Genomic DNA, 139,929 nt, shown 5'->3' with positions numbered 1-139,929 from the left:
AAGCCTAATAAAAACCCTATTATTCCTAATGAGGGGAATGGGTCTAAATCTATCTATACCAAATAAAATATTAAAAACAAAAAAGCCATGGCAACCCTGTTAATACTTTTCTTCATTTGTCGGTGTGACGATATCCTGGTTCCTGTTGAAAATATCTTAAAAGTAGAAGAAAAATTAATGATTATGAAAAAAACAGATAGGAAAATATGGATACAGCATATTATGAAAAAAGCTTTATTAAATAATATTAAATATTCAATATCAGCAATAAACATAGTGCTTCTTGCATTAGTGTATCAGTATTAATATAATCAAAAAAATATTATATCAAACTAAAATTGAAATGAACGAGTAAGACTGACTAAATAAACACTTGTAATATACTTACTGGAATTTCAGATTTGTCTCTGATTTCGTCTTCTTTTAATTTCTTCAGTGTCTTCAAAATTTTGTGCCTGTGAAGCTTAGATAACATTAACAATATCTAAGCCTAATAAAATTTGTAAGAATATTTACATTCAATTTGTAAATTTTCCTTGTATCAGTCTTTTCCTATTTTCTTCGTTGTTTCCTTGTATCAGTCTTTTCCTAATTTCCCTATTGCCTTCATAATTCTTTGCCTGAGAATCTAGAATACCATTAAAAATATCTAAGCCTAATAAAAACCCTATTATTCCTAATGGCGGGAATGGGTCTAAATCTATCTATACCAAATAAAATATTAAAAACAAAAAAGTCATGGCAACCCTGTTAATACTTTTCTTCTTTTGACGATGCGGCGATATCCTGGTTCCTGTTGAAAATATCTTAAAAATAGAAGAGAAATTAATGATTATGACAAACACAGATAGGAAAATATGGATACAGCATATTAAGCTTTATTAAATAATATTAAATATCAGCATTGAACATAGTACTTCGTGCATTACTGTATCAGTATTAATATAATCAAAAAAGTATTATATCGAACTAAAATCAAAATGAACACTAGATAGAAGGAGTAAGCCTGACTAATGAAACACTTGCAACATACTTACCGGAATTTCAAATTTGTCTCTGATTTCGTCTTCTTTTAATTTCTTCAATGTCTTCAAAATTTTGTGCCTGTGAAGCTTAGATAACATTAACAATATCTAAGCCTAATAAAATTTGTAAGAATATTTACATTCAATTTGTAGATTTTCCTTGTATCAGTCTTTTCCTATTTTTTTCATTGTATCCTTGTATCAGTCTTTTCCTAGTTTCCCTATTGCCTTCATAATTCTTTGCCTGAGAATCTAGAATACCATTAAAAATATCTAAGCCTAATAAAAACCCTATTATTCCTAATGGCGGGAATGGGTCTAAATCTATCTATACCAAATAAAATATTAAAAACAAAAAAGCCATGGTAACCCTGTTAATACTTTTCTTCTTTTGTCGGTGTGACGATATCCTGGTTCCTGTTGAAAATATCTTAAAAATAGAAGAGAAATTATTGATTATGACAAACACAGATATGAAAATATGGATACAGCATATTACGAAAAAAGCTTTATTAAATAATATCAAATATTCAATATCAGCAATGAACATATTACTTCGTGCATTACTGTATCAGTATTAATATAATCAAAAAAGTATTATATCGAACTAAAATCAAAATGAATACTGGATAGAAGGAGTAAGCCTGACTAATGAAACACTTGCAACATACTTACCGGAATTTCAGATTTGTCTCTGATTTCGTCTTCTTTTTATTTCTTCAGTGTCTTCAAAATTTTGTGCCTGTGAAGCTTAGATAACATTAACAATATCTAAGCCTAATAAAATTTGTAAGAATATTTACATTCAATTTGTAGATTTTCCTTGTATCAGTCTTTTCCTATTTTCTTCATTGTTTCCTTGTATCAGTCTTTTCCTAGTTTCCCTATTGCCTTCATAATTCTTTGCCTGAGAATCTAGAATACCATTAAAAATATCTAAGCCTAATAAAAACCCTATTATTCCTAATGGCGGGAATGGTTCTAAATCTATCTATACCAAATAAAATATTAAAAACAAAAAAGCCATGGCAACCCTGTTAATACTTTTCTTCTTTTGTCGGTGTGACGATATCCTGGTCCCTGTTGAAAATATCTTAAAAATAGAAGATAAATTATTGATTATGACAAACACAGATATGAAAATATGGATACAGCATATTACGAAAAAAGCTTTATTAAATAATATCAAATATTCAATATCAGCAATGAACATAGTACTTCGTGCATTACTGTATCAGTATTAATATAATCAAAAAAGTATTATATCGAACTAAAATTAAAAGGAACACTAGATAGGAGTAAGCCTGACTAATGAAACACTTGCAACATACTTACCGGAATTTCAGATTTGTCTCTGATTCCGTTTTTTTTCAATTTCTCCAGTGCCTTCAAAATTTTGAGCCTGAGAAGCTAAGATATTAATAACAATATCTAAGCCTAATAAAATGTGTAAAAATATTTACATGTAATTTGTAGATTTTCCTTGCATCCGTCTTTTTCTAATTTTCTCAGTCTCTTCATAGTTCTGTGCCTGAGAAGCTGGAATAACATTAAAAGTATCTAAGCCTAATAAAAACCCTATTATTCCTAATGAGGGGAATGGGTCTAAATCTATCTATACCAAATAAAATATTAAAAACAAAAAAGCCATGGCAACCCTGTTAATACTTTTCTTCATTTGTCGGTGTCACGATATCCTGGTTCCTGTTGAAAATATCTTAAAAGTAGAAGAGAAATTAATGATTATGACAAAAACAGATAGGAAAATATGGATACAGCATATTACGAAATAAGCTTTATTAAATAAAATTAAATATTCAATATCAGCAATAAACATAGTGCTTCTTGCATTACTGTATCAGTATTAATATATTCAAAAAAATATTATATCAAACTTAAATTGAAATGAACGAGTAAGACTGACTAAATAAACACTTGTAATATACTTACCGGAATTTCAGATTTGTCTCTGATTTCGTCTTCTTTTAATTTCTTCAGTGTCTTCAAAATTTTGTGCCTGTGAAGCTTAGATAACATTAACAATATCTAAGCCTAATAAAATTTGTAAGAATATTTACATTCAATTTGTAAATTTTCCTTGTATCAGTCTTTTCCTATTTTCTTCGTTGTTTCCTTGTATCAGTCTTTTCCTAATTTCCCTATTGCCTTCATAATTCTTTGCCTGAGAATCTAGAATACCATTAAAAATATCTAAGCCTAATAAAAACCCTATTATTCCTAATGGCGGGAATGGGTCTAAATCTATCTATACCAAATAAAATATTAAAAACAAAAAAGTCATGGCAACCCTGTTAATACTTTTCTTCTTTTGTCGGTGTGACGATATCCTGGTTCCTGTTGAAAATATCTTAAAAATAGAAGAGAAATTATTGATTATGACAAACACAGATATGAAAATATGGATACAGCATATTACGAAAAGCACTATCAAATATATCAAATATTCAATATCAGCAATGAACATAGTACTTCGTGCATTACTGTATCAGTATTAATATAATCAAAAAAGTATTATATCGAACTAAAATTAAAAGGAACACTAGATAGGAGTAAGCCTGACTAATGAAACACTTGCAACATACTTACCGGAATTTCAGATTTGTCTCTGATTCCGTTTTTTTTCAATTTCTCCAGTGCCTTCAAAATTTTGAGCCTGAGAAGCTAAGATATTAATAACAATATCTAAGCCTAATAAAATGTGTAAAAATATTTACATGTAATTTGTAGATTTTCCTTGCATCCGTCTTTTTCTAATTTTCTCAGTCTCTTCATAGTTCTGTGCCTGAGAAGATGGAATAACATTAAAAGTATCTAAGCCTAATAAAAACCCTATTATTCCTAATGAGGGGAATGGGTCTAAATCTATCTATACCAAATAAAATATTAAAAACAAAAAAGCCATGGCAACCCTGTTAATACTTTTCTTCATTTGTCGGTGTCACGATATCCTGGTTCCTGTTGAAAATATCTTAAAAGTAGAAGAGAAATTAATGATTATAACAAAAACAGATAGGAAAATATGGATACAGCATATTACGAAAAAAGCTTTATTAAATAATAATAAATATTTAATATCAGCAATAAACATAGTGCTTCTTGCATTACTGTATCAGTATTAATATAATCAAAAAAATATTATATCAAACTAAAATTGAAATGAACGAGTAAGACTGACTAAATAAACACTTGTAATATACTTACTGGAATTTCAGATTTGTCTCTGATTTCGTCTTCTTTTAATTTCTTCAGTGTCTTCAAAATTTTGTGCCTGTGAAGCTTAGATAACATTAACAATATCTAAGCCTAATAAAATTTGTAAGAATATTTACATTCAATTTGTAAATTTTCCTTGTATCAGTCTTTTCCTATTTTCTTCGTTGTTTCCTTGTATCAGTCTTTTCCTAATTTCCCTATTGCCTTCATAATTCTTTGCCTGAGAATCTAGAATACCATTAAAAATATCTAAGCCTAATAAAAACCCTATTATTCCTAATGGCGGGAATGGGTCTAAATCTATCTATACCAAATAAAATATTAAAAACAAAAAAGTCATGGCAACCCTGTTAATACTTTTCTTCTTTTGACGATGCGGCGATATCCTGGTTCCTGTTGAAAATATCTTAAAAATAGAAGAGAAATTAATGATTATGACAAACACAGATAGGAAAATATGGATACAGCATATTACGAAAAAAGCTTTATTAAATAATAATAAATATTCAATATCAGCATTGAACATAGTACTTCGTGCATTACTGTATCAGTATTAATATAATCAAAAAAGTATTATATCGAACTAAAATCAAAATGAACACTAGATAGAAGGAGTAAGCCTGACTAATGAAACACTTGCAACATACTTACCGGAATTTCAGATTTGTCTCTGATTTCGTCTTCTTTTTATTTCTTCAGTGTCTTCAAAATTTTGTGCCTGTGAAGCTTAGATAACATTAACAATATCTAAGCCTAATAAAATTTGAAAGAATATTTACATTCAATTTGTAGATTTTCCTTGTATCAGTCTTTTCCTATTTTCTTCATTGTTTCCTTGTATCAGTCTTTTCCTAGTTTCCCTATTGCCTTCATAATTCTTTGCCTGAGAATCTAGAATACCATTAAAAATATCTAAGCCTAATAAAAACCCTATTATTCCTAATGGCGGGAATGGTTCTAAATCTATCTATACCAAATAAAATATTAAAAACAAAAAAGCCATTGCAACCCTGTTAATACTTTTCTTCTTTTGTCGGTGTGACGATATCCTGGTTCCTGTTGAAAATATCTTAAAAATAGAAGATAAATTATTGATTATGACAAACACAGATATGAAAATATGGATACAGCATATTACGAAAAAAGCTTTATTAAATAATATCAAATATTCAATATCAGCAATGAACATAGTACTTCGTGCATTACTGTATCAGTATTAATATAATCCAAAAAGTATTATATCGAACTAAAATTAAAAGGAACACTAGATAGGAGTAAGCCTGACTAATGAAACACTTGCAACATACTTACCGGAATTTCAGATTTGTCTCTGATTCCGTTTTTTTTTCAATTTCTCCAGTGTCTTCAAAATTTTGAGCCTGAGAAGCTAAGATATTAATAACAATATCTAAGCCTAATAAAATGTGTAAAAATATTTTCAGTTAATTTGTAGATTTTCCTTGCATCCGTCTTTTTCTAATTTTCTCAGTCTCTTCATAGTTCTGTGCCTGAGAAGCTGGAATAACATTAAAAGTATCTAAGCCTAATAAAAACCCTATTATTCCTAATGAGGGGAATGGGTCTAAATCTATCTATACCAAATAAAATATTAAAAACAAAAAAGCCATGGCAACCCTGTTAATACTTTTCTTCATTTGTCGGTGTCACGATATCCTGGTTCCTGTTGAAAATATCTTAAAAGTAGAAGAGAAATTAATGATTATGACAAAAACAGATAGGAAAATATGGATACAGCATATTACGAAATAAGCTTTATTAAATAAAATTAAATATTCAATATCAGCAATAAAAATAGTGCTTCTTGCATTACTGTATCAGTATTAATATAATCAAAAAAATATTATATCAAACTAAAATTGAAATGAACGAGTAAGACTGACTAAATAAACACTTGTAATATACTTACCGGAATTTCAGATTTGTCTCTGATTTCGTCTTCTTTTAATTTCTTCAGTGTCTTCAAAATTTTGTGCCTGTGAAGCTTAGATAATATTAACAATATCTAAGCCTAATAAAATTTGTAAGAATATTTACATTCAATTTGTAAATTTTCCTTGTATCAGTCTTTTCCTATTTTCTTCGTTGTTTCCTTGTATCAGTCTTTTCCTAATTTCCCTATTGCCTTCATAATTCTTTGCCTGAGAATCTAGAATACCATTAAAAATATCTAAGCCTAATAAAAACCCTATTATTCCTAATGGCGGGAATGGGTCTAAATCTATCTATACCAAATAAAATATTAAAAACAAAAAAGTCATGGCAACCCTGTTAATACTTTTCTTCTTTTGTCGGTGTGACGATATCCTGGTTCCTGTTGAAAATATCTTAAAAATAGAAGAGAAATTATTGATTATGACAAACACAGATATGAAAATATGGATACAGCATATTACGAAAAGCACTATCAAATATATCAAATATTCAATATCAGCAATGAACATAGTACTTCGTGCATTACTGTATCAGTATTAATATAATCAAAAAAGTATTATATCGAACTAAAATTAAAAGGAACACTAGATAGGAGTAAGCCTGACTAATGAAACACTTGCAACATACTTACCGGAATTTCAGATTTGTCTCTGATTCCGTTTTTTTTCAATTTCTCCAGTGCCTTCAAAATTTTGAGCCTGAGAAGCTAAGATATTAATAACAATATCTAAGCCTAATAAAATGTGTAAAAATATTTACATGTAATTTGTAGATTTTCCTTGCATCCGTCTTTTTCTAATTTTCTCAGTCTCTTCATAGTTCTGTGCCTGAGAAGCTGGAATAACATTAAAAGTATCTAAGCCTAATAAAAACCCTATTATTCCTAATGAGGGGAATGGGTCTAAATCTATCTATACCAAATAAAATATTAAAAACAAAAAAGCCATGGCAACCCTGTTAATACTTTTCTTCATTTGTCGGTGTCACGATATCCTGGTTCCTGTTGAAAATATCTTAAAAGTAGAAGAGAAATTAATGATTATGACAAAAACAGATAGGAAAATATGGATACAGCATATTACGAAATAAGCTTTATTAAATAAAATTAAATATTCAATATCAGCAATAAAAATAGTGCTTCTTGCATTACTGTATCAGTATTAATATAATCAAAAAAATATTATATCAAACTAAAATTGAAATGAACGAGTAAGACTGACTAAATAAACACTTGTAATATACTTACCGAAATTTCAGATTTGTCTCTGATTTCGTCTTCTTTTAATTTCTTCAGTGTCTTCAAAATTTTGTGCCTGTGAAGCTTAGATAATATTAACAATATCTAAGCCTAATAAAATTTGTAAGAATATTTACATTCAATTTGTAAATTTTCCTTGTATCAGTCTTTTCCTATTTTCTTCGTTGTTTCCTTGTATCAGTCTTTTCCTAATTTCCCTATTGCCTTCATAATTCTTTGCCTGAGAATCTAGAATACCATTAAAAATATCTAAGCCTAATAAAAACCCTATTATTCCTAATGGCGGGAATGGGTCTAAATCTATCTATACCAAATAAAATATTAAAAACAAAAAAGTCATGGCAACCCTGTTAATACTTTTCTTCTTTTGTCGGTGTGACGATATCCTGGTTCCTGTTGAAAATATCTTAAAAATAGAAGAGAAATTATTGATTATGACAAACACAGATATGAAAATATGGATACAGCATATTACGAAAAGCACTATCAAATATATCAAATATTCAATATCAGCAATGAACATAGTACTTCGTGCATTACTGTATCAGTATTAATATAATCAAAAAAGTATTATATCGAACTAAAATTAAAAGGAACACTAGATAGGAGTAAGCCTGACTAATGAAACACTTGCAACATACTTACCGGAATTTCAGATTTGTCTCTGATTCCGTTTTTTTTCAATTTCTCCAGTGCCTTCAAAATTTTGAGCCTGAGAAGCTAAGATATTAATAACAATATCTAAGCCTAATAAAATGTGTAAAAATATTTACATGTAATTTGTAGATTTTCCTTGCATCCGTCTTTTTCTAATTTTCTCAGTCTCTTCATAGTTCTGTGCCTGAGAAGCTGGAATAACATTAAAAGTATCTAAGCCTAATAAAAACCCTATTATTCCTAATGAGGGGAATGGGTCTAAATCTATCTATACCAAATAAAATATTAAAAACAAAAAAGCCATGGCAACCCTGTTAATACTTTTCTTCATTTGTCGGTGTCACGATATCCTGGTTCCTGTTGAAAATATCTTAAAAGTAGAAGAGAAATTAATGATTATGACAAAAACAGATAGGAAAATATGGATACAGCATATTACGAAAAAAGCTTTATTAAATAATATTAAATATTCAATATCAGCAATAAACATAGTGCTTCTTGCATTACTGTATCAGTATTAATATAATCAAAAAAATATTATATCAAACTAAAATTGAAATGAACGAGTAAGACTGACTAAATAAACACTTGTAATATACTTACTGGAATTTCAGATTTGTCTCTGATTTCGTCTTCTTTTAATTTCTTCAGTGTCTTCAAAATTTTGTGCCTGAGAAGCTTAGATAACATTAACAATATCTAAGCCTAATAAAATTTGTAAGAATATTTACATTCAATTTGTAAATTTTCCTTGTATCAGTCTTTTCCTATTTTCTTCGTTGTTTCCTTGTATCAGTCTTTTCCTAATTTCCCTATTGCCTTCATAATTCTTTGCCTGAGAATCTAAAATACCATTAAAAATATCTAAGCCTAATAAAAACCCTATTATTCCTAATGGCGGGAATGGGTCTAAATCTATCTATACCAAATAAAATATTAAAAACAAAAAAGTCATGGCAACTCTGTTAATACTTTTCTTCTTTTGACGATGCGGCGATATCCTGGTTCCTGTTGAAAATATCTTAAAAATAGAAGAGAAATTAATGATTATGACAAACACAGATAGGAAAATATGGAAACAACATATTAAGCTTTATTAAATAATATTAAATATCAGCATTGAACATAGTACTTCGTGCATTACTGTATCAGTATTAATATAATCAAAAAAGTATTATATCGAACTAAAATCAAAATGAACACTAGATAGAAGGAGTAAGCCTGACTAATGAAACACTTGCAACATACTTACCGGAATTTCAGATTTGTCTCTGATTTCGTCTTCTTTTAATTTCTTCAATGTCTTCAAAATTTTGTGCCTGTGAAGCTTAGATAACATTAACAATATCTAAGCCTAATAAAATTTGTAAGAATATTTACATTAAATTTGTAGATTTTCCTTGTATCAGTCTTTTCCTATTTTCTTCATTGTTTCCTTGTATCAGTCTTTTCCTAGTTTCCCTATTGCCTTCATAATTCTTTGCCTGAGAATCTAGAATACCATTAAAAATATCTAAGCCTAATAAAAACCCTATTATTCCTAATGGCGGGAATGGGTCTAAATCTATCTATACCAAATAAAATATTAAAAACAAAAAAGCCATGGCAACCCTGTTAATACTTTTCTTCTTTTGTCGGTGTGACGATATCCTGGTTCCTGTTGAAAATATCTTAAAAATAGAAGAGAAATTATTGATTATGACAAACACAGATAGGAAAATATGGATACAGCATATTACGAAAAAAGCTTTATTAAATAATATCAAATATTCAATATCAGCAATGAACATAGTACTTCGTGCATTACTGTATCAGTATTAATATAATCAAAAAAGTATTATATCGTAATATAATCAAAAAAGTATTATATCGAAATAAAATCAAAATGAACACTAGATAGGAGTAAGCCTGACTAATGAAACACTTGCAACATACTTACCGGAATTTCAGATTTGTCTCTGATTCCGTCTTTTTTCAATTTCTCCAGTGCCTTCATAATTTTGAGCCTGAGAAGCTAAGATATTAATAACAATATCTAAGCCTAATAAAATTTGTAAAAATATTTACATGTAATTTGTAGATTTTCCTTGCATCCGTCTTTGTCTAATTTTCTCAGTCCCTTCATAGTTCTGTGCCTGAGAAGCTAGAATAACATTAAAAGTATCTAAGCCTAATAAAAACCCTATTATTCCTAATGGCGGGAATGGGTCTAAATCTATCTATACCAAATAAAATATTAAAAACAAAAAAGCCATGGCAACCCTGTTAATACTTTTCTTCATTTGTCGGTGTCACGATATCCTGGTTCCTGTTGAAAATATCTTAAAAGTAGAAGAGAAAGAACTGATTATGACAAACACAGATAGGAAAATATGGATACAGCATATTACTAAAAAAGCTTTATTAATAAATATTCAATATCAGCAATAAACATCATACTTCGTGCAATATTGTATCAGTATTATTATCTTCAGAAAAATATTATACCGACAAAAATCAAAATTAACACTATAGATGGCAAGCCCTGTTAATACTTTTCTTCCTTTGTCGTTGTCACGATATCTTGTTTACCTGTTGAAAATATCTCCAAAAATACAATATAAAATAATGAATATGACAAATAAGAGAGATAGCTAAATATAGAAACAGCATATTACAAAAAAAACTTATTAAAAAATATACAATATCAGTAAGAAACGACAATATAAATAATAAATCAGTAATATACAATAACAGTAATAAAAAAATAAAAATAACGTACAATGAAAGAATCATATCAAACTTATCATAACAGGACATCAAACACAGGATTGCATTGCAGGGTGTTAGAATACAAATAACAATTGTATTTATTTTTCTGAGCTATGATTTAATTCATTAATAAATATACAATCAAAAATCCGTTTGCAAATATTCAGATTACATAAATATTTAGTTCCTCACGGGTCGACCCATGTCAAACTTCCGCATATAATTCTTTTACAGTGTGTATGACATTTTGGTATAGTTTTAAACAACAGTCTTATTTGATATAAAAGACATGTGTATCTGCTGCCCAATGCATTTGTTTGCGATCTAATATTAGTAATCAGTGCACATACATACGAGCTTAAAGTACGTATGGCAATGAAATACAGTCTCAAACATCAGTCTATTTTTCTATATCAAAGTCTTGTGTGTGGACTCGATGCATTTGTTGGCTAGCACATCTCAGTTATGTTTAATAAAACTCTTCTTCTTATTCAAATAATTGAGTTGTATTTTCTTTTGAAAAACAGAAAGATTCGTCAAGTTCCATAATTGAAGAATCCTGTAAAAATATATATACATTTATTTCTTATGCACTTTTATAGTAGAGGAAGTAAACTATGAGCAACTTATTACGTATGATGAGGCTCTACAAGACGCCTATAACGTGTTGGGCGGTGACGCTGCGCGACATCAACTCCCTTAAGACTTATAACCTGCCAGTTTTCTCGATATTAACTACTACACATCTTTGAATATGATTGAAGTCTGTTACTGGCAATGAAATATCCAGTCTACATGAACCAAAGTACGAGAAACGAATAATATGTGATAAAAAACGTGAAATAGTGTGCTGATAAAAATGATTATTGTAGAGGTCGAAACGCATAATGTAGAAGCCAAAACAATTAACCCTACTTTTCACATAAGCCAATATATTGCGACATCTGTCATACTCGGTCATAATGTATTGGGTTGCTAAAGTTTACGACCAACCCAAGTATGTCTACAACATACATAATTCCAAAAGATGCAAACAATAGCAACATTAATTTATGCAATTTGAATAAACCCTATCATTTAACCAAAATATAAAACAAGCAAACAATCCGATTATTACAGCAATTAAATTGACACTACTTGAACGACAAACTTCCAATGCGAATTAACTTTTAAATAGCCGACCTGCAATGATCCGAAATAACTATAAACAAACAAGAATATGAGGAGACAATATCGATACAAGATTTTGTTGAAGTCAACATGCCTCTTTTCTCCCCACGAACAGAAGATGAATTGCCTTAAAGAGAGAAGTCTATGAGCGGTCATCCACCGAAAGTACAACGCCCGATAACTTTTGAAATAACTCCGGGTCAAATATATATACAGAAGAAAACAATTAAACTTTGTCTGTTGCTGAGTAAATAAATCTTAGTAGTAGTATGTGTAACATACTATTACATGCTTGAGATGGCTTAAAGATGGTATTTGATATCATACGAGGTTTGCAGTAAAAGAGTACATTGTTTTACAACATATTATTTGATACAATAACGCATGAAGTGTATATCTATTTTAAACAATACATTAACGTCCATTACATTATACTAGAGATTCCAACTAAGAGATGTACCGATACCTTTTGTCGCCGATACCAATCCGACAACAACGATAAAACGACGATATTAATATTTTAAAGCAGAAATTGCCGACATTTACATGCTATGTAATTATTATCTTAGGTGTTCAGTCCAAACAAGTTAAAGTAACAGTTTGCAAGCATTATTCATGCCACACAATTTTTCAAATTTGAAAAAGCCATATTTCAGATAAAAAGAAATTAATGTTTTGGATCCTGCTACGTTTTTCGATTTAAATACATTGTACACTGATGTTAATTATATCGGTGTTCGGTTAGAAAACTCATCGGGTTAGGCTACTGTAGGTGTTAAAAAAAATAAATGTTCACTCAATCTATCCAACTGATAAATCGAGTTGTGTGCGCAGAAATTTATGCCATGCCAACATTGTATTTTGTACTTTTGTAATGTTAAAATTGTCAATATAAAAAATAGGTTGCAAAGATAGTCAAATTAGTTGAGCTAGTTGGGCTGATGAATGGCTAAAATCAGTTCATAATCATATTCCCGTTTCTACTAGCGCGGTTGGGAAAAAGCATTGCTCCTATCTAACGAGGCTAATACCGCGAACACGATCACTCCAAGCAAAAAATAATTTTTATATCAGTATTTCAACCTACTTTTTAATTTCACACTATAATATTATGTTCTTTTTTAAACCAAGAGCAAAAAACTGTAAAATCAAAAACTATCATAAAGTCTTGACAACAAGAAAAATGAAAAAGTATGAAACGCAAAGAACTACAGAAACAAATGTTCGTAGAAGTATGTAATGGACAGACGTTTTTCTTCTTTACAGGTATCCCATATTTTCCTCTTTATATTGTTAACGGCGTTTTATATTTTGTACTAAACTAAAAGAGGGTTTATTTGATTTGGGAGATTTGTTTTCTTTAATATTTATAGTCACGTTAACTTATTTTAGAATTTGATTTTAAAACAATCGCACTACAAATAGGAGTTTCAGGATGTACCTACATGAAAGCCAGTAGAATCCGCATTTTTATTTTTTTAAAAGCTCAGACTGATATGATTTTGTCACAATTACATCCAACACGCGCCTTCAGTTAACAGTTAGCTGGACGTGTTTTATTTATTATTTATAAATGCCCACTTATTAGCAGAGGATCAGCTAAAATAGAAGAACAAACGATTAAGCAAAGGCCTAAATAATATGGCTCGGCATGTGTGCAATGTAAATGGGATATTTTCTGCCTTGCCAGCCTGTTTGGGACTGTTTTCTATGCGCTGGAAAATATGAATATTCTATGTAAGCGTCAAGTATACAACAGTGCAGGCTACTACAGATTTAGCAACCAATCACAAGAAATACATTGGATACCCGACAGCCAGAGTGCACCTTCTGAAAAGGAGTCGGAACAACAACCGTTGGAATATCAAGCGCACAAACCGATTATAAACAGATCGAGCAATAATCAAACACATCAATTTAATCACAATCAAAAACTATATGAAATATTTTGTACAGAGACAAAACAAAATGTAAAAGAAAAAACTAGCCTTGACAAAATGAAAAATTTGAAATGTTAGGAACTCCGGAAAAACGGCCCGCGAATGAACCCGAACGACTTTCGTGTACAAAATGACCACCTATTAGCGGAGGATGAGCTAAAAAGAAAAACATACGATTAAGCGAGGAGGGATTAATAAATATGACCTGGCATGCGTGCAGTGTAACTAAGATTTTTCTGGCTTGTCAGCTTGCTTAAAACAACTTAACTTGTTAACTTTTCGTTCAAAAATAAACCATTTCAATACACATATTAGAAACTATGAATATTTAGTGTCAGCGTCGGATAAATAACAATTCAGCTAATAAAACTGAACTAGACAGCAAACAACAGAAAATATCATTTTACTTCCTACAAGCATATTAAAAAGTTAATATTTAGGGTTGAAAATACGATTAAATTCCACGAGAAACTCAATGTTGGCTCGTGAGATACTAAGTAATTACTTTTCACCCAGTTATTTCTTTCTGGTCTTCCTGTTTTATAATTTGTACAACCCTGCTGTTTGATTTACATTTTTTCCCACCAAAACTAAGTCGTGTCTAATGAAGAATATAAGGGAGACAAAATCCGAAAAGTAACTTGCGTTTTTTTATGAATCTGTTGCTGTGCAGCTTTCAAACATCTGATCAAGCGTTTTCGTTATGGCGGAGATATAGTGTGAAGAATTTTGTGTAAAAAGAGGTGTTAGAAACAAGAATTTTGCAGTTCATTTACCTCTCTTCATTACATAGATTAAGATTTTCGCAAAATATCAATATATAATACAGCAATGCTCTGCAAAAGTACTCGCAATCCCTAATGAAAAACAAACTGATCAAGTTCGCTGCGACAAAATAAGAAAATTCTGGAAATTTACCTCCTAAAAGTCCCCATCTTGCGTGCTTTCAAATCTACCAATTTATTACGCTTCATCAGAGAATTAGAAGTGACCACTTCATTTCTTTCTTAAATTTGTGGAAACGTCCAACGCTTTTTTGTTGATACGTTTTCTTTCATTTCACCACTATATAGCTTAACATTCTTACTTTGCATCTTTATTGTTTTACTCTTACAATAAACATCATTTAGCATTCACAAATGTATTTTTGTACGGCTAAGACATTAACGCGACAATGACATAGAAATAAATTATTTTTATTTATTAGAATTTTTTGTATTTAAATAAAAATTTACCAAAGACAAATCTGGGTCGGGCATTCAAGTTAACAACAGAATTCAATTCAATTCAACGAAAGCATTAATTTCAAAAAACACCACCGAATGCAGATTTCAATTTTTTTAATTATTCCTAACCCGAATCCTAACCCAAGCTGGACAACTACTAATTTGTTATTTTAAAGCTTTAAGTTTTAAGTTCAATTCAATGAAGGCATTTTTTTCAAATCAAATCTCTCATTTTTCAAAGAAACATTTACAACTGTGGTAATATATCTAAATAATTAGTATATTGCACTATACGTTTTTTCAAAAATATTGAATTATTTCGAACTTTTCCGACCAGGCGGGGAAAAATTTGAATATTCCATCAAATCGAGGATTGAATAAATAACTTAAATCAACAAAAAGTTGTGGTGGGACAATGTGGTATTCGAAAATGATAAATTTTACAAAAATTGATTGATTTCAGAAAAATATTTAATTATTTTGATCTAATTTCGGCTTGGGGGTTAAAATTTGAATGTACCAATAATTTTTCGAACTATGGCATTATGTGAACTATATAAACTATGTCAAGTTTTGAGTTTATGAATGACAGAAAATGTAATTTGATAAATTAGATATGAATTGGATACATATTTCAACAAATCTATTTGTACCTGTCTGCTGCAGCAAAAAGGCAACATCAAATAAAACAACACTCCGTAGAATTTCCAAATTCTAAATCCTAACCATTCCAAGCTTGTCGAACTCCTGCGCTATCCTGAAAGCTCCCGCCAAGCCCCATTGTACCAAATGGTTGTAATTGAGAGCCCAATTCCCGACTTTATAAAGGGGAAGCATAATTTCGTGCAAGGTTATAGAAAATTAAAAGATTCAGGTTGAAAATCCTTGGCTTGCCATAACAACCCAAGATGTTTCAAAGTCATAATCAGAAAGCATCTAAGGGCACTATCATATAAGCAGAAACACCAGAGCGCGCGACATCCGTGGAGATGACGGGTTCACTAAAACTTACAACTGTGCAACGGTATACAAACAGCAACGCTAATTTATTAGTTGTTGAAAGTTTAAATTTGAATATCTGAGATGAACTGTAGTTAAATTTGCATAATTAATAGATAATGTGATAGAAAAGTCTCATAATATAAAACTGTTTTAATTTAAAGGAACCTCGTCGAATCTCTGGAACAACACCAACAAACACCAAAAATTCGATTAAACCCTGGTTAATTAAAAACTACTGTTCTAGACTATTGAAAAACTGACAAAACGCTATGGCAACGAAATAAACCCATGAAGTACGAATACAATAAATACTATGAAATGAGGCCCGACCAATTGTATTAATGCAGCTGCAAATGCCCTCATTGCCTGTATTATAACCCCATTGATGGCGACTGGCGCATACGCCGATACTTGTCAAACGATGGAAGAACGCCCAAAAGGGAACATAACCCGCGTCTTTCCGGAAATTATGTATACGAAATTAACCAATTAGCAAAATTTATCGCATACCAGCTAAAAACTGCACACTCGCCCGTGAACTAGAGGGTGGAAACCATTGCATTACATGACTCTACGAAATTATAAAAAAAAATGGGCGAAATATTTTGGACATCTTGTGAGAATAATTCACATATTTGCAGCTCTTCATGACTAGCGGGATTTAACATCATATATTAGTTTATACCTGACAAAATATGAATTGAAAGATTTATAAGATTACATACTTGCTCTTTACTCTCTAGACTAAATAGGCTTTCATCTAACTCTGTGATGCACCATACTATTAATTAACACTGTCGATTCCGTTTGATGCAATGACTTTTTCAAGCAGTGTTTTAGAAAACTGAAAATAAATATATGGTTTCATTATCAAGTTTTGGAGTCATAAATCCCAAAAAAATGCTGTTCGACAGAGGTAAAGCAAAGGTAATCTTTTAATAAAAATACATAAAAATATCAATTTAATGCCATATTATGTGCATACCGAGTCCATCTTACTTTAGGTGGAACTAAATTTCGTTGACCTAAGACATTATCAAGTTATTTAATTCACAAGACAGAAATACAGAGAAGAGATATAGTTAAAATAAATAAATGTTCACTCATTTTATCTAACTGATACATACTGAGTTGCGTGCACAGAATTTAAGCCATTATAACGTCGTATTTTGTTTTTTGCACATCGAAAAATTCCCATTCGATATATTTCTTCATAATTCCCGTGCAATGTTAAAAATGTCAATATAAAAAATTCGCTGCAAAAATAGCCAAATTAGTTGAGGTGATAAATGGCTAAAATCGTGTCATAATCATATTCCCGTTTCTATTCGCGCGGTTGGGAAACAACATTGTTCCTACCTAACGAGGCTAATACCGCGAACACGATCACTCCAAGCAAAAAATAATTTTCATGTCAGTATTTCAACCTACTTTTTAAAACATTCTGGAATAGAATAAAAGTTAATTATCTTGAAAATATCAGTCTACATTTAGCCGATATCGATACGAATTGCCGATATTACCGATACCCGATACCTTTTACCGAAAGCTTTTTAAATTAGTTTTGAAAAGCACTGACTGTATAACGACATTGATCATTTTAATCATTCCAAACCGAAATTGAAATAAATGAAAAGTCAATTTACCGCAATTAATGATAAAATAAAACAAGTAAATAATACACGATAGTTATATGAACATTTGTTAAAAAATTACTATTCAAGGCAAAAAATAATATTGCAAAATGAACATATCATATTGGGTTAGTTTAGCTGTCCTCAGTTAATATTTGGACGTGATTCGACTTAAAATCCTTCTAATTTGAATCGAGCAATCAAATTAGAACCAAGTTACAGTAAAAAAACGCGAATATCAGAACATAACCCGTAAGTTCAAATGACATTATTATTTCATGGCATCGTGATACCAAAACAAGTTTATATATGACCTATTATTAGGGGGGAAAAGGAGAACAAACGATAAGCGAGAGACTCAAGTAGAAAATGCGTGTAAAAATTCACACTATAATATTATGGTCTTTTTTAAACCAAGAGCTAAAAACTGTAAAAAAAAATCATAAAGTCTTGACAACAAAAAGAAATGAAAAAGTATGAAACGCAAAGAACTGCAGAAAATGTTCGTAGAAATATAAAATGGACGGACATTTTTCTTCTTTACAGGTATCCCATATTTTCCTCTTTATAATGTTAACGGCGTTCTATAAATTTATACTAAACCCAAAGAGGGTTTATTTGATTTGGGAGATTCGTTTTCTATAATATTTATAGTTACGTTAACATATTTTAAAAGATGATTTTAATTAAAGCAATCGCACTAAAAATAAGAGTTTTAATATGTACCTACATGAAAGCCATCAGTAGAATTCGCATTTTTATTTTTTTTAAAAGCTCAAACTTGTATAATTTTGTCACAATTACATCCAACAAGCGCCTTCAGTTAACAGTTGATTGGACGTGTTTTATCCTAAAATATTCTAACACTCTCCATCTTCAAAATTAGAAGCAATTTGAGAGGGAAAAACGAGTTTATAAATGTCCTAAAATAGAAGAACAAACGATTAAGCAAAAGCTTAAATAATATGACTCGGCATGCGTGCAATGTAAATTGGATATTTTATGCCTTGCCAGTCTGTTTGGGATTGTTTTCTATGCGCTGGAAAATATGAATATCCAGTGTAAGCGTAAAATATACAACAGTGCAGCCTAGAACAGATTTAGCAACCAATCACAAGAAATCTTTTTTTTTTACTACATTGAATACCCGACAACCAGACTGCACCTTCTGAAAAGGAGTCAGAACAACACTCGTTGGAATATCGAGCGCACAAACCGAGGATAAACAGATCGAGCAATAATCAAACACAGCAATTTGATAACAATTATAAACTATATGAAATATTTTGTACAGGGACAAAACAAAATGTGAAATAAAAAACTAGCCTTGACAAAATGAAAAATTTGAAATGTTAGAAACTCTGTAAAAACGGCTCAAGAATGAACCTGAACGACTTTAGCGATTATTGCTGCATTGTATTGTATTAGCACTTATTAGCAGAGGATCAGCTAAAAAAGAAAAACATACGATTGAGCGAGGAATTATTAAATATGACCTGGCATGCGTGCAGTGTAACTAAAATTTTTCTAGCTTGTCAGCTTGCTTAAAACATTTTAATTTTTCGTTCAAAAATAAACCATTTCAACACACATATTAGAAACTATTAATATTCAGTGTCAGCGTTGGAAAAATAACTATTCTAAAGTATTCGCAATCCCTAATGAAGAACAAACTGATCAGTGTCGTTGCGACAAAATCTGAAAATTCTGAAGATTTGATAAAAAGTCCTCATGTTGCGTGTTTTCGAATCTACCAATTTACTACGCTTCATCGGAGAATTAGAAGTGACCATTTCATTTATTTCTTAAATTCGTGGAAACAACGAGCGCTTTTTTGTTAAAACATTTTCTTTCATTACCCCACTATTTAGCTTAACATTCTTACTTTGCATCTTTACTGTTTAACTCAAAGTAAAATACAATTCACATCATTTAGCATTCACAAATGTATTTTCGTACGACTGAGACATTCACACGACAATGACTCAGAAATAAATTATTATCTATCAGAATTTTTTGTATTTAAATAAAAATTTACCATATACAAATCTGGGTTGGGCATTTAAGTTAACAGATTTAAATTCAATTCAACGAAAGCATTTATTTCAAAAAACACCCATGAATGCAGATTTCAAATTTTTCAATTTCTCCTAACCCGAAACCTAACCCAAGCCGGACAACCACTAATTTGTTAACGACGGATTTAAATTCAATTCAATGAAAGCATTAATTTCAAATCAAATCTCTCATTTTTCAAAAAAACTTTTCCGATCTAGCGGGGAAATATTTGAATATTCCATTAAATCGAGGACTAATATAAACAAGAGAGCTGTGCTCAAATATTTGGACACGTCACAAGGTGTCGCTATTTTTTATTCCGACACATAAAAAACGCGAATCTTTGAGGTCCACAGAAATAATTGAAATAAGTAAAAGTAATAGCCTTCTGGCAAAAAAATCAATCTTTAACCACTGAAAATTTCAAAGCAATTGTTCAGTATTCGTAAAGAAAAGCGATTTCATCATGACGAAAGAGAAGAATACTAACATAAACAACAACAAAATATTGAAACGATCGTTATGTACACTGACGTGTCCAAAAACTTAATTCAACAAAAACTTGCGGTGGCACAATGTGGTATTCGAAGATGGTAAATTTTACAAAAATTGATTGATTTCAGAAAAATATTAATTATTTCGATCTAATTTCGGCTTGGGGGTTGAAATTTGAATGTACCAAAAATTTTTCGAACTATGACATTATGTGAACGATATGAACTATGTCAAGTTTCGGGTTTATGAATGACCGAAAATGTAATTTGATAAATTAGATATGAATTAGATATATATTCAAACAAATCTATTCGTACCTGTCTGCAGTGGCGCAGCCATTCGGGGTCGAACCCCCCCCCCCCCCCCTTTGGAATTTTTTCGAAAACAGAAAAAGTCGCCGATAACACGTGCAATTGCTTTCTGCTAAAATCGCCGTATATTTTCATCGAGGCGGCGTTATTTACGCCGTAAACGCCTTCTCGTTGGTATTTATTCTCTCTAAATCACAAATTTGTGCCAGGGGAACAATTATAATTATTTTATTTTTGTACTCGCACGGAATTGTGAAAACTGAAAAAGCGTGCAATTGCCTTCTGCTAAAATCGCCGATTGATTTCATCAGTGTGCTATTTAGGCGGTAAACCATTACTTTAAAATTGTCGTCGAAAATTTTAGTGTTATCATTAAACAAGGTTGAAAACGCGTTTTTGCCCCTGCTAGTGATGATATATAAGATAATTAATCTGAAGTATATTCATCAATTTTTATTCCACTGAAATAAATTTTACTACATGAGAATTTACAGCAGATTTACGGATTTTTCGAAAGCTTTTATCTTTAAAAATAATCGGAGTGGCAGCATTGCGATTGAACGGAGTCAATGTTACAAGCACATCTCAAATTTGTCGAATTCGCAAAATAGAAAAAATACGGATCAAAATAATACATAATAGGGCAGTTTACCACACAATTTTATGCGGAATTCCGTGATGTTTTAGAGTGGCTCTTGTTTTGTCGGCGCAACCGCAGGTTAAATTGAAGACAATTAAATTAATAAAGCAGGGCATTTTAAATATGCCCTTATCGGTCATGGATTGGTTACCTTGCGCAAGAGAAAAATCATTTTTCGTTAGAAAAGGCGGCTCTTTTAACAAGTGACGCAATCGCGGCGACTGTTCGGCGTGGATTTCGAGGCGGTGAATTAGTATTTTTGATTTACTGGTATACTTTATATCTATTTTCATTGTATGAAGTAAAATTGTACTACACGTGATTTTATATCAGATATCGAGATTTTACTAACGACGATAACGAGGTCACAAGATTGCAAAAATACGTATCAAAATTAAATATATCAGGCAGCTTATCTCATTGTTTTATGTCCACGGCAGTAATGTTTTTAATTTGACGTAGAAAGTCGAGACCGCGAGTTGCGTTGGGGACAATAAAATTAATATATACGTAAGGACATTTTAGAATCTCGTGGTTGTCATGAATTGAATATTTTACGCGACTGAGCTGAGAAGGCGGCTCTTAACGAGCGCGTGATCGCGGTGACTGCTACAGACGGCATTAGTAATTAGCAATAGCTAATTAGCCACTATCATATAAGCACAAACACCAAATCTCGCGACATCCTTGGAGATGACGGGTTCACTAAAACTTACAACTGCGCAACGCTATACAAACAGCAACGCTAATTTATAAGTTGTTGAAAGTGTAAGTTTAAATATCTGGGATGAATTGTAGTTAAATTTGCATAATTAGTAGACGCTGGGATAGAAATTCCCATAATAGAAAACTTGCTTTAATTTGAAGGAAGCTCATCGAACCCCTGTTACTCCAACAAAAAAACAAAAAGTCGATTGAACCCTGGTTAAAAACTACTCTTATAGACTATTGAATAGACTATTGAAAAACTAACAAAACGCTATGGCAACGAAATAAACCCATAAAGTACGAATACAAAAAATACTATAAAATGAGGCCCGACTAATTGTATTAATGCAGCCGCAATTGCCCCATTACCAGTAATATAACCCGATTGCTGGCGGACTGCCGCATACTTTGATACTTGTCAAACGATGGGAGAACGCCGAAAAGAAACATAACCCGCGGCTTTTCCGGGAATTGTGCATACGAAACTAACAAAGCAGGAACATTTATCGCATATCAGCTAAAAACTGCACACCTCTCGTGAACTAGCGGGTGGAAACCATTGCAATATATGACTTTACGAAATTATATAAATAAAATTGGGCGGAATATTATGGACATCTTGTGAGGATAATTCAAATATTTGCAGTTCTTCCTGACTAGCGGGATTTAACATGATATATCAGTTTATACCGGACAAAATATGAATTGAAAGATTTATAAGATTTCATACTTGCTCTTTACTCTTTACACTATATAGGCTTCCATCTCACTCCGTGAGGCACCAGACTAATAACAATGTCCGTTTGATGCAATGACTCTTTCAAGCAGTGACTTAGAAAACTGAAAATAAATATATAGTTTCATTATCAAGTTTTGGAGTTACAAATCACAAAAAATGCTTATTAACAGAGGTAAAGCAAAGATAAGCTTATATTAAAAATACATAAACAATATTATTTTAACCACGTGGAAATGCCATTATTGCCGATTCATTCATGGGTTAGTATCAATTAAAAAAGTGTTTTAACAATGTTGAGTTACGTGAACATTCAACAGTATTGTAGTGATTACCAATTTACGAAGTTCTTTAATTATTATTTAACACGAAAAGTAACACCGACTCGATCTAAAATTAAACGCATAGAAATGTCCAACTATCCGCTTCAAAAATATCGCACCCTGGGGTCAATAATGATGGTATTGTTCGCCTAAAATTGGGACCGTAATTTACTAACTGTGATAGAAATCCTACACAGAAGATAGAAATCATAATAAAATTAATTTGTGTTGTGAATGCACTTGTTGTACGTGATTGTGAACTCACAATCATGTCCGAAATATAAAAACTACGATATCAGCCGTGATAATTAATATTTACTAGTGGATAAAAAAGTGCTTTAAATATAGTCTAACAATATTAATTGGATTGTCGGCCGCCAAAAAGATCGCGGTGACAAATAATTCACTGAGGCCTTCGATTACGACAAAATTATGAAATAAAAATGCCACACTGTTCAAGTAAAATCCGAAAAAAAAAAGTATTGTCACGGCGATGGTTTCGGCGGCCGACATCCCAATTGATGTCGTTCAAAATGACAATACTGATTATTCGGTGTCCGTTAAAAATATTCGATTAACTCGATTAAAAAATACGATTTTGCCCGCCAGTGATCACGGCGCAAGTAAATAATCATTGAATGGAAATAAAACTTCAACTTCATAACAATAAATTCCAAGTAATAGTTTCATATTTCGTGCATTTGATCGGCGCTACATGCGAGCGTATTTTTGTACACATAAACCATTATGACACTACTGACATCTCTCTGAAATTAATTTTCCCGAATTTTTAATGTTTTATTTCCAAATGCTGGTACCCGCTGACTACGGATTAATAGTCGACGTTTAAAATACGACTTGTAAAATATTCACCAACACCATCAGGCAAAGAGAGACGGGCTACAACGTAACCTCCATTGAAAAATCCTGGCTGCATCCCTTGATGCGGCAATATTTAAAATGCGGTATTTATTGGCTTAATTGTGTTCAATGAAACCTGCAGTTGCGACGACTTACGTCTTACGACAATATAAAATCATTACAACTCAAAATTACCGCGTCAATCAGCGGACTTGAAATGAAGAACAATGAACCCAAGTGGAACAACACTGAATCCGCCCCGCCGCAGGCCTGTCACTCTGATTATTTTTAAGGTTTCACCGTTTGAAATATCCCAAGATATAGACAAAATACGAACGATTGTAATTTAAATTATTGCGAAAAAAAATCAATCGATAAATTTTGCATTAATTATTTTATATATCGTCACATACCGAGAAAACGTCGTATGCGGCTCCATAGGTAGTTAGTTGCAAAATAGACAAAAGGTACATCGCGTGAATAATTTACTGTGTTTCGATTTCAGTTACTATTATGGCATATATTTTGAAGAAATTCTAACATAACACCAAATTTTGTGATTTACAATGTCTAAAAAGCGTTTTCAATCTGCTGCAAAATTGCTAAAACAAAACTTATGGTGATATCTTCCGTTTTATATTTTAATTTTAATATTTTATAATGCCGCAATCAAGAAATTGGGTTGCGGATTCACCTCTATATCATTTATTTCTTCACCGATTTTTATAATATAGTATTCTAACTTGTTTGTGATTAATGTAAATTAGAAAGATTCAGAAGATTTTAAAAACATACCTGCTCTTTAGACTCGATTCATTCACCTCTCTCAGTGATGCATAATCGGACAAATAACTCCGCATGTCTTTTGATGTATAATGATAAACTGTCTTTTCCGCTTTCAAGTTTCAGAAAGCTGAACTTTATGCGAGATAATGAACTGCAAGTAAATTTTGTATAATATTGATTTGAATAAATATAGTTGTTCGAACTAAGTCATTATTAATTTTTAGATTTATAAGTTACGGAAAATGTAATTTGACAGGAGCACAGAGAAGCTATGCTTATACTTTGGATACATAAAATAAAAATATTAATTTTCAGTTCATTGACAAATTATTCAGAATTCCCCCTTATTTACTAACATTACTTTGGAATGATCTGTCAGTTTATAATATTGCAACACATAATATAAATCATATTTATATTCATTCAAAAGCACGTTGAAAATACGGCTATTAAGAAATGTAAATATAAAAAATAAGGCGGAAAAGATAAAATTTAACAAATATTTCTGTTTCTAATTACCTTTACGCCCCTCAAAAAAATTGTCCACGCTCTTGTGAAAAGCTATGCTTATCCTAAAGATACAAGGACGACAACTTGTACTGATATTCATTTACGTTCATTCTATATTATTTGCAGATTTTCAATATTATAAATATTACTTATTCGGAATGATCTGTCAGTGTGCTATGTTGTATCTCATTATCTGAATCTTAACTAGTAAATTATTTATTAGTGTGTTATATTTTACCTTCAAGTTCTCTATAGTCTTTCCTTCCCATCCCAGAGACCTGAAAATATACATCTATAAATAAATTGATGCCATCTATACATGCCAAAGACATTTTAGACATTATATATATAAATATAAGAACATGACAGATCATGACTAGGGAAGAAACGATAGCAAAATAAGGAATATATTCCCAGATTCAAACGCTTATGAACATAAGGCTACTAGCAATATAGATATAAGCTGACTATAGTAGATTTACAATTTGTGGGATCTCATGTATATAGTAACCTTCGAAATTTTAGTCTTCGACACAAATCCCATTGTTAACCAGTACTAAAGGGTGTACGATAACCGGTTATATTGATGCATATTGGTGCACTTGATTCTACTCACTCATATAATATCGTTATTGGAAACTTAATGCGATTTTAGTTCGAAACACATGTGAACACGAATGTCATGGTTAACTAGTACCAAAAGGGGGTAAGATACACGATTAATCAAGTCAAGACAAGTTTTTTTTTCCAACCAGTAATAAGTATCACAACCATAAAATACGACACGAAGAAAATTTACACCGTTTTACTGGGGAAGGGACGTAGCGGGGAACCAAACTGGTTATCGAGCAGCAACACCAAAGTTCCTAATATCTAATTAAAAAAGTAAGAATTCTAGAATTTTGAAACTACTATATCTTATATTGACGGGGAGTGACGTATATGAAAGAGACCATTCAGTAGAAATTATATAGGAGAGTTTATATTAATTAAGCTCTTTTCAATATACATGATTAGGCATAACATGACGTGACCCGCACTAACAATGGGGAAAATAGGACACGCATTTCTATTTCTCTATTTTTAAATAGACATGAACATGGTTGGTATGATAACATAAGACTTTTACCAAGGGGATAAGAACCAAAAAGGTGTTTACACTTGGTTGAATATACAGTATCGTTTTTGGAAAATTTAGTTGAAACGCGAGTTCTTTAAGGTGTAAGATTAACGGCTATCTTAATTCACATAGTATGACTCACTCTGATAATATCATTATTGGAAATTTGGGACGATTCCAGTTTGAACTAGTTGGGAACATCATTGGCATGAATATCAACTGTGAACTACCCGAGCGTACAGGTCACAATGAACCACAGTTACCTTTAAAAAATTAGCCTGATTACTTTATATAGTATGTTAGTTAGTGTCAACTACCATTTGTATTCATCAGATTAATGAAAAAGATCAGGACTACGATTTCAAAAATGTCAGACATACTAGTATATATAGGCATCCTATGATAAACAACAAGTTAAACAATAAGTTTTAATATTCGCATGGTTATTAAGTTGGGGTTGTGTTTTAACCGAATTGCACTTAACGAGGCATAGTTTTATTTATGCTGGCCTAATAACCTTTAAATAGACTGACTTTTCAAGATAGTAATTGGCCTTTTGGTTTGGACGATTAAACGAAACGACAGCAGATGGGACAACACAGCAGTTAGCCCCTGCGCTGTATTGACTATGTTATTATTCACCGGATATTGCTACAGTTAATTGTTAGGACAGAATATTTAATTCCGCGATTCTACGTAATGAGCATGGTTTGGTTTAACAGATTTTGCCATAAACAATTATGAGCGCGCATTGGTGGCCCAACTGACAAAAATAAGACCAATTTAATGCATTCCTGTATCTCGACTATTAGGCGGGAACGAAAACAAGCTTAATTTTTATTTCTAAAACATGGCCCTAGCCTTATTCACTCGGCCGACTCAATAGCCAGAATAAAACGGTAGTTGTGCGTATCATGTTATTATGAAATTTTGAGATTGTAATTTTTAGAAAATTTCATTTGACACACAAACCAAAAACTGAGCTCATACTCAATATATTGAACATAATATTTGTTTGTAGATTTCCCGAAAAAAATACAATATATCATTTATTTATACTATAGACATCTAAAATGAAAAGATTTCAAATGATTTGGTTACATACTTGCTTTTCAGACTTGATAGGCCTCCATCTCACTCAGTGATGAAAAGCTGGCTCTTGACGAATTTCTTTTGGTACAATGATAAATTGTCCTGTCAACTTTCAAGCAGTGTTTTAAGCTGAAAATCAATATATATGTCATGATTTTGTGCAAGCCAATTCTAAATTTGATTCAAACTAAATTTCGTTGAGCAAACTATGTCATTAGGTAGTTAATTCACACAAATGCTATTTGACAGAGACACTGCAAAGCAAAAAATATACGTTGGTTTCAATAAAATACGTAACGGGTAAATTTAGACGAATAAAATTTATTCAGGATTGCCATTAAATTTCAAATATTATAGATTACCATAGAAATTGCTTTTCATCGACTCTACAGTTACAGGTATTTGTAATCATTCAATTTTATAAATTCAGCTTAATATTTTATAACATATCAGGTGTAGTTTTTAAACTGCACGAGTTGCAAATATTACAATAACAGTAAAATACCCAATGAACTTTTATTACTGTTTCATGGAGTATATGACTAATTACCTCTGATCAGTAACTTGTAGAATTATCACATTGTTCACGGTGGGGATCGCAAACTGGGGATCGCTATCCAGCAGAGAAGCGAGCAACGAATTTCAGGGGTCGCAAAGAGTACACCAATTTGATACAAGGTACTGTATTTATAGTACTATTTCGGACTTCTGCTTCAAAACACAATTATTAAAACTTGTGCAAAATCTAAATATTAAATTTCGATAGAATGCACAGGATAAAATAAGCGGCATAACAATGTTGGCTCGCATCGAACTATTTATCATTTTAAACGTGAACGTGGGTCTTACTTTTTTGGAATTTTGATTCGGAAGACAATTATTTAACTTTGTGAAAATATAAAACACACGATCAAATATGTGGCATGACTATGCCGACTTTGATCGCAAGACCCGAGACGCGGTGCGCTCGCATCTAATTGTTTAGCATTCTAAACGAAAACAGTGGTGTACAGGAATAAAATAGGCAAAAAATTCAAATAAAATGTTTAAATGATATTTACTTGTATTATTCCTCGTTCGTTACTTTGTGTCTTTGAATCTTCAACCTTTAATAGTTTTGCATCTGAAAAAAGTTGAAATATTGATAAATAAACTGTCGCAGAACTGTAGCTAGCATATTCAATGAACAGCGGGGCTGAATCTATCGGGTTTTCTGCACGAAGCTCCCGCCGCCTTTTAAAATGACATATTAGTAATTATCAATTTGGGGGTAGGAACGATTTATAAATTTGAATTTACAGCACAATCTGCATTCCCAACTTAAACTACCAAGATGGCGCACAACCTGAACCCTAACCAGGTACACATACTGTGTTCAGGTTGTGCGCCATCTCGGTAGTTTAAGTTAGGAATGCAGATCGTGCTGGAAATTCAAGAGGACGCACAACTTGAACCCTAACCAGGTACACATACTGTGTTCAGGTTGTGCGCCATCTTGGTACGAATACTATGGGAGCACCCTATACACAATAAAATATGAAAGTGGAAAGGCTACGCGAATCTCTAATAAACCATTGATTTTGCGCTACATTTGCGAAAGTTTTGAAAGTTATGCAATACATTCATGTAAATCTTGTCCTGTTGAATGCAGCTTAGGTAGTGACGTAGATTAGTATATTACGTTTAAGTTTCTTAATATGATAAGTCTATGTATTGCCATATAGCTTTAAAGTTCGACCAGTTGTGAGGAAACGATGAACCCGATGTTAGTGAGTTCGATGCAAAAGAGAATCACCCACCAATCAAGACTTCTGTAATAGGTTAATAATTCCAATTCGTATAGGCCCGAAAACCTCTAATTTACCACTTATACAATAGAAAAATGAAAGCAATAGAATAGCAATGAAAACAATAAATATAAATAACATTTAGCTCACCTGAATATTGTTTCGAACTCGCTGTCATAACCCAACAGTCAGCTTATCCATACATCCTACCAAAATCAAACCTTATCCTACGACAAACATTTGTGACTGCGATGTCGCTTGTGGCTTCCCGCGCACAAATATTTGACGAAAAAAGCTAACTGATTGTTGTAATCAAATATTTTTAACTGATTACTTTGATTACTCCAGATTGCCGTTACTAGCCGATCACGCTTCTAACGCATGATCTCAAAAATGCAGAATGAAGGTGACGGTTGGGATTTGCTTCATACATTTTCTGATCGCATAATAAGGTATTTTCGGGGGTGTTTATCTCGGTGACCGTACATTTCAACCCACGTACATTTGAACCATGTACATTTGAACCCATGTGTATATCCGCGGGTTCAATCTATATGCGGGTGCTAAAACCCATGGGTTAGAGTTAGTATGGGTTCAGATAACCGTAAAACAAAAAAAAATCCTTAAGTGCAATAGTACGCAGGTGCAATTGTCGTAGGTTCAAATGTACACGGGTTCAAATGTAATGGAACCGTTCATCTCAGAGCTCACATTTTTACATCAGTGACGGGAGCTTAGTACAAAGAATCCAGCATTTCCATTATATTTGTCGTTTCATATTTGTCGAGTAAACGCGCACCTGGATGTCATCAAAAATGTAACCTTCCTTCCACTCAATGAAAGAAAAACGGCGTGTTTAGCGTTATATCAATGCATTCTCTAAATTGACGTACAAATCTTAGCTCATTGACTTTCGCAGACAAGAATGTTTTCATAAAATAACGTGCCGGCGATGTCCCTAAAGGTGGAGTCACAATGTGACGTTGTTTCGATGCCTACCCCTACAGTAAAGGTAATTTCTCCGCCCAAACCAAACGGCAGAGACATAACATCAGCAACAGCATTAATCACGGTTCTATGTGAAGTAAATACGGTAATTGACTGCTCAATACAAGTGCATACCGACGACAACGACTGATTCACATATTTGGTGTTATGGTGCTCGTGAAGAGATAGACTGTTATTTACGGAGCCCCACAATAAGAACGTAACAAAAACAATGTGTTACTTACCGATTAATATTAATGAGTGATTTGAAATTACTCTATTTTTATAACTCGGATGTATTTGATGCTTCTTAAATTTTATTAACGTCATTTTGAATAAACGAATAGTTAATGGAGACTCTAGTTCTGTATGAAGCACTTTGAGTCTGTCTCTACAGTAGACTTCTTGGTAAAAAGCGATCATGATACAGGTATGTACGGCCATAAAGAACAAACCTGAGATTTTGTCATCCAGCGTAAGGGTATAGACGTATATTAATGTGTTTAGTATCTATGTCAGTGCACTGCAGTTGACTACGTTCGCGTTGAGTGGCGCATTGTGCTAAGCCTTAGGACTGCGCTTGATTTCTAATTGCAGGTTCAAATCTAGTAGGGGATAATTTAGTACCAGATGATTGCTGGCGGCTTCCTCCCGCTATCCCTACCCTAAGCTAGCGCTTTCCAAACTTTTTTTTGCCACGGAATATTAATACTTTTCACGATGTAATTTCAGTTTTTTCTCTATTTTCGCTTGAGGCACATAATATGCAGCACCTACGCCAAATGGATTTTTCGAACCGTCAGTAAATACTTGTACATAGTCTCGATATCTTTCGTGCGTATGGTCAAGAAATGGCGTTTGAAGTATTGTTGGTGAACATGTTGTACCATGAATCGTTAACGATGTATCAATTTGCGGTGGCTTCATTATCCAGGGAGGAATCTTGAAATTGCCATCTTTTGCAACAGAGAAGTCGGTAAAAAAGCTGTTGGTTGTTTTCATAATAAACGTTGCAAACGACGGTTTGCCAGGAAAATATTCTTCCTACGATTGTTTGAATAATTGTGCTGTAATTTCGCTGTCATAAAGAATAATTCTGCATTTGTAATGTAGACATTTTCTATAATGTATAATGTGTAAAGGCATTTCGTTACACTGGGATTGTAATGCTATAATAGGAGTACTTTTTAATGCAACCAAACATTGTGATTGGATGTATAATATGTAAAGGCATTTCGTTCCACTGGGATTGTAACGCTATAATAGGAGTACTTTTTAATGCAACCAAACATTGTGATTGGATGTATATTATGTAAAGGCATTTCGTTACACTGGGGTTGTAACGCTATAATAGGAGTACTTTTTAATGCAACCAAACATTGTGATTGGATGTATAATATGTAAAGGCATTTCGTTACACTGGGATTGTAACGCTATAATAGGAGTACTTTTTAATGCAACCAAACATTGTGATTGGATGTATAATATGTAAAGGCATTTCGTTACACTGGGATTGTAACGCTATAATAGGAGTACTTTTTAATTCAACCAAACATTGTGATTGGATTTATAATATGTAAAGGCATTTCGTTACACTGGGATTGTAACGCTATAATAGGAGTACTTTTTAATGCAACCAAACATTGTGATTGGATGTATAATATGTAAAGGCATTTCGTTACACTGGGATTGTAACGCTATAATAGGAGTACTTTTTAATGCAACCAAACATTGTGATTGGATTACAGCCAGTTTCCGCAATATAGTCGTTGTTCTTATTGTTCCTGTTCTTGTTCTTTGACACGTTTTTAAAAAGTCGCTTTTCTCTTTGCTTACTGGACCAATTGCTTTGAAATTTTCAGTAGTTAAAGATGGAATTTTTTTCTAGAAGGTTATTACTTTTATTAATTTCAAATATTCTTGTGAGCTTTATGAGATTCGTTTTTATTTTGACCTATGACGTCATCAGAATTTGCCAGCATGTGGCGATTCCGCAAACATATATCGATCACTTGATCAACGAACAGGTTCCGTGGTCAAGCCTGCTGGTAAGTTACCGTACCGTACCACAGTGAATTTCAGCGTAACGTGTCTATATATTTGAGCATAACTCTCTTGTTTATTTATCCTGACTGTTGATTGTAATAAATTTGAAGGTAATTTTTGAAGTGTAACAAGTGCAGAAAACAAATTAACTTTTAATTTGCATACAGCCGCAAGTTTAGAGCGGAAACATCAAACGCGTTAAATGAAATAAAACTATAATACTTTTTCAGCACAAAATAAATGATGCCCTAATCATATGAAATGAATAATTCCAAAGTGTGTAAAATAAGGTCTCAAAACTGAAACCGTGGCGCCGTGATTAGTTCATACCAATATTCACTATAATACTTATTTTTGAAATACAAAGCTATTTATAACATAGTCTCAAATTTTTCAGGTATTCGATGAATCGGAGTGTATACACCAACATCATATATCCAACAGCGGAAGATCTTCTTGGCGCCAGGAATACTTTAATTGATTTGAATGTGACATCACATCTAAGCAGCGCCGGATTAACCATTAAACAATATAGGCACGTGTTGGGACCAAGCGAAGAGGGACACCACAGAAATTTTAGAGAAGAATTTTATATAGTTTATCGGTGTTTATTAAAATATTACGAGTTCACCAGGCGACTCAAACTTCGAAATATTCGCTTATTTTTTGTCTTCTAGTATCATATTACCCTTCTTTACTAAAAATTAACACTGAAACGTATTTATTGGACACGAAATGGGCCTATGAGTCGTTTTCCTAAATTGTTGTTGTTTTTTCTTTTTTGTATTCACCTTGTTGTCACACTTTTATTTTGAAAAAATTTCTATTCTCTTCAACAATTAGACCAATGAACTATTTACCCTATGTGGCGGTTCCAAGATCGCATTTCAACGATATATTGGTCAGCAAAGTCGGGAGTTTCTTGATAAGGTAGACCAGGGTGGTCCAAACTCTGTGATGCTGATACATTCCGTGCGGCTCACAGAATAATTTTAGCGTATATTTGTATCTAATGGAGTAACGTTTTTGAGTTTTTTTTTTAGATATTCCAACTGGGGTTGGGATCCCGAAATTCAAACCCTTTTTCTAACGCTTTGTGCCTTTATTTTAGTAAAAACACTCCTCTGTTTACAAGCGTCGGCCATGTGACAGTAGTGACGAAACGCAGAGCCGACATAACGCTGCGTAATCCAGTTTTTTTTAGCTAGGTCCCGAAAACCAACTTAGACTGACTTGAATTTGAGTTGGGTTGCGCGAGACTAACTTCCTATCTTTTCTCTATGCCTTTATGCTAGTGGATCCGTATGCGTATACTGCAAGGATACTGTAGCTGGAATAAACATGACTATTCTATTCAATTAAAGAGTCCAGCTGCAAACTAACACAAATGTATTTCTGTAACGTATCGTCCGACCAGAGTCAGACTTCCTCAGACAAGCAGTTTACATCAACGATTGATTGTTGTAAACTGCTTGTCTGGGGAAGTCTGACTCTGGTCGGACGAAACGTTACAGAAATACATTTGTGTTAGTGTGCAGCTGGACTCTTTAATTGAATAGAATAGACTGACTTGGTTGGTATTTGACGATGTCACTAAGCTTGCTCACGCTGTTTTTAAATTACTTAATATAACAATTCGTAATAAAATGAGTGTCTCAAGAAAGGTGACATAAGAGAACACGGCGGAAATGTATTTCCTTGCCCATCACGCAGTGTCTGGTTTGATTTCAAGTAATATCTGTCACGAAAGAATATAATTTGAAGCGACATTGAACGCGAGATGCGCAAAATACAACGGTAATTCTCGGGAATTAAATTTAAAATAACTGAAGGCTTTAAATATCTTCTTTAAACGGACGCCAACCATGCAACATAATAATAGTCTGATTAGAACGGTAAATTTTCGTTGTTTATTAAATTTAAAGTAAGTAAACTCGCGGTATTTTGATCACTTTTGGGTTTTCTCCGACTTGCGGCCCGCGAGACCTCCTCAAAAGTTTTTGCGGTCCTTCAACCTAGCAACCTTGAACCACTCTGAGGTAGACTACTAGGTACCGGTAAAATTTCAAACTACAGTTGTGACTTGTATCCTATGGCATTTCGATTCACGTTGAGACTGGAGGCATGAATCTTTATTGTCACACTTCCTCAGAATTAGAGCTCAACCGATATATCGGCCCGATATTGCGTGTTTGCATATATATATTATCGGCAGTAAACGGCCGATATATATATCGGCTATATATAAGAGTTAAAATCATCAATCATCAATCATCATTTTATTCGTCAGCACAAAATAAACGTATCCTAGGAAAAAAAAAAAATTTCAAACACAATATGAACTTAACTTAAGTTGTGTGACAGGAGTCGCGAGGGACCTCATACGGTCTTCAGGCAGCGACACCTAAAAATGTTCGTAAAAGTTGTTTATTTACTGTTGGTTGTGATTATTTTTAATGGATAATACACTTATGTGGTTTATTGTTTTTATAATTAAATTACACATGAGGGGGCACTAAAGTCTTCAGTGCTTAGGGCACCAAAGGGGCTTAATCCGCCCCTGCCCTTTTGCATACTTGAGACCGGAATTCGCGTTCCACAGAGATTAGGAAGAGAACAAATGTTTCGGATGTTGATATGAGACCACCTCTATTGCGCTCTTCAAAGCAATTGGGAAGATCACGCCTCGAAGCTTGGTTTTGGCACCAGAAAGTACCTTCTCCACCTAGACGCTATATTCCCCGTTTTAGCAATCCCCCAGCTAGGTCATCAATCATCATTTTGTCGCCTTTGGTTATTGACGTTTGCATGAATGGTTCAGTTACTTCAAATGCTTCTTTTATAATTTTTGGTGCTGCAGTTTTGATTATGCGTTTTAGGTCCAAATGAGAGAGTTCAGAATTGTTCGAATATGGCTTTTGCAATTTTTCAATGTATTTAGCTGTCATTTTACTTCTGGATTCTTCCCTAGGATTTTCCATCATATCCGCTATAACATCTGCCCATAGTGTTGATTCCTAATTTAATGTGATGATCAAATCATTCAATGCAGTCTGCAGTGTCTTCTTGCAATCAACATTTCCGTAGTCGATTTCTACTACAGATATGCCCCATTTTCCTTCTATCTCGTCATCAAGCTGTGAAATATATAAAATCGGGTCTAAAACAGTGCCTAAGTGCTTGAATAAAGCAAAACAAATGTGATGTAAAAATACTGACCAAATTTTTAGCAAAACAAAAACGGTCTCTACTTTCATATATTAAACTACGGTAATATAAACTCTTACTATTCCTTCTTTCAGGATCAAAACCTATTTTAATAAGCAATCAGTACTATGTAACTCACGTCATCAAAAAATTCAAGCATTTCTTCCTCAGATAAATCCATTTTCATTCGAACTTTGAATACCGTTAATTGAAGAGTTAACAGCGAGCAGCCTAAAATATACTGCCGAAGACGCTGTGGTTATGAATTATCCACGCCAACACTAGATGACGCTGTGAACAACAGATCAGTATACGGCCTTCCAGACTAGTTATATAATGGCTCTGATATAACCAACAATTTTTGATGTGTTAAAAAAAGTAATTAGAGACTTGTAATCATCATTAGCCGAAGCTACAATGGCGTTTCTCTGTGTGAAACATCACCAGAGTTACAGATCTAACGATTGTACGTCAAATCTAATAAAGAAGATTTTTCCAGATTCAAATATTTCAAAAAAAATATTCTTGTGCTCGGACGAAAGTTGAAACTATTGTGAATAATATTCTAGCCTCGATGACTGTTCAACATGCCACAAATAATATTCAACAACTTGATATTTTGTATCTCGGAATAGCGACAGACGGCAGTAATCATAAGGCTACAAAACTTTTCACGATAGTTGTACAATATTATGACTAGAAAAATGGTGGGTTGCAGTCTAAGTTGCTTGAAGTTAAAAGTACCACGAATGAGAAATCTTCAACAATTGCGAATGAAATTAAAGAAACTTCGACCAAAATGAACCTGTTTGAGGAATGTGTTTCATTTACTGCCGATAACTGTAATACTAACTTTGGCGGATTGGCTTTTAGAAAGGGCAATAACGTATTTTTTCGATTGCAAATCGACCTGCCAAATTCGATTGGGGTAGGATGCCCTGCACATGTTTTGAATAACTGTTTACACCATGGCACCAATCAGACGAGCATTGATGTGGAAAATATTATTTACAAAACGTACCAATATTTCAGCATATACACTGTACGCACAGAAGAACTAAAGGATTGTAACTTTGTGGATACACAGTATCAAAAAACTGCTTTCCCAATGCGTGACCAGATGGCTATCACTTTATCCAAGTTTATCTAGAATGATTCAGTTGTACCTTGCCTTGCAATAATATTTCCGGTCTATTGAAAAGCCACCTGTTGCTCTAAAAAGATTTCATGAAAATCCTGTGAGTGAGTTGTATTTAAAACATTTGCAATCGTTTGTTGCAGTGTTTAATGACCAAATTAGGCATATTGAACACTCAGAGGCCTCAATTATTAAAATCAAAGCTTGTCTTAACACTGTTAAATCTACGATTGAAGAAAAAAAAACACATGTTCATACAAATCCAAATTAAATCTGAATTGCGTAGACTCAGAGACGAATGAAATGGCCGCGAATGTGATGTATTTCTCTCAGATGTGGCTTTGTTGTACGAGTCATGCGTACAATACCTCGAAAAATGGACAGCTTCGTTTAAGGAATTCAAATGCGTTGACTGGATGCTTCTGATTCAAAACACCGAGTGGAGAATTGTTGAACCGTGCGTTGAGTATCTGCTTGCGAAAAATGTTTCGATTGATGAAGTCAAGTAATTCGGCCAATTCCAAAACTTATGCAAGTTCGTAGAAAAGCAACTTCAATCCAATTCAGTTTCCTTCTGTAAGCTTATGGCACATGAAAGATGGACAGAATATTTCAAATCCTGCAGCACCAGCGACTTTAACAGCGAACTGATAAAGATCGCACAATATTACTTCAGCATATTGCGCATAACGCCAACGTTGAGCGCATTTTCTCTTTAATGCAACCACAATGGTCGAAGGAACGCGAAAACTTCCTATTTGAGTCTGTTGCTAGCATAATAACTTTAGTTTACAATTTTAACGACAGTTCTTGAAGCCAGTTTTACGATATTGCAAAAAATAACCCAGCAATGTTGATTAGGATTAGAGGAACTTCCAAATACTCGTGGTCTAAGGACAAATCGATTATTCCGCACATGTTTTTTTTTTCAATAAAGACAAAAATGCATTAACTCATTGTCGTCACATCGTCTATTGTCACTTCTATTTTTAATCCTAGAAAATTTAGTGGATATATAATAGGTGAGATATGGTTCTACCAAACAATATGTCCTCCTTCCAGGGAATAGAAATATGGTCATCCTACTAATAGCTGACGATTAGAGTTGCCAAAACTTACTCAAATGACACTCAGCGTGGGTCTTCAGAATCAACCAATCAATTTACTTCTGGTAAAATAAAACAACATAAAATATTACAACAAAAGGATAAACAAAATGCAGAGATACCCAGAATACGAGCATAGCTTTAGCCTTAAGACAAAGTTAAAAACATACAAGTACGCCCGTCTACAGTTAAAACGAACAACACATTTAACATATAGGATACTGTTGTGTCCCTGGCACTGCCTAATGAACTATACAAGAATCCAACTTGACAGAAACATCAATTTAATGAAAACAAACAATAACACCGCTCAGCAAGCAAACTCAGAACAGTGTACTGAATCACTAATATCACACAAGGCTCTACAAGAATGATGCAATAGGGGAACAACGTCAACTAGTGGAAACTTAAAATATATGAAAAGTCAATACATAACATATACAAAATCGGCCAATAACTTTTGAATCGATTTAAGTTATGAAAACACTGCTTAAAAGAAGAGCAGGACAACACTTTGCCCAAATAGAATTCAATACATTCGTGTAGCCGCGGTTGTCATATGGTGCAATATTTTGAATGAGGATAGAGATACATGACGTCACAAATTTTTTGTTAGATCTGTATGGAGGTTGATGTACTGCCAAAACCACAAATGTAATACAAGATTCTAGGGTTTATGAAAACTGCATATGGCATACACGTGAATTTCATTCGCACTATTCCTGTACAATCCGTTGCCATGGTAAGGAATATTTTAGTTTTTCAACCTTAATCTGTACAACACAAGGCTATCGTTGCTGTCCACTAGTAGTGACCAATTTTTTTTTTTATTTGAATGTACTGTGTCAACTTAACTGTACTTGATTTACTATTGTCGCGGACTAAAGTGTCCGTGTTGATATCGTGTGTACGGTATATATATATTTTTTTATGTTAATAGACTGTTATGTTGCGAACTCCCTCCGTTTCCCAGACATTTTTAAAAAACAGGCGCTGTATAGCAGCACTTAATACCACAGAAATCCGCGTAGAGATAGTAATAAATTTAGAATCGAATTTTATTTTATGTATAAAATTTCGGGTCGTTCGAGGGCTGCAACAAATTAGCTCGTGGGCCAAGTTTGCCGACCCCTGCATTAGAACATGGTTTTCAATTCACTGAGCGTGAAGCCTTTCGTCCGCGTTAATTTTGCCAATTCGTGGTTTATTTTGTTGAAAATTGGAAGGTCCCTCATTCTGATATAAAGTATGATCTATTGGAGGGAGGCCTACAGCCATGTATGTTTTGGAGTTCGTCATATCGCCGATATACAATATATATATATATAAATTGGCAGCGATGCTTGTTAAGTTAAACTATTGTAAGTTAGGTTTAACTTTATAATTGCACAGCTGCTAATCACAAACAATTCTAACTATCAAGATCCGAATAGTTGAATTGCAGCATGATGTAATATTTATTTGCAAGTGTAAATCAAACCAACAAATAATTCATATAAAAAGTGAACATTTGTGAATTAGGCTATATATATATATATATATATATATATAGCAAAAAATTTACGTAGGTAGGAGTTTCAATTTTTTGAATCTGCGAAGGAAACGTGCATATTTGTTTGTTGACTTTGTGGACGCCAACCCTTGGCTTAGTTGCGGTATTGATAGTAACAAATTCACCAATAAAGACATATCAGACACCCTTTATATGTAAATATAGTTTGATGTAGTGAGTTTGTTTTGTAAAGATAAAATAACGAATCAACATACAACACTTGATGGAGTGAATACACCGTAAAAAAGTATATCTCAATCAAATTTATTTCTGTCGGGCAAAGCACATATCTTCCCATCCTATACTTGTTTTTTGGTTGTGACTGGCAAATGCATTCCACATATTATAAATTCCCTTTACAGTCGGGGCTAGGGTTTTGAAGTGTGAATATCCCATTAATCATGAAAAATGTTATTGCTATAATATTGCATGTACTGATTTTATATATCACAATGTAACACTATTATATTTACCTATTGGTGTGCAGAACCCCATGAACAAATAGGTGTCGTAATCTGTCATGAAGAAATACTCTCCTCGGAATAGGTTGTTTGCATCTGAAATGATTGTTATAGGCGAGTGCTAATAATGTGAAGCTTGTTCCTAATATTGCAAATTGGAAGGATGAAAATACTCAATAAAATATCATTATTTGGATTTTTTTATATATTAGCGGAAAGTCTTGGGATTTATTAGTGAAAAATAATCATAATCAGCGCAACAATTTCTACTTACACGTCTCTATATCATCACCGGTTGCGTCACCACCCGGGGTGTCAGAATACAACTTCCTCGATTTTGCCACAAACGCAGGTTCTAAAAGAACAATAATCGGTTATGTCCAGCAATGTTGAGAATACAAAGCAAGTAATATTTCTACACCATCAGAGGTATAATATGGTACGTCGATGCAAATTTGATTCGAGTTTGAATGGACATTGTTTATAAATGAAATCATTCAGATAAATTTTGTAGCATAGGTACCGCTTGACGTCATTATCAAGTTTTATTAAAAAATAAAATAAATATTGAAATTGCGATTTGGTGCGATGGCGTCTCGCTTGGGATAAAAAATTATGAAAAACGGTTTAGAATTATTACAAAATAAATTCAATGGGAACTATTTCTACTTGTGTTATGTGCGTGTCACGTTATTGATCATATTTATAATTCATATGATACAAATTTGCTCTCACTGAGTTGTTGATCTATTACGTATGTTTCGTCCTCTCTTCGTATTAGGTGTAACCGAAACTCCAGTGTATTATCCTTGTATACCCTTTTGGAAAGTAATATTTAAGCAAGCATATGAAAATGATACTAAAGAGGTCGTCAAGATTACTGCTAGTTTACCCGCGAACGATCTCAGTCAGGTTGAACATAACTCCATTTTCCACTAATTTGAAATGATGTATGTCATGACAAGTCCTCCGGAATTCATGTGTATCGCCGGGATTCGGGATGTCGGATCCATCGAACCATTTTCCTTTAGCTTTGCTGAACTGAATATATAAACACACTTTCATCAATTCGATGCTTGTAACGGAGCCCATCAGGTACTTTTCCTTTAAACGAATCTGCCCAAAGCGCAAAAACGTGTAGGCCTACAGTAGGCTAGCCTATAATATTTTGTTTTTTTATGTCGTACCCGATCGCTGATTCCATAGATTGTTATACACCGGACGTGAATATTAATGAGAGACATGATTTTAAAGTGGCATGTGAACCTACATTAACATATATATTCAGAAATTTGTATTATTGAAAAAAAATTATTTAAAAGATTTCAGTCTTTATAACTTAATTATAATGAATTTCATATTTAGTTCTGTAAGGAATAATGAAACTAAGTTAGTGATCTATTTCCAAGGTTACCTGTCCCTGTCCCAGTCGATAGCTTGATATTCTTCCATTTTGGGGCAAACTTGGGAAATTGCGGTTCCTCCCAGAAAACATATTACAGAAAGACAACATTTTTTCAGTATCTAAAACCCATGGGCTATTTAGTAAAATACAGTGGCCCAGTGATATTTTTCTTCGGTGAACGTATAATGAGCTACAACTCTACTCAAACGCAGTCTACTGCTCGATTACCAACACCGTCGACAAGGAATATGGTAAGTCATATATATATATATAAATGTTCCCGCGACATGCATTATTTGGGTTGGTGGCGAAAGCCGTGTTGCTTTTAAGGAGCTAGAGCCGAGGATCTAGGACCTTTATGGCATTTTACATTTTCCTGAATTGTCTTAGTAAACGGGATTTGAATCTTTTAAAATAGGTTACTTGTTATCATGATTAATACCATCGAATTAAATGCGTGTGTTACGTTCTTTTGAAATTTCTTTGCATCTAAAAAAAAAAATTATCCGTGCTATATGATTTCTTAATGCTTGTCAACATATAGGGAAGTACTGTAATTTTTCTCTCAAAACTGCTCACGCCTATTTAGGTTAAAAATTGCAAGCGTCACATTCTGATACGACATGGCCCAGTTGATATCCTTTATTTTTTATATCATATTTCAGAGTAATTTAAAATACGTAGCTTGTTGTGACACCAAAGAAATGTGACATGACTATTATGCAATATACAGAGAAAGATTATCGGCCAGACGCAAATAATTTTCAAAAACTTCGCTTCATCGTTTATAGAACATTTATATACAAATTTATTGCAGTCGTTAAATATCAGATTTCTCCTTCAAGACGCACGATGCCCGAGATCACGTGATATTCCATTACCACGCTTCAACTGCTGCAAACATTGCAAGATCAATCGTTTCGAAGGAGAGAAAAAACGATGCGTTGCGATGAACTAGCCTTTGGTAATAACTCTAACTAAACTTTTTGGCAATGAAAATCCGTCACATGCTTGTGTAATAAAATGTTGCGTTACAGATATATGTATAGAGTTCAGCTAATAAAAATTACACAATTCTGACAAATGGGCTGACGTCCATTCAAGCGAGTGAGGTTGGAAACGTGCTATACATATACAGCCAAAATATGCATATACCGCTAACTCATATACATACAGAGCCAACTAAGTGTGCATATGCAGTCAATGTTATATGCATAAACAGAAAACCTAATACACAAATACAGCCATTTGGATAATGTACATACATAGCTTATCTCCTATGCATATGCAGCCAATTGAATATACATACTGTATACGTTCATTCATGTAATGTACATACACAGACAATGTTAGTTATATGTATATATCTATATATAGTCAACTCAATATACTCATAGGCCTACAGCTATTTAAGTCATGGACATAATAAGCCGATGCCATACGTATGTATAGTCAACTCTATATACAAATGAATGTGTTTATTCGATGCGAATATCTAAGTCAAATCATATGCATATACAACCAATGTCTACGTATAGTCAATTCAATATACATTCATTTATTTGGTGTACATACAAACGTGATATGCGTCCGAATATACTTATACAGCCATTTGAGTGACATATCCTATGCTGATTGATGACAAATTGTTGTATACTTGGAGTGAACAATCCCAATTAACATTTCTATAATGTGAATTACTGTTGTATTTACATGTGTAGATATTGTTGCTATTTCTCCAAGAAAGCGGGTGTAAGATGACACTGATGACGTCATTATCAATGCTTCACTTATGTCGCTCAAAGTCGCTCTTTGTCACTGTTAACCTCTCTCAATCAAAGACCATATATATGCTCAATCATCGAACTATGTTGTTTACGATGCGATTTTGGGTACGATGTGGACCTTAGGGTCGTTTTGTTATTATTCATGCTGTTGTTGGAACAATTGCTGAGAAATTTTCATTGGTAAAAAAGACCGTTGTTGTCTTCACAAGGCTTTCTCTTTTTATTTATCTTTAAAGTGTCTGTGGACTCTATGGGATTCGGTTTTCTATATGAAATTTTGTGTAATGATGTCATCAAAAGTAAAGAATTGTTGTTTATATAACTTTGTGTGGTTCATGAGATTTGCTAGTGTTAACACTTTTTAAATTTCCTTATGCCCCTTCTCTGATTTCTAAGTTTTCATTTTTTTTTTCTTTTTTGCGTGCTTTCGTTGAATATACTAAATTAAATCATGTCTACTATATATGTGTAAATTTACTTCATGAATGTAGTAAGTTTGTAGTTCACAGTTTTTGTCTCATTTTCATTTCAACAAACTTCAGAGAATATTCCAGGCCTTTCCAACTATACCAGACCACAGATATTCCATATTTCGCTTTCCCTCCTTTGATATACAGTCCATTCAAATTTGTTGCATGACAAGCTCCGTACCAGAATGCCCCCTTAAAAGTAACAGCACAGTTGTCAGATGATGTATCATGATCCGCGTCTTTAGTTGTGAAGGGTCGCCCTAGATGTTGAGAATGTCCAAGTGAATCGCCAGCATTTCCACTGTATTGACCAACCGTTACACGGTAATTTGTTGAAGAATCGCCAATCGAGAATGTTCTAGAAATAATAGAGTATATAAAAAGATGCAATTAAAAATTGATTAAAGATTTTACATTAAATTGAAGGTTCGATGTCATACCCATATTTTGCATAGGCTTTGTTTCCTTCCCAGTCTTCCATGTCTACTCTGAGTTCATACGTCTTGTCTTTCAATATATGATAGATATTTTCTAAACCTAAAAATCAGTAACGTTAATACGTTTTTTTTTTTTTTGTCAAATTTGTTGTCCGCATACCTATATAGTGCATTTCACATAACTGTCTGTTAATCTCTCTGTTGATGTTAATATTGGGATATGGGCAACATGAATATGGATATTTAAAATGGACGGGATGAAATATATCTTCAGCATTTTTCCATTTTTTTATTTCATTTTTTTGTTTATTTTTTTATTGACAGCATTTATAAGTAACTTGTTGCAGCATAAAAGGTTGATACCATTTAAGTGGATAAAAAAAACTCACCAAGCCAAAATTCTCCAATCGTATTTCCAAACCCATTCACATAATCATTCCATCCACGATAAAAGTCTTCAGAGCCATCCATTCGACGTTGAAATACCTTTGTGAGAACATTACACTTTCAAGTCAAGTTTGAATTGGTTTGTTTTTATTATACATGGAGATTTTAGATAATTTTTCAACAAATTCTAATTTGATTAAGTGAATCGATTCAACTTACGATCCATCCACCTTCATCTGTCATGAGATCACAGTAAACTTCAGTCTTTTCAGAAACAGGGGTAGGATAGATTTCAAAAACTCCTCCGGTTTCATTCCACAAAAGTGAATTGAGTTTGTGTAATCCTCGACAACTATCCGGATAATAACGATCTGAATAAAATTATGAAATTTTGCATATATATATTTTTAATGTAATGTCGTTGTTTTTTCAGGAACAACGTATTACATTAATTGAAAAATGATATTATAATGTACAATCCATTCGCGTATAGTATTCAAATTTATTGGTATTTTTTCATACAGAATTGCCTAAAACAAAATTTGCCAGAGCATACATTTTATCGGTGTCAGAGAACGGAGGCAAGTTTAAATCTTTTATTGGTCAGACATTGAGCGTTCAGCAAAATTTCACATTAGTTTTATTAGTTGATTTAGCTCTGTCGATTTTATACCGAGAATATATTTGTGTCGCCGACATACGGTAACATGTCACGAATTGAATCCCAGTAGTCGAGGACGTAATCGCGACAGTTTTTATTCGGCGAAACCAAGTTGAGCCAATTATGGGATCGCTTCATGACTTCAAATACCCATTTTTACCTCTGTGCAATGCTTCTTCCAACTTATTGTATTTTTGATTTAGACGCATTTCCGCTTCTGCAATGTTGAAAAGAAAGTAATTGCTAAAACTAATTTACCAATATTACATGCGGATAAGTTGTAAATTAATCACACGTGCCGAAAATTTGATGCTTGAAAATGGGTAGTTGATTGGGCGAGATTTATTTACTTATATATGATTGTGTGCCAAACTGACTATACTGTATATATTACATATTACGAATTGCTCGTCTGAATCCATGAAAATTAGAAAAGACCGGGACAAATGTATGAATTTAATATTACATATATATAGTACCTGTAATGTCCTCTGATATTTCGGTATTGACACGATTGTAATCAACGATTCCAGGTTCTCCTTTTTGTCCCGGCATACCACGTGGACCAGTTTTTCCAACCCGACCAGGTTTTGTTTTCTGATTGGCACATGATTCACTTTGGCCACCGCTTGTTTGGTGTATTTTGCAGTATTCGTAAATCGTTGTGCAGAGCCCTGTGTCTTCTTGACTAACGACTGAACTAATACCGTACAATGAAAGTACGAGAACGATGTATATGTCGTATGAGCTCATTTTAATATATCTGATAATGGAAATATATATTCATCCAATTGAACAACACGTTTTGTAGAAATATAGTTAGCAATATACAGAGGTATTCAAATCAGTAATCTATATTTGATTGAATATTTCCCTAAAAATACGCCTGTGTACTTCCTGCTACACTTATTGCTATCTAAAATTCATATATCATGATTGTGACTTGAATTCTGGATTACTATTCCTTGTTAATTGACAAATACAACTTGAACTGTACTTATAATGAATATTAAAGCATACAATGCGCTGGATATTGTTATCCTGTTTTACCCAGGATGGATGTCTGATTACTAATTCTACTACACGTTCTCAGCTGTTTATGAAAGTTGGTACTTCAAGTTTCGAATGCCTTTCGTTCGCTTTAGCTTATCCCCCGGGCGGTAAACACACCATGACGTTATTCTAATCTTTGCATTTCGGTCATTAAACTGCTTCACAGTATGCCAGTTTTTGTTTTTAAAAACATCCTACTGAATAGAACGTAATGCTAGATTCAATATATATAATGGTCTTCTGAAAGTGACGTCGAATGCCGTTTGGAGACAGTAAATATCTCATTGCGGATAGCACATCGTGGCCAATGAGTTGAGTGGACGTGTTTCCATAATACAGCTTCCTCGTTCATACTGCCAAATACAATTCGAATGTTTTTGAGATAGGAAGTGGCAGAAACTTGTGACCTACAAGGCTACAAAGCGAACGTTTCAATTTCTTACAATAACTAACTTTTCTACATAACTTAGAATTTTAAAGAAAACAATTTGACCGTAACAGGACTGAATGAGTCAGTTACAACTGTTGGTGTTAAAGGCGCAGCAGAAAACGGCATTGCCTGAATTCACGGGTGATAATATGAAAACTGGGCTTGTTACGTTATTATTTACAGCATTTTCATGTAAATTTGCCGAAGTAACACATCGAAACAGTCTAGTAACTAGCAAGATGTAACTGGAAAAGTACTTCGTAACAGGAAGTACTATAATCATATGGATACGAAAATCAAGTATAACCCTAAATGCCATAATTTCGAGTTCAGTGGACGGGAAATATGGTAATTTGAAACCTTCGGCACTACCTCCCGAATATACTAATTAGTGTCATTTAATTATAGGTATATGACCAATATATTTCAACTGCCAACTAATTCTGAACTTATCATTATCGTACAATTATCACCAACAATCATATTTTTGATTTTGTATTTGTTAGGATTTCTTGGTGACGTCCATGCATTTTATTATTTTGAATTAGAGACCACCAGAAAAAATTTGTGCAAATTAATAATTATTGGGTAAGTGTAAATTAGAATAGGGAATATTACCTGGAATGGCCCGTGATCATCTTAGAACGATTTACTGATTACTTATTTCCAGTCCTATCTAAATAGAATATGACTACTTTTGAAAACTACGTTGTTTTTTAAAATCAATGTTTCCCCGTCTGAAAAAGATATTCTTTTTTAATTAACCATTCTTCAGTGGTATAGGTTGTTTGTTCAGACTTCAGAGATTTGTTAAAAAAATTGTTTGAAAAGGCTGTGATGAAAATGAGGTAGCTTCATCTATATTGACTTATGCAGCACCATCAACATGGGACCAGAGTTGGATCAATTACAATAATTCAGTTGAATTACAAATACCATTACAATTACTCCCTTAAATTTTTCAATCACATCAAAATTACTCCGTGCAAAAAATATCAAATTACATTTACAAATACATTTACAATTACAACAAAGCAATGCTCAAATATATGGACACGTTACACAGAGTGAAGCAGTTTTTACCCTTGACGCTGCCGATACCCTCAAAAAAATTCCGAGTTTCGCGTAGCAAGAATCAAATCAGACAGCCAGTGTTCCCATGAATAAAATAATACAGCAAAATCTTGGACGAAATATCCGATTTTATACGAAATTTAGAAATGAAAAAAGTAATATCCTTCTAGAAAAAAATTCCATCTTCAACCACTGAAAATTTCACAAAGCATTTGGTCCAGTAATCGAAGAGAAAAGCGACTTTTCAATAACTATGTCAAAGAACAAGAACAACAACACAAAATACCAAAAGTTTTGGTCAAAACGATCATTGTGGCCACTAACCTGACTAGTATATTTTGATTCGTATTTACAGTTTCACTTGCTTAAAAACTGTTGGATTGCACTGGATGAAAATTAGGCCGCGAAAAGTTTCTGACCCCAATAAATTTATTCTTTCTGAAGGGACTGATGTTGATGTTAGTCCCAAATAATTCTTGGCTAAAGAAGCAAGCCTGGGAAATTCTTCTGATTTTTTCTTCCAATGCATTAATGGGTTTTCGTCAAAATGCAAACTATCGAATAGCATTCGAAATCACAAAATGAGGTATTGTTTACGACCACGACTGAAAAACTGTCTGAGTGTCTTAACGGATGCGAAAAGGCATATTGTTACGTCACTTTTTCGGATCTTGCTGATTGACTAATGCTACGAAATAAAAAAGGAAGGCGATTCTCGCAAAACAATCCTTGGAAAAATATTTCGCCCTTTTCGTGTCATTGCGGGCCAGATGAAAGGACGGCGTAGTTTGGTGACCCCTGGTCTAATTGAAAGTGTAATTGAGCCAAAATTTTAGCAAATTACAGTTACACAGAATGAAAATGCCTCAATTACATTACAATTACACGAAAAACTGTAATTAATTACATCGATTACAAATTACAATTGATCCAACTCTGCATGGGACACGTGGAAGTGTGAGCCATTCGTTTAGCGTGCAATGCCTTGCGAAAGACTTCGCTACAAAGGCTGAGTCCATTCTAAGAATCCTAGTCTATCGGCAAGACGACGACATTCGTAAAATTGTTGCGTCATGCTAAGATGCCCTTTGCTCAAAAATATCTTCTTTCTATAAGGAAAATGCTTATACTCATGAAGCTATGCTCTATTTCAGGGTTGTACAACCTCCCATACAGGAGGGCCAGATACGAATAACTGGGTTGACCGCAGATCGCATCTTTGTTTAATGAAGATTTTGTAGTTTTGTAAAACACCAAATTTTCTGAGGGTTCTATACAGACTTGGCAAGATTGTGCATTCGTGAAACTGCACGGCTGGGCGTGATTTGGTTCCAATTCTCAATCAAAAAAGATGATTGACAAGCACTTAGCAATTGCTTTAATATTTGGTTATCAATGAAGGGGTTTATGAAATTTAGATACATTTGCCTACCTAGCGAATTTCATTTAAAATATAACAAGCTGACTTCTAAAAACTCAAATTAAACTTTCCAATAAAGCCAAACCTAATTTCAACAGGATGCAATTAACTTCCAATTACCTACCCATTTCCTCGAAACTTCAGATTTTGCTGTACTCGTTAGCATTGGACGTCTTGTTTACAATTATTATTGATGATTTATCCAGTGCACATTTTTTCTTTTTGCAAAACTGCGAAAGTGGACTTACGTCTGGAATTAGGAAATGATTACATATATCTGGTTTGATAATAAATAAAATTAAAACGTAAAACATAGTCATGAGAACGATTGGATGGCGTTGTTTCAGTGGCTATAGTTATATGAGATTTTGTATAATTTGCCTGAAAAAGTGTCGGAGTATTCGTAGGATTCAAGCCTGAGTGCATTTCGGAAGCATAGGAAGCATTGAGAAATCCCCCGGCGCTGTGTAAAGTGCGGGAGACAAATTGAAGAAATCACTGAATGTTTCGGCGCATTCCCCAAGCCTTCGTCAATTTCATATCCACTTGCCAACGCTTCGTTTGTCAATTATCGCAATTAAACTAAAAGGTAACGCATTAATAGCGGGTATAATTTTTGTTAGGTAACCTATTTTTCAATTCAATTCATCTCAACGTGGTCAAAAAATGATAGTATGTTACTTGAGTATCACGGTATAATAAGAGAAACGAAACAAGTATTATGCCGTAATACAGGGGTCGGCAACCTACGGCCCGCGGGCCGGATTCGGCCCGCGACGCTTCACTAAATTATGGTAACAAAACATTCGTTTTGACAAATATATTTTTTGTATTATAACCTAACGATTATATAATTCACAATTACTCGTTTATTGAGCATATAATTTAATTATAATTAAGCAAATGGCAACAAAACGCAGAAAAGTTGATGCTAAGTGCAAAGGGTTCAATGGCGCCGAAAATATTCAAATGGAATTTTATGAGATGCAATGAGGAAATAAATCTATATTCTATTCGAGAGATGTATCACTGCTTAATTTTTATGATAAAAGAGTATCATCCGTTCGATTTTTCAACTTTCTAAAAATATGTGCGGCCCGCCAATGACTTGCAACCTTAATTTTGGCCCACGAGCGACAAAAGGTTGCCGACCCCTGCCGTAATAGATTTGTAGTAAGATTGCACGCTTAGATCAATGTATTCAATATACTGTGACCGTATTATTGGTTTGGGTACCCGTTCCGTAATGTTACCTTTAATTATCAGGGATGCCAAATAGTCCTTTAACGTAAGATTTAAGTCAATATATGAAAAAAATAATGAATTTTCCTCTCAAAACTGCTCACACCTATTTTTGATGAATTGAAAGCGTCACACTCTGATACGATGGCCCAGTTGATATCCTTTTTATGTCATATTTCAAAGCAATTTGAGAAACGTGGCTTTTTGTGGAACAAACGAAATGGCATGCCCATTATGCAATATACAAAAAAAGATTATCGGCCAGGCGCAAATAATTTTCCAAAACTTCCCTTCAACGTTTGCAGATCATATATATATATATATATATATAAATTTATTGCAATTTGTCAATATTAATATTGATTGATCACGTCATAGTCCATTACTTAGCTTGAACTTCTGCAAACATTGCAAGATCATTTGCATTGGAAGAGCGACAAAACGATATGCGATAAACTAGCTATTGTTAATATAAAAAAGCTAGAGTATATCAAGAAATCTTTATGAATCTATTTAATATATCCATCATAAAAAAACTCTCGATTTGTATAAGTTATTATTAATATTGTTGTAAAGTATATATTTTACAAATGCTGGCTAATGGATATTATATGTAAACCATATAAAATTCGTCTATTGCTTCTGTCTCATTTTCATTTCAACAAACTTCAAAGAATATTCATGACCTTTCCAGTCATACCAGACAACAGAGATTGCGTATTGTGCCTTTCCACCTTTGATATACAGCCCATTCAGATTTGTTTTATGACAAGCTCCGTACCAGAACGCTCCCTTGAAAGTGACAGCACAGTTTTTGTCACGATATGTATCATGATCTGCGTCTTTAGTTGTGAAGGGTCGTCGTTGATGTTGGGCGTCTCCTAAAGAATTTCCAGCATTCCCACTGTATTGACCGACCGTTAAGCGATAATTCGTTGAAGAATCGCCGATTGAAAATGTTCTGAAAATATTAGAGCATACAAAAACAATCAATTATAAACGTGATTTTAAATTAACATGAATGTTCGAAGTTATACCCATATTTTGCATAGGCTTTGTTTCCTTCCCAGTCTTCCATGTCTACTCTGAGTTCAAACGTCTTGCCTTTCAACATCTGGTGGATATTTTCTAAACCTAATAAAATTTTGTAGTTTTTCTCAAAATGAATTAAAATTACACGTTAAAATCGGGAAATGCGGATTGAGAACCCTATGATAGATCATTCTTCGTAACAAGTTAAAAACTCGAAAACTATAAATTTTACATCGACACAACCCGAGATAAATTCTTAAGATCCCAGATTAGTAAGATTCCCACGGAAATAACCTTTCCGTGAACAATCCTGATGAATGCGTTGATGCGTTTAAGAGGAATAAGTTAGGATATAACATATTTGTCTTATTCATCAATGGGAAAAATGAAATGTTTTTCAATAATTAAGTAGGCCTACATTACCGAGCGAAGCAAATTAGAACAAAATGATCAGAAACAAAAAAAAATCTTCTGCTGATTTTTCACGTATCCGGACGCACATTATCCATGTCCTTAAACGAAAAAAATGCACATCGCACATCTATTCGTATATTTATTGAAGGCCATCGATGGTATTTATGTGAATAGGCAAAACTCACCAAGCCAAAATTCTCCAATCGTATTTCCAAACCCATTTACATAATCATCCCATCCCCTATAAAAATCTTCAGAGCCATCCATTCGACGTTGAAATACCTTTGTGAAAACATCCAACTTTTAAGTCAAGTTTGATTTGTTTTGTTTTCATTATAAATAGAGATTTTAGATAATTTTTTATTTCTAAATTCTATTTTGATTAAGTGAATCGATTCAACTCACAATCCATCCTCCTTCATCTGTCATGAGATCACAGTAAACTTCAATCTTTTCAGAAACCGGAGTGGGATATATTTCAAAAACTCCTCCGGTTTCATTCCAAGAAAGAGAATTGAGTTTGTGTAATCCTCGACAACTATCCGGATAATAACGATCTAAATATAATTATTCAATTGTTCCGCGCATATTTTTAATGTCATGGTGTTTTTTCCTAAACAACTTTCCCATGACACCTTTTTCAGGCATAATTTTACTTTATGGTAACTATGGACAAAAGGGGGGTCGAATACACAATCAATTCGTGTCTAATATTCAAATTTATCGGTATTTTATTTTTCCATACAAAATTGCTTAAAACAAAATTTGCCAGAGCATACATTTATTTTATCGGTGTCAGAGAGCCGGTGCAAGCTTGAATCTTGTATTGGCTAAACAATCAGCGTTCAGCATATTTTCACATTACTTTTTCTAGTTGATTTAGATTTGTCCAAACGTTGCTGTCTTGTCGATTATATATCGAAAATAAATTTGTGTCGTCTACATATTCGCTAGATTAAAACAAGGCTCTATGTCAGGAATTAAATCCAATTTGATGAATGTATTGAGAAGATACCAACATAGAGTATTCAGGGGCGTAAGGGCAAAAGCTATTATTAGGCGAAACCTAACTGGGCCAACTATGGGATCGCTTTATGTCGTACGATTTAAATATTATTTTTACCTCTGAATAATTCTTCTTCCAACTTATTGTATTTTTCATTCAGACGCATTTCCTTTCTGCAATGTTGAAAAGAAACTAATCGTTATTACTAATTTACCAATATTACATGTGTATAAGTTGTGTGTTGATTATGGGTGCCGAAAATCGGATGCTTAAAAATGGGTAGTTGATTGGGCTAGATGTATTTACTTATTATACATGACTGTGCCAAACTGCATATACTGTATTACTTATTACTTGTTTAATTCTCAATTACATCTTTGCTATTCTAGCATGTAATTGCAGGTAATATTATTATTAAATATTTAATTTTGATTATATGAACTAATGGATAATCGTCTGCATCCATGAATATCAAAAACACCAGGACAAATGTATGAATTTAATGATTAATATAGTACCTGAAATGTCCACTGATATTTTGGTATTGACACGATTGTAATCAACGACTCCTGGCTCTCCTTTTTGTCCCGGCATACCACGTGGACCAGTTTTTCCAACCCGACCAGGTTTTGTGTTCTGATTGGCACATGATTCACTTTGGCCACCGCTTGTTTGATGTAGTTTGCAGTATTCGTAAATCGTTGTACAGAGTCCGGTGTCTTCTTGACTTAAGACTGAACTACTACTGTACAATAAAAGTACAAGAACGATGAATATGTCGTATGAGCTCATTTTACTGTTAATTTATCTGTAATATATAATATAAGTATATTTTTATTCAATTGAATAAAACGTTTTGTAAAATATACTCAACGATACTCGAAGATACATTTTAACTATAGTTAAAATCTCTAAGAAATGTTCGGTAAATTTTCCCCTCATTTTGTGGGTAAAAAATTACAAAAATGAGTCGGTAACGGATTTTACGAAAAAAAAACGGTAAATATTACAGGCATTGGGGGCGGGGCAGTATATAACACTGCGTGCGCACACTGCTAAAAGACAGCAGCCAAGAGGCGGTATTCAATCACGTGAATTATCACGCCATCCGATTCTTTGTCTTTTGACTTGTAAAATTGGACTTTGAGCGATGCTCTTTGTCCGTTTGTTGGTTATCGTCAGTTGTTATTGTTACCGTACCGGAAGCAGGATAGTTGGGCGATATGCAGATTTGGGTTTGCAAATGTCATAATGTATGTGTTGTGTTTGTTTTAGTGCCAACTATTACTGTCTAAATAGGATTCGATACTTCTGTACCGTAGAATACGATACTGATCTATCGTACCGTACCCTGGTACGGTACCGTACCCATCACCGGTCTTACTACTTACTGAATACAGCGCGAAACACCGCAAAGAGCGCGAAACAGCGCAAAAGAGCGCAAAACAGCGCAAAACAGAGGGCTCGCGCTGTTTTCCTCCGTTTTGCGCTGTTTCGCGCTATTTTGCGCTGTTTCGCGCTCTTTTGCGCTGTTTTGCGCTCTTTGCGGTGTTTCGCGCTGTATTCAGTAAGTAGTAAGACCCCCTTGTTTTGAGTTGGATTACCACGGCAGCAAATTAAAAACACAAACCAACGTATGTAGCCAGTAATGCTGTAATGGCCTGCTGGTGACACATTTTGGGTACTATAATTTAGAACATTTTCCATGTGGATATGGTTGGCTTTAGGGTTAGGGTTAGGTAAAAAGGGACCTCCAGAAGTGTGTGTGTGTAGCGGAATCAGGTTGTGCGACATATTGGTGCACATACTTCTGGAGCACCAAAAAGATAGATAAAATTTCGCATGATGACCAATAATCCGGTACATAACCTTGTAAATATACCGGAAATAGCGCCATAAAACCATGGCGAGAGGCGCCGTGGTTCTTTCGTGGCAGGAGGTGGTAATGACTGCGTCTCCTGTTTTGCGCTGTTTCCCTCTGTTTTGCGCTGGTTTCCTTCTGTTTCGCGCTGTTTTCCTCCGTTTTGCGCTGTTTCGCGCTATTTTGCGCTGTTTCGCGCTCTTTTGCGCTCTTTGCGGTGTTTCGCGCTGTATTCAGGAAGTGAGGCGCAGTTTTTACCACTTCATGGCAGCTCCTGCCACGAACGAACCGCGGCAGCTCTTGCCATGGTTTTATAGCGCTATTCAGTATTCAGTAATCAGTATTAACGGTATATTCACAAATTAATGTACCAGATTTTAATTGATCATGTGGAATTATATCTACTTAAACCCTAACCCTAACCCCAAATCAATCAAAACTGTATCCATAGGAAAAACGTTCCAACTTACACAATATTTGTCACCATAATAGACAGCCCTGTCTTTACGGCCCACCTGCCGCGGTTACGGCAGCAAAATTTTACCTGCCATTGGTTTTCAATTTGCTGCCGCGGTGACGGCAGCTCGACATTGGTTTGTGGCAGCTAAAAAGTCAGTTGCCATGAGTTTGGCCGTAGCGGCCATGGTATGGAAATACCGCCATGGTTTTGCGGCAGCTGCAGATGCCACAGAATACTTGAAACTGCACTTGCAGTAAGTAGTAAGACCCCCCATCACTGCATCATGTTTTGGATACCGGTACGGTACGGTACCGTTATATGTTTTTGAGATCAGACAAGACCTAGGGTTTCCTAGTTTATATTTTTCGGACCTGCGGACTTGCAGCATTGCTTTTTACCCATTTCTGCATTTACAGATTTAGACTAACTGTCTGACTGTACCGATATCGGCCACGTTAAGGTCAACGGTACGGTACCGTAAAAGCGCCTAACTTCGGACAAAATTACTATATTTTCGTCAATAACTCGGCCATTTATTGTCCAAACGGTACCAAAATTGCTCGGTAAAACATTCGTGCGGTAATTTACATTCCCTGCAAATTTCGGTTCAATTGGACTATTTTTACTATTGAAATAATCGATATTTCTTGCCATCTGACCGTTATCCTTCACTGCCCTAACTTCGGACAGTCATTTTCTTCACTGCGTAACCGCGACGCACAGAGAGAATGAGGCTTCCGATGCGGATGACGTAATCACGTCGTTGCGTGAAGATAAGACGCTCGATCGTCGTCGTAACGTAACATTGACGTCACGACGAAAATGCATTATTTGAAACTTCCGTCGTCCTATGTTTACATCTTTCGTTCGTTATTTTCGATACTTCAGATGAGTATAATAACACGTTAGTCATTTTAATCAGGAAATGCATACGTAAATATATCTGATGCAAACCGTTTCAATCCACAATGAAGTATTTTAACGGGCTTCTATCGAAGTCTTTGAAGTATTAATATTCTCGACGGATAGCTTTTTTTTATTCTGCGCGGTTATCTTTATAAATGATAATTTATATCAAACACACGGTAAATCCGATTGTAAATTTTAATTTAAAATTCAACTTAATCTTGTTAACATGTAGGTCCCGTTTATTTGTTGGAGATTAAATTTATTTTTAATTTCGAGTGAATAAAATTTACCCAGGCCGTATTCAATAACTGTCATTTCGACTACTAATCATAAAATAATGGTTAAGTCAGTGCACTGTGCCATATGGACGTTGGAATTATCATAGTTTTATATATTCGATTTTTAACGTCATCGATTAAGTGTGACATGTTTTTTCATTAATGTAATTTTGGCATATATTCATACATGACCGAACAAAATACAAAAATATTACATTGGAACGCCGTCTTTATCTAAACGGAAATTGTCATATTGGCTCCGTTGTGTCTGGCGTCAAAATTCATTTCCGCGACGCAGTGTGACGTCGTGTCGGAAGTGAGCGAAAAATAATCTACGTGAGGTTGACGTAATTTTTGACGCTGCGTGAAATCTTAATATTCTTACGGAATTTATAATTCAGAATTTTAGGTTTTATTTAAATCTCGTACGACATCTTGCGATCACTCAAATAAATTATATACATTGTTGTCGCCCTCTACCGAATGATGGTATTTTGACGATGATAGCTGCAGTAGGAGCGACGCTCTGCGCCGTTGAATGCCGGGCAGTCAATTTTCGGCAAAATTTCCGTTTTTTTTACCAAAAAAATAATTATGCAACATTAAAAAAGATGAGAATAGATGTAGATATAACAGCGCAACCTATAATAATTAAAATTAGCAATATACGGCGCGTTTTAGCCAAGATATGGCCGTTCAAAAATTTTGTCCGAAGTTAGGAACTGTCCGAAGTTAGGCGCTTTTACGGTAACTAATAAAATTTTGGTGATGTACGGTACCGGTACCTAACAGATAGTCTTAACTGATTCAGTGATTGCCGGTACATAAGTTCAGTAGTTATTGAAGTATTTTTTAAACTTAACAATAACTACCGGTACAATGACTTCTGGACTTTATCAGACTGTATTGGTATAAGGCTGCAAGTCACATTAAGTGTACCGGTACATCCCTTTTAAAGTTTGATTTGTTCCAGAGTTCATATAATCTGCAGCGAATGCCGATAATGTAGTAATAGAATATCGTATCCTGATAGACTACAGTTGTACAGTCGTAGCGGTATGTTCTGGTACATTCAGCATTTAAATGTTTGTGTATATTGTCTACTCTCTGACACTTTCTATAAATCGAAGGGCAAAAATAGCTAACAGTATGGTACCGGTATGTAAGCTGCTGTTTCTGTTTAAAATCTAGTGACAAAAACAGCCGATTGTTATTTTCCAGTGATATCTGGATATTGAGACCGCTGCTCTATTGATTGATTGATTATTGTCTATGGTATTACAATATTGTAGTAGACTAAATATAAAATCACAATTTTATTTTTGTTAACACAGTAACATCACATGGAAAGTATTTAAATTTTGATAATCCATGGAAGTTAATAAAATTGCTGCATTGCTTCCTGTAGTTTCAAAGGAGATAATTTGAAAGAAATTTTGAAGCATTTGAAGACTCATACTAAATTTGGATCAGTGATTATTTGCCCTTATATAAACTGCTTGAAAGATTACAGCAATTATAGATCACTCTGTAGTCATATTTATCGTTGTCATAAATCCATACATTATCCAATATGTGGAGCAACATCTTCATCCATAGATACTGAAGCTGAAACAAACTTTTCCGACGTGGAACCAGTGGCAATATCAGAAAATCCTTCAGAAATATTTTATAAACAAAGTGCGCTTTTTTATGCATCTCTACAATATAGACATTTGGTTCCCGGTATCACAATTGACAAAATAATACACCAAAAATCATTGCTCATAATCAAACAAAGTGAAATTGTGTTGGATGTCATCAAAAATATCTCAACCAGTGGGGGTGTTCCTGAATCCGTAATTGAGGAGCTGCAGAGTTCTGTTTCTAATGCACTAATGTCAAATCCAATCAGTGATGGCACTCTCCGAACGAAATATTCTCCTGAACAATTTTACAAACGACAATTTCCATTTGTTGAACCAATATCTTTCAATATAGGGCGTTCTACTAACCGTGAATATTTGGAGCCGGCAACCTATGAATATGTCCCAATTTTACAGTCTATAAGAGCTTTGTTCAAATTTTCTTCTATCAGACAACAGTTTTTGAATCCCCCTTGCAATGATGGACATCAAGTAGATGTAAAGGATGGAGAAACTATTATGAATAATACATTTTTTCAATGTAATAACTCGTTACCTCGACTTCAAATAATCTTATATCAAGATGCTTTCGAAATTGTTAATCCCTTAGGATCTGCCAAAAGAAAGCATAAAATTCTGGCTTGTTATTTGTCTCTGGGAAACATCTATCCATATTGTCGATCCAAAATAAACTCTATTCAGCTGGTATTGCTGGTGAAAGAAAAATATCTTGAATCTTCGAGCGTTGAAGATATTTTCAAGCCTTTGCTGAATGATTTGAAAATTCTCGAAACTGATGGTGTTGATCTTGGCTTCATCCATAAAGGTCGAGTGTGAGAAGCATCAGTCTAAAGCTCCAAAAACTTTGAGATTTCTGGATCTCTTGGCATGTTATTTCAAAGAGGAATTATCATCCATTTACCAGATATTTGATGTGGGTACAATTTTGGAATTGTGTAAAAAAACTACTTATTCTTCCTAGTGAGGTTTATTTTAAATTTGTAAGTTAAATATTTGGTCAGGTCCATCTGGCAGTTAACGATATGGGGTGTGATATTTGGGAATTTTAATGATATATTTTATCATATACATTACTCAATCCTTTATTTTATCCATCTATAGGAAGATGTAACAGACGAGAGAATATGTGAGGTTGTGCAGCCAACACCAACAGTTATCATTCGTGGTAAGAATGTTTTTTTTGTTTAATTTTATCAGAAAAACGTTATAACCTATACACTTCATGATATTGGTCTGTATCTACACAGACATCCCATGCTTTTTGACATAATGTGAATGATCACGGCTAATATCCAGAACGCCATTTGTGCCCACAATGTGGAAAAAGACAATTTCTTTATATCCGGTCTTTACGCATATATGTTGATAAAAATTGTAATAGAATATAATTTGAATATATTTTCAGGCACCTCTCTTATCAATGCTAGAAAGCTACATGTAATATTGGAAAAGTCTTTATATATTGAATGTGCAGATTTCTTCGATGCAGTGACATGCGCCTTTGGATCTTATTACGTTTTCAATATGCAATACCCGAAGGAGGCAAAGAAAACGTACGAGTTTGTACAACGGTGAGCTATTCTGAATGCTAGTTTAACAATCATATTATCACTTAATTAGATATACTCTGCGAGCATTCAGGCTTGCAAGGGCATTAGATTGGTTGGCGGCAAGTATTTAATGCTAAAAATATTAGAACTTAGTCAAAAGTTATTTTTATTTTTGTATATTTGTCGTTGAACCTGTTTACACATTCCATTTCAGATACTTCGCAGGAATTGGTGACAATGCCCCCCGCTCAAAAAAGAAGACTGATGAAAATAGACTACACCCAAAAGTTCAGGCCCTACTGGAAAAATTCCAATAATTCAATATACCATCAACAATGAAAACTTCCACAAACTTTATACAAAGAAACTTGCACTGCTTTGAACAGATTACACTTTTTCACTGTTTAAATTATATTTCAGATGATAATGTGACTTATCCATTTGACATATAAAAATTTGGAATTTTCTCATTTTCAGGTTTTAGCTGTTTTTATGAAATTTAGTTTTTTTTTCACTCATTCTATTCCTCAGTGTTTCTATTTTATGGTTTATCACTGTTTTTTTTATACAATTTTTTTCTTCAGGGTTTATTACTGTTTTCACCATTTCTTTCTTCATGGTTTATCACTGTTGTACAATTTCTTTCCGTTTCATTCGCATAGTTTCCAATTTCATTTTATTTGTAAATAAATTCGGTTTCTTATAATAGCCTGTAATATTTACTGATTATGTCCGGTAAAATGTAATGCCAGGAGGATAACGGTGATTTTTACCGGGTTTTTGAATGTAAGTTCACCGGATTTTAAACGTAAATTTACAGGATAGCGTCGGTAAATATTACTACGGATTGCCGGTAATAATTACCGGAAAAAACTTGTAAGGATTACTAGTAACATCCTGCGAAATTCACGGGTGATTAACGGCGATTTTACCGGAAATTCCTGTAATTTTTACGCTAAAATTGCATTAAAGTTTCGCAGCTGCATCCCTGTCATATGTAATGCCAGGCGATTACCGGTAAAAATTTCTTAGAGTGTAGTAACTAGTGGTTTATATTTAACTGGAATTTTGTCGTTCAATTACGCCTGTGTACCTTCTGCTACACCTAACGCTATTTAAGATATTATTATGAATATGAACTTAATACAGAAGTCTGATCTTAATTTTCTACACACTCTCAGCTATTTACGAGAGTTGGTAACTTAATTTTCGAATGCATTTAGCTCGCTCCAGTCTGTCCCTGGGGCGGTTAAATACACCATGACGTTATTCTAATCGTTGTTTTCCGGTCATTGAACTGCTTCAAGATATGCCTAATTTTGTTTGAAAAAACATCCTACTGAATAGAACGTAATGCTAGATTCAATGAATATAATGGTCTTCTGAAAAGTACGTCGAAGGCAGTTAATATCTCATAGCGGATACCACATCGGGGCCAATGTGTTGAGTTGACGCGTTTCCATAATACAGCTTTCTCGTTCATACTGTTACAGACAATTTGAATGTTCTTGAGATAGGAAGTGGCAGAGACCTGTGATCTACAAACCGAACGTTTTAATTTCTTACAATAAAAATTCTATTCAGTTATGGAAATCATCTCAATTCAAATCCATAAGCAAGTTTAGCTTTTCTACATAACTGGAAATTTAATAAAAAAACTTAAAATTTGACAGTTAACTGGACTAAATGAGTCAGTTAACAACGGCTGGTGTTAAAAGCACATGAGAAAACAGCATTGCCTCAATTCACGGGTGATAATATGAAAATTGGGTTTGTTAAGTTATTTTTTACAGAATTTTCATGTAAATTTGGCGTAGTAATACTCGTAACTGTCCTGATGGATTAGTCTAGTAACTAGCAAGAATAAAACTACTTTATTATAATGAGAAGTATTATATTCTTATTGATACTGAAATCAGACATAATTTGAATGATAAATTTGAGTCTAAATTTTGTATTCAGTGAAGCGTCGGCAGCACTTTTCGTAAATATTAATTTTCGTTTGCAGAATCGGCATTTGTAAACTTGCATTCAATAGCCATTGTTAAAATTATTGTAATTCGAATATGGTTGATTTATGAACAATATATTTTGATTGGGAACTATTTATTCACTGTCATCATCAGTCATAATTTCCGAAATATGTATTCGTTATAATTTATTGGCAGCACCCATTAGTTTTATTACAAGGAAAAATATGTGCAAATTAATTATCATTAAATGAGTGTACATTTGAAAAGGGAATGATACCTGGAATAGCGGTTAACCGTCAAAATTATTTGTAACCCGAGACCAAGAACGATTTACTGATTACCCATTCATTCCCTGTCCTAGTCTCATCTAATCAAATTATATCTATGTTTGAAAACTATGGTGTTTCTTCTTCTCCATCCTCCTTCATCTGTCCCTAATGTAACACAAGGAAATAGAAAGGAGCAAAATACAGTTTCGTCACAATTGTTTGCACTGGTTTCACAAATTATACGAATCAAAAGTATACAAAACTCAAATGGAACATTTCGGATAAATACTCAAGACCGTATACTATGAATGAATTAGTAATCAGGCTTGAAACCTGGGTAGAGTAATATCAAGAAAAGAATTAGGCGCATTGTATGCTATCATATTTTCTAAAAATAAAGACTCGTATGTAAAAAGGAATAGTAAGTCATTTTCTTAATCGAGTTGATATTCGTGATATCTGAATTATAAACAGCAATAGGTGCAGCAAAAAGTAAACATGCAAAATTTTACAATAATTTTTCACCCAAATGTGGAGCGTTTATTTCCTGTGTATATTTATCCTAATATATAATTCTATTGAATTAACATAAACTTCTGCCAGCATATAATTTAGTAGAAACCCGAGCTCGTACGACACAAACATAAACCTATGTGTTAATCAGATAAGGGAATCGTAAGGTTCACTTACGTGTCATCACATATCTAATACATTATGTCCATTTCTTGATACTGTTAAATGCTCTGTAACAAATTAACCGATAATTTTGAATAAATTGACATCAACACTAAAAATAGTTTTCAACGTCATAATATTGGAAAATTCGATAACATTCTGTTATTGACTTCCGAAATTAAATGTAGCCAAAATGAATATTTCGCATTTGATTATTAGCAATATGCATAATTCATCTTCTTGTATATGGATTTCCATCATGTGGATTGTTTTGCAACAATTGAGCCGGAGCAAGATCCTGCCCCGTGAAAACGGATGGTTTTAAGAGAAAAAAGAGAAAGACGATTTTAACGAGTAATATGAAATATATGTGATCCTTTTTAAAAAGCGATTCTCGAAAACAATTGTTTAACTAATTTCATCTGTCAATAATAATAATTTAGAAGTATGAGTTGTCTATGTGTCATAAGTTTATTGTCATATAATATCGATGGAAATAAAATCTTATAGAGACATTCGCTTGATCCTTACTGTTATATCAAATTAACAGCTATTTCAGTTACACGCTAACCCATATTCTTTGATATTCTGGAGTCAGATTGGAATCTAGTTTAATTAGTAGTTAAAATTTGAGGCGTTTCAGCTCTTAAATTTTAATACCTAAATGGCTAGCGTTAGCAAGGTTTTTTGCGTTAGCTTGCAAAACCTTGTGTATAATTTGTGAAATCTGTGCAAGAAATTGTCGCGGGACTGTATTTAGCTTTTTGTTATTCACTTATATTACATTAGGGACGTGTACAGTAGTGTGTCGAGTCAGAGTCATAATATAAGCTGATAATTTTTCCACCAAAGTAGATATCCGGTTATTCATGTTTGACTCCGAACACCCCTATCAATGTAACCCAATACAGGCTCCTTTTGTATCACTGATATTAAGGTTGGTCGTGTTTTTGTTGCCCTGTATTTTATCTAATCAATACATTTCTGCTGGATATTAAAGTTTACCTATGAGAGCAAACCATCGAACTAATTATGTGGCTTTATAGCAAACCAATTCCTCGGAGGGTTTTACTTGCTTGGCAAGATTGCGTGTTCGTGAAACTGCACGGCTGCACAATCGTTGGTTCCACCATGGTTGCAATATTCAGGGTTATTGCACATAAATTTGAAAGATTTGGTTGCCTATGTTTCTAACGTCTACTCACTTTAATTATTTTTACCTTAGCCTATTAATCGAACGGATGTTGTCCATTGTCTCTTCATACAGGCGATGTTCTTACGCTACATCTTTTTCGACCTATTTTCTTTACTTTTATCTCATATTTGTTTGTATTAGTATATCTCATATTTTCAAGATTATCATCACGCTCAAATATATTGTTTTCAGAATTGTAAGAACAAGCATTATACAGGTCTATACACATTTATTACCATTTTTAATTTGGACAAGTTTTTACATAAAGCACTGCACTCCATTGGCAGTATATATCTTGTTCAGTTGCCATAAAGTCCAATCTCGCTGTCTATATGACAGCGATAAAGTATGAACAACACTCCTTGGGTGGCTAGACCCTTTGTAAACAGACTATCGGATTTCCAAAAGAGCATTGTCACTTCCTAAAATCATATATATGGCCATTGTGACCATTAAAACTACTTGAATCGCGGAGATAAAACGTTTGTATTTTACAAATGCTGAATAATGAAATATTGTATGTAAACTCATCGCATAATTTGGCTACTGCTTTTGCCTCATTTTCATTTCAACAAATTTCAGAGAATAATAATAGCCTTTCCAAGCTTTCCAGGTAACAGATATTCCATATTTCACATTTCCTCCATTGATATACAGCCCATTCAAATTTGCTGCATGACAATTTCCGTACCAGAACGCTCCCTTGTAAGTGTCGGCACAGTTGTAAGATACTATGTCATGATCTGCGTCTTTCGTTGTGAAGGGTCGTCCTTGATGTATAGGGGTTGTCCTTGATAGGAGTCTTCTAAAGAATTTCCAGCATTTCCACTGTATTGACCCACCGTTAGGCGATAATTTGTTGAAGAATCACCGATCGAGAATGCTCTAGAAAAAATAGGATATATAAAAACATACATTTATAAACTTGATTATAAAGTTTACATTAAATTGAAGGTTCGAAATCATACCCATATTTTGCATAGGCTTTGTTTCCTTCCCAGTCTTCCATGTCTACTCTGAGTTCATATGTCTTATCTTTCGACATCTGATAGATATTTTCTAAACCTAAAAATTTAATGTACTGGCTTCATAATGTATATCAGTAACACAAATACGGGCTTTTAAAATTGTTGTCCACATAGCTATATATGGTGCTCTTCACGTAATCGACTGATGTCATTACGTCTAACAGTTGCCGCGAGTTAATTTTCATTTTTTACCAGATTGTATAGATTCTATAGAATATCGTCATCCAGTTTCTGGTTTGCATAAGTTTCATGTTTCATACTATGATCAGGAGTTTTTCGTCAACCATTGAAGGTTGCATGGTAGGAAGCAATATATATATATATTTAAAATGGACGCGATGAAGTATATCTCGAGCATTTTTCAATTGTCAACATTTTTAGGAACTTGTTGCAGCAAAATAAGGTTGATGTCATTCAAGTGAATAAAAAACTCACCAAACCAAAATTCTCCAATCGTATTTCCAAACCCCTTTACATAATCATCCCATCCACGATAAAAGTCTTCAGAGCCATCCATTCGACGTTGAAATACCTTTGTAAAACATTCTATTTTTAATTATATACCTTATCGATTTAGTTTTAATTGTACGAAGATTTGGGATAGTTTTAATCTGACACCTTTGTCTGGATGAGTGTGCTTGCATGAGTTTTCATGGAAAAGATTGATCAGATAGATTTCCGATCACTGATGCGCTCGGAGATTTATATTAAAATATACGGTATATACTTGCGATAGCGATCAATTTTTCAAAAGAGTTCCACAGTAATTTTCGAAATAACTAAAAATAGTAGTTTAAGAAAAATGCAACTAGAAGAAACTACAAAAAAGAATACAACAACAATAACAAATAATAATATCAAAACTATCCATACGTCCATTTCGTGTTCAATATTAGAAAAGTACGCGACAAAATTGTTAAATTATAAATAACAATGAATCGATTTAACTCACAATCCATCCTCCTCCATCTGTCATGAGATCACAGTAAACTTCAATCTTATCAGAAACAGGGGTAGGATAGATTTCAAAAACTCCTCCGGTTTTATTCCAAGAAAGAGAATTGAGTTTGTGTAATCCTCGACAGCTATCAGGATAATAACGCTCTGAATTTTAAATTTACAATTATACCGATTTATTGACGAAACATATATTTTTTGTAGTATTAACTTTGAGCAATGACTATGAAGGATACAGGAAATGTGAAATGAATGCACGTTTAATCACTGTATATATATTTAATTTTATTTTTAATACAAGCTAGTTCATGTAAAACTATTAAGCCCTTAAGAATTTTATAGAAAGGCATCCGTAGTAAAATCTATAATGTAATACAAGCAATGCAATATATCGTTATTAAAAGCGACGTGATAAACATAATTACGATGCTGGCTTTAAAATATCACTCAGAGTAATAAGAGTAATAATTTAATATTCCAGATGCATAGGAATAAATATTGAAGGTATTATTGAAGGTATTGAAAGTATTATCTGATTGGTACATCATTCTCCTCGTTCAACGTTTTCTTGATGTAGTTTGCAGGATTCGTACTTCGCTGTACAGTGTCCAGTATCTTCTTGACTATAATGGCTAACGACTGACCAACTGCATAATAAAAGTACAAAAACGATGGATATGTATGACTTCATCTTACTTCTAATTTATCTGTAAAAAAAAAGTATATGATAACTAATTCGAAGCATATTTTTATCAAAGACATATAATAATAATTAATACTTTAATGAATAGATACTTTGCAAATTTGCTATTCATATTCACTTGGAATATTACGGTTAATTTTTTGCTTGTATATTCGCTATACCTATACAACTGATTAATTAGTACTCTTAGCGTAGTTTTTTTTTCATTACTGTTTCAATTGCATGTCTTTCGATCTTTTTTGTGAATGCCATCTATACTGGTAACAATAAATCTTGATCCATCAAAAAATTTCAACGTTGTCCAAATTTCTACATATTTTGACCACGTTGAAATAAATTAATAAAAATGTTACCAAACGTAAATTACGCGTTTTTTGCGTTATCTTCTAAATTAGTTTTATACTATCTGATTCAAATCCTTTATAATCTGTTAACTATTTCAAATAAAACTACAAAAAAAAATTATACAAAAAGAAATCGGAAGGTTAGGCAAAATGCTTAACCTCGCCTGTTTTTTTTTTTATCAGAATCAAATTGCGTACACACGCGTCTTTCTCGTCTATTTACTTGTTCTAAGAAGGCAAGCTAAAGTCTTTACATTCTGAATCTAAGGCATTGGGGAGTACGACTTGGTACTATCTCAAAAACAACCGATGCCTAACATAGTGTTACTGGTCATGTGAAACAGACAGCCTCTGCGATATATTTATATTTGTTCACTTACCGGAATTGAGCTCAAAGATTGCATGAGTAAAAAAAATAAATTGAAAAAAAATCTTAACTATAATATATATATAAAAACGGATCTCTAGTTTCAATAATTTAACAGGAGGCGCCACATTTCGCATGAAATTCCTATCATATGAAGGGGGATGGCGCCCGTGAATGTGCAATACAATACAAATGCAGACAAAATTCTATGGGAGAAACATAGTAGAAATTGTTCAAGGAGTTTAATTTTGTCCGATATGTCTGTTTAATGTATAACAACTTCCTTGATACGATATAAAATTAAATTGAAACTAATTTTATTTTTCATTATGTCAAATATCGGAAATTGTTTATTTTCTAAAGTATACAATTCATTCACCACACCTGCATAATTGTCATGAACTCAAGGGTTCCTCATTGTTTTCGCGATTTGTGAAAAACAGAAGACGAAAGGTTAATTTTAAATATGAACTGTAAAATTGCACAATTTACAACGGTAATATAATAAAGCTTTAAATCTAGGTAAAGCATATTGCCCAAGTTTGATGAGAATTAAATAGCTAAAAAATTCACGTGGTGGCGCGTTTAGAAAACCAGCAAAATTGGTCCACGAATGGCCGAATATAAAATAGAAAAAACCAATAGCATTTTGGTGACGTTTGCACTTCCATTGCTAACTGACTCCGTAATATGTTTTTGTGGGCGATCACAAATAATTTGTAAATATAGTTGGATGTCGTGTATTCATTTCACTTCACTGAAAGAATTGGTTTTTAGTCGACTTTATTTCGTGGGGTAAAGCACATATCTTCCCATCCTATTATATATCAAATGAAATCAGCTTGCGCCATTAATCGTTAATCAGGAAACATTAGTCAATTTTTTTGAAAGCGTAGGCTGTTTACAAGAAGAAAATAAACGCAAGATTTCATATTTTGAAAAAAAAAAATGTATTATTTGAAGGTTTTTGTAAAGATGTTGTCGAATCAAATTTTAACCATGAGGATTACCCGTATCATCTTGTTAATATTGTTATGGCTATGATTATAGTTCTACTCTCTTTTTTGTTCGAAGGAGACTGATATGGGACTGATTATTCCAACCATTCTTGTACAAATATGTTGCAGGTATACTGTTCTCAAATGCGCCCATGAAAACTTGGTATTACTTAAATATTTTTTCCGAAATGAATGCCGATATATTTAGATTAAAAAATGCTTTTCAAAGTCAACCGTCTAAGCAAGGGCTATTACTATATGACCCTATTTCCACAAGTGAGCAATTTGTTATACATGAACAATGCCTCAAATCTAATGTGGCCGTTGTTGTTTTTATGTGCAAAGGAAGGCTAATAGAAGTAAAATTTTCGATATTTGAGTATATTTGGTATAACACGAAATGCTAAAGTTGTTAAAGCAGTAAGGGTTGGACAATTACCAACGGTTTATAATATTTGACTATTCAAAATATGAAAATATGAAAAAATATTGAAATCATCAAAACAATACGTTTTGAATAATTTTCAACTGTTTATGGTAATTGACTTTCGATATGTTATCTATTTTTGACTGTCGCATAAATTTGCAAATATTATTACTGTGACACCATTAAATGTGAACGTCCGGCGACATATTTCTTGACTATTTGCCAAGAACGTCATAACTAGTCGTTTACATTTATTTGCTACGACGACTATACTGCTTTTCACCAACGTAAATGATCTCTAGTGAGAATGTTATTTCTAGCAATTTAATAGTTAGCAAAGAAATGTTTTTGAATATTCCGAGAAATGAGTGATTTTATATTCGGGCGGGTCATGAACGTGCGGTCACACTACTCGCAAACTCAAATCGAACATCGAAGTAACCCCGCGACGGTGAGTAATCCTACCGCACATTGTCACAGTTTTCATGAGATTCGAACTTAGGTAGCAAGCTGCGTTGCTTGCCACCTATCCAAGTGTTACGTTGTAAACGTACGTTGTTTACAATTTTATCGTACATTTTGCCTCTGTGTACAGTGCATCGTGCGCTGCCTTGTAAATAATCATTGTAGAACCGTTATTACAATTATTCCCTTTGCTTGTAGCGTAAATTAGTAATTTTATCTGTTGTCTGGTTTAGCGTTTTCCTTTCCGTCATTTTTGCATTACGTATTCGTCGTGTAATAGCCGAAGATATTTGTCCGTATTGTTGACTGTTAACTTATCTTTTATATATATAAATATATTGTAATTGTATAAGCCACTCGGATCGGAAAACGTTTGGTAAGAAATTAGCCTTTTGTTGTTGATAAATGCTCTGTGACTTAAGTTAATCAATTGTGTTTTATTCATTTAAGAAAACCGCTGTTATTTGCCAAGTGTATAAAGAAGAAGCTGATTTATGCATGTGTCTTATTTGTGGATAGAGGGGCTGAGAGTGGCGCATTCGATACGTTTTCATTGTGTCTTGTCTATATAGATTCCGGGCTATCAAAAGACGTGACATCAAGAATATCCTCCGACGTTGTATTAACAACACACCCAGATTTAGGCGAATAGCGGTCTTCTATAAACTTGCTTTTGACTGTGTTCAGCAAGACCGTGAGCTATGTTTCATGATTTATCTTGCCTTTTTCAATCAAAACTTCTCTCTAATATGTCGAATAAACATTGTTCTTAAAATCTTATGACTTTGGTGCAGGCAGACTAATAACTTGGCGATAAAGCTACGCGATAAGATAGGAAGTCGGAGCAAAATTTTTTCTTACATTTTTAAAATCATAATTCTGGCAGCGTGCGCAACTGCTGAAACGCACTGACTTGCCCTAGATTTACCACGATTCAAGGGATATTACAATAAAAATTAAAAAAAAGATACAAAAATAAAATATATATATATATTTAAAATCAAACCCGAATTGTAATGAGCATTCGTTGCATTCCCTTTTTCAATCCTGTACCAAGTTAATTGAGAATGAGCGTGAAAATGAAATGGCGCGTGGTAGAAACATTTGAATTGAGACTTGTCTCGCCGTCTGGTGAGTAGTTGGATCATACGCCTTTTAACACGAACGGATATATAACCACTAATTTTCCATGGTGGTAATCCAGAAATGTGTCCATAAATGTTTTGCATGACGTTCACATTTAGCGATGTCACAGAAATAATATTTGCATATTTATGCGACAGACAAAATAGACCATACAGTATTTGGAAAGGTAATTACCATAAAGCGAATAAAATAATTCAATCCTTACTGTTTTGACAACTTTAGCATTTCGTGATTTACCGAACATGCACGTACATGACCTTTACATTTACCGGCTTCACAGGAAAATTACTTGCAAATTCATGCGATTTTTTAATTCATAAAATAAATAGCTTCAGTTCGTTGAACAGTCGGGGGATTTCAAATGTCATATTTTGAATAATCAAATATTATAAACCGTTGGATATTGACCAACCTATACTGCTTTGATAACTTTGGCATTTCGTGTTTTACCGAATATCCTAAAATGTCAAAAATTTTACTTTTATTAATTTACTGTTGTGTGCGCACAAGAACAACAATGGCCATATTAGATTTGATGCATTGTTTTTATATATTGTTTCATTGATGGAAATACGGTTATATAGTATTAGCCTTTGCTTAGACGATTAAGATTAAAGCTTTTTTTTCCCATCTAAATATTTCGACATTTATTTCGAAAAATATATAAAAGGATACCAAGTTATTATGGGCACATTTGAGAACAATATACCTGCGACATATTCGTGCAAAAATGGTTGGAATGAAGATCGACATATTTTTGGCTGCGATATATTTTTCGGGAGAAACGGCAACTTCTCAGCTCTGCTCCAAAACAGATTAATATCAAGCTATTGACTGGGACAGGGTAAGAAATCTTGGAAATTTATCAAAAACTTTTTCTGTTGGTATAATATTTTGACGAAGTCGCACATTAGTCACTTTTAAAATGAAGAATAAAAATGAAATATTTTAACCTTTTTTAATAATGTAATAATGCTAACTATTGCTAATAATGCTAACATTGGATTATATTTAACCAAGGCAACGAGATTTAAGAATTTCGACGATCGTTTTTTGTTTTCAACAGTTCAATATTCTCAATTTAACTACTATTAAATATCAAGTATGAGCCAGTGTGTTTATTCTGTGCGAGAACCATTTTCAATTATAAAACCTTGATGTTCTGTTACCGGTTTTATCGTTTTATATCAGTCCGGACTTGTCCTTGCTCAATATATTTTCCACAATGCCTCGCAATATTTCGGCCAAATATGATTAACTGTCTTTACCAAATGCGGCAACTTATTTTGATTCTTGAATACCACCGACACTCGACCAAATTTGTGTCAATCTTGGCCGATAGGATCGTCGACTTGAGTTGGAAAAATAAGTCGATTTCTTCGTGAGTGCAAAATAAATGTCACAATATGCATTTTTTTGCGATATAACCTCGTATTTTCGGAAAAGCCATGTCATATAAGTACGTTATTTAAATTATGCGCAAATAATTAATTTTTGATCTAAATTTGTCGCAAATAATGTTACAACATTTAGGCCGCGAAATGATTTAATGTAATATGAAGCATGGTAATGGGAATAACGTCAATAAGTCGGCATCAATAATTATTATAAAATGCTGACTAGGTAGTAAAGTCGAATAATGTTAAAAACGGTGCAATAACAAGTCTTCGTCGCGAGGCAAGCGCAAGTATAATCAAACGAAAGAATACGCTCGTCGTGCCATTGATAAATTGGAAACCCGACGTTTTTTTTTAATACGATTTAAAAAAAGTCAACTATCGTTTCATAAATATCCGTATACCAGTGTCGGTAATGATAAAATTGATCGCATAAAATTGGGACGGTTAATTTGCAAAAATGATAAAGGAAATCAAAGCTAGCACAAAAGATAAAAATCGGAATAAAATTAATTTGAATTCACTCTTCTCTTGTCTTAACATCTGTCGCCGGCGTGTAGTACTGTCAGCAATATGAAAACCCAAACTCGATGTCCCAATCGAAAATGAAGTGAATTCAATTGGTTGTTATGATAGGTTTAAATGTGTGAAAAAATATCGCAATTACGGGGTCATTACGAAATCGATTTGGCCGTAATTACGGAATTGATTTTTGTCAATTACGTGCAAGCCTAAAAAACAGACGAGGCCGTAATAAAACCTCTACAATCTAACCACAAGCCCTACGACTAAAAAACAGCACTCAACAGTAAACCAGACAAACACAACATTGAGAGTCGGCAAACTGCGGGCCAAATGCGGCCCGCGAGCTAATTTGTTGCGACTCTCGAACCACTCGACATTCAATACATAAAACAAAAATTGATCCCAAATTTATTATTGTCCCTACACGAATTTATGTGGTGACAAGTGCTGCTGTACGGCGCTTCTTATGAAACAAGTGGCTTCAGTTGTATGTCGTTCGAGTTAATTTCGATTTTTAAAATTTAAAAATGTCCGGAAAACGGAGCGACAAGGGTCGAGCATTCCAAAGTGCTCGGACGGAAAAGTATTTTCTTTCGTGGGCATTACAAAACCAGTTTGCTCGATATGCCCAGTCAGCATCGCAGTTATTAAGAGTTTCAATGTTTTAATTAAACTCGTTACAAAACGAGTCGTCGAAATTTCGATCCCGAAACCCGGGACTGCGCCACAGCTCATCTGTGCGTTAGGGCAAAAGGTGTAAAGTCCACGTTCGGAAGAACATATGGCCTTGAGCAGCTTTATCTGAAATGCATTAAACTTAGATTAAAATTTGTACTCGCTTGTCAGATCATCACTTGGACGACGAGTTGCCATAAAAACATCATCTTTCACATTAATAATAGATAAATAGAAACAATGTATTGTTGGATAATATATTAAAAAAACGCTACATACACATCTCATTGGGACAGGCGAGAAGGGCAGCAATGCAAATGCGCCATAAATTGAAGTTTAATTAATGTAGCGATTGTTCGAAGGCGGAAATATTGCGGCCCGCGCGCTACCTGAAACGTGTATATTTGGCCCGCAAGAACATGAAGGTTGCCGACCCCTGCACAACACTATTGATCAGCAAGTCTGACTTCATAAACAATTGCCATGTCAGTATGTTGCAATAATGCTGGGCCAATTATTGTCTCTACGCCCGTATAGGAATGTCTCTCATCAGTCCGAATAAGATCTCCCCAACAATTTGATGCAAGCATTGTTAACCCGAAATCTTAATGTGAGGCCTGGTTATCAATATTAATAACTACAAAAACGATATAATATCGAAGTAGGTTAGATGTACGAACCATGTTACGTGTGTCAATGTCTCGAATATGAGAACAGTTAATGGCCATCAAACAAATACAGATATCGCATTAAATAGCATAACCGTCGTTTTTAGTAAATTTCCTAATGCGTATGATTTATTGCATAGGCTTAGTTTATTTGTATAAAGGTGGTCCGCCAAAGTTTTGTCAGGCTTTACCGGTCCGTCAACCGAAAAAGGTTGCCGACCACTGGTATAGTTGACGAATTGAGAAGTTGAATTCGACAATATACAGCTGTACACATTTTCGTTCTTTTTCTTGTACACAACCTTCGTATTCAGATAAATTAGCTATAGGACCCCGATTAACGAACGATTCAGGGCGGTACATGCAGTGGAATTCAAATAATTTTCAAGTGTATTTGTATTTCAGTTCGGCAAAATAAAAGGAACATGGTTTGATGGACTTGACATTCCGAATCCTGGTAATACTGGTAAATTTCCGAGAACATGTCATGATATACATCATTTCGAAGCACCAGAAGATGGAGTTATGTTCAACCTAACTCTGAGCGTTCGCGGGTGAACTAGCAGTAATCTTATTCAAATATAGACTGTCTAGTTTGATCGATTTGTGTAAACTGTAAAGTTCTATGAGTGCATTTGACAGAGCAAATCACGTAGCAGCGTTTTTGTTTATTTGTTTGCTTAATTTATAACCTTTGTTAAAGGCTATTCAACAAGAATACAATGGATTTCCAGTTACACTTTATCCGAAGAGAGGGCGAAACATACATCATAGATCAACAACTCAGTGAGCGCAATTTGTATCATTGTGAATTGTAATCAACAATGTGACAAAGACACAACATACAGAAAAAATAGTTCTACATTGAATTAATTTTGTAGTATTTCTAAAAAAGCATTTTATAATTTCTTATCCTAGGCGAGCGCTAATCGCACCAAATCGCAATTCCATTTACTGTTCCATTACTTGTGTATCTAGTAAACTTTTCAGCCACACAATTTATCGAATTAATTTCATCTGTAAAAATAGGCACTTAAGCTCAAACCCGCATTAGCAATATATATTACTGATAAGACAATGTCTTATTTACCGAAATTCTCAAATTTGCATCGACGTAGCGTATTGAAAACCTGCTGTTAGAAATATAACACACTGTATTCTCGACATTAATGAACATAACCAATATTTTTTTTTTTAGAAACTTCGTTTCTGGCAAAACACAAGAAGTTGTATTTTGATACCCCAGGTGGTGGCGCAACAAATGAAGAGCTAGATACTTGTAAGTAGAAATTGTTGGTTTAATTGCGGATATATATATACTAATATATAGACCCAAGACTTGCCGCATTCTGCTTTGACCGTCTAGAACAGGGTGGTCTGAACCCAGGCCCATTTTCCCAACCTTCATTATCTGTAGCCCGCGTCGCATTCGGCGAGTAATCAAAAAATCGCATTTAGTGTTGTTTCGTAATAACATTTACCAGAAAAAGCTTTTGTTGTTTCATCGCTAATGTCACTGAATTGTCTGAGTTATGACTAACTGAGGCAACTAGCGAAGTTGAATGATGTTCTCGGCAGGCTTAATTGTTATCTGTCTGTCTATCTTTTTGGTCAGGAATATATGCTAACAATTTTGGCATCGCAGAGAACTTAAAATTGAATGCGGATTCTGATAGCTTAGGTTGGCTATGCCTGATAACTTAATATTAATGTTAAAGTCTAACAATATAATTAATGCCAGGTGTTTTTTGCAACCAGCCTAAACATAATTGCAAAAAATGCTGCCTATATATATTAGAAATTACCCTCAATATTCGGAAGCACTTACATTAGCGGAAGCCCTTTTTCAGTTTGAAAGAGTTTGAAATCTTACGCTAAATATAAATATAGAAACACATTTGCATGTTTTAGTAAGTTTTTGGTGGTTTCTGCATGTTTTGCTGGATAAATGACTACTTATCAATTTGTTTCCATAATTAAAGCGTTTGTTTTGTATTGAACTGTTTACCTATTCTTGGCACTATTGTGGCCCGCGAACAATACCCCTAGAGCCGACAATCTTTTATTAAGTATTTCCATGGTTTATCACCTTGCAAAATTGCAATATTTGGACCAAGGTTTACATTTATTAGCTCCCACTTACAACTATCATTTCAGATGCAGACAACCTATTTCGAGGCGAGTATTTCTTCATGACAGATTACGACACTTATTTTGTCATGGGATTCTGCACACCAATAGGTAAATACAATAATGTTACATAGTGATGTATAAAATTAGTACATGCAATGATATTGCATTTTGCATTAAATATTTTCAGGATTGAAGGGATTTTCACACTTCAGAACCATAACTCCGACAGCAAAGGCAATTTATAATATGTGGAATGTATTTGCCAGTCACAATCAAGTAACAAGTATAGGATGGGAAGATATGTGCTTTGCCTGGCAGTAGTAAATTCGATTAAAATGTACTTCTTTTGATATATTCACTTTATAAAGTGTTGTATTTTGATTCAATATTTCATCGTTATAAAACAAACTCAACGACATCAAACTATATTTGAATATGGAAGTTATTGTATATTAATATCATGTCAGTAGCAAACCTTTATTAGATTCAACGTCATCAAAGTAAACAAACAAATGTGTACGTATAACTCGCAGATTGCAAACTGTTTTTCAAAGTACATATTCGAAATTCGGCAACATTAAAAACTCCTACATGGGTACATTTTAGAGTCTAATATATCTGGTATTTGTTACCGAATTCATAGATTGAACTTTTTATATGAATCATTTGTTGCTTTGGTTTACACATGCAAATAAATGACAACTCATGCTGCATTAAACTATTTGTCTCTTGGTCGTTACAATTGTGTGTGATTATTCTCTGTTTAATGCAAGATCTACAGGTTTACAGAATATATATACTATATACCGTAATAGCCAATAGTCCATAGCTAACCTAACAAGCATCGCTGCAACGGCTAGTCGGTTGCGGCCTTCTCGCCAACCACGTTTGTTGACGTGTTTTTCTCAGCGTGAGAGAACGTGTACGGGAAAGTCAATCATATCTTTGGCGTTCCGAAGGATATTGACGTCAAGGATCGATTGGGCAGGTTTTCACATTCACTTTTTTGTTTTAACCGGGGTAGTTCCCAACCTTTTTCTATATTTTCCTGTATCGGGTAGAATTTTGCGATGGAGAGACTTTATACAACTTCTTTTCTGCCAGAAATACAGTAAATACTTCGTTACAGTACCCATCACTGATTTTAATAAACTGGCGCTTTGGCACGACATAGCGTAATTAAAGCCGAAATTGTTGGCGCTCGGAAATTTGGCGGGTCAAAAGTCCAACACGTGGTGGTGTGGTATGACACGAGCGGTACGCTCCATGTTAAGAAGGCGTATACGGTCAAGTCATTCATACTTGTTGGTATTTGAAGAGGATTAACAGAACGAAACAGGTGAAAAAATGATTCAAATCAATTGTTTTAAAACAAATCTTTTTTAACGAGTCCCTAAGTAAAATCAGGTTTATATATAGGTTTACCATCCGTCCCACCCAGAATGACCGGGACAGTCCCGGAATTGACGTCTGGCGTCCCGTGTCCCGGACTGGACTACGGTTGTCCCGGAATTTACTGAAAAAAGGCGTTTTAAAATAGAAGGACATCGGATTCGTTCAAACTGGAAACGGATGTTATTCACGCGAATTTTTTTTTAAATAAAAATTACGTCTGTAGGTGTCACTCAAACAAAGACATGTTTCGCCAACTGTGACTTCCTGGTGACATAACATTCAAATAAGTTAAACAATTGCAAAATGGATGGTATTATTACATACAGGTAGTTTTAAAACGGTTCCGTAGCTGTAAGTGTGCGCTGAGAAAGGTTTGCAGTGAACTTTTACGCTTAACTGGTGGCCAAATACTTAGTTTAAAGATGATTCTTGAAAAGATCAGGGAGGTGGGAGGAGACATCCTCCTATGTTTCATCAATTATAGAAAAGCTTTCGACACTGTAGTACACGATGTCCTCTGGAATGCGATGGTAAACATGGGGTCCCCTATGCTTACCAAATATCTGAAGTAAAAAACCGGGTCGATGCGAATTGGACAGGCCAAAATCGGTTCAATTCAAGAGGCTTATTTATAGTTTAAACATTTTCCACACCATTGTGGGTAGATTACGGACATTCGTTACGGACATCCATTCAAAAAGCAATTTTGTAATAGTATCAAATTGAAAAACTATTTTTACTGTCATCACGGCGGAAAAACTTGCAAAAACGAGAATTGTCCCGACTAAATCGGGACGTGTGGTGGGCCTACCTATGCATATAATTGATCTTTTAGAGAACCTTTATCTGTTTATGACTCTCAAAAGGCAGCAGTAAGATCGGCTCACGGGATGACAGATTTCTTTGACATTGGCCAGGGTGTCACCCCACCTCTTCAAGCAAGTCATGCGAGAAACTCTCAACATCATGTGGATGGGCCGCAACTAGTTGGAAGGATAGTTAATAGACTGAGATAAGCCGACGATGTAGTTCTGAAGCAGCACTCTTGTTCATTATCAAGAAAACTGAAGTGATAAAAATTACAAAGGTTACAAATGAGGAAAACTTAATTTTGGAAAACCAGAGCGTTGAAAATGTAGAAAGATTCAAATATCTAGGTGTAGTTCTAACAAACAAAGTAGACGAGACAAAAGCGGTAAGACGAAGCATAGCAATGGCGAAAGCTTCAATGATTTCTCTGAGCAATATCTGAAAAGACAGATCAGACAGATCAGCAGACCTCAGCATGTCTCAATTGTTCAAACTGTCTCTGAAGCAGGACCAATAGCGTCAATTTGTGAAGAGTGTCAGCAATGACCCTTCCGTATAACCCGGCTAAAACGCTTAAACGAGAGATGACGTTTCAAACAGATAGAGTGAAGATCTTTGCCACTCAGTAGCCAGACGATACACAACCTTACGTATTGTACCATTTGCCCTGCCAATTCGAGTGTCAAACGCGAATTGTGAAAGAGTGTTCAGTATTATGAATGCGGTTTGGACCAATAGTAGAAAAAACTAACTTTAATCCCGTCAAAGTTGAACTGAAGATGAAATTGAATTTTCATATTATGTCATGCAATGAGTTTATCAGCCACGACAAAGATCTTCTTGAAGCGGCACAATAACAAGAAAAATACAAATTTAAGTACCAGAAAGACTTTTTTTGTGATTTATTGTTAAATAATTAAATTTTCAGTGGTTAAAGATGGAATTTTTCTCCAGAAAGATATTACTCGAGTCAGTTGGTATTTTAATTCACGTTGAAACGGAATTGTCACAGAACCTGGAAAGTACCTGTCCTGTAACAGTTCCGCTTTGACGATATGGATGCCCAGACAGTCTCTTGTAAGCGGGGCGTGCAGTCACAGTTATATTCACTGTCCTTCAATATGGGGCACAAGTCTCTCGAGAGATGGGCCTATAGTCACAGTTATAATTAATGTCTTCTAATATGGGGGCTTTTTTGGAAATAGGTAAACTGTGCCGTACTGGGTACGGATACTGGTAGTTAGTTTCACTGTTCAGCTTCGTGTAGGATACCCTATGGATTTCGGTGGAGCGATGATAAATTATTCTACGGGTTCATATATTTAAGCATAGCTCGCTTGTGTTCTATCTAATAAATTTTGAGGAAATTAATACAAACCCATTTTTAATTTTTTAGCGTTTTAGATGATTCGAAATTTATCAAAATAAGTATTTTTTTCCAAATTTCCAACGGTAGTCCCAGTAGATTTCACGAATAGGCCCCTTATGTAGTCACCATCGTTTACTCATTGTACTGTCATCGGTTACGGTCATTCACAACCTAATTATGCCGCGAAAAACAGCAAAAAGGGCAAATTTTAAATTTAACATTGTTGTAGGTCCCATTTGATGCCGCCCTCACTGCCAAAAAAGCCAGTACTTTTCATTCATCAGGAACTGTTGTAGTGAGAAAATCTGTCTAATATCCTAATGTCAACATCAACATGAAAGTTTTATAAAGTCACTTTGTAGGCCTTTATTTGTTATTTTAACAATTTAACTTGAGGGAGCGTTATGGTACGGAGCTTGTCATGCAACACGGGCTACATTTGAAAGAGGAAATGAGTAATATAGGATATTTGCTTTTTGGAAAACTTGGAAAGGTAATGACCAATTTATTAACTGTCTCTAAGCGGCCTTTGAAGTCACTTTCATAAGACCATTATATATATTGAATCTAGCTTTACGTTCTATTTAGTTCAGTGGTTCTTAACATTTGTGAGCCTGCCGAACCCCTACGCTATTCCGTTAGCTCCTGTTGAACCCAAAATTTTTGAACTAAGAGCGCAACCTGAACTTATTAAGGTGAAGTCGGATTTATACAAATTTATAGAAAATTTGATCGACTTCAATTGATAGAATATGAACTTGTTGCCTTACTGTTGAGCATAGGTTGTTTTTTCGGGTTAAAATTCAAAGAACATGCTTTGTCAAGATCAAGAGAGTATCAACCGCCGAAAGAACCGCTGGTTACGCCATTGGTTGTAGCAGAATAAATTGCAATAACACAGTAAACTTTATACATTCATTAGATTTATTAGTGACACTTCTGCTACTGTTTCTCTGTGAACAACTGAGAGATACGTGGCTTCGTTTCAAAATGAACAATTCTCATGACATTTCGCATTGGAGTCCCGTCATGTAGAGCAGGTAAAGCCATACTGCACATTGTCATCAGACCAAGTTCTTTGATGACTTATTTCACGAAAAAGACTCCTCGGAGTTGCAAAGAGTTTTTGGAGAAAAAAAAACGTTGAACCACTCTGAAAATTGCGGTGCAAACTTAGATAGCAATACGCCGTGTCGAAATATCCATTGTTATGTCACAATGGCAAGGACTAAAAGGGCTGGGCAGGGCATTTTCGATTACCTGATGATTTCGAATACTCGGGGAGTCAATGGGAGATATGTAATTGTATGCACTCGTTGTAATTGCGGAGCGTTCAAACACAATAACAAAACGCTTATTTATCGATAACTCACTACAGAAAAAAAACATACCGTATGTCAGAATTGCATCGAAAAATATGGCTACAATAGAATAAATGGGTAATTCACCTCGACCCTGAGGCCATACGGAGGTACACCCAAGCGCTTGATGTCTCTCATTGACAGCTCTAAAAATATTTTTCCAAACAAATTTGACATACCTTGCAGCAGTTCAATGACCGAAATACATCGATTAGAGCGCAATCGTTTATTTATTTACCTCCTGGAGAGAGACTAAGCAAATGAAAGGAATGTGAAACTCGAATTAACAACATTCTCAAATAGTTGAGAGCGTTTAGAAGAAATAGTAATCAGACTTCTAAGTTTAGTTCATATTCATGATATATACCTCAAATAGCAATAGGTGTAGCAGAAGGTACACAGGCGTAATTTTACAAGAGTAATCATATGGAGCATTGAGCGTTTAGACTACCTCTTTATATCGTTAACTACATTTCTACAAAAATTATTATTTAGTTTAATGGAAATATACTTCAATTTCCAGATTATTAAAATTAAAAGTAACATGAGCTTATACGACATATACATCGTTCTTGTACTTTTATTGTACAGTCGGCCAGTCGTAGGTCAAGAAGACATCAGACTCTGTACAAAGCTGTACGAATATTGCAAACTCCAGCAAACGAGTGGTGGACAGAGTGAGCCATGTGCCGATCAGATCTCAGAACCGGGTCGTGTTGGAAAAACTGGTCCACGTGGTATGCCGGGACAAAAAGGAGAACCTGGTGTCGTTGATTACAATCGTGTCAATGCCAAAATATCAGAAGAATATGTGTATTGTTAATTCCATACATTTGCCCTGGTCATTTTTATTTTCATGGATGCAGACGACGAATTGGTGATAAGTAATACAGCATATCAAGTTTGACACACATTGTCTTGTATAAGTAAACACATCTTGCCTTATAAAATTGCTTTCAAGAACATGCATAAGCAATACAATATTTGATTCAACAATCTGACTACAAAAGTCGAGGGATGTGAGTGAACTTTTTTTTTTTTTTTTAAAGTATAAAATTTATCACAATTAAAAACTGTAACCTAAAATAATCACAAATAATTCAATCAATCAAATCGTTTTTTATTAGCCATCCATGCAGGCAAACGTGCACAACAAAGTTAAAGCAAAATGAAAATATATATATATACATATTCATGACTTTGCCCAGAATGGACAGGATAACCGCGAAATGACCATTCGGTATACCTGTCAGCGGCTACCTTGGTTAGGTAATTGTGATTACGGTAATTCTGTATTCCCTACTATAACTTATTGTCTCCAAGACTGTGCCGATGATGCATCAGCAACTGTGTTGTCGGTTTATGTATTAGCAACGACCAGAAAGTAAATTTGAATATCAGCCTGTAACAATTTGATGACCACACAAAGGAACCCACGTCTTAATCAACTTCCATATAGGTTATATCTTTATACTATATACCAAGCGTGGAGTATACACGTTTTGATGCATAAATAACGTAAACCATGCTAAATCTATTTTACCTTTGCTCGTGATCACCTTACCTTTCATGTCATAGACAAATTATTATGACTACCCAAATAAGAAACCTGCAATTGCTTGGAGTTTCGAAAAAAGGATTTTCATCGGCCTTACATATCAAAACACTGTCTATAGCAGTGGTTCTCAACCGGGGGCCGATGGCCCCCTAAGGGGGCCACAAAGCAGTTCAAGAGGGGACACAAGACCAATAATTGATCATAAAGCAACTTAGTTTGCATACTTTTATTTTAAAACAAAATCTCCCGTTCAGCGCAGTTTCATTACATAAACAGGTTATTTGCGATTTCAGGGTGATTTCCCATACGTGAATTGTTTCATCATATTGCTCACAATACGAAAATGTAACAACAGTCGCATTGGCGTTGGCTTCACCAAAGTAAATCTGGTGCTTCCGAAGTATGCGAACCAAGATGGCGGACATCGGAACGTAACATGGGTAACAGGTTAGGGTTAGGCGATAATTTGTTTTCCAATTTTCCTTATTTTAGTCCTATTATCAGTTCGAAGACTAGCCAAGAGCCTCCCGTAGTATTTATAGCTAAAACTATGGCTTAACCCTAACCTAGTACACATATTACATTCCGATGTCCGCCATCTTGGTTCGCATACTTCGGGAGCCCCGTAAATCTAGATGACAGAGTGAATGTAGCTATGAAGTGGCATTTCGTATTCTTAGCCACTACTTAGCATGAAAGCTTCTTCACTGATAGTAGGCCTATGACTTGCCACAGCCCATCTGGCTTTTCTGATCTTGTCACCATCAAAACAAAATCTAAAAACCGTTTTGATGTTGACAGTGGCATTCGTCTCTGGCTGTATCAAAGACTGTGCTCCATATAAGAAACCTTGCAAGGCAGTCCCAAGTGCAAGATTCCCATTGATTGTATACTAAAAAGCTTGGACTTTTTTTGTCTCTATATAGTTTGAGTTTTTTTGGATGGTGAACACGGGGGCCACGAGTGCAATAAGGCGCCAGAAGGGGGCCACGAGCCATAAAAGATTGGGAACCACTGGTCTATAGGTTTGAGTTATAGAATGTAAAGCCATTTGGTTGCGAGGTCGAAACCATATAAAAAGGTAGAAACTGAGCGATTAAAAAATTGTTGCGAGTCTTAAGTAAATATAAAATAAGCCGTGCCGGAATGTCGAGATGAAACGTTTGTTGTTGCGGAAACTCAGTAAAATTATAAGATAATCCAAAGAAATTATTTTAAAGTGCATAAGGAAGTGAGAACAGATACCAAATTATAAGTCGCAAAAGACATTCCAGGTCAGTGCGTAGATTGAGGTTATCTTGAAAGAATATGATGAATAAACAAACAAACATATTGGTTTATAAATGATTTTAAGGTAAGCTTATTACGGATAGTTTTATTGTCCAATTCGGAATCGGAGTTTAATTTTTAGTTTCAAACCATTTTCAAGTTACCCGAATTCAGAATTTTGAGTATCAGTCTATTGAAAGTCCATACCAGTCCATACCTTTTCAAAGATTTGTGTCTTTATATGTTTTAATGGAAAATTAGGATTATGATATAGTGGTACACAGCAGGTGAAGTTTAAATATGTTTTGACATATACATATATACTAATTAACTTATGCAGAGTTTATATCTATAGAGTACTAACATATAAAAAATACCTAGTCGGTACCTTCAACACTTTACTACCGTTCACGTCTTCCGCATGTTGAATGTAGCTGAGTAGTGACTAATAATCACCTTATGTTATGTTATGACTACCTAACATATATAGAGTATAATAGCAAATACCTTTGAAAAGTTTGCGAATAAAAAAAAAGAATATTGTTTTATTGGATAAAATGTGTAGTAACTTTATATATTTTGCTCATCGAAATTCACCTATAATTTAAAAACTACGTAAATGCAAATTATGGAGAAATTCGTGGTTGTATAAAAAAGTGTGTCATCAGTGACCTCTTAGCTCATATTGTTTCAAAATATATCGGTCGAAAGTTAAATTTGGTCAAGCCTTCATCTGATGCATGCAGCATTGAGTGATGGAAGATGTTCATTTATATACCCGTTCTTAGTTGTACTTTAGGACACAGAGAGCAGTTTAGAATTAGGCTGTACATCAATACGTCTAATTACTATAATATGTTAAAATGGAATCTATAACATTCATACAACAACAAACCCGTGTGGTCTCCAATCGTGATGGTAGTATACATTCAAAAATCGGAAGCTTCAGAACAGTGTTTCCCAACCCGAGTCCGCGGTCCTAAAATGAGTCCGCGGAGCGTTCGAATGAGTCCGCAACAAGCCAGAAATTCACTGCGCGCCGCAAACGTTTTTGCGAAACCTAACTATCAGCCAAGTTACAAATTACGTTAGAATTTACATAAAACATAGCAACTTTATTCGGTTCCATTACATTTGAACCCATGACAATTGCACCTGTATGCTATTGCACCTATGGGATTTTTTTTGTTTCACGGATAGTTAAACCCATACTAACCCTAACCCATGGGTTTTAGCACCCGCATATAGATTGAACCCGTGGATATACGCATGGGTTCAAATGTACATGGGTTCAAATGTACGGTCACCACTTTATTCACATAACAATAATCAAGTCAATAATAATTGGTTACTGAGTAGGACTGGGCATATATTCGAATATTCAACTATTAGAATAGCAATTTACTATTCAAAAATTTGATGCCAGGTGACGCAACAGGTCACTCGCGCGTCGCTTCATTGAACGATGAGATTTCACAACTCGCTTGCGGATTTCCGACGAAAACAAGAGTCTGCTGTGCACAAGCGTCGATAGATACCTAAGTGGTGTTTCTCGCGAGTTCGAACAACGAGGAATAAATAATTTATTTTTTGGTAGGTGTAATGGTGGCGACCCAAATTTCCTAAATTGAAAAGCGGCAATACAAAATACTGAAAATGAAACGAAGAGCCCATAATTTTTTGTTTTATGGTGGTCCGCGACCAATTGAAAACGCTTTTTTAGGCAATTTTCCCTTTGTATTCTTCGCTTTACTGCCGCCACATTGGTACGTGCAGTACTGCCGTAGGTGTTGTACGAACAGCTCAAATTTGTAGAATTCACAAAAATACGAATCAAAATATAATCGGGCACTTTACCACGCATTTTAGTGTCCACGGATTGTCATGATATTTTCTGAGTACTATTGCTTTTATTTCGTCAACACAAAGTTAAAATGACCACAATTAAATTAATAATAAAGCGAGTCGACGAATATGTATTTTTGATTTACAAATATACTTTGAATATATTTTTATTAAGTACTATAAAACAAGTTCTTTCTGGAAATTTATAGCAGATAGTAAGATTTTTCTAACAGCGATAACAAATTCGCAAGATCGCAAAAAATATGTATCAAAACTAAATATAATCGGGCAATATATGCTCACATTATTATGTTCGAAGATTGCCGTGGCATTTTAAAAAACTAATGCTTTCAACCGCAAGTTACAATGAACACAAATAAATTAAAATAGAAAGACATTTTAAATTCTCGTCGTTGTCATGGATTGAATGTTGTGCGACAGAAAAGGCCATTGTTAAAATTTGTGAAAATTATGTTGTGCTTGGTTTTATTGCCCCCTGCAATCAACGCACCTTGAGTCCGCAAAGGTTTTCGCCGGTGAAAAAAATAGTCCGTGACCAGAAAGGGTTGGGAAAAGCTGCTTTAGAAGACATGGATACCAAACGGAATTATATGACCATGGAAGGTTAGATGTTTCGCAAACAATTTTCTCTTATTTGATATATCTGGCCTTACTTTGTTTTAACGTCACATCTCAATATCTAAAAACGCCTAAAATTTCTCCTGGTTCAAAAGTCTAGTATAAATAAGTATGTGTGTTCAAAATTTGAAAGATTTTACAGATTATCATCCCTTAGTGTCGTCATCATCTACGTAACAATTGTTCATACACTGGTACAAATATCTAAATAAATATTGATGTTCTAAACCTCACCTATATATAAATGAATATGCAACGGGTAATAACGGATGGTTACCATAAAACGGATCCAAACTAGTAGGGGAATCGATTAGGTAATAGATTAGATTTTAAAGCACAATACGTACAAGCGGGCAATGTGCTATTTTTGAAAATAAATAAAAGGCACTCTATAATCAGCCCATCGGTATTTGAGAAAAACCAAGATGGATAGATTTCAATCATCGAACAGTTATCATTTCTCTTCAAAAAACATGAATCATAGACAAAGCGCCCACTGATTTGGCGACTGTATACGAACTCGACTCGAATTTGCGAAATACAATGCAATACTAGTTGTCGAAAAGTTTGGATCGATAGATGCATCATCACTGAATAACGACAAGTTCAGGGGAAAGGCAATTTACTCTCCATTTCAGGCTCTTCTTGGTCTTGGTCCATTTTGAGTTTATTTTAACTCGATATTTTGTATTACAAATTAAGCAAGTGACTGACTGGAACTTGTTGATGAGAGACTTGATATTAAAGTTAATCATGAGCTACAACGTTTTGTTTGGGTACACCTGGTGATAAAAAGTTAAGTTGGCGGGACTAATGCATAGTGGGGTAAATGTAGTTTTTATTCAGCGAATAGGAAATTTCCTCGCGACACACATCTTACTACCAAAATGCTTTGAAAAAGGTCTGTCAAGTGTCCCTCTGTACCCCATTTGTGGGGCACATCCGGACAGACCCTGGGGCACAATGGGTCAGTCTGTCAAAGTTCAACGAAGTATGCCCTAAAAAATAAGCAATTAATCAGCAAAATCGTCTGAAGAACAGGGAGACTTCAAATTTGAAGATTTAATATTTTTAAAATCAATGTTCAACTGAAATAGTTTCAATATTTTAACAAAAAATTGCGCAAACAAATTTGATTATTTCCTAAAATCTAAATCGAATCTAAATCTGGAAATATTATTGATTCTGGAATATATTCCATATTGGGCCATGGGTCGAAAGAAACCATAACCTTACACAAAATATACCGCATCTCTAGGTCTCTGAGCACTTATTGTATCAAACACTCTCGAATTTTGCCCTGTAGGGCATGTCCCACTGAACCCCGGTCCATTGTTCCCCATAGGAAACAAATATTTTCAGACCATCCCACGGCGAAATTCGGGAGGCACATCCACTCGCCAACGTTATGAATATTTTACAGTGAACTTAAGCTGAAAAATATCAGACGGTGGTTTCTCATGTTGAAAAGGTTAAAAAAGAAGAAAGAAAAAACTGGAACCGTTGTCCGTTCGCGGGGACGCTGTAACTCACCGAAGGGCGGATAGAAACATCGACCCGCGGACAGGATTGCGGATATAGTATCAGTGCGAGATCTGATTTTCCACTGTGCCCCATGTCCCAACGTGCCCCATCTTCCCCTACAATATTGGTTATAACCACATTTATTTATTAGCACATTTGATCTGTTTCTGGCACTGAGCAAAAGCATGTTCCGGCCACGGAAATGGGATGATTAAATGTCCTTCAAACTAAACAATATTATTTTCACGATGACTAACCCCGAATAATAGTAATGTTTTCAAATGAAACTTCACAGCACCTATGGAATCGTTTGTAATATTTTTATTACTTGACAATTAACAACCTCGGAAAAAATTTCGTCTAAAGATTTAGTTGAAAAATACCACTGAGAAATAAATTCTTTAAAAGAAGTTGAAATAATATTAAATCCTAATCAGTGCTGGGTTCAAAAATTCAAAATTGGGTTTTCTCTCGTATCGCCCCACCAACAACAGGTTCTACGGAACGCCAAATATAATCGTAATCGTTAACTACGGTGTTGCATTTCTTTAACGTCTATAACAAGAACGCGTTCATTCCAATAACGAGTTCGCACGAACCCGCTGAATCGTACCACGAATCTTAATCGCAATTATATTTTCGGGTTTTCCCAAGTCCTACTTTACAATACTAGGTTTCAAAATCACAACTGAAAGAACAATATTTTAGATATTTCAATATGCTTTGTATGAATGAAAAAAAAACGTAAGGCTCATAAAATCAAATAAAAACAACGATACCACAGCAAGCAAGTTTTTAATATTATGACGGTATACAATTAGCACGGATAGAATTTAAAGGAAAACTCAGTCACGAAGGGGAAAAATTTTGTTTTTTTTCCCGAAGCTAATTTTATTTTAACCATATTATATATATTTACTCATTTCTTCGGACTAAATCTCATAACGATCTCATGACTCATAACGATGTCAATAACGTTCGGGATAAAAGCTGTCAATGTTCATATATCTCAAGTTTAGTAACGTTTCATGTCAGACATCTTTGTATGTAAAATATATTGTTGACATATTATTAAAAGTTGTATATTTATATATGGGTCGTAAATACAATTCCTCGCATAATTTGATGAAAGATATTACAAGGTCTGATTCATATTATATTCAAAGAGGTGAAGAGCTCTTTTCAAGCCAAATATAACAATGATTGGAAAATAGAGCATTACTCGAACTATTCACTTGATTGCCGCTGTATGGAGTATCGTTACAACATTTGCGCTGGCGCTCCTAGTACTGTTAGTAAGCTTCATGACCGATATCAAGAGTTGCAAATATGACCGGTCTCAAACTGTTTCGGGATGCGTCATTTTTCCCACCATTGAAGTAGCGAGGCACATTAGCTTAAAACTTCGATGGTTAACAGCAGCAGCAGTAAAGGCAACATTTTAAAATAAATCCATTTCTTCAATTTGTTTATGATTCTTACAGCAGGGGTTCGCAAACTTTTGATGTTACGGAGCCCTTGAAGAGGTTGGTTATTCTTCACGGAGCCCCACAAATAAATTTGGAAAATAATGCAGACAAAAACCACATTGTTATTTACTGATTAATATTCCTGAGTAAGTTAAAATTACTTTGGGCTAATGACAATACATACTTCAAGTAATTTAAATGCTCAAACTTTTTTATCTAAATATCACAGATAAAGTATATATATTGGGGCTGTAAATTTGAAAACTTGACAAATACATTAATGAACTCGGGGTCGAACCCTCTCCCTTTTGATATTTTTGGAAGACTGAAGAAGTTGCTCATAACATGCGCGATTCCATTTTGTCAAAATCGTCAGCGTGGCGTATTTTTTAGACCGTAAACATCTTTATGTGGATGTTTATTCTCACTTAATCACAAATTTTCCTTGCTTGTATTGTTCCCCGAGGACGACGATAATTACTTTTTTGTTCTCGTGCGGAATTTTGAGTTCAGTATGGAAAACGAGTTAGTATGTTATAATCATCGGCGACGAGATGTGAGGTTCACCTAGAAAATGTGCAGATATATAACAGTACATGGAAGAGAATTGTAAACAAAGCTGTAGAAATCATGTAGCATCTCTGGATACGACATTTCCTATCACGTCTGATATCTATATGGAATGACTTACATCTGACGATATAATTCTGAAAATCTTGCTGGAAGAAGGTTGTATAAACTGCATTATGTTGACATGCAGCCTATTTCTAACAGCGTGCATTACTGTGGTTATAGATGTCCATAGCCATCCAACCTCGTTCATTTATGACAAATGTGGTTTGACACCAAGACACCAAAAGAGAATGTAGACTGGTCTCAGATACCTTCTTCAGTCTGGTATCTGTCATCTAAATCTCCAGATGGAATGTTTTCGAGAGTAGTCAATTGGCAAGCTATAAAAAATATCACAAATGACTTCCAAGTCATTTCGACCCGGCGTATTGGTATCTGAGATTGCACCACAATTTTCAGATTTGTTCAACGTTTCTTTACTACGAAAACTCTTTGCAATTCCGAGGATTTTTTTCGTTAAATATGTCATTCAAGAAAAGAACTTGGTCTGATGACTATTTGCAGTATGGCTTTACCTGCTCAACTGAACGTGACTCCAATGCGAGAATGGCGTGAGAATTGCCCTTTTTGAATTGAAGCCACGTATCTCTCAATTGGTTACCAAAAAACAGCAGCAGAAGTATCACTAATAAATCTAATGAATAATTGAAGTTTACTGTTTGTTGCAATTTATTCTGCTACAACCAATGGAGCAGCCAGTTTTTTTTTCGGTGGTTGATACTCTCTTGACAAAGCATTTCCTTCAAATTTAACTCGTAAAAACAACCTATAAGGCAACGAATTCATTTTTTATCAATTGAAGACAGTCAAATTTCTATAAATTTGTACAAAATCGACTTACCCTCAATAAGTTCAGGTTGCGCTTTTATGTTCAAATATTTGGGGTTCGACAGAAGCTTGCAGAATAGCGTAGGGGTTCGGCAGGCTCACAAAGTTAAAGAACCACTGACTTAAGCGGTCCTCGAAAATTCCTTCATCGTGGAAACTTTGTGGAAACGTTAGGCACTACGTTCTAAACAAATATATAGAATCAATTTCCCCAAATACATTTTTCGTAATACCCCGCTATTGAAATAGAGTGAAAGAGAGATTGATAGAGAGATCCGATAGTAAATAAAGCAAGTATTCCAAACATTGTCTATCAAACAAACAGTGAAATAGGTGAATATTTTTTTGTTATGTGTCTGAATATTTATTTGCTATATCGTTCTATAATATGATGAGTGGATATAATATGAGTCAAACAATCCAATTCTCGGCCGTGGCATTGAGAAACATTTAGAGGCGATGTCACATTCCTGACGCCAAGAAGATCTTCCGCTGTTAGATATGGTGTTGGTGTAAACACTCCGATTCATCGAATTCCTGAAGAATTTGAGACTATGTTGTAATTAAAGTTGTAATATGAAAATAATTACTATAGTGAATATTGGTAAGAACTGATCAAAACTAAGTACACCAAGGTATCCGTTTTGGTATCAAATTTTACACAATTTGGATTTTATTTCATTTTATTAGATTATGACATCTGTTATTTTGTGCGTGTCTGATTGCTCTGGAAACACAATGCTACTATGTTTTTTTTGTCTCATTTAACGCATTTGACGTTTCTCGAAACGGGAACTTGAAATATAAGATTTCTACTCAATTTTAATTAAACGCAAAGTAAAACTAATTTGTTCCCTGTAATTGTTACATTTCAAAAATTACCTTCAAATTTATTACAATCAACAGCAAGAATATATGTTAAATAATCTGATGCAAATAAGATCTTTGTGTTGCTATTCGCATGAGATTCAACTGTAAGAATAAACACATAAGGTATACAAATGTTTGTGTTACAAGTGGTCACAATAGAAAGTAATGTACAAGTATTGATTAAATCAGATCATAACATAGGATTTCCATTAGATTTCTCCCGTTTACTAATGGGTTACTTGGTATATTTTATACAACAGTATTGCATATCGCCTTTTTGTTATGGCGATAGTTTGCAACAGTGCTTAGTTTGTTTTATTAAAAAGGCATAAGTTTCGGCTTTTTGTCAAATATATGACTTTCTATTTTTTAAAACTTTTCCTTAAAGATGATAAGCTGGGGTATATTAGCGTTTGATATATAGTGAGAAACGAATCAAGAACATGCGAATATGCAAAAAAAATCGACGCAAATAATTAATTTCTGTAAAATCCCTTAAGAAATGCATTGCGCGCATCGGAAAATTTGGAAGCATATCGTCAAAACGAGAGAGACTTCAAACGATCCCGCGAAAACGAGAGAGAAGCACACTCTATATTTATATATCTCTGTGAAAAAAGCTCACAATGTACTAGAGGTTATCATAATTCATTTGATTATGGATAGTTTGAAATAAGTTACGCCAGTTAATGTAATTAGTATCATGTATTTCCAACAATGCGAAAAATCATAGTGACGCCATATGGTTTTCATAGTGAAATTAATTTTGGGGTCATAACAAAGATGTTCATGTAATATGATGTCATAAATTAATATAAAAATTTCCGTTGTACGGAAGATCTGTATGTTAATCACGCAAGTATACTAAATAATAAGTTGAATATAAAAAACTAATAAAACGCATTACCTGTAAACTTGAAGTCAGAGTAGCTATTTCTATTTGTGCCAAGGGAGCAGGAACTTGACCCAAATTCTACCCTTTTTGTATTTTTTATGAAATCGCTCATCTGGGACTTCAAAGAGAGGGGTGTAGAAGTATTATTAAAACGTATCTGGGCATTATTTAATATGTACAATAGAGATGATATGGCAATATTGTTATCAGCGCAATGCAGATCGTGGCTTTTTATGGAAGTATGTTTGAGCAGCATAAATCGCCCAGCTTTACAAAACTGCCAAAATTATCAAAACCAACTGGTAACGTGACAGTAATTACAAGTAGAAAAGCTCTTGTACAAGAAGACCAATCCATTTTTTCAACTGTTGGTACGTCGCCCATCAAGATCCGTCTGTCAAAATCGGTGACAGCAAAGTTACTTTCGCTGACCATGAAGTTTAGAGTGACAGTTCTGTACCATTGTCCGGCAAACAATTCCATTGTGAGAAGATATTACAAGTCATCGTTGTATTAAAATCTCGATTTGGGCACAGATAGCAAACGTCAGCTTCAATAACAGATGCTTCGTATGCCATGAAAATTACAAGATTGCAAAAAAATCTTAGCCCGCTGCTTCAGGCAAATACTTGCTTCGCCTATGTTTGAATTTTGTGACAAAGGCCCATGTCTAGGCAAAAAACAAACATGGGTGGAAATATGTTAGAAGTCTTTCACGTTCATTATTATTCTGGTAATTGTGAATAAAACTGCAAGCTGGTTCCTATTCTGCCAATTGCCATAAGTTTATAGGATAAAGATTCCCGTAGTATGTGAACTGGGTTAGCGTTAATAAGCAATAACTTTATTCAGATTTTCCTTATTTTTGTTATATTTTGAAATCAAACTGCCTGTGTTGGCCAAGTAAATATACTCTTTACTGTAAGTTTCAGTCCTTGATGTAAAGTGGGCAACAAAATTAGTTACCTCCATATTTGTACACACACTTCTGGAGCGCCGTTTATGGGGCTCAGCTGGCATTTTAAAACCTTGTGCAAGCTTTGAATGACTGTCATCGGGTTAAATAACTATCTTAAGCAGAGACTTAAATTAATTAATTAACACATCGACGTAACATGTTACAGACAAAGTTTCTTTGTTTTATTTTGTACATATTTGACCGTGTTTATTTTAAGAGATATCGGTCATTGAGCTTTGTTTTATGGTCGACCGCTCATAAATTACTCCGTTTTTAGAACAATTTCACCATCTGTCCGTGTGCAGGAATAGGCATGTCGGCGTAAACAAAACCCTTTATCAATCTTTTCTTTTTCTCATATTCTTGTTTATTTAATATTTCGAATCATTGCCAGTCGGCCGTTTACTATTTATTTATTGTTAGGAGTTTGCCGTTGAGTAGTGCTAATATACTTGCCGCAATTAACGGATATGTTTGCTTGATTTTAAGTTAAATGATGAGGTTTGATTTGTTTTGCATAATTTAATGTTGCTATTGTTTGCATATTTTAGAATGAAGTATTTTAATAACCTGCCTGTTGGGTTTGCCGTAACCTTTAGCAACCCTCAACATTACTATATATTTATTTGGACCTCTACATTACAAGAATTATTTACAGGTCTATATCTACGATACTGGAATCATTTGTTTTTATCACCACACAATTTCGTCGTTTTAATTCATCACATTTACATATTCAAAGTGGTTAAGTTGTTAATTATCGTGAAACCTGGCAGGGATACATCAAAGGAAGTTAATAGCCCGAAGTGTCACCGCCCAACACGTTATAGGCTTCTTGTGGAGCCTCATCATTAATACTAAGTCGCTTATATTCTACATAACATATTGACACTCTCTGTTGTATTAGCTTAACATATATGTACAAAACTGCGTGACGAAACAAGGATTGGCTGGTATAAATTGTCACGTTTTTTAAAAAAAAAACAAGATCTTGGTCAAAGTGACCCTAGAAAGAAAATTCTCTATGCATGACGTTACAAAGTAAAATTGACTATGCTCACTCATGCATGAATGACATTCTAAAGTAAAATTAGCTACGCTCACTCATGCATGATGTTACAAAGTAAAACTGACTACGCTCACCCATGCATGACGTTACAACGTAAAACTAACTATGCTCACTCATGCATGAAGTTACAAAGTGAAACTGACTATGTGCTCACTCATGCATGAAGTTACAAAGTAAAACTGACTACGCTCACCCATGCATGACGTTACAAAGTAACACGGACTATGCTCACTCATGCATGAATGATGTTCCAAACTAAAACTGACTACGCTCACTCATGCATGACGTTACAAAGTAAAGCTGACTTCGCTCACCCACGCAAGAAGCTACACAGTAAAACCGACTACGCTCACCCATGCATAAAGTTACAAAGTACAACTGACTACGCTCACCCATGCATGATGTTACAAAGTAAAACTGACTATGCTCACTCTTGCATGAAGTTATAAAGTAAAACTGACTATGTGCTCACTCATGCATGAAGTTACAAAGTAAAACTGGCTACGCTTACTCATGCATGGCGTTCGACTAGGCCCACTCATGCATGACGCATGAAGTTACAAAATAAAACCGACTACGTAAAACTGACTACGCTTACTCATGCATGACGATACGAAATTAAAATGACTATGCTCACTCATGCATGAAGTTACAGTAAAACAAAGTTAGCTCACCCATGCACGGCGTTACAAAGTACAACCCGATGAATAAACCCGACTACGCTCACTCATGCATGAAATTACAAATTAAAACCGACTATGCTCACCCATGCATGAAGTTGCAAAGTAAAACTGACTATGCGCACCCATTCATGAAGTTGCAAAACTGCCATTCGAAGTTGCAAAGTAAACTGATTATGCTCATCCATGCATGAAGTTACAAAGTAAAACTGATCATGCTCACCACCCATGCATGAAGTTTCTTGGTGGCCTCTCACTGCATTTCCTTTGGTGATTATCACTTATCACTTTAACTGTGGAACTGTGAACTAGCTCTGCCATTTCGAAACGGTATAGAACAAGACAATCAAAATTTATCAAAGTAAATAAATTTTATTATTATACAGATATATTTTCTTCATTTATTATATATATGCAAAATACAACTAAAACATATTGCAAAGTAAGTGGAGTAGTCACATATTTAATTAAAATCTAAATAGATTTGTCAGTAATATATATTCAATTGCATATGGTAACATTGCATTTTTTAATAAATAAAATAAAAAAGGATTTTCTAAAATGTCAAAATATAATACCGAGCTTCCATGTGGACCCAAGGGGTGTCGGTTTTCCCACTCGTTAGGACTTGTTGATGGGGTCCTATCGCGCTCCAGAAAAATCTGAAACGCCCTATGCCCATATTTAAATGCCAAACGGATACATGACTATACCAATAAAACCACAGTGAACAATCAAAACGTTGACTCCCACAAATAGTGGCTTGTAAAAATCATAAAAACCCACCCAGTCATTAATGCATTATATAATACCTCATAGTGATTGTCTTCACAGATCTTGTTCGGCTTCTTCTATTTCTCGGTAAGTTCTTCTGAAAACAAAAACCATTTAATAAAAATATTCAATAGAATCGAAATTATTAATAAAATTCACTTAATTGAACTTCTCGCCAATAAAAATATCTAAGCCTAATAAAATTCGTAAAAATATTTACATGTAATGTGTAGATTTTCCTTGTATCTGTCTTTTTTAATTTTTTCAGTGCCTTCAAAGTTCTGTGCCTGAGAAGCTAGAATAACATTAAAAAAATCTAAGCCTAATAAAAACCCTATCATTCCTAATGGCGGGAATAGGTCTAAATCTAACTATACCAAATAAAATGTTAAAAACAAAAAAGCCATGGTGACCCTGTTAATACTTTTCTTCTTTTGTCGGTGACACGATATCCTGGTTCCTGTTGAAAATATCTTAAAAATAAAAGAGAAATTAATAATTATGACAAACGAAAATAGAAAAATATGGATACAGCATATTACTAAAAAAGCTTTATTAATAAATATTCAATATCAGCAATAAACATAATACTTCGTGCATTATTGTCTCAGTATTAATGAACAACAGATGAAAAGAGTAATCCTGCCTAATGAAACACATGCAACATACTGACCGGTATTTAAGATTTGTCTCTGATTTCGTCTTTTTTCAATTTGTTCAGTCTTCAAAATTTTGTGCCTGTGAAGCTGAGATAACATTAACAATATCTAAGCCTAATAAAATTTGTAAGAATATTTACATTAAATTTGTAGATTTTCCTTGTATCAGTCTTTTCCTATTTTCTTCATTGTTTTCTTGTATCAGTCTTTTCCTAATTTCCCTATTGCCTTCATAATTCTTTGCCTGAGAATCTAGAATACCATTAAAAATATCTAAACCTAATAAAACCGCTGTTAATCCTAATGGCGAGTATTTCTAACGATGGGAATGGGTCTAAATCTATCTCTAACAAAGAAAACATTAAAAACAAAAAAGCCATGGCAACCCTGTTAATACTTTTCTTCTTTTGTCGGTGTCAGAACATTCTGTTTCCCGTTGAAAATACCTCAAAAATAGAAGAGAAAATAATGATTAAGACAAATAAGATAGGCAAATATGGATAGAGCATATTACTAAAAAAGCTTTATTAATAAATATTCGATGTCAGCAATGAACATAGTACTTCGTGCAATACTGTATCAGTATTAATATAATCAAAAAAATATTATATCAAACTAAAATTGAAATGAACGAGTAAGCCTGACTAATGAAACACTTGTAATATACTTACTGGAATTTCAGATTTGTCTCTGATTTCGTCTTCTTTTAATTTCTTCAGTGTCTTCAAAATTTTGTGCCTGTGAAGCTTAGATAACATCAACAATATCTAAGCCTAATAAAATTTGTAAGAATATTTACATTCAATTTGTAGATTTTCCTTGTATCAGTCTTTTCCTATTTTCTTCGTTGTTTCCTTGTATCAGTCTTTTCCTAATTTCCCTATTGCCTTCATAATTCTTTGCCTGAGAATCTAGAATACCATTAAAAATATCTAAGCCTAATAAAAACCCTATTATTCCTAATGGCGGGAATGGGTCTAAATCTATCTATACCAAATAAAATATTAAAAACAAAAAGCCATGGTAACCCTGTAAATTCTTTTCTTCTTTTGTCGGTGCGGCGATATCCTGGTTCCTGTTGAAAATATCTTAAAAATAGAAGAGAAATTAATGATTATGACAAACACAGATAGGAAAATATGGATACAGCATATCACGAAAAAAGCTTTATTAAATAATATTAAATATTCAATATCAGCATTGAACATAGTACTTCGTGCATTACTGTATCAGTATTAATATAATCAAAAAAGTATTATATCGAACTAAAATCAAAATGAACACTAGATAGAAGGAGTAAGCCTGACTAATGAAACACTTGCAACATACTTACCGGAATTTCAGATTTGTCTCTGATTTCGTCTTCTTTTAATTTCTTCAGTGTCTTCAAAATTTTGTGCCTGTGAAGCTTAGATAACATTAACAATATCTAAGCCTAATAAAATTTGTAAAAATATTTACATTCAATTTGTAGATTTTCCTTGTATCAGTCTTTTCCTATTTTCTTCATTGTTTCCTTGTATCAGTCTTTTCCTAGTTTCCCTATTGCCTTCATAATTCTTTGCCTGAGAATCTAGAATACCATTAAAAATATCTAAGCCTAATAAAAACCCTATTATTCCTAATGGCGGGAATGGGTCTAAATCTATCTATATCAAATAAAATATTAAAAACAAAAAAGCCATGGCAACCCTGTTAATACTTTTCTTCATTTGTCGGTGTGACGATATCCTGGTTCCTGGTGAAAATATCTTAAAAATAGAAGAGAAATTATTGATTATGACAAACACAGATATGAAAATATGGATACAGCATATTACGAAAAAAGCTTTATTAAATAATATCAAATATTCAATATCAGCAATGAACATAGTACTTCATGCATTACTGTATCAGTATTAATATAATCAAAAAAGTATTATATCGAACTAAAATTAAAAGGAACACTAGATAGGAGTAAGCCTGACTAATGAAACACTTGCAACATACTTACCGGAATTTCAGATTTGTCTCTGATTCCGTTTTTTTTTCAATTTCTCCAGTGCCTTCAAAATTTTGAGCCTGAGAAGCTAAGATATTAATAACAATATCTAAGCCTAATAAAATGTGTAAAAATATTTACATGTAATTTGTAGATTTTCCTTGCATCCGTCTTTTTCTAATTTTCTCAGTCTCTTCATAGTTCTGTGCCTGAGAAGCTGGAATAACATTAAAAGTATCTAAGCCTAATAAAAACCCTATTATTCCTAATGAGGGGAATGGGTCTAAATCTATCTATACCAAATAAAATATTAAAAACAAAAAAGCCATGGCAACCCTGTTAATACTTTTCTTCATTTGTCGGTGTCACGATATCCTGGTTCCTGTTGAAAATATCTTAAAAGTAGAAGAGAAATTAATGATTATGAAAAAAACAGATAGGAAAATATGGATACAGCATATTATGAAAAAAGCTTTATTAAATAATATTAAATATTCAATATCAGCAATAAACATAGTGCTTCTTGCATTAGTGTATCAGTATTAATATAATCAAAAAAATATTATATCAAACTAAAATTGAAATGAAGGAGTAAGACTGACTAAATAAACACTTGTAATATACTTACTGGAATTTCAGATTTGTCTCTGATTTCGTCTTCTTTTAATTTCTTCAGTGTCTTCAAAATTTTGTGCCTGTGAAGCTTAGATAACATTAACAATATCTAAGCCTAATAAAATTTGTAAGAATATTTACATTCAATTTGTAAATTTTCCTTGTATCAGTCTTTTCCTATTTTCTTCGTTGTTTCCTTGTATCAGTCTTTTCCTAATTTCCCTATTGCCTTCATAATTCTTTGCCTGAGAATCTAGAATACCATTAAAAATATCTAAGCCTAATAAAACCCTATTATTCCTAATGGCGGGAATGGGTCTAAATCTATCTATACCAAATAAAATATTAAAAACAAAAAAGTCATGGCAACCCTGTTAATACTTTTCTTCTTTTGACGATGCGGCGATATCCTGGTTCCTGTTGAAAATATCTTAAAAATAGAAGAGAAATTAATGATTATGACAAACACAGATAGGAAAATATGGATACAGCATATTAAGCTTTATTAAATAATATTAAATATCAGCATTGAACATAGTACTTCGTGCATTACTGTATCAGTATTAATATAATCAAAAAAGTATTATATCGAACTAAAATCAAAATGAACACTAGATAGAAGGAGTAAGCCTGACTAATGAAACACTTGCAACATACTTACCGGAATTTCAAATTTGTCTCTGATTTCGTCTTCTTTTAATTTCTTCAATGTCTTCAAAATTTTGTGCCTGTGAAGCTTAGATAACATTAACAATATCTAAGCCTAATAAAATTTGTAAGAATATTTACATTCAATTTGTAGATTTTCTTTGTATCAGTCTTTTCCTATTTTCTTCATTGTTTCCTTGTATCAGTCTTTTCCTAGTTTCCCTATTGCCTTCATAATTCTTTGCCTGAGAATCTAGAATACCATTAAAAATATCTAAGCCTAATAAAAACCCTATTATTCCTAATGGCGGGAATGGGTCTAAATCTATCTATACCAAATAAAATATTAAAAACAAAAAAGCCATGGTAACCCTGTTAATACTTTTCTTCTTTTGTCGGTGTGACGATATCCTGGTTCCTGTTGAAAATATCTTAAAAATAGAAGAGAAATTATTGATTATGACAAACACAGATATGAAAATATGGATACAGCATATTACGAAAAAAGCTTTATTAAATAATATCAAATATTCAATATCAGCAATGAACATATTACTTCGTGCATTACTGTATCAGTATTAATATAATCAAAAAAGTATTATATCGAACTAAAATCAAAATGAACACTGGATAGAAGGAGTAAGCCTGACTAATGAAACACTTGCAACATACTTACCGGAATTTCAGATTTGTCTCTGATTTCGTCTTCTTTTTATTCCTTCAGTGTCTTCAAAATTTTGTGCCTGTGAAGCTTAGATAACATTAACAATATCTAAGCCTAATAAAATTTGTAAGAATATTTACATTCAATTTGTAGATTTTCCTTGTATCAGTCTTTTCCTATTTTCTTCATTGTTTCCTTGTATCAGTCTTTTCCTAGTTTCCCTATTGCCTTCATAATTCTTTGCCTGAGAATCTAGAATACCATTAAAAATATCTAAGCCTAATAAAAACCCTATTATTCCTAATGGCGGGAATGGTTCTAAATCTATCTATACCAAATAAAATATTAAAAACAAAAAAGCCATGGCAACCCTGTTAATACTTTCCTTCTTTTGTCGGTGTGACGATATCCTGGTTCCTGTTGAAAATATCTTAAAAATAGAAGATAAATTATTGATTATGACAAACACAGATATGAAAATATGGATACAGCATATTACGAAAAAAGCTTTATTAAATAATATCAAATATTCAATATCAGCAATGAACATAGTACTTCGTGCATTACTGTATCAGTATTAATATAATCAAAAAAGTATTATATCGAACTAAAATTAAAAGGAACACTAGATAGGAGTAAGCCTGACTAATGAAACACTTGCAACATACTTACCGGAATTTCAGATTTGTCTCTAATTCCGTTTTTTTTCAATTTCTCCAGTGCCTTCAAAATTTTGAGCCTGAGAAGCTAAGATATTAATAACAATATCTAAGCCTAATAAAATGTGTAAAAATATTTACATGTAATTTGTAGATTTTCCTTGCATCCGTCTTTTTCTAATTTTCTCAGTCTCTTCATAGTTCTGTGCCTGAGAAGCTGGAATAACATTAAAAGTATCTAAGCCTAATAAAAACCCTATTATTCCTAATGAGGGGAATGGGTCTAAATCTATCTATACCAAATAAAATATTAAAAACAAAAAAGCCATGGCAACCCTGTTAATACTTTTCTTCATTTGTCGGTGTCACGATATCCTGGTTCCTGTTGAAAATATCTTAAAAGTAGAAGAGAAATTAATGATTATGACAAAAACAGATAGGAAAATATGGATACAGCATATTACGAAATAAGCTTTATTAAATAAAATTAAATATTCAATATCAGCAATAAACATAGTGCTTCTTGCATTACTGTATCAGTATTAATATAATCAAAAAAATATTATATCAAACTTAAATTGAAATGAACGAGTAAGACTGACTAAATAAACACTTGTAATATACTTACCGGAATTTCAGATTTGTCTCTGATTTCGTCTTCTTTTAATTTCTTCAGTGTCTTCAAAATTTTGTGCCTGTGAAGCTTAGATAACATTAACAATATCTAAGCCTAATAAAATTTGTAAGAATATTTACATTCAATTTGTAAATTTTTCTTGTATCAGTCTTTTCCTATTTTCTTCGTTGTTTCCTTGTATCAGTCTTTTCCTAATTTCCCTATTGCCTTCATAATTCTTTGCCTGAGAATCTAGAATACCATTAAAAATATCTAAGCCTAATAAAAACCCTATTATTCCTAATGGCGGGAATGGGTCTAAATCTATCTATACCAAATAAAATATTAAAAACAAAAAAGTCATGGCAACCCTGTTAATACTTTTCTTCTTTTGTCGGTGTGACGATATCCTGGTTCCTGTTGAAAATATCTTAAAAATAGAAGAGAAATTATTGATTATGACAAACACAGATATGAAAATATGGATACAGCATATTACGAAAAGCACTATCAAATATATCAAATATTCAATATCAGCAATGAACATAGTACTTCGTGCATTACTGTATCAGTATTAATATAATCAAAAAAGTATTATATCGAACTAAAATTAAAAGGAACACTAGATAGGAGTAAGCCTGACTAATGAAACACTTGCAACATACTTACCGGAATTTCAGATTTGTCTCTGATTCCGTTTTTTTTCAATTTCTCCAGTGCCTTCAAAATTTTGAGCCTGAGAAGCTAAGATATTAATAACAATATCTAAGCCTAATAAAATGTGTAAAAATATTTACATGTAATTTGTAGATTTTCCTTGCATCCGTCTTTTTCTAATTTTCTCAGTCTCTTCATAGTTCTGTGCCTGAGAAGCTGGAATAACATTAAAAGTATCTAAGCCTAATAAAAACCCTATTATTCCTAATGAGGGGAATGGGTCTAAATCTATCTATACCAAATAAAATATTAAAAACAAAAAAGCCATGGCAACCCTATTAATACTTTTCTTCATTTGTCGGTGTCACGATATCCTGGTTCCTGTTGAAAATATCTTAAAAGTAGAAGAGAAATTAATGATTATAACAAAAACAGATAGGAAAATATGGATACAGCATATTACGAAAAAAGCTTTATTAAATAATATTAAATATTTAATATCAGCAATAAACATAGTGCTTCTTGCATTACTGTATCAGTATTAATATAATCAAAAAAATATTATATCAAACTAAAATTGAAATGAACGAGTAAGACTGACTAAATAAACACTTGTAATATACTTACTGGAATTTCAGATTTGTCTCTGATTTCGTCTTCTTTTAATTTCTTCAGTGTCTTCAAAATTTTGTGCCTGTGAAGCTTAGATAACATTAACAATATCTAAGCCTAATAAAATTTGTAAGAATATTTACATTCAATTTGTAAATTTTCCTTGTATCAGTCTTTTCCTATTTTCTTCGTTGTTTCCTTGTATCAGTCTTTTCCTAATTTCCCTATTGCCTTCATAATTCTTTGCCTGAGAATCTAGAATACCATTAAAAATATCTAAGCCTAATAAAAACCCTATTATTCCTAATGGCGGGAATGGGTCTAAATCTATCTATACCAAATAAAATATTAAAAACAAAAAAGTCATGGCAACCCTGTTAATACTTTTCTTCTTTTGACGATGCGGCGATATCCTGGTTCCTGTTGAAAATATCTTAAAAATAGAAGAGAAATTAATGATTATGACAAACACAGATAGGAAAATATGGATACAGCATATTACGAAAAAAGCTTTATTAAATAATAATAAATATACAATATCAGCATTGAACATAGTACTTCGTGCATTACTGTATCAGTATTAATATAATCAAAAAAGTATTATATCGAACTAAAATCAAAATGAACACTAGATAGAAGGAGTAAGCCTGACTAATGAAACACTTGCAACATACTTACCGGAATTTCAGATTTGTCTCTGATTTCGTCTTCTTTTTATTTCTTCAGTGTCTTCAAAATTTTGTGCCTGTGAAGCTTAGATAACATTAACAATATCTAAGCCTAATAAAATTTGAAAGAATATTTACATTCAATTTGTAGATTTTCCTTGTATCAGTCTTTTCCTATTTTCTTCATTGTTTCCTTGTATCAGTCTTTTCCTAGTTTCCCTATTGCCTTCATAATTCTTTGCCTGAGAATCTAGAATACCATTAAAAATATCTAAGCCTAATAAAAACCCTATTATTCCTAATGGCGGGAATGGTTCTAAATCTATCTATACCAAATAAAATATTAAAAACAAAAAAGCCATGGCAACCCTGTTAATACTTTTCTTCTTTTGTCGGTGTGACGATATCCTGGTTCCTGTTGAAAATATCTTAAAAATAGAAGATAAATTATTGATTATGACAAACACAGATATGAAAATATGGATACAGCATATTACGAAAAAAGCTTTATTAAATAATATCAAATATTCAATATCAGCAATGAACATAGTACTTCGTGCATTACTGTATCAGTATTAATATAATCAAAAAAGTATTATATCGAACTAAAATTAAAAGGAACACTAGATAGGAGTAAGCCTGACTAATGAAACACTTGCAACATACTTACCGGAATTTCAGATTTGTCTCTGATTCCGTTTTTTTTTCAATTTCTCCAGTGTCTTCAAAATTTTGAGCCTGAGAAGCTAAGATATATTGATAACAATATCTAAGCCTAATAAAATGTGTAAAAATATTTACAGTTAATTTGTAGATTTTCCTTGCATCCGTCTTTTTCTAATTTTCTCAGTCTCTTCATAGTTCTGTGCCTGAGAAGCTGGAATAACATTAAAAGTATCTAAGCCTAATAAAAACCCTATTATTCCTAATGAGGGGAATGGGTCTAAATCTATCTATACCAAATAAAATATTAAAAACAAAAAAGCCATGGCAACCCTGTTAATACTTTTCTTCATTTGTCGGTGTCACGATATCCTGGTTCCTGTTGAAAATATCTTAAAAGTAGAAGAGAAATTAATGATTATGACAAAAACAGATAGGAAAATATGGATACAGCATATTACGAAATAAGCTTTATTAAATAAAATTAAATATTCAATATCAGCAATAAACATAGTGCTTCTTGCATTACTGTATCAGTATTAATATAATCAAAAAAATATTATATCAAACTAAAATTGAAATGAACGAGTAAGACTGACTAAATAAACACTTGTAATATACTTACCGGAATTTCAGATTTGTCTCTGATTTCGTCTTCTTTTAATTTCTTCAGTGTCTTCAAAATTTTGTGCCTGTGAAGCTTCGATAATATTAACAATATCTAAGCCTGATAAAATTTGTAAGAATATTTACATTCAATTTGTAAATTTTCCTTGTATCAGTCTTTTCCTATTTTCTTCGTTGTTTCCTTGTATCAGTCTTTTCCTAATTTCCCTATTGCCTTCATAATTCTTTGCCTGAGAATCTAGAATACCATTAAAAATATCTAAGCCTAATAAAAACCCTATTATTCCTAATGGCGGGAATGGGTCTAAATCTATCTATACCAAATAAAATATTAAAAACAAAAAAGTCATGGCAACCCTGTTAATACTTTTCTTCTTTTGTCGGTGTGACGATATCCTGGTTCCTGTTGAAAATATCTTAAAAATAGAAGAGAAATTATTGATTATGACAAACACAGATATGAAAATATGGATACAGCATATTACGAAAAGCACTATCAAATATATCAAATATTCAATATCAGCAATGAACATAGTACTTCGTGCATTACTGTATCAGTATTAATATAATCAAAAAAGTATTATATCGAACTAAAATTAAAAGGAACACTAGATAGGAGTAAGCCTGACTAATGAAACACTTGCAACATACTTACCGGAATTTCAGATTTGTCTCTGATTCCGTTTTTTTTCAATTTCCCCAGTGCCTTCAAAATTTTGAGCCTGAGAAGCTAAGATATTAATAACAATATCTAAGCCTAATAAAATGTGTAAAAATATTTACATGTAATTTGTAGATTTTCCTTGCATCCGTCTTTTTCTAATTTTCTCAGTCTCTTCATAGTTCTGTGCCTGAGAAGCTGGAATAACATTAAAAGTATCTAAGCCTAATAAAAACCCTATTATTCCTAATGAGGGGAATGGGTCTAAATCTATCTATACCAAATAAAATATTAAAAACAAAAAAGCCATGGCAACCCTGTTAATACTTTTCTTCATTTGTCGGTGTCACGATATCCTGGTTCCTGTTGAAAATATCTTAAAAGTAGAAGAGAAATTAATGATTATGACAAAAACAGATAGGAAAATATGGATACAGCATATTACGAAAAAAGTTTTATTGAATAATATTAAATATTCAATATCAGCAATAAACATAGTGCTTCTTGCATTACTGTATCAGTATTAATATAATCAAAAAAATATTATATCAAACTAAAATTGAAATGAACGAGTAAGACTGACTAAATAAACACTTGTAATATACTTACTGGAATTTCAGATTTGTCTCTGATTTCGTCTTCTTTTAATTTCTTCAGTGTCTTCAAAATTTTGTGCCTGTGAAGCTTAGATAACATTAACAATATCTAAGCCTAATAAAATTTGTAAGAATATTTACATTCAATTTGTAAATTTTCCTTGTATCAGTCTTTTCCTATTTTCTTCGTTGTTTCCTTGTATCAGTCTTTTCCTAATTTCCCTATTGCCTTCATAATTCTTTGCCTGAGAATCTAAAATACCATTAAAAATATCTAAGCCTAATAAAAACCCTATTATTCCTAATGGCGGGAATGGGTCTAAATCTATCTATACCAAATAAAATATTAAAAACAAAAAAGTCATGGCAACCCTGTTAATACTTTTCTTCTTTTGACGATGCGGCGATATCCTGGTTCCTGTTGAAAATATCTTAAAAATAGAAGAGAAATTAATGATTATGACAAACACAGATAGGAAAATATGGATACAGCATATTAAGCTTTATTAAATAATATTAAATATCAGCATTGAACATAGTACTTCGTGCATTACTGTATCAGTATTAATATAATCAAAAAAGTATTATATCGAACTAAAATCAAAATGAACACTAGATAGAAGGAGTAAGCCTGACTAATGAAAAACTTGCAACATACTTACCGGAATTTCAGATTTGTCTCTGATTTCGTCTTCTTTTAATTTCTTCAATGTCTTCAAAATTTTGTGCCTGTAAAGCTTAGATAACATTAACAATATCTAAGCCTAATAAAATTTGTAAGAATATTTACATTCAATTTGTAGATTTTCCTTGTATCAGTCTTTTCCTATTTTCTTCATTGTTTCCTTGTATCAGTCTTTTCCTAGTTTCCCTATTGCCTTCATAATTCTTTGCCTGAGAATCTAGAATACCATTAAAAATATCTAAGCCTAATAAAAACCCTATTATTCCTAATGGCGGGAATGGGTCTAAATCTATCTATACCAAATAAAATATTAAAAACAAAAAAGCCATGGCAACCCTGTTAATACTTTTCTTCTTTTGTCGGTGTGACGATATCCTGGTTCCTGTTGAAAATATCTTAAAAATAGAAGAGAAATTATTGATTATGACAAACACAGATAGGAAAATATGGATACAGCATATTACGAAAAAAGCTTTATTAAATAATATCAAATATTCAATATCAGCAATGAACATAGTACTTCGTGCATTACTGTATCAGTATTAATATAATCAAAAAAGTATTATATCGTAATATAATCAAAAAAGTATTATATCGAAATAAAATCAAAATGAACACTAGATAGGAGTAAGCCTGACTAATGAAACACTTGCAACATACTTACCGGAATTTCAGATTTGTCTCTGATTCCGTCTTTTTTCAATTTCTCCAGTGCCTTCATAATTTTGAGCCTGAGAAGCTAAGATATTAATAACAATATCTAAGCCTAATAAAATTTGTAAAAATATTTACATGTATTTGTAGATTTTCCTTGCATCCGTCTTTGTCTAATTTTCTCAGTCCCTTCATAGTTCTGTGCCTGAGAAGCTAGAATAACATTAAAAGTATCTAAGCCTAATAAAAACCCTATTATTCCTAATGGCGGGAATGGTTCTAAATCTATCTATACCAAATAAAATATTAAAAACAAAAAAGCCATGGCAACCCTGTTAATACTTTTCTTCATTTGTCGGTGTCACGATATCCTGGTTCCTGTTGAAAATATCTTAAAAGTAGAAGAGAAAGAACTGATTATGACAAACACAGATAGGAAAATATGGATACAGCATATTACTAAAAAAGCTTTATTAATAAATATTCAATATCAGCAATAAACATCATACTTCGTGCAATATTGTATCAGTATTATTATCTTCAGAAAAATATTATACCGACAAAAATCAAAATTAACACTATAGATGGCAAGCCCTGTTAATACTTTTCTTCCTTTGTCGTTGTCACGATATCTTGTTTACCTGTTGAAAATATCTCCAAAAATACAATATAAAATAATGAATATGACAAATAAGAGAGATAGCTAAATATAGAAACAGCATATTACAAAAAAAACTTATTAAAAAATATACAATATCAGTAAGAAACGACAATATAAATAATAAATCAGTAATATACAATAACAGTAATAAAAAAATAAAAATAACGTACAATGAAAGAATCATATCAAACTTATCATAACAGGACATCAAACACAGGATTGCATTGCAGGGTGTTAGAATACAAATAACAATTGTATTTATTTTTCTGAGCTATGATTTAATTCATTAATAAATATACAATCAAAAATCCGTTTGCAAATATTCAGATTACATAAATATTTAGTTCCTCACGGGTCGACCCATGTCAAACTTCCGCAAATAATTCTTTTACAGTGTGTATGACATTTTGGTATAGTTTTAAACAACAGTCTTATTTGATATAAAAGACATGTGTATCTGCTGCCCAATGCATTTGTTTGCGATCTAATATTAGTAATCAGTGCACATACATACGAGCTCAAAGTACGTATGGCAATGAAATACAGTCTCAAACATCAGTCTAATTTTCTATATCAAAGTCTTGTGTGTGGACCCGATGCATTTGTTGGCTAGCACATCTCAGTTATGTTTAATAAAACTCTTCTTCTTATTCAAATAATTGAGTTGTATTTTCTTTTGAAAAACAGAAAGATTCGTCAAGTTCCATAATTGAAGAATCCTGTAAAAATATATATACATTTATTTCTTATGCACTTTTATAGTAGAGGAAGTAAACTATGAGCAACTTATTACGTATGATGAGGCTCTACAAGACGCCTATAACGTGTTGGGCGGTGACGCTGCGCGACATCAACTCCCTTAAGACTTATAACCTGCCAGTTTTCTCGATATTAACTACTACACATCTTTGAATATGATTGAAGTCTGTTACTGGCAATGAAATATCCAGTCTACATGAACCAAAGTACGAGAAACGAATAATATGTGATAAAAAACGTGAAATAGTGTGCTGATAAAAATGATTATTGTAGAGGTCGAAACGCATAATGTAGAAGCCAAAACAATTAACCCTACTTTTCACATAAGCCAATATATTGCGACATCTGTCATACTCGGTCATAATGTATTGGGTTGCTAAAGTTTACGACCAACCCAAGTATGTCTACAACATACATAATTCCAAAAGATGCAAACAATAGCAACATTAATTTATGCAATTTGAATAAACCCTATCATTTAACCAAAATATAAAACAAGCAAACAATCCGATTATTACAGCAATTAAATTGACACTACTTGAACGACAAACTTCCAATGCGAATTAACTTTTAAATAGCCGACCTGCAATGATCCGAAATAACTATAAACAAACAAGAATATGAGGAGACAATATCGATACAAGATTTTGTTGAAGTCAACATGCCTCTTTTCTCCCCACGAACAGAAGATGAATTGCCTTAAAGAGAGAAGTCTATGAGCGGTCATCCACCGAAAGTACAACGCCCGATAACTTTTGAAATAACTCCGGGTCAAATATATATACAGAAGAAAACAATTAAACTTTGTCTGTTGCTGAGTAAATAAATCTTAGTAGTAGTATGTGTAACATACTATTACATGCTTGAGATGGCTTAAAGATGGTATTTGATATCATACGAGGTTTGCAGTAAAAGAGTACATTGTTTTACAACATATTATTTGATACAATAACGCATGAAGTGTATATCTATTTTAAACAATACATTAACGTCCATTACATTATACTAGAGATTCCAACTAAGAGATGTACCGATACCTTTTGTCGCCGATACCAATCCGACAACAACGATAAAACGACGATATTAATATTTTAAAGCAGAAATTGCCGACATTTACATGCTATGTAATTATTATCTTAGGTGTTCAGTCCAAACAAGTTAAAGTAACAGTTTGCAAGCATTATTCATGCCACACAATTTTTCAAATTTGAAAAAGCCATATTTCAGATAAAAAGAAATTAATGTTTTGGATCCTGCTACGTTTTTCGATTTAAATACATTGTACACTGATGTTAATTATATCGGTGTTCGGTTAGAAAACTCATCGGGTTAGGCTACTGTAGGTGTTAAAAAAAATAAACGTTCACTCAATCTATCCAACTGATAAATCGAGTTGTGTGCGCAGAAATTTATGCCATGCCAACATTGTATTTTGTACTTTTGTAATGTTAAAATTGTCAATATAAAAAATAGGTTGCAAAGATAGTCAAATTAGTTGAGCTAGTTGGGCTGATGAATGGCTAAAATCAGTTCATAATCATATTCCCGTTTCTACTAGCGCGGTTGGGAAAAAGCATTGCTCCTATCTAACGAGGCTAATACCGCGAACACGATCACTCCAAGCAAAAAATAATTTTTATATCAGTATTTCAACCTACTTTTTAATTTCACACTATAATATTATGTTCTTTTTTAAACCAAGAGCAAAAAACTGTAAAATCAAAAACTATCATAAAGTCTTGACAACAAGAAAAATGAAAAAGTATGAAACGCAAAGAACTACAGAAACAAATGTTCGTAGAAGTATGTAATGGACAGACGTTTTTCTTCTTTACAGGTATCCCATATTTTCCTCTTTATATTGTTAACGGCGTTTTATATTTTGTACTAAACTAAAAGAGGGTTTATTTGATTTGGGAGATTTGTTTTCTTTAATATTTATAGTCACGTTAACTTATTTTAGAATTTGATTTTAAAACAATCGCACTACAAATAGGAGTTTCAGGATGTACCTACATGAAAGCCAGTAGAATCCGCATTTTTATTTTTTTAAAAGCTCAGACTGATATGATTTTGTCACAATTACATCCAACACGCGCCTTCAGTTAACAGTTAGCTGGACGTGTTTTATTTATTATTTATAAATGCCCACTTATTAGCAGAGGATCAGCTAAAATAGAAGAACAAACGATTAAGCAAAGGCCTAAATAATATGGCTCGGCATGTGTGCAATGTAAATGGGATATTTTCTGCCTTGCCAGCCTGTTTGGGACTGTTTTCTATGCGCTGGAAAATATGAATATTCTATGTAAGCGTCAAGTATACAACAGTGCAGGCTACTACAGATTTAGCAACCAATCACAAGAAATACATTGGATACCCGACAGCCAGAGTGCACCTTCTGAAAAGGAGTCGGAACAACAACCGTTGGAATATCAAGCGCACAAACCGATTATAAACAGATCGAGCAATAATCAAACACATCAATTTAATCACAATCAAAAACTATATGAAATATTTTGTACAGAGACAAAACAAAATGTAAAAGAAAAAACTAGCCTTGACAAAATGAAAAATTTGAAATGTTAGGAACTCCGGAAAAACGGCCCGCGAATGAACCCGAACGACTTTCGTGTACAAAATGACCACCTATTAGCGGAGGATGAGCTAAAAAGAAAAACATACGATTAAGCGAGGAGGGATTAATAAATATGACCTGGCATGCGTGCAGTGTAACTAAGATTTTTCTGGCTTGTCAGCTTGCTTAAAACAACTTAACTTGTTAACTTTTCGTTCAAAAATAAACCATTTCAATACACATATTAGAAACTATGAATATTTAGTGTCAGCGTCGGATAAATAACAATTCAGCTAATAAAACTGAACTAGACAGCAAACAACAGAAAATATCATTTTACTTCCTACAAGCATATTAAAAAGTTAATATTTAGGGTTGAAAATACGATTAAATTCCACGAGAAACTCAATGTTGGCTCGTGAGATACTAAGTAATTACTTTTCACCCAGTTATTTCTTTCTGGTCTTCCTGTTTTATAATTTGTACAACCCTGCTGTTTGATTTACATTTTTTCCCACCAAAACTAAGTCGTGTCTAATGAAGAATATAAGGGAGACAAAATCCGAAAAGTAACTTGCGTTTTTTTATGAATCTGTTGCTGTGCAGCTTTCAAACATCTGATCAAGCGTTTTCGTTATGGCGGAGATATAGTGTGAAGAATTTTGTGTAAAAAGAGGTGTTAGAAACAAGAATTTTGCAGTTCATTTACCTCTCTTCATTACATAGATTAAGATTTTCGCAAAATATCAATATATAATACAGCAATGCTCTGCAAAAGTACTCGCAATCCCTAATGAAAAACAAACTGATCAAGTTCGCTGCGACAAAATCAGAAAATTCTGGAAATTTACCTCCTAAAAGTCCCCATCTTGCGTGCTTTCAAATCTACCAATTTATTACGCTTCATCAGAGAATTAGAAGTGACCACTTCATTTCTTTCTTAAATTTGTGGAAACGTCCAACGCTTTTTTGTTGATACGTTTTCTTTCATTTCACCACTATATAGCTTAACATTCTTACTTTGCATCTTTATTGTTTTACTCTTACAATAAACATCATTTAGCATTCACAAATGTATTTTTGTACGGCTAAGACATTAACGCGACAATGACATAGAAATAAATTATTTTTATTTATTAGAATTTTTTGTATTTAAATAAAAATTTACCAAAGACAAATCTGGGTCGGGCATTCAAGTTAACAACAGAATTCAATTCAATTCAACGAAAGCATTAATTTCAAAAAACACCACCGAATGCAGATTTCAATTTTTTTAATTATTCCTAACCCGAATCCTAACCCAAGCTGGACAACTACTAATTTGTTATTTTAAAGCTTTAAGTTTTAAGTTCAATTCAATGAAGGCATTTTTTTCAAATCAAATCTCTCATTTTTCAAAGAAACATTTACAACTGTGGTAATATATCTAAATAATTAGTATATTGCACTATACGTTTTTTCAAAAATATTGAATTATTTCGAACTTTTCCGACCCAGCGGGGAAAAATTTGAATATTCCATCAAATCGAGGATTGAATAAATAACTTAAATCAACAAAAAGTTGTGGTGGGACAATGTGGTATTCGAAAATGATAAATTTTACAAAAATTGATTGATTTCAGAAAAATATTTAATTATTTTGATCTAATTTCGGCTTGGGGGTTAAAATTTGAATGTACCAATAATTTTTCGAACTATGGCATTATGTGAACTATATAAACTATGTCAAGTTTTGAGTTTATGAATGACAGAAAATGTAATTTGATAAATTAGATATGAATTGGATACATATTTCAACAAATCTATTTGTACCTGTCTGCTGTAGCAAAAAGGCAACATCAAATAAAACAACACTCCGTAGAATTTCCAAATTCTAAATCCTAACCATTCCAAGCTTGTCGAACTCCTGCGCTATCCTGAAAGCTCCCGCCAAGCCCCATTGTACCAAATGGTTGTAATTGAGAGCCCAATTCCCGACTTTATAAAGGGGAAGCATAATTTCGTGCAAGGTTATAGAAAATTAAAAGATTCAGGTTGAAAATCCTTGGCTTGCCATAACAACCCAAGATGTTTCAAAGTCATAATCAGAAAGCATCTAAGGGCACTATCATATAAGCAGAAACACCATAGCGCGCGACATCCGTGGAGATGACGGGTTCACTAAAACTTACAACTGTGCAACGGTATACAAACAGCAACGCTAATTTATTAGTTGTTGAAAGTTTAAATTTGAATATCTGAGATGAACTGTAGTTAAATTTGCATAATTAATAGATAATTTGATAGAAAAGTCCCATAATATAAAACTGTTTTAATTTAAAGGAACCTCGTCGAATCTCTGGAACAACACCAACAAACACCAAAAATTCGATTAAACCCTGGTTAATTAAAAACTACTGTTCTAGACTATTGAAAAACTGACAAAACGCTATGGCAACGAAATAAACCCATGAAGTACGAATACAATAAATACTATGAAATGAGGCCCGACCAATTGTATTAATGCAGCTGCAAATGCCCTCATTGCCTGTATTATAACCCCATTGATGGCGACTGGCGCATCCGCCGATACTTGTCAAACGATGGAAGAACGCCCAAAAGGGAACATAACCCGCGTCTTTCCGGAAATTATGTATACGAAATTAACCAATTAGCAAAATTTATCGCATACCAGCTAAAAACTGCACACTCGCCCGTGAACTAGAGGGTGGAAACCATTGCATTACATGACTCTACGAAATTATAAAAAAAAATGGGCGAAATATTTTGGACATCTTGTGAGAATAATTCACATATTTGCAGCTCTTCATGACTAGCGGGATTTAACATCATATATTAGTTTATACCTGACAAAATATGAATTGAAAGATTTATAAGATTACATACTTGCTCTTTACTCTCTAGACTAAATAGGCTTTCATCTAACTCTGTGATGCACCATACTATTAATTAACACTGTCGATTCCGTTTGATGCAATGACTTTTTCAAGCAGTGTTTTAGAAAACTGAAAATAAATATATGGTTTCATTATCAAGTTTTGGAGTCATAAATCCCAAAAAAATGCTGTTCGACAGAGGTAAAGCAAAGGTAATCTTTTAATAAAAATACATAAAAATATCAATTTAATGCCATATTATGTGCATACCGAGTCCATCTTACTTTAGGTGGAACTAAATTTCGTTGACCTAAGACATTATCAAGTTATTTAATTCACAAGACAGAAATACAGAGAAGAGATATAGTTAAAATAAATAAATGTTCACTCATTTTATCTAACTGATACATACTGAGTTGCGTGCACAGAATTTAAGCCATTATAACGTCGTATTTTGTTTTTTGCACATCGAAAAATTCCCATTCGATATATTTCTTCATAATTCCCGTGCAATGTTAAAAATGTCAATATAAAAAATTCGCTGCAAAAATAGCCAAATTAGTTGAGGTGATAAATGGCTAAAATCGTGTCATAATCATATTCCCGTTTCTATTCGCGCGGTTGGGAAACAACATTGTTCCTACCTAACGAGGCTAATACCGCGAACACGATCACTCCAAGCAAAAAATAATTTTCATGTCAGTATTTCAACCTACTTTTTAAAACATTCTGGAATAGAATAAAAGTTAATTATCTTGAAAATATCAGTCTACATTTAGCCGATATCGATACGAATTGCCGATATTACCGATACCCGATACCTTTTACCGAAAGCTTTTTAAATTAGTTTTGAAAAGCACTGACTGTATAACGACATTGATCATTTTAATCATTCCAAACCGAAATTGAAATAAATGAAAAGTCAATTTACCGCAATTAATGATAAAATAAAACAAGTAAATAATACACGATAGTTATATGAACATTTGTTAAAAAATTACTATTCAAGGCAAAAAATAATATTGCAAAATGAACATATCATATTGGGTTAGTTTAGCTGTCCTCAGTTAATATTTGGACGTGATTCGACTTAAAATCCTTCTAATTTGAATCGAGCAATCAAATTAGAACCAAGTTACAGTAAAAAAACGCGAATATCAGAACATAACCCGTAAGTTCAAATGACATTATTATTTCATGGCATCGTGATACCAAAACAAGTTTATATATGACCTATTATTAGGGGGGAAAAGGAGAACAAACGATAAGCGAGAGACTCAAGTAGAAAATGCGTGTAAAAATTCACACTATAATATTATGGTCTTTTTTAAACCAAGAGCTAAAAACTGTAAAAAAAAATCATAAAGTCTTGACAACAAAAAGAAATGAAAAAGTATGAAACGCAAAGAACTGCAGAAAATGTTCGTAGAAATATAAAATGGACGGACATTTTTCTTCTTTACAGGTATCCCATATTTTCCTCTTTATAATGTTAACGGCGTTCTATAAATTTATACTAAACCCAAAGAGGGTTTATTTGATTTGGGAGATTCGTTTTCTATAATATTTATAGTTACGTTAACATATTTTAAAAGATGATTTTAATTAAAGCAATCGCACTAAAAATAAGAGTTTTAATATGTACCTACATGAAAGCCATCAGTAGAATTCGCATTTTTATTTTTTTTAAAAGCTCAAACTTGTATAATTTTGTCACAATTACATCCAACAAGCGCCTTCAGTTAACAGTTGATTGGACGTGTTTTATCCTAAAATATTCTAACACTCTCCATCTTCAAAATTAGAAGCAATTTGAGAGGGAAAAACGAGTTTATAAATGTCCTAAAATAGAAGAACAAACGATTAAGCAAAAGCTTAAATAATATGACTCGGCATGTGTGAGTCATATTATTGTAATTTGAATGTACCAAAAATTTTTCGAACTATGACATTATGTGAACGATATGAACTATGTCAAGTTTCGGGTTTATGAATGACCGAAAATGTAATTTGATAAATTAGATATGAATTAGATATATATTCAAACAAATCTATTCGTACCTGTCTGCAGTGGCGCAGCCATTCGGGGTCGAACCCCCCCCCCCCTTTGGAATTTTTTCGAAAACAGAAAAAGTCGCCGATAACACGTGCAATTGCTTTCTGCTAAAATCGCCGTATATTTTCATCGAGGCGGCGTTATTTACGCCGTAAACGCCTTCTCGTTGGTATTTATTCTCTCTAAATCACAAATTTGTGCCAGGGGAACAATTATAATTATTTTATTTTTGTACTCGCACGGAATTGTGAAAACTGAAAAAGCGTGCAATTGCCTTCTGCTAAAATCGCCGATTGATTTCATCAGTGTGCTATTTAGGCGGTAAACCATTACTTTAAAATTGTCGTCGAAAATTTTAGTGTTATCATTAAACAAGGTTGAAAACGCGTTTTTGCCCCTGCTAGTGATGATATATAAGATAATTAATCTGAAGTATATCCATCAATTTTTATTCCAATGAAATAAATTTTACTACATGAGAATTTACAGCAGATTTACGGATTTTTCGAAAGCTTTTATCTTTAAAAATAATCGGAGTGGCAGCATTGCGATTGAACGGAGTCAATGTTACAAGCACATCTCAAATTTGTCGAATTCGCAAAATAGAAAAAATACGGATCAAAATAATACATAATAGGGCAGTTTACCACACAATTTTATGCGGAATTCCGTGATGTTTTAGAGTGGCTCTTGTTTTGTCGGCGCAACCGCAGGTTAAATTGAAGACAATTAAATTAATAAAGCAGGGCATTTTAAATATGCCCTTATCGGTCATGGATTGGTTACCTTGCGCAAGAGAAAAATCATTTTTCGTTAGAAAAGGCGGCTCTTTTAACAAGTGACGCAATCGCGGCGACAGGTTGAAAATCCTTGGCTTGCCATAACAACCCAAGATGTTTCAAAGTCATAATCAGAAAGCATCTAAGGGCACTATCATATAAGCAGAAACACCATAGCGCGCGACATCCGTGGAGATGACGGGTTCACTAAAACTTACAACTGTGCAACGGTATACAAACAGCAACGCTAATTTATTAGTTGTTGAAAGTTTAAATTTGAATATCTGAGATGAACTGTAGTTAAATTTGCATAATTAATAGATAATTTGATAGAAAAGTCCCATAATATAAAACTGTTTTAATTTAAAGGAACCTCGTCGAATCTCTGGAACAACACCAACAAACACCAAAAATTCGATTAAACCCTGGTTAATTAAAAACTACTGTTCTAGACTATTGAAAAACTGACAAAACGCTATGGCAACGAAATAAACCCATGAAGTACGAATACAATAAATACTATGAAATGAGGCCCGACCAATTGTATTAATTCAGCTGCAAATGCCCTCATTGCCTGTATTATAACCCCATTGATGGCGACTGGCGCATCCGCCGATACTTGTCAAACGATGGAAGAACGCCCAAAAGGGAACATAACCCGCGTCTTTCCGGAAATTATGTATACGAAATTAACCAATTAGCAAAATTTATCGCATACCAGCTAAAAACTGCACACTCGCCCGTGAACTAGAGGGTGGAAACCATTGCATTACATGACTCTACGAAATTATAAAAAAAAAATGGGCGAAATATTTTGGACATCTTGTGAGAATAATTCACATATTTGCAGCTCTTCATGACTAGCGGGATTTAACATCATATATTAGTTTATACCTGACAAAATATGAATTGAAAGATTTATAAGATTACATACTTGCTCTTTACTCTCTAGACTAAATAGGCTTTCATCTAACTCTGTGATGCACCATACTATTAATTAACACTGTCGATTCCGTTTGATGCAATGACTTTTTCAAGCAGTGTTTTAGAAAACTGAAAATAAATATATGGTTTCATTATCAAGTTTTGGAGTCATAAATCCCAAAAAAATGCTGTTCGACAGAGGTAAAGCAAAGGTAATCTTTTAATAAAAATACATAAAAATATCAATTTAATGCCGCCATATTATGTGCATACCGAGTCCATCTTACTTTAGGTGGAACTAAATTTCGTTGACCTAAGACATTATCAAGTTATTTAATTCACAAGACAGAAATACAGAGAAGAGATATAGTTAAAATAAATAAATGTTCACTCATTTTATCTAACTGATACATACTGAGTTGCGTGCACAGAATTTAAGCCATTATAACGTCGTATTTTGTTTTTTGCACATCGAAAAATTCCCATTCGATATATTTCTTCATAATTCCCGTGCAATGTTAAAAATGTCAATATAAAAAATTCGCTGCAAAAATAGCCAAATTAGTTGAGGTGATAAATGGCTAAAATCGTGTCATAATCATATTCCCGTTTCTATTCGCGCGGTTGGGAAACAACATTGTTCCTACCTAACGAGGCTAATACCGCGAACACGATCACTCCAAGCAAAAAATAATTTTCATGTCAGTATTTCAACCTACTTTTTAAAACATTCTGGAATAGAATAAAAGTTAATTATCTTGAAAATATCAGTCTACATTTAGCCGATATCGATACGAATTGCCGATATTACCGATACCCGATACCTTTTACCGAAAGCTTTTTAAATTAGTTTTGAAAAGCACTGACTGTATAACGACATTGATCATTTTAATCATTCCAAACCGAAATTGAAATAAATGAAAAGTCAATTTACCGCAATTAATGATAAAATAAAACAAGTAAATAATACACGATAGTTATATGAACATTTGTTAAAAAATTACTATTCAAGGCAAAAAATAATATTGCAAAATGAACATATCATATTGGGTTAGTTTAGCTGTCCTCAGTTAATATTTGGACGTGATTCGACTTAAAATCCTTCTAATTTGAATCGAGCAATCAAATTAGAACCAAGTTACAGTAAAAAAACGCGAATATCAGAACATAACCCGTAAGTTCAAATGACATTATTATTTCATGGCATCGTGATACCAAAACAAGTTTATATATGACCTATTATTAGGGGGGGAAAGGAGAACAAACGATAAGCGAGAGACTCAAGTAGAAAATGCGTGTAAAAATTCACACTATAATATTATGGTCTTTTTTAAACCAAGAGCTAAAAACTGTAAAAAAAAATCATAAACTCTTGACAACAAAAAGAAATGAAAAAGTATGAAACGCAAAGAACTGCAGAAAATGTTCGTAGAAATATAAAATGGACGGACATTTTTCTTCTTTACAGGTATCCCATATTTTCCTCTTTATAATGTTAACGGCGTTCTATAAATTTATACTAAACCCAAAGAGGGTTTATTTGATTTGGGAGATTCGTTTTCTATAATATTTATAGTTACGTTAACATATTTTAAAAGATGATTTTAATTAAAGCAATCGCACTAAAAATAAGAGTTTTAATATGTACCTACATGAAAGCCATCAGTAGAATTCGCATTTTTATTTTTTTTAAAAGCTCAAACTTGTATAATTTTGTCACAATTACATCCAACAAGCGCCTTCAGTTAACAGTTGATTGGACGTGTTTTATCCTAAAATATTCTAACACTCTCCATCTTCAAAATTAGAAGCAATTTGAGAGGGAAAAACGAGTTTATAAATGTCCTAAAATAGAAGAACAAACGATTAAGCAAAAGCTTAAATAATATGACTCGGCATGTGTGCAATGTAAATTGGATATTTTATGCCTTGCCAGCCTGTTTGGGATTGTTTTCTATGCGCTGGAAAATATGAATATCCAGTGTAAGCGTAAAATATACAACAGTGCAGCCTAGAACAGATTTAGCAACCAATCACAAGAAATCTTTTTTTTTTACTACATTGAATACCCGACAACCAGACTGCACCTTCTGAAAAGGAGTCAGAACAACACTCGTTGGAATATCGAGCGCACAAACCGAGGATAAACAGATCGAGCAATAATCAAACACAGCAATTTGATAACAATTATAAACTATATGAAATATTTTGTACAGGGACAAAACAAAATGTGAAATAAAAAACTAGCCTTGACAAAATGAAAAATTTGAAATGTCAGAAACTCTGTAAAAACGGCTCAAGAATGAACCTGAACGACTTTAGCGATTATTGCTGCATTGTATTGTATTAGCACTTATTAGCAGAGGATCAGCTAAAAAAGAAAAACATACGATTGAGCGAGGAATTATTAAATATGACCTGGCATGCGTGCAGTGTAACTAAAATTTTTCTAGCTTGTCAGCTTGCTTAAAACATTTTAATTTTTCGTTCAAAAATAAACCATTTCAACACACATATTAGAAACTATTAATATTCAGTGTCAGCGTTGGAAAAATAACTATTCTAAAGTATTCGCAATCCCTAATGAAGAACAAACTGATCAGTGTCGTTGCGACAAAATCTGAAAATTCTGAAGATTTGATAAAAAGTCCTCATGTTGCGTGTTTTCGAATCCACCAATTTACTACGCTTCATCGGAGAATTAGAAGTGACCATTTCATTTATTTCTTAAATTCGTGGAAACAACGAGCGCTTTTTTGTTAAAACATTTTCTTTCATTACCCCACTATTTAGCTTAACATTCTTACTTTGCATCTTTACTGTTTAACTCAAAGTAAAATACAATTCACATCATTTAGCATTCACAAATGTATTTTCGTACGACTGAGACATTCACACGACAATGACTTAGAAATAAATTATTATTTATCAGAATTTTTTGTATTTAAATAAAAATTTACCATATACAAATCTGGGTTGGGCATTTAAGTTAACAGATTTAAATTCAATTCAACGAAAGCATTTATTTCAAAAAACACCCATGAATGCAGATTTCAAATTCTTCAATTTCTCCTAACCCGAAACCTAACCCAAGCCGGACAACCACTAATTTGTTAACGACGGATTTAAATTCAATTCAATGAAAGCATTAATTTCAAATCAAATCTCTCATTTTTCAAAAAAACTTTTCCGATCTAGCGGGGAAATATTTGAATATTCCATTAAATCGAGGACTAATATAAACAAGAGAGCTGTGCTCAAATATTTGGACACGTCACAAGGTGTCGCTATTTTTTATTCCGACACATAAAAAACGCGAATCTTTGAGGTCCACAGAAATAATTGAAATAAGTAAAAGTAATAGCCTTCTGGCAAAAAAATCAATCTTTAACCACTGAAAATTTCAAAGCAATTGTTCAGTATTCGTAAAGAAAAGCGATTTCATCATGACGAAAGAGAAGAATACTAACATAAACAACAACAAAATATTGAAACGATCGTTATGTACACTGACGTGTCCAAAAACTTAATTCAACAAAAACTTGCGGTGGCACAATGTGGTATTCGAAGATGGTAAATTTTACAAAAATTGATTGATTTCAGAAAAATATTAATTATTTCGATCTAATTTCGGCTTGGGGGTTGAAATTTGAATGTACCAAAAATTTTTCGAACTATGACATTATGTGAACGATATGAACTATGTCAAGTTTCGGGTTTATGAATGACCGAAAATGTAATTTGATAAATTAGATATGAATTAGATATATATTCAAACAAATCTATTCGTACCTGTCTGCAGTGGCGCAGCCATTCGGGGTCGAACCCCCCCCCCCCCCTTTGGAATTTTTTCGAAAACAGAAAAAGTCGCCGATAACACGTGCAATTGCTTTCTGCTAAAATCGCCGTATATTTTCATCGAGGCGGCGTTATTTACGCCGTAAACGCCTTCTCGTTGGTATTTATTCTCTCTAAATCACAAATTTGTGCCAGGGGAACAATTATAATTATTTTATTTTTGTACTCGCACGGAATTGTGAAAACTGAAAAAGCGTGCAATTGCCTTCTGCTAAAATCGCCGATTGATTTCATCAGTGTGCTATTTAGGCGGTAAACCATTACTTTAAAATTGTCGTCGAAAATTTTAGTGTTATCATTAAACAAGGTTGAAAACGCGTTTTTGCCCCTGCTAGTGATGATATATAAGATAATTAATCTGAAGTATATCCATCAATTTTTATTCCACTGAAATAAATTTTACTACATGAGAATTTACAGCAGATTTACGGATTTTTCGAAAGCTTTTATCTTTAAAAATAATCGGAGTGGCAGCATTGCGATTGAACGGAGTCAATGTTACAAGCACATCTCAAATTTGTCGAATTCGCAAAATAGAAAAAATACGGATCAAAATAATACATAATAGGGCAGTTTACCACACAATTTTATGCGGAATTCCGTGATGTTTTAGAGTGGCTCTTGTTTTGTCGGCGCAACCGCAGGTTAAATTGAAGACAATTAAATTAAGCAGGGCATTTTAAATATGCCCTTATCGGTCATGGATTGGTTACCTTGCGCAAGAGAAAAATCATTTTTCGTTAGAAAAGGCGGCTCTTTTAACAAGTGACGCAATCGCGGCGACTGTTCGGCGTGGATTTCGAGGCGGTGAATTAGTATTTTTGATTTACTGGTATACTTTATATCTATTTTCATTGTATGAAGTAAAATTGTACTACACGTGATTTTATATCAGATATCGAGATTTTACTAACGGCGATAACGAGGTCACAAGATTGCAAAAATACGTATCAAAATTAAATATATCAGGCAGCTTATCTCATTGTTTTATGTCCACGGCAGTAATGTTTTTATTTTGACGTAGAAAGTCGAGACCGCGAGTTGCGTTGGGGAAAATAAAATTAATATATACGTAAGGACATTTTAGAATCTCGTGGTTGTCATGAATTGAATATTTTACGCGACAGAAGCTGAGAAGGCGGCTCTTAACGAGCGCGTGATCGCGGTGACTGCTACAGACGGCATTAGTAATTAGCAATAGCTAATTAGCCACTATCATATAAGCACAAACACCAAATCTCGCGACATCCTTGGAGATGACGGGTTCACTAAAACTTACAACTGCGCAACGCTATACAAACAGCAACGCTAATTTATAAGTTGTTGAAAGTGTAAGTTTAAATATCTGGGATGAATTGTAGTTAAATTTGCATAATTAGTAGACGCTGGGATAGAAATTCCCATAATAGAAAACTTGCTTTAATTTGAAGGAAGCTCATCGAACCCCTGTTACTCCAACAAAAAAACAAAAAGTCGATTGAACCCTGGTTAAAAACTACTCTTATAGACTATTGAATAGACTATTGAAAAACTAACAAAACGCTATGGCAACGAAATAAACCCATAAAGTACGAATACAAAAAATACTATAAAATGAGGCCCGACTAATTGTATTAATGCAGCCGCAATTGCCCCATTACCAGTAATATAACCCGATTGCTGGCGGACTGCCGCATACTTTGATACTTGTCAAACGATGGGAGAACGCCGAAAAGAAACATAACCCGCGGCTTTTCCGGGAATTGTGCATACGAAACTAACAAAGCAGGAACATTTATTGCATATCAGCTAAAAACTGCACACCTCTCGTGAACTAGCGGGTGGAAACCATTGCAATATATGACTTTACGAAATTATATAAATAAAATTGGGCGGAATATTATGGACATCTTGTGAGGATAATTCAAATATTTGCAGTTCTTCCTGACTAGCGGGATTTAACATGATATATCAGTTTATACCGGACAAAATATGAATTGAAAGATTTATAAGATTTCATACTTGCTCTTTACTCTTTACACTATATAGGCTTCCATCTCACTCCGTGAGGCACCAGACTAATAACAATGTCCGTTTGATGCAATGACTCTTTCAAGCAGTGACTTAGAAAACTGAAAATAAATATATAGTTTCATTATCAAGTTTTGGAGTTACAAATCACAAAAAATGCTTATTAACAGAGGTAAAGCAAAGATAAGCTTATATTAAAAATACATAAACAATATTATTTTAACCACGTGGAAATGCCATTATTGCCGATTCATTCATGGGTTAGTATCAATTAAAAAAGTGTTTTAACAATGTTGAGTTACGTGAACATTCAACAGTATTGTAGTGATTACCAATTTACGAAGTTCTTTAATTATTATTTAACACGAAAAGTAACACCGACTCGATCTAAAATTAAACGCATAGAAATGTCCAACTATCCGCTTCAAAAATATTGCACCCTGGGGTCAATAATGATGGTATTGTTCGCCCAAAATTGGGACCGTAATTTACTAACTGTGATAGAAATCCTACACAGAAGATAGAAATCAAAATAAAATTAATTTGTGTTGTGAATGCACTTGTTGTACGTGATTGTGAACTCACAATCATGTCCGAAATATAAAAACTACGATATCAGCCGTGATAATTAATATTTACTAGTGGATAAAAAAGTGCTTTAAATATAGTCTAACAATATTAATTGGATTGTCGGCCGCCAAAAAGATCGCGGTGACAAATAATTCACTGAGGCCTTCGATTACGACAAAATTATGAAATAAAAATGCCACACTGTTCAAGTAAAATCCGAAAAAAAAAAGTATTGTCACGGCGATGGTTTCGGCGGCCGACATCCCAATTGATGTCGTTCAAAATGACAATACTGATTATTCGGTGTCCGTTAAAAATATTCGATTAACTCGATTAAAAAATACGATTTTGCCCGCCAGTGATCACGGCGCAAGTAAATAATCATTGAATGGAAATAAAACTTCAACTTCATAACAATAAATTCCAAGTAATAGTTTCATATTTCGTGCATTTGATCGGCGCTACATGCGAGCGTATTTTTGTACACATAAACCATTATGACACTACTGACATCTCTCTGAAATTAATTTTCCCGAATTTTTAATGTTTTATTTCCAAATGCGGGTACCCGCTGACTACGGATTAATAGTCGACGTTTAAAATACGACTTGTAAAATATTCACCAACACCATCAGGCAAAGAGAGACGGGCTACAACGTAACCTCCATTGAAAAATCCTGGCTGCATCCCTTGATGCGGCAATATTTAAAATGCGGTATTTATTGGCTTAATTGTGTTCAATGAAACCTGCAGTTGCGACGACTTACGTCTTACGACAATATAAAATCATTACAACTCAAAATTACCGCGTCAATCAGCGGACTTGAAATGAAGAACAATGAAACCAAGTGGAACAACACTGAATCCGCCCCGCCGCAGGCCTGTCACTCTGATTATTTTTAAGGTTTCACCGTTTGAAATATCCCAAGATATAGACAAAATACGAACGATTGTAATTTAAATTATTGCGAAAAAAAATCAATCGATAAATTTTGCATTAATTATTTTATATATCGTCACATACCGAGAAAACGTCGTATGCGGCTCCATAGGTAGTTAGTTGCAAAATAGACAAAAGGTACATCGCGTGAATAATTTACTGTGTTTCGATTTCAGTTACTATTATGGCATATATTTTGAAGAAATTCTAACATAACACCAAATTTTGTGATTTACAATGTCTAAAAAGCGTTTTCAATCTGCTGCAAAATTGCTAAAACAAAACTTATGGTGATATCTTCCGTTTTATATTTTAATTTTAATATTTTATAATGCCGCAATCAAGAAATTGGGTTGCGGATTCACCTCTATATCATTTATTTCTTCACCGATTTTTATAATATAGTATTCTAACTTGTTTGTGATTAATGTAAATTAGAAAGATTCAGAAGATTTTAAAAACATACCTGCTCTTTAGACTCGATGCATTCACCTCTCTCAGTGATGCATAATCGGACAAATAACTCCGCATGTCTTTTGATGTATAATGATAAACTGTCTTTTCCGCTTTCAAGTTTCAGAAAGCTGAACTTTATGCGAGATAATGAACTGCAAGTAAATTTTGTATAATATTGATTTGAAGACATTTTAGACATTATATATATAAATATAAGAACATGACAGATCATGACTAGGGAAGAAACGATAGCAAAATAAGGAATATATTCCCAGATTCAAACGCTTATGAACATAAGGCTACTAGCAATATAGATATAAGCTGACTATAGTAGATTTACAATTTGTGGGATCTCATGTATATAGTAACCTTCGAAATTTTAGTCTTCGACACAAATCCCATTGTTAACCAGTACTAAAGGGTGTACGATAACCGGTTATATTGATGCATATTGGTGCACTTGATTCTACTCACTCATATAATATCGTTATTGGAAACTTAATGCGATTTTAGTTCGAAACACATGTGAACACGAATGTCATGGTTAACTAGTACCAAAAGGGGGTAAGATACACGATTAATCAAGTCAAGACAAGTTTTTTTTTCCAACCAGTAATAAGTATCACAACCATAAAATACGACACGAAGAAAATTTACACCGTTTTACTGGGGAAGGGACGTAGCGGGGAACCAAACTGGTTATCGAGCAGCAACACCAAAGTTCCTAATATCTAATTAAAAAAGTAAGAATTCTAGAATTTTGAAACTACTATATCTTATATTGACGGGGAGTGACGTATATGAAAGAGACCATTCAGTAGAAATTATATAGGAGAGTTTATATTAATTAAGCTCTTTTCAATATACATGATTAGGCATAACATGACGTGACCCGCACTAACAATGGGGAAAATAGGACACGCATTTCTATTTCTCTATTTTTAAATAGACATGAACATGGTTGGTATGATAACATAAGACTTTTACCAAGGGGATAAGAACCAAAAAGGTGTTTACACTTGGTTGAATATACAGTATCGTTTTTGGAAAATTTAGTTGAAACGCGAGTTCTTTAAGGTGTAAGATTAACGGCTATCTTAATTCACATAGTATGACTCACTCTGATAATATCATTATTGGAAATTTGGGACGATTCCAGTTTGAACTAGTTGGGAACATCATTGGCATGAATATCAACTGTGAACTACCCGAGCGTACAGGTCACAATGAACCACAGTTACCTTTAAAAAATTAGCCTGATTACTTTATATAGAATGTTAGTTAGTGTCAACTACCATTTGTATTCATCAGATTAATGAAAAAGATCAGGACTACGATTTCAAAAATGTCAGACATACTAGTATATATAGGCATCCTATGATAAACAACAAGTTAAACAATAAGTTTTAATATTCGCATGGTTATTAAGTTGGGGTTGTGTTTTAACCGAATTGCACTTAACGAGGCATAGTTTTATTTATGCTGGCCTAATAACCTTTAAATAGACTGACTTTTCAAGATAGTAATTGGCCTTTTGGTTTGGACGATTAAACGAAACGACAGCAGATGGGACAACACAGCAGTTAGCCCCTGCGCTGTATTGACTATGTTATTATTCACCGGATATTGCTACAGTTAATTGTTAGGACAGAATATTTAATTCCGCGATTCTACGTAATGAGCATGGTTTGGTTTAACAGATTTTGCCATAAACAATTATGAGCGCGCATTGGTGGCCCAACTGACAAAAATAAGACCAATTTAATGCATTCCTGTATCTCGACTATTAGGCGGGAACGAAAACAAGCTTAATTTTTATTTCTAAAACATGGCCCTAGCCTTATTCACTCGGCCGACTCAATAGCCAGAATAAAACGGTAGTTGTGCGTATCATGTTATTATGAAATTTTGAGATTGTAATTTTTAGAAAATTTTATTTGACACACAAACCAAAAACTGAGCTCATACTCAATATATTGAACATAATATTTGTTTGTAGATTTCCCGAAAAAAAAACAATATATCATTTATTTATACTATAGACATCTAAAATGAAAAGATTTCAAATGATTTGGTTACATACTTGCTTTTCAGACTTGATAGGCCTCCATCTCACTCAGTGATGAAAAGCTGGCTCTTGACGAATTTCTTTTGGTACAATGATAAATTGTCCTGTCAACTTTCAAGCAGTGTTTTAAGCTGAAAATCAATATATATGTCATGATTTTGTGCAAGCCAATTCTAAATTTGATTCAAACTAAATTTCGTTGAGCAAACTATGTCATTAGGTAGTTAATTCACACAAATGCTATTTGACAGAGACACTGCAAAGCAAAAAATATACGTTGGTTTCAATAAAATACGTAACGGGTAAATTTAGACGAATAAAATTTATTCAGGATTGCCATTAAATTTCAAATATTATAGATTACCATAGAAATTGCTTTTCATCGACTCTACAGTTACAGGTATTTGTAATCATTCAATTTTATAAATTCAGCTTAATATTTTATAACATATCAGGTGTAGTTTTTAAACTGCACGAGTTGCAAATATTACAATAACAGTAAAATACCCAATGAACTTTTATTACTGTTTCATGGAGTATATGACTAATTACCTCTGATCAGTAACTTGTAGAATTATCACATTGTTCACGGTGGGGATCGCAAACTGGGGATCGCTATCCAGCAGAGAAGCGAGCAACGAATTTCAGGGGTCGCAAAGAGTACACCAATTTGATACAAGGTACTGTATTTATAGTACTATTTCGGACTTCTGCTTCAAAACACAATTATTAAAACTTGTGCAAAATCTAAATATTAAATTTCGATAGAATGCACAGGATAAAATAAGCGGCATAACAATGTTGGCTCGCATCGAACTATTTATCATTTTAAACGTGAACGTGGGTCTTACTTTTTTGGAATTTTGATTCGGAAGACAATTATTTAACTTTGTGAAAATATAAAACACACGATCAAATATGTGGCATGACTATGCCGACTTTGATCGCAAGACCCGAGACGCGGTGCGCTCGCATCTAATTGTTTAGCATTCTAAACGAAAACAGTGGTGTACAGGAATAAAATAGGCAAAAAATTCAAATAAAATGTTTAAATGATATTTACTTGTATTATTCCTCGTTCGTTACTTTGTGTCTTTGAATCTTCAACCTTTAATAGTTTTGCATCTGAAAAAAGTTGAAATATTGATAAATAAACTGTCGCAGAACTGTAGCTAGCATATTCAATGAACAGCGGGGCTGAATCTATCGGGTTTTCTGCACGAAGCTCCCGCCGCCTTTTAAAATGACATATTAGTAATTATCAATTTGGGGGTAGGAACGATTTATAAATTTGAATTTACAGCACAATCTGCATTCCTAACTTAAACTACCAAGATGGCGCACAACCTGAACCCTAACCAGGTACACATACTGTGTTCAGGTTGTGCGCCATCTCGGTAGTTTAAGTTAGGAATGCAGATCGTGCTGGAAATTCAAGATGACGCACAACTTGAACCCTAACCAGGTACACATACTGTGTTCAGGTTGTGCGCCATCTTGGTACGAATACTATGGGAGCACCCTATACACAATAAAATATGAAAGTGGAAAGGCTACGCGAATCTCTAATAAACCATTGATTTTGCGCTACATTTGCGAAAGTTTTGAAAGTTATGCAATACATTCATGTAAATCTTGTCCTGTTGAATGCAGCTTAGGTAGTGACGTAGATTAGTATATTACGTTTAAGTTTCTTAATATGATAAGTCTATGTATTGCCATATAGCTTTAAAGTTCGACCAGTTGTGAGGAAACGATTGAACCCGATGTTAGTGAGTTCGATGCAAAAGAGAATCACCCACCAATCAAGACTTCTGTAATAGGTTAATAATTCCAATTCGTATAGGCCCGAAAACCTCTAATTTACCACTTATACAATAGAAAAATGAAAGCAATAGAATAGCAATGAAAACAATAAATATAAATAACATTTAGCTCACCTGAATATTGTTTCGAACTCGCTGTCATAACCCAACAGTCAGCTTATCCATACATCCTACCAAAATCAAACCTTATCCTACGACAAACATTTGTGACTGCGATGTCGCTTGTGGCTTCCCGCGCACAAATATTTGACGAAAAAAGCTAACTGATTGTTGTAATCAAATATTTTTAACTGATTACTTTGATTACTCCAGATTGCCGTTACTAGCCGATCACGCTTCTAACGCATGATCTCAAAAATGCAGAATGAAGATGACGGTTGGGATTTGCTTCATACATTTTCTGATCGCATAATAAGGTATTTTCGGGGGTGTTTATCTCGGTGACCGTACATTTCAACCCACGTACATTTGAACCATGTACATTTGAACCCATGTGTATATCCGCGGGTTCAATCTATATGCGGGTGCTAAAACCCATGGGTTAGAGTTAGTATGGGTTCAGATAACCGTAAAACAAAAAAAATCCTTAAGTGCAATAGTACGCAGGTGCAATTGTCGTAGGTTCAAATGTACACGGGTTCCAATGTAATGGAACCGTTCATCTCAGAGCTCACATTTTTACATCAGTGACGGGAGCTTAGTACAAAGAATCCAGCATTTCCATTATATTTGTCGTTTCATATTTGTCGAGTAAACGCGCACCTGGATGTCATCAAAAATGTAACCTTCCTTCCACTCAATGGAAGAAAAACGGCGTGTTTAGCGTTATATCAATGCATTCTCTAAATTGACGTACAAATCTTAGCTCATTGACTTTCGCAGACAAGAATGTTTTCATAAAATAACGTGCCGGCGATGTCCCTAAAGGTGGAGTCACAATGTGACGTTGTTTCGATGCCTACCCCTACAGTAAAGGTAATTTCTCCGCCCAAACCAAACGGCAGAGACATAACATCAGCAACAGCATTAATCACGGTTCTATGTGAAGTAAATACGGTAATTGACTGCTCAATACAAGTGCATACCGACGACAACGACTGATTCACATATTTGGTGTTATGGTGCTCGTGAAGAGATAGCCTGTTATTTACGGAGCCCCACAATAAGAACGTAACAAAAACAATGTGTTACTTACCGATTAATATTAATGAGTGATTTGAAATTACTCTATTTTTATAACTCGGATGTATTTGATGCTTCTTAAATTTTATTAACGTCATTTTGAATAAACGAATAGTTAATGGAGACTCTAGTTCTGTATGAAGCACTTTGAGTCTGTCTCTACAGTAGACTTCTTGGTAAAAAGCGATCATGATACAGGTATGTACGGCCATAAAGAACAAACCTGAGATTTTGTCATCCAGCGTAAGGGTATAGACGTATATTAATGTGTTTAGTATCTATGTCAGTGCACTGCAGTTGACTACGTTCGCGTTGAGTGGCGCATTGTGCTAAGCCTTAGGACTGCGCTTGATTTCTAACCTAAGATTACCCCGCTTGGATTTGCAGGTTCAAATCTAGTAGGGGATAATTTAGTACCAGATGATTGCTGGCGGCTTCCTCCCGCTATCCCTACCCTAAGCTAGCGCTTTCCAAACTTTTTTTTGCCACGGAATATTTATACTTTTCACGATGTAATTTCAGTTTTTTCTCCATTTTCGCTTGAGGCACATAATATGCAGCACCTACGCCAAATGGATTTTTCGAACCGTCAGTAAATACTTGTACATAGTCTCGATATCTTTCGTGCGTATGGTCAAGAAATGGCGTTTGAAGTATTGTTGGTGAACATGTTGTACCATGAATCGTTAACGATGTATCAATTTGCGGTGGCTTCATTATCCAGGGAGGAATCTTGAAATTGCCATCTTTTGCAACAGAGAAGTCGGTAAAAAAGCTGTTGGTTGTTTTCATAATAAACGTTGCAAACGACGGTTTGCCAGGAAAATATTCTTCCTACGATTGTTTGAATAATTGTGCTGTAATTTCGCTGTCATAAAGAATAATTCTGCATTTGTAATGTAGACATTTTCTATAATGTATAATGTGTAAAGGCATTTCGTTACACTGGGATTGTAATGCTATAATAGGAGTACTTTTTAATGCAACCAAACATTGTGATTGGATGTATAATATGTAAAGGCATTTCGTTCCACTGGGATTGTAACGCTATAATAGGAGTACTTTTTAATGCAACCAAACATTGTGATTGGATGTATATTATGTAAAGGCATTTCGTTACACTGGGGTTGTAACGCTATAATAGGAGTACTTTCTAATGCAACCAAACATTGTGATTGGATGTATAATATGTAAAGGCATTTCGTTACACTGGGATTGTAACGCTATAATAGGAGTACTTTTTAATGCAACCAAACATTGTGATTGGATGTATAATATGTAAAGGCATTTCGTTACACTGGGATTGTAACGCTATAATAGGAGTACTTTTTAATGCAACCAAACATTGTGATTGGATGTATAATATGTAAAGGCATTTCGTTACACTGGGATTGTAACGCTATAATAGGAGTACTTTTTAATGCAACCAAACATTGTGATTGGATTACAGCCAGTTTCCGCAATATAGTCGTTGTTCTTATTGTTCCTGTTCTTGTTCTTTGACACGTTTTTAAAAAGTCGCTTTTCTCTTTGCTTACTGGACCAATTGCTTTGAAATTTTTAGTAGTTAAAGATGGAATTTTTTTCTAGAAGGTTATTACTTTTATTAATTTCAAATATTCTTGTGAGCTTTATGAGATTCGTTTTTATTTTGACCTATGACGTCATCAGAATTTGCCAGCATGTGGCGATTCCGCAAACATATATCGATCACTTGATCAACGAACAGGTTCCGTGGTCAAGCCTGCTGGTAAGTTACCGTACCGTACCACAGTGAATTTCAGCGTAACGTGTCTATATATTTGAGCATAACTCTCTTGTTTATTTATCCTGACTGTTGATTGTAATAAATTTGAAGGTAATTTTTGAAGTGTAACAAGTGCAGAAAACAAATTAACTTTTACTTTGCATACAACCGCAAGTTTAGAGCGGAAACATCAAACGCATTAAATGAAATAAAACTATAATACTTTTTCAGCACAAAATAAATGATGCCCTAATCATATAAAATGAATAATTCCAAAGTGTGTAAAATAAGGTCTCAAAACTGAAACCGTGGCGCCGTGATTAGTTCATACCAATATTCACTATAATACTTATTTTTGAAATACAAAGCTATTTATAACATAGTCTCAAATTTTTCAGGTATTCGATGAATCGGAGTGTATACACCAACATCATATATCCAACAGCGGAAGATCTTCTTGGCGCCAGGAATACTTTAATTGATTTGAATGTGACATCACATCTAAGCAGCGCCGGATTAACCATTAAACAATATAGGCACGTGTTGGGACCAAGCGAAGAGGGACACCACAGAAATTTTAGAGAAGAATTTTATATAGTTTATCGGTGTTTATTAAAATATTACGAGTTCACCAGGCGACTCAAACTTCGAAATATTCGCTTATTTTTTGTCTTCTAGTATCATATTACCCTTCTTTACTAAAAATTAACACTGAAACGTATTTATTGGACACGAAATGGGCCTATGAGTCGTTTTCCTAAATTGTTGTTGTTTTTTCTTTTTAGTATTCACCTTGTTGTCACACTTTTATTTTGAAAAAATTTCTATTCTCTTCAACAATTAGACCAATGAACTATTTACCCTATGTGGCGGTTCCACGATCGCATTTCAAGGATATATTGGTCAGCAAAGTCGGGAGTTTCTTGATAAGGTAGACCAGGGTGGTCCAAACTCTGTGATGCTGATACATTCCGTGCGGCTCACAGAATAATTTTAGCGTATATTTGTATCTAATGGAGTAACGTTTTTGAGTTTTTTTTTTTAGATATTCCAACTGGGGTTGGGATCCCGAAATTCAAACCCTTTTTCTAACGCTTTGTGCCTTTATTTTAGTAAAAACACTCCTCTGTTTACAAGCGTCGGCCATGTGACAGTAGTGACGAAACGCAGAGCCGACATAACGCTGCGTAATCCAGTTTTTTTTAGCTAGGTCCCGAAAACCAACTTAGACTGACTTGAATTTGAGTTGGGTTGCGCGAGACTAACTTCCTATCTTTTCTCTATGCCTTTATGCTAGTGGATCCGTATGCGTATACTGCAAGGATACTGTAGCTGGAATAAACATGACTATTCTATTCAATTAAAGAGTCCAGCTGCAAACTAACACAAATGTATTTCTGTAACGTATCGTCCGACCAGAGTCAGACTTCCTCAGACAAGCAGTTTACATCAACGATTGATTGTTGTAAACTGCTTGTCTGGGGAAGTCTGACTCTGGTCGGACGAAACGTTACAGAAATACATTTGTGTTAGTGTGCAGCTGGACTCTTTAATTGAATAGAATAGACTGACTTGGTTGGTATTTGACGATGTCACTAAGCTTGCTCACGCTGTTTTTAAATTACTTAATATAACAATTCGTAATAAAATGAGTGTCTCAAGAAAGGTGACATAAGAGAACACGGCGGAAATGTATTTCCTTGCCCATCACGCAGTGTCTGGTTTGATTTCAAGTAATATCTGTCACGAAAGAATATAATTTGAAGCGACATTGAACGCGAGATGCGCAAAATACAACGGTAATTCTCGGGAATTAAATTTAAAATAACTGAAGGCTTTAAATATCTTCTTTAAACGGACGCCAACCATGCAACATAATAATAGTCTGATTAGAACGGTAAACTTTCGTTGTTTATTAAATTTAAAGTAAGTAAACTCGCGGTATTTTGATCACTTTTGGGTTTTCTCCGACTTGCGGCCCGCGAGACCTCCTCAAAAGTTTTTGCGGTCCTTCAACCTAGCAACCTTGAACCACTCTGAGGTAGACTACTAGGTACCGGTAAAATTTCAAACTACAGTTGTGACTTGTATCCTATGGCATTTCGATTCACGTTGAGACTGGAGGCATGAATCTTTATTGTCACACTTCCTCAGAATTAGAGCTCAACCGATATATCGGCCCGATATTGCGTGTTTGCATATATATATTATCGGCAGTAAACGGCCGATATATATATCGGCTATATATAAGAGTTAAAATCATCAATCATCAATCATCATTTTATTCGTCAGCACAAAATAAACGTATCATAGGAAAAAAAAAAAAATTTCAAACACAATATGAACTTAACTTAAGTTGTGTGACAGGAGTCGCGAGGGACCTCATACGGTCTTCAGGCAGCGACACCTAAAAATGTTCGTAAAAGTTGTTTATTTACTGTTGGTTGTGATTATTTTTAATGGATAATACACTTATGTGGTTTATTGTTTTTATAATTAAATTACACATGAGGGGGCACTAAAGTCTTCAGTGCTTAGGGCACCAAAGGGGCTTAATCCGCCCCTGCCCTTTTGCATACTTGAGACCGGAATTCGCGTTCCACAGAGATTAGGAAGAGAACAAATGTTTCGGATGTTGATATGAGACCATCTCTATTGCGCTCTTCAAAGCAATTGGGAAGATCACGCCTCGAAGCTTGGTTTTGGCACCAGAAAGTACCTTCTCCACCTAGACGCTATATTCCCCGTTTTAGCAATCCCCCAGCTAGGTCATCAATCATCATTTTGTCGCCTTTGGTTATTGACGTTTGCATGGATGGTTCAGTTACTTCAAATGCTTCTTTTATAATTTTTGGTGCTGCAGTTTTGATTATGCGTTTTAGGTCCAAATGAGAGAGTTCAGAATTGTTCGAATATGGCTTTTGCAATTTTTCAATGTATTTAGCTGTCATTTTACTTCTGGATTCTTCCCTAGGATTTTCCATCATATCCGCTATAACATCTGCCCATAGTGTTGATTCCTAATTTAATGTGATGATCAAATCATTCAATGCAGTCTGCAGTGTCTTCTTGCAATCAACATTTCCGTAGTCGATTTCTACTACAGATATGCCCCATTTTCCTTCTATCTCGTCATCAAGCTGTGAAATATATAAAATCGGGTCTAAAACAGTGCCTAAGTGCTTGAATAAAGCAAAACAAATGTGATGTAAAAATACTGACCAAATTTTTAGCAAAACAAAAACGGTCTCTACTTTCATATATTAAACTACGGTAATATAAACTCTTACTATTCCTTCTTTCAGGATCAAAACCTATTTTAATAAGCAATCAGTACTATGTAACTCACGTCATCAAAAAATTCAAGCATTTCTTCCTCAGATAAATCCATTTTCATTCGAACTTTGAATACCGTTAATTGAAGAGTTAACAGCGAGCAGCCTAAAATATACTGCCGAAGACGCTGTGGTTATGAATTATCCACGCCAACACTAGATGACGCTGTGAACAACAGATCAGTATACGGCCTTCCAGACTAGTTATATAATGGCTCTGATATAACCAACAATTTTTGATGTGTTAAAAAAAAGTAATTAGAGACTTGTAATCATCATTAGCCGAAGCTACAATGGCGTTTCTCTGTGTGAAACATCACCAGAGTTACAGATCTAACGATTGTACGTCAAATCTAATAAAGAAGATTTTTCCAGATTCAAATATTTCAAAAAAAATATTCTTGTGCTCGGACGAAAGTTGAAACTATTGTGAATAATATTCTAGCCTCGATGACTGTTCAACATGCCACAAATAATATTCAACAACTTGCTATTTTGTATCTCGGAATAGCGACAGACGGCAGTAATCATAAGGCTACAAAACTTTTCACGATAGTTGTACAATATTATGACTAGAAAAATGGTGGGTTGCAGTCTAAGTTGCTTGAAGTTAAAAGTACCACGAATGAGAAATCTTCAACAATTGCGAATGAAATTAAAGAAACTTCGACCAAAATGAACCTGTTTGAGGAATGTGTTTCATTTACTGCCGATAACTGTAATACTAACTTTGGCGGATTGGCTTTTAGAAAGGGCAATAACGTATTTTTTCGATTGCAAATCGACCTGCCAAATTCGATTGGGGTAGGATGCCCTGCACATGTTTTGAATAACTGTTTACACCATGGCACCAATCAGACGAGCATTGATGTGGAAAATATTATTTACAAAACGTACCAATATTTCAGCATATACACTGTACGCACAGAAGAACTAAAGGATTGTAACTTTGTGGATACACAGTATCAAAAAACTGCTTTCCCAATGCGTGACCAGATGGCTATCACTTTATCCAAGTTTATCTAGAATGATTCAGTTGTACCTTGCCTTGCAATAATATTTCCGGTCTATTGAAAAGCCACCTGTTGCTCTAAAAAGATTTCATGAAAATCCTGTGAGTGAGTTGTATTTAAAACATTTGCAATCGTTTGTTGCAGTGTTTAATGACCAAATTAGGCATATTGAACACTCAGAGGCCTCAATTATTAAAATCAAAGCTTGTCTTAACACTGTTAAATCTACGATTGAAGAAAAAAAAACACATGTTCATACAAATCCAAATTAAATCTGAATTGCGTAGACTCAGAGACGAATGAAATGGCCGCGAATGTGATGTATTTCTCTCAGATGTGGCTTTGTTGTACGAGTCATGCGTACAATACCTCGAAAAATGGACAGCTTCGTTTAAGGAATTCAAATGCGTTGACTGGATGCTTCTGATTCAAAACACCGAGTGGAGAATTGTTGAACCGTGCGTTGAGTATCTGCTTGCGAAAAATGTTTCGATTGATGAAGTCAAGTAATTCGGCCAATTCCAAAACTTATGCAAGTTCGTAGAAAAGCAACTTCAATCCAATTCAGTTTCCTTCTGTAAGCTTATGGCACATGAAAGATGGACAGAATATTTCAAATCCTGCAGCACCAGCGACTTTAACAGCGAACTGATAAAGATCGCACAATATTACTTCAGCATATTGCGCATAACGCCAACGTTGAGCGCATTTTCTCTTTAATGCAACCACAATGGTCGAAGGAACGCGAAAACTTCCTATTTGAGTCTGTTGCTAGCATAATAACTTTAGTTTACAATTTTAACGACAGTTCTTGAAGCCAGTTTTACGATATTGCAAAAAATAACCCAGCAATGTTGATTAGGATTAGAGGAACTTCCAAATACTCGTGGTCTAAGGACAAATCGATTATTCCGCACATGTTTTTTTTTTTCAATAAAGACAAAAATGCATTAACTCATTGTCGTCACATCGTCTATTGTCACTTCTATTTTTAATCCTAGAAAATTTAGTGGATATATAATAGGTGAGATATGGTTCTACCAAACAATATGTCCTCCTTCCAGGGAATAGAAATATGGTCACCCTACTAATAGCTGACGATTAGAGTTGCCAAAACTTACTCAAATGACACTCAGCGTGGGTCTTCAGAATCAACCAATCAATTTACTTCTGGTAAAATAAAACAACATAAAATATTACAACAAAAGGATAAACAAAATGCAGAGATACCCAGAATACGAGCATAGCTTTAGCCTTAAGACAAAGTTAAAAACATACAAGTACGCCCGTCTACAGTTAAAACGAACAACACATTTAACATATAGGATACTGTTGTGTCCCTGGCACTGCCTAATGAACTATACAAGAATCCAACTTGACAGAAACATCAATTTAATGAAAACAAACAATAACACCGCTCAGCAAGCAAACTCAGAACAGTGTACTGAATCACTAATATCACACAAGGCTCTACAAGAATGATGCAATAGGGGAACAACGTCAACTAGTGGAAACTTAAAATATATGAAAAGTCAATACATAACATATACAAAATCGGCCAATAACTTTTGAATCGATTTAAGTTATGAAAACACTGCTCAAAAGAAGAGCAGGACAACACTTTGCCCAAATAGAATTCAATACATTCGTGTAGCCGCGGTTGTCATATGGTGCAATATTTTGAATGAGGATAGAGATACATGACGTCACAAATTTTTTGTTAGATCTGTATGGAGGTTGATGTACTGCCAAAACCACAAATGTAATACAAGATTCTAGGGTTTATGAAAACTGCATATGGCATACACGTGAATTTCATTCGCACTATTCCTGTACAATCCGTTGCCATGGTAAGGAATATTTTAGTTTTTCAACCTTAATCTGTACAACACAAGGCTATCGTTGCTGTCCACTAGTAGTGACCAATTTTTTTTTTTATTTGAATGTACTGTGTCAACTTAACTGTACTTGATTTACTATTGTCGCGGACTAAAGTGTCCGTGTTGATATCGTGTGTACGGTATATATATATATTTTTATGTTAATAGACTGTTATGTTGCGAACTCCCTCCGTTTCCCAGACATTTTTAAAAAACAGGCGCTGTATAGCAGCACTTAATACCACAGAAATCCGCGTAGAGATAGTAATAAATTTAGAATCGAATTTTATTTTATGTATAAAATTTCGGGTCGTTCGAGGGCTGCAACAAATTAGCTCGTGGGCCAAGTTTGCCGACCCCTGCATTAGAACATGGTTTTCAATTCACTGAGCGTGAAGCCTTTCGTCCGCGTTAATTTTGCCAATTCGTGGTTTATTTTGTTGAAAATTGGAAGGTCCCTCATTCTGATATAAAGTATGATCTATTGGAGGGAGGCCTACAGCCATGTATGTTTTGGAGTTCGTCATATCGCCGATATACAATATATATATATATAAATTGGCAGCGATGCTTGTTAAGTTAAACTATTGTAAGTTAGGTTTAACTTTATAATTGCACAGCTGCTAATCACAAACAATTCTAACTATCAAGATCCGAATAGTTGAATTGCAGCATGATGTAATATTTATTTGCAAGTGTAAATCAAACCAACAAATAATTCATATAAAAAGTGAACATTTGTGAATTAGGCTATATATATATATATATATATAGCAAAAAATTTACGTAGGTAGGAGTTTCAATTTTTTGAATCTGCGAAGGAAACGTGCATATTTGTTTGTTGACTTTGTGGACGCCAACCCTTGGCTTAGTTGCGGTATTGATAGTAACAAATTCACCAATAAAGACATATCAGACACCCTTTATATGTAAATATAGTTTGATGTAGTGAGTTTGTTTTGTAAAGATAAAATAACGAATCAACATACAACACTTGATGGAGTGAATACACCGTAAAAAAGTATATCTCAATCAAATTTATTTCTGTCGGGCAAAGCACATATCTTCCCATCCTATACTTGTTTTTTGGTTGTGACTGGCAAATGCATTCCACATATTATAAATTCCCTTTACAGTCGGGGCTAGGGTTTTGAAGTGTGAATATCCCATTAATCATGAAAAATGTTATTGCTATAATATTGCATGTACTGATTTTATATATCACAATGTAACACTATTATATTTACCTATTGGTGTGCAGAACCCCATGAACAAATAGGTGTCGTAATCTGTCATGAAGAAATACTCTCCTCGGAATAGGTTGTTTGCATCTGAAATGATTGTTATAGGCGAGTGCTAATAATGTGAAGCTTGTTCCTAATATTGCAAATTGGAAGGATGAAAATACTCAATAAAATATCATTATTTGGATTTTTTTATATATTAGCGGAAAGTCTTGGGATTTATTAGTGAAAAATAATCATAATCAGCGCAACAATTTCTACTTACACGTCTCTATATCATCACCGGTTGCGTCACCACCCGGGGTGTCAGAATAC

General features: G+C 33.7%; 3 protein-coding genes, 3 long non-coding RNA genes and 1 pseudogene across 10 annotated transcripts; 2 read left to right on the top strand and 5 right to left on the bottom strand.

The window, feature by feature from the left end:
* Positions 1-10,390: 10,390 nt before the first annotated feature.
* LOC144432354 (uncharacterized) lies at positions 10,391-29,537 on the bottom strand. 3 transcript variants are annotated; one of them, XR_013480544.1, is made up of 7 exons: positions 29,428-29,537; positions 28,552-28,613; positions 27,504-27,619; positions 25,517-25,556; positions 24,778-24,919; positions 22,793-22,902; positions 10,391-11,437 (listed from the first exon to the last, which is right to left on the bottom strand). It is a non-coding gene; the product is annotated as an uncharacterized LOC144432354 (long non-coding RNA). The 3 variants fall into 3 exon arrangements; XR_013480542.1 differs by lacking the exon at positions 29,428-29,537 and having other exon boundaries at positions 28,552-28,625; XR_013480543.1 differs by lacking the exon at positions 29,428-29,537 and having other exon boundaries at positions 22,793-22,893; positions 28,552-28,625.
* Positions 29,538-42,492: 12,955 nt separating this feature from the next.
* LOC144411813 (microfibril-associated glycoprotein 4-like) lies at positions 42,493-45,702 on the bottom strand. The gene is made up of 6 exons (XM_078109415.1): positions 45,401-45,702; positions 45,082-45,138; positions 44,480-44,631; positions 44,263-44,359; positions 43,877-43,973; positions 42,493-43,794 (listed from the first exon to the last, which is right to left on the bottom strand). The coding sequence occupies exons 1-6, from the start codon at positions 45,672-45,674 to the stop codon at positions 43,470-43,472; spliced, it is 1,002 nt and encodes a 333-aa protein (XP_077965541.1). The 5' UTR covers positions 45,675-45,702; the 3' UTR covers positions 42,493-43,469.
* A 4,792-nt stretch (positions 45,703-50,494) lies between these two features.
* On the bottom strand, positions 50,495-52,153 carry LOC144411812 (fibrinogen C domain-containing protein 1-like; the record flags this gene model as incomplete). The annotated part of the gene is made up of 4 exons (XM_078109413.1): positions 50,495-51,101; positions 51,178-51,274; positions 51,772-51,868; positions 51,992-52,153. Coding segments are annotated over 4 exons (684 nt in total), but the record flags the coding sequence as incomplete, so codon positions are not given.
* Positions 52,154-57,453: 5,300 nt separating this feature from the next.
* LOC144411866 (uncharacterized) lies at positions 57,454-60,349 on the top strand. The gene is made up of 4 exons (XM_078109507.1): positions 57,454-58,659; positions 58,848-58,911; positions 59,152-59,317; positions 59,511-60,349. Exons 1-4 carry the CDS (start codon positions 58,522-58,524, stop codon positions 59,611-59,613), a joined length of 471 nt encoding a protein of 156 aa, XP_077965633.1. The 5' UTR covers positions 57,454-58,521; the 3' UTR covers positions 59,614-60,349.
* A 1,831-nt stretch (positions 60,350-62,180) lies between these two features.
* On the bottom strand, positions 62,181-65,547 carry LOC144411708 (ryncolin-1-like; annotated as a pseudogene).
* A 4,976-nt stretch (positions 65,548-70,523) lies between these two features.
* On the top strand, positions 70,524-73,894 carry LOC144432376 (uncharacterized). Its single transcript, XR_013480563.1, has 3 exons — positions 70,524-70,687; positions 73,514-73,662; positions 73,812-73,894. It is a non-coding gene; the product is annotated as an uncharacterized LOC144432376 (long non-coding RNA).
* A 33,291-nt stretch (positions 73,895-107,185) lies between these two features.
* Positions 107,186-129,437, bottom strand: LOC144432440 (uncharacterized). Of its 3 annotated transcripts, XR_013480671.1 has the most exons (6): positions 129,328-129,437; positions 128,451-128,512; positions 127,403-127,518; positions 125,330-125,471; positions 123,345-123,454; positions 107,186-108,232 (listed from the first exon to the last, which is right to left on the bottom strand). It is a non-coding gene; the product is annotated as an uncharacterized LOC144432440 (long non-coding RNA). The 3 variants fall into 3 exon arrangements; XR_013480669.1 differs by lacking the exon at positions 129,328-129,437 and having other exon boundaries at positions 128,451-128,524; XR_013480670.1 differs by lacking the exons at positions 107,186-108,232; positions 129,328-129,437 and adding an exon at positions 117,334-117,614 and having other exon boundaries at positions 128,451-128,524.
* Positions 129,438-139,929: the final 10,492 nt, after the last annotated feature.

Source organism: Styela clava, chromosome 15, assembly GCF_964204865.1.
Source record: "Styela clava chromosome 15, kaStyClav1.hap1.2, whole genome shotgun sequence".
Taxonomy (NCBI): Eukaryota; Metazoa; Chordata; class Ascidiacea; order Stolidobranchia; family Styelidae; genus Styela; species Styela clava.
The sequence above is the reverse complement of the archived record's forward strand: the minus strand, read 5'-3'. Positions and strand labels throughout refer to the sequence as shown.

Coding starts and splice junctions, on each gene's coding strand:
- LOC144411866 (XM_078109507.1), top strand. CDS start 58,522: ATGGTGTTGATCTTGGCTTCATCCATAAAGGTCGAGTGTGAGAAGCAT. Junction 58,660..58,847: donor CCATTTACCAGATATTTGAT/GTGGGTACAATT, acceptor ATCCATCTATAG/GAAGATGTAACAGACGAGAG. Junction 58,912..59,151: donor ACCAACAGTTATCATTCGTG/GTAAGAATGTTT, acceptor ATATATTTTCAG/GCACCTCTCTTATCAATGCT.
- LOC144411813 (XM_078109415.1), bottom strand. CDS start 45,674: ATGAGCTCATACGACATATACATCGTTCTCGTACTTTCATTGTACGGT. Junction 45,139..45,400: donor AATATCAGAGGACATTACAG/GTACTATATATA, acceptor TCAACATTGCAG/AAGCGGAAATGCGTCTAAAT. Junction 44,360..44,479: donor CAGATGAAGGTGGATGGATC/GTAAGTTGAATC, acceptor GTTCTCACAAAG/GTATTTCAACGTCGAATGGA.